The sequence below is a fragment of the Triturus cristatus genome, chromosome 1_1 (assembly GCF_964204655.1).
Source record: "Triturus cristatus chromosome 1_1, aTriCri1.1, whole genome shotgun sequence".
Classification (NCBI taxonomy): domain Eukaryota; kingdom Metazoa; phylum Chordata; class Amphibia; order Caudata; family Salamandridae; genus Triturus; species Triturus cristatus.
Window position 1 is genome coordinate 122467628 of NC_140579.1, and position 144179 is coordinate 122611806.

Here is a 144179-nt window from a genome sequence, read left to right on the forward strand (position 1 = left end):
GCCACAATACGCTTGAATTACACCAACGTGAATTGTGGACGTAATTGCTGTACATCCACCTCAAAATTGGGATTCGTTATAGAATTTCTTCTTTTGTATATACTGGAACTTAAAGAAGATTTTTCGTATGATTGTTAAGCAAATCAAGCTGGGATCGTTTTATATTAATGACTGACCCAAGATTGGACTAGTTACGAATTGTGCCCTGAGGAAGCCCGTTGTCGGGCGAAACGCGTTGGTTGTCTTGCTGCTGCTATATACGATCATCGTGCAACATTAAAGAAAATATTTTGTATTAATGAACAACTTGGACTTAAGTGTCTATTGTATAGTTTTGCATTTTGGAGTTTTGCCTCTCTATTTGTTATCTCTATGTGTTAATAATATCGACATGCAGGTAAGTAATATCGGCAGTCAAAATATCAAAGTACATAATATAGGCATTAAAATATATTGAATTTTTAATATTGATTTTTTTAAAAGTGTTTTGTATGTATTTTATGTGTTAAAAGTGTATATTATTTTTGTAATGTATGTTTAATTATTTTTTAGAGTTAGGAAATTTATGTAAAATAATTTTTGCGTATTTTACTTCTGTAGCGGCTTGTGAGTTTATAGGTGATTAGGGTGGGAAGTAATTTAATTATAGTAAATTAAATATTAATTTTTAGGAATTATTAATAATTTTTAATTTAATGTTGCGTTTTTGTTCTGTAGCGGGATGTGGGTTTATAGGGGAATAGGGTGGGAAGTAATTTAATTGTAATTAAGTAAATATTTATTTTTATTTATTGGTATTGATAATTAATTTATTGCTAATTAATTATTAATTTGTAATAATTGGTAATTAATTGATTGATAATTATGTTACTTGTATTAATGTATTATTCGGAGCGGGTTGTGGGTTTATAGGGGAATAGGGTGGGAAGTAATTTAATTGTAATTAAGTAAATATTTATTTTTTTATTTATTGGTATTTATCATTAATTTATTGTTTAATTAATTATTAATTGGTCATTACTTTTTATTAATTGGTAATTCATTTTTATTACTTGATTAGTTGATAATTATGTTAATTTTATTAATGTAATATTTGGAGTGGGTTGTGGGTATATAGGGGAAGTAATTTAATTGTAATTATTTAAATTATTTTTGTGTATTTATAATTAATGTATTGTTAATTATTAATTGGTAACTTTATTACTTATTACATTTTTAGGGATTGAAAATTAATTGGTTGTTAACTAATGATTAATAGGTAATTACTTTTTAATAAATATTTTTTGGTATTTATAAATAATTATCAAATAGTTTTTAATTGGTAATTAATTTGAAATAATTTTTATTGGTATTGATAATTTATTTTTATTTAAATATTAAATTATTACTTTCCCTATTATTGCACTCACTGGAGTGGGAATAGTAATTTTTACCCCTACGCTATCCAATGCGTTCCCTACTGTTGCACTCACTGGAGTGGGAATAGTAATTTTTACCCATACGCTATCCAAAGCTTTTCCTACTGTTGCACTCACTGGAGTGGGAATAGTAATTTTTACCCCTACGCTATCCAACGCTTTCCCTACTGTTGCACTCTCTGGAGTGGGAATAGTAATTTTTACCCTCACGCTATATAACGCCGTCTCTTCTTCTGCACTCTCTGGAGTGGGAATAGTAATTTTTACCCATACGCTATCCAACGCTCTCCCTACTGTTCCACTAGCTGGAGTGGGAATAGTAAATTTTACCCTCCCGCTATCCAACGCTCTCCCCACTGTTGCACTCTCTGGAGTGGGAATAGTAATTTTTACCCTCCCGCTATATAACGCCGTCTCTACTGCTGCACTCTCTGGAGTGGGAATAGTAATTTTTACCCATACGCTATCCAACACTCTCCCTACTGTTCCACCAGCTAGAGTGGGAATAGTAAATTTTACCCTCCCGCTATCCAACAGTGATGTAAAAAACGTTAAGGGATTACATCTATTATTTATTAAATGTAACATTTAAAAAATAATTTTAAGTATGTTTTACTTAATTATATCGATTATTTAATTAAGTTAATGTTACTTTTAACATATTTTACAAATTGGATATTTTTACATTCTATATTTTAACAAACGATATTTTGTCTTCGATATTTTTGTACCTACCCGTTTGTAGATAGGGAGACGATATTTTGTACTTCGATATTTTGGCGTCGATATTATGTCCATTCTATATTTTGCTCGTCGATATTATATCAGTGATCCCCCTGCAGCACACCGGCCTCTGAAGGGTCGCGTGAGACCCTCAGGTTGTTGCTTATTTTACATAACGTTTGACTGATGCAGTAATTAATATGCAGCTGCTATGGTGGGTCCCTGCAGCACACCAGCCTTAGAAGGTCTGTGAGACCCTCAGGTTGTTGACAGGGTGAAGGGATTTGAACCCCTGAATTACATTTCGTGTCTTGTACTCTCCGGTGCAGAACACCATCTACAGCCGTGAGCGGAAGAGGACGGTTCCGGTCATCATGCACCGGCTCACCACGGTGGAGCGAGCCAACAACATCCTGGTGATGGTGGGGGGTGAGATGAGGGAGCAGGGGACACACGAGGAGCTGCTGGCCAGGAAGGGCTTGTACGAAGATCTGCTCCGAAAACAGCTTCATGGCTCCAACCAGGCCTCAGTGGATGGGCAAGACGTGAGCATCTTGGAACTGACCTCAGGCACTGCGATCACTGCACTACGTACTGGTGAAAATGACAGTGGTGAGGCTTCACTACAGAGCACAGGAACCACTTAAGAAGACTCAGGCTGTTTTTTATTTTTTAATGTTATGAAAAAAAATACCTTTTTTCCAAAAGAAATTAAATTGAAAAACTTTGATGGTCATTATTTTGATATTTGGTGCCAATGAGGGACCGTTATTTAGATCGGTTGCCTTGAATGTTTTCACTTTTTCTCCTGAAATAAACATATTCTTGCCACAAGAAAGTACTGAACTGTAGGCCCACCCTGGAAGGGCTCAGCCCTGGCCCTTGGAATGGGCAGCTGGTGTCCAGGGAGAAGCAGGTTGCCTCTTGTCCAAGCACAACCGACAGAGGTGGAACAGGGCTGCCACCTGGACAGTATTTTACAAACCTGGCCTCTGGTTTGAAACATTTGAAAAAACTGTGAAATCTGGTACCTTTTCTCTTTTGAAATATATACCCAAAACAGTAACCTCAAGAAATTACTTATAAGTATTTGAAATTTGTTGAAAGCAAATACAGGTAACTGGCATTCACAAATAAATATTGAGAATTTTAGACAACTTAAATCTCATCTTCCAGTTTTGGGCCTCTGCAGAATTTTAAAACGTAAAGAAGTGGTATGTATTTTTTTCTGACATGGGGGCAACCCTATAGCATTTGTTGCTCTGAGACTATGAATTAAACTTGCATCACAATCTGGCAACTGCCGTTTTACTGGTAGAGCAAAGAGTGCTTCCTGGTGTTTGTTTAGTTTTTTATTGATAATGTTGTACCTATTTTGAAGGGCTTATTATACTATTAAGGGGCCGATTCTGATCTCGGTCGGATGGGTACCAAATCGGGTTCGGCAGTAGCAGATCCGATTTGGAGGTTTATTTTCCGACCGAGTCAAATTACATACACAGGTCCGGACGTCCAAGTACGATGCGAACAAGCGCGAAATCTCTGTCCGAATCGTTTCCGGCTCCAAACCGCTCCGTACATCTCGGTCGCAAGCAAACCGTGCCGCGCAATGGAAACGTTTCACGACCGAGCTAGTAATATGCTCGATTCGGACAGCCGGATCGAGTGGAGAGTCCGGCTCCCAAAAGCTCCCGGAGGCGGGGGTCTGCAGCCTTACGACTCGGACACAGGGGGAGACCCATGGGTCTCTCCAACACAGGCATGTACGGTGCGGATGGCACCGATGCGTACCCACTGTAGGGGGCGCACTTGTGCGCGATGTACCCATTCAGTCAATGGGAGTCCATGTACGTGTCATACGAATGACTCCCATTGACTTCTATGGGAGTCCAACCGAACCAAGTCCGACAGCATACGGCCGCATCGTTCTCGCTCGGTTGGACTGCAGGAGTCCGGCTCGGTCGGAAAACACTCCGGATCCGGCTCGGTCGGAGAGCTTTCCGACCCAGAACGGAATCTGCCCCTAAATTGTTTTCTTTAAACAGAACTGTTTGTACACAAATGTAGTTGTCTTCCAAGCACCTAGATGACAGCTGAGTCACCGAGTAAAATAGCGGCACAGAGTGATCCAAGGTCACACACAGAGTCAAGTGATGACCAGCGGACTTGTGAGAGAAGCAGGTGTACAACTGTCCTTATGCTGAGATGCACTTCTGAAAGCAGAATTTGTTCGCACCCAAGAGTTTGGCTGCTGGTGCACGTTCTGTGTCTGTGCGAGGCCTGTGGTTGCTGTTGCATGTGCTGTGTCTGTGGCTGCTGGTGCCTGCGATCTTTCCACCATCTTGGCCTGCTTGTGACTGCTGGTGCACGTGTTGCGTCTGTGGCTGCTGGTGCATGTGCTGTGTCTGTGCCTGCCTGTGGCTGCTGGTGCACGTTCTGTGTCTGTGCCTGCCTGTGGCTGCTGTTGCATGTGCTGTGTCTGCCTGTGGCTGCTGATGCACGTTCTGTGTCTGTGCCTGCCTGTGGCTGTTGTTGCATGTGCTGTGTCTGTGCCTGCCTGTGGCTGCTGGTGCACGTTCTGTGTCTGCCTGTGGATGCTGGTGCATGTGCTGTGTCTGTGCCTGCCTGTGGCTGCTGTTGCATGTGCTGTGTCTGTGGCTGCCTGTGGCTGCTGGTGCCTTTTATCTTTCCGCTATCTTGGCCTGCTTGTGGCTGCTGGTGCACGTGTTGCGTCTGTGGCTGCTGGTGCATGTGCTGTGTCTCTGTGGCTGCCTGTGGCTCCTGGTGCCTGTGACGTCTCTGTGGCTGCTCCTGCCTGTGATATCTCTGCCCTCTTGGCCTGCTTGTGGGTGTCGGCGACCTCCTTTTTACCTCAGACAGCAGGCAGTTTTGCCGTTTCACAAGACTCTGGGTGATGCGGCTACTTTTGACAAATAAACACAACAGAACATTGGGACTAAGACCCATGAAGGGAAAAGAACACACTAGAACAATAAACAAGAAGTACGACTATTTACAGCAGTTTCACATCTCTCCGTCCCAAGTTGTCCTCTCAAATCATTCGCAATGACATTACTATTAATATATTTTTGCCTTTGATACACAGTTTGCTATGCATATATTTTTAATAGAAAAAAAAATAGTCCTTGCATTTCCAAGGCAGCATGTGACGTGTGAGAGTTTTTTTGCCTCACACAACCAAGTTTTGCAACCTTTATGCCAGGCTGCTTTCCCTTTGACTGACACACATACTCCTGTGTGGTCGTTCTCTCCCATTGGATTCGGTTTGAATGATTTGAAATGTTGGGAAACTGCATAATACTGGCTCCCTTGGTGAATCCTTGTGTGAAAATTCCCACCCCACATTGGTCTGGTACTGTGTAATCCACTGTATCCGAAAATGATACCAACAGCAGACACATATACCAGGGTGGGGCAGGGTAAGTGCAGTGCTCGACTGTTCCACCTCCTCCAGGAGGAGATACCCCCCTTCTCCCCAGGCACCCCTGCCACAAAGGACTCAGTCAGGACACCAGCAAGTGGCTCTTGGGATGCCGGATTCGCGAAGGCGCCCGCAAACAGCCCAGCTTATTCCGGAGGGAGTTCTTGATGACAGCAGAGCTGGTGGGCTTGTACTGCTCCTGGCTGATGACGTAGGCTGAGAACAGGGGTTCAGGAGGAGAAACGACACCATATTAGTGACTTGGAAATACAGTGCGTACCTCACAATAGACATCTGAAAGTGGCCCACAAACGCGCTGAACCTCTCCTCCACTTTTTGAAATGCTAGAGCCAAGACTCAGTGTTTCCCTGCCACGTGCCAGGTTTTCTTCGTCTGCTACTTTGTAAGTGCTTTAAAAAATACTGCCCCGCCTAGGCCCTGTTGTAACACTGCCCCGCCTGGGCCCTGTTGTAACACTGCCCCGCCTGGGCCCTGTTGTAACACTGCTCTGGTAACTCATCTGATCCTCATACACCTAGGGTAGCACATTCTATGTGTTGCTGGCATACCCGGAAGTGCAGGAGGTATGGTTTTCTGCCATTGCTCTTATAAACGTGTCTGGATATGGGAGACAACTATAGAGAGTAGCATGAGGTGATGTACTTTCTGCTCACTGGAGCTCAAGGGACTCTGAGCAGCCTGCAGAATGCACGTCAAAGGCCAGGGCTGACTAACAATGGTAGGTTCATGTATGCATCCGTGTGCAAGTAGCTAACTCTGGGGTGTAGCTAAGTCTATGTGTAGCTCACTCAAACATGCGCCAGATTGCACAGCAATTCCGCAGCTAGAGGATTCTAAAAATTAAACAGGTGATTTTATTAAAGGTAAACAGTAAAAGGAATCTAGCAACTGTGACATGGGTAGTAAGATAAAAGGGGGGGAGGGAGAGAGAGATATATATATAGAGAGAGAGACACAGAGAGAGAGAGAGGGAGAGAGAGAAGTTGGGGAGTGGAGTGGGCAGATTAGGGTCAATTACATCAACAGAAAAGAATGATTAATTCTGAATAAAGTCATGGCAAGATCATCAAAACTGGATTACCGATGTGAAGGGCGGACAGAGCCACTTTCGGCTCTTACCAGGGGACGGAACGCTATCTTCATTCGGTTGGAGACAGAGAAGAGGGAAGGGCAGTGGGAATTCATCCAACACGTGGGGAGCATTATCAGAACTATACCCGGAATCTGTTCTGCGGATTCTTCCGCAGCATAAGAATAAGAACAGGAAGGGGCGCACAAACACGTAATCCTGAAGCTCTTAGGTTCCTGATGCACAAAAGGTGGCCAGCAATAGTGCGGTTAATGATGCCAGTAGCACTGTGTCCCTATAGCTACCCTTCGCATGCCCATTAAGTCTCTGTGAAGTCAACCTGTAATCGAGTGATTTTACACTTTAGCTGCCACAATTAGGACCCCTCATCTTTCTTTCTCCTTGCGTTTGGCAACTGGGGGACCGATTCACAGAACTAACTTAAGACAAAATCCTAAACTTACTACCATTTTGGTATTCACAGAAGGCACTTACTCATTTTGGTATTCACAGAAGACACTTACTCATTTCGGTATTCTTAGAAGTTAGGAGTCCTAACTTTAGGACTCCTAAATGCTTTCTGTGAATACCAAAAGTGTTAAAGTTTGGAATTTTCTCAGTTTAGGAGTAGTAAAGTTAGGACTCCTAACTTTAGGACCCCTAAAATGAGAAAACTAAAGTGACTTCTGTGAATACCACAATGGTAGTAAGTTTAGGATTTTGTCTTAGTTAGTTCTGCGAATCGGGCCCTAGGTCCCTATTTTATGTTCTATCATTGTGAGAGCTTAAAAAAAAAAAATCATTCACTCCTCCAACGTGGGTACAGGGCCAAGTCAACCAGCATCTATTTTCCCTCCCTTTGGGCTACTGTAGCATGAGGACAAAGGAAAACAGAAGCCCCAATATTACACCAATGTTGTCACTACCACTGGCTGTAGAGAGAATGGGCATCGAGAACCTCAATTCAGCCAATGCACCTTTCTGCTTGAACTAGCAATACCAGCCTATGGCATCGGACTCTGCGTATGCCAAAGGTCTGCCTTTCTGGAAGGCAGAAAAATGTACTTTAAGCCATTTGTGTCATGATCACTGTTAGACCTGGCACCATTGGCGTGGGTCACCCTTCCATTTTTCGCTGTTATCTCCTCTATTTTTGCTGGTATTAGATGCTCTGGACGCTGGGCCACTGCCATTCAATGCCACAGCGCGAAGGCTCCCTGTGTAAATATGACATGTGAATTGTTATCTCCATGATTGGATTATTTGGTTTACCTGTTAGTCCCTAGTAGCGTGGCCTGTGTGTGCCCAGGGCTGGTAAACCAAATGCTGCTGGTGGGTCTGCAGTGCTGGTTTGCGCCACCCACAGAAGCAGCTTGTAAAGTGTGTCTCAGACCTGCCACTGCAGAGTCTGCGTGTAGTCCAGAACTGCCATCTTGGCTGTGAAGTGCACCCACTTCCCGGCCCCTGAACCTTCCCATGGTATCATGTGAGTCACCCCTATGGTATGGTGCATTGTATGTGTAAGGTAGGACATGCTCTGATGTGTGTAGCATGTCCTAGTAGTGAATTACACCCAATTTCGTTTTTCACTACTGTAAGGCTATCTGTTCTCCATAGGTCAGAATGGGCAGTTTGACTATTACATTCTATAGTCCTAACTGACCCAAAGAACATGGTAGAAAAACAAACTTAGGGCCTCATGTAGGTACCTCAATACCGGTCGGTAACGGCCGAAAATCGGTAAATATCCCGTTACCGACCGGTATTGAGGCACTTGAGATGTAGGTGGCTGATTTCTGGATTCGGTATTTACCGAATCGGAATTTTAAGAAATCGGTAAAATACCGATTCGGTAAATACCGAATCCAGAAATGCAATGTAGGGGGCACTCAAGTGAGTGCATTATTGGTGTCTGGATTCGTTATTTACCACCAACTACAAGTTGATGGTAAATGACGAATACCTTACAAAAAGCATTTTTGTGCTATTTGTAAAGTGCCATGTGGCAGATATACATGCCCTTAGGGCATGTATGTGCGCCACATGTGCACACATGCACGAATCAGGGGTGCAACAGGGTGTCAATGTGACACCCTGCCACCCATCATAATGCCTCCCCTATTACCGATTCGGTATTTACCGAATCGGTAATAGTAACTGACTTCTCATCCATTCCTATGGGCCTCCAGGCCCATAGGAATGAATGGGAAGGGATGCATTATTACCGATTCGGTAAATACCGATTCATAAATACCGATATTTACCGAATCGGTAATAATTACCGATTATTTACCTACATACTATTTACCGATTCATAAATACCGAATCGGTAAATTTCGGTATTTATGAATCGGTAAATAGTATGTTACCTACATATGGCCCTTAGTATGCCTGGACTCAGAATATTAAAATACATCTTTTAGTGAAGTTTATTTTTATATTCTGTGTTTGAAAATACCACTTTTAGAAAGTAGGTATTTTCTTGCCTAAGCCTTCCAGTGTGCTCTGCTGTTATGTGTATTGGCTGTCTGGTTTTGGAGGGACAGGGCAGACTGAGTCAGACCTGGGTTGAATAGAAAGATCTGCATTGGAGTATGGGGAGGGGTAGCTCTTTTACCTGAATAGGGATGTGCCTGGCAAGGTGAATGCTGACTCCACCTTTTTTGAACCGCTAGCGGCCATAGAGTATCTTTGGACTCTTTTATGAATGTTGTGTGTGTTTTAACATTATATGCTGTTCTCACTCAAAATGTGATCGTATTTTTATCTGTTTTTATTAATCTGCCTCCTGCTGCCCTCAAATCAACGCTGCTAATAGTGATAAAATTGATAATTCTTCACTCGCTGCTAAAATTTACATAATTTAGTACTTACCCGTCTGTGACCGTTGCGAGCTGTGTTCAATGCTCGTGGGGGGATTCTAGTACTATCTAGCTCCGTTTCTTGGCGGCCATTTTCTCGGGTCAGCGCTCTAGTGGCTGAACCGGAAGCAGGGGATAAATTGAAGGATGAAGCGCCCGCGCAGCCGACGCGCCCAGCGGGCGCGCCGCTGGCGCGCCGAAGGCAAGCCCGTCTGCGCCCGTTAACGGCCGACCGGGGCTAGGGGCCTTGAGCCCTTGTCCCTCCGCTCCAGACAGGTATTGTTATAATTCGGATCAGCTTCTTGCTCTTAATTTCATCCCTGAGTTGAACTGTCTCCACTCACTTGACCCCCTTATTTCTGTTTTTACCTGCCAGCATTGCTCCTTTGGACCAAGATATCGCTTCCCTCTATAAATTACATGGAACCGACTGTGACTACATTTAAGATATTGTTGCTCAATTGTAGATCCCTACCCAAGTATGCTACTGAACTTAATATTTTATTTTCTACTGAAAGACCTGACCTGCTATTTCTCACTGAAACTTGGATGAATTCCAATTCAGGCCCCGACATTATTCAGACTCTCCCGCAGGATTATTTAATTCAAAGAGTGGATAGGCCTACCGGGGTTGGTGGTGGACTAGCCATTGTTTATAAAAATAATTTGGACTTGTCGTACTTTTGGTAGTCCCTTAACCCTGTGCGAAAATCTTCTTTTCTCTATAGGTTTTACCCCATTGCTTTCGCTTTCAGGTATTCTTATTTTCCGGCCTCCTGGACCTTCATCCCAATTTCTCTCTTTCTTACCCGAAGCAATTACTAATTTGGTCTCTACAGCGTCCAACTTAATGATTTTAGGGGATCTGAATACCCACCTAGATAACCGGGATTCCACTAGTGTGACAGAATTTGCTGATGATCTCGCTGCTCTTCAACTTTCACAAAGGGTACCCTATGCTACCCATGTGAAAGGTCACCTTCTGGACCCTGTTTTTTGGAATCAGCAGGAGCTATATTGTAGGAATCCCATACCCATCCCATGGTCCGACCATTATTTGATCTCCCTTGACTGGTCTCCCAAGGTGTCTAGTCCCCATACTCGGCCGGTAAAGAAAACTGCCCGCTGTTGGCGGAATCTACACCTAGAGGATTGGACCCTCTCTTTAGAAAACAGTACTCCTCGAATGAATCCAAACCCTGAGATAGCCAATGAGCAATTTAATCACTGGATGGAAGAATCTTTAGATCTAGTCCTCCCTAAAAAGATCTGTAAAGTGAAGCTGGGTTCGAATAAATGAGCCTGGTTCACCCCTCTGCTCCGGAAACTTAAACAAACTTGTAAAAGGGCGGAAAGAGTCTGGAGAAAGGATTTTTCTCTTTCCAGAAAAAAAGAATATAAAGATACGCTCAGGACTTATAAGACCGAAATCAAAAAAGCCCAAGTTGGCTATTACAGCGGAAAAATTTCCGGTGCATCTAATTCTTCTCGGGAAACCTAACGTATTGTCAAGGAATTTACCTCAGGCATTGCGGCCCGTGACTCTTCGGAACTTACTACTGAACGTTGTAATGAGCTGGCGAAATTCTTTTTTAATAAAATTCAATTAATTCGAAAGGCATTCACTGAACCAGACCTCAATTCTCTCGCTGAAGCAACCACTGTTAGGAGGGAATCGCCCCTGCTGGAGATATTTCCTCCCCTCACTATAGACACTTTCTATAATATCTCCGCCCTTATCAGGAGTGGATCACCTCGAGATCCTGTTCCTCCAAAAATTCTCACGTCAGTTATGGCGTCGGTTAGCCCATTTTTGATGGGCTTGATTAATTCTTCCTTCTCCTCTGGAATAGTTCCGTCCTTATGGAAGAAGGCGTTGGTCAAGGCACTTCTGAAGAAGCCTGGCTTAGATCCAGACTGTCTTGCCAACTACCGTCCCATCTCGCTTTTGCCATGGATTGGCAAAATTGCGGAGAAGTCTGGAAATACGGTCCTCTCCAAACATTTGGAGGAGGGTAACTTCTTACATCCGACCCAAACAGGGTTTCGTCCCATGCAAGGGACTGAGACCGCCTTAATGGCTGTGGTTGAGGATGCAAGGAAAATACTTGATTTAGGAGGGTCTCTAACCGTGATCTTGCTGGACCTTAGTGCAGCATTCGATACGGTTAACCACCGTATTTTAATCCACCGACTCAAGGGGTTGGGTATAACAGGTCCAGCACTCAATTGGCTGTGTTCTATCCTAGACGATAGATCTTTTCAGGTCTCTGGGGGCGAGGCCATTTCTAGCCCTAGATTCTTACATTGTGGAGTGCCTCAGGGCTCGCCCCTGAGCCCCACCCTCTTTAATGTTTATATGTCTCCTCTGGCGGAGATTGTCTTGCCCTTTGGGGTGCATATAATCACATATGCAGACGACACCCAGTTAGTGGTGGCATTTAATAATAAAAGTGGCCCTTCATCTAGTTTCGGCCCCTGCCTCGAGGAGGTGATGAGGTGGATGTTTGAATCCCATCTCAAACTTAACGGTGATAAGACTGAGCTTATGTTGCTCGGCAATCCTTCTCCCCTCGAGGTTGCCACCAGCTGGCCAGCAACTATGGGCCCTATGCCAGCTTCTAAATCGGTAATAAAGAGTCTGGGCTTTTGGCTTGACTCTGAACTTAATTTCAAAACTCAAGCCATAAAGGCAGTTGCTTCCTGCTTCTGCGTTTTGAAACTTTTGCATAAAGTTTTGCCTCTGCTCCCTTTTTCAGCAAGGAAGCTTGTAGTTCAGGCATTGATTCTATCTCGCCTTGACTATGGGAATGCTCTCTACCTTGGTGCTCCCGGTGCAGTCTTTAAAAAACTCCAAACTATGCAAAATTGTGCCGCTCGATTGTTGGAGGGTGTTCCTTATCGCCAATCAGCTAAACCCGCTCTTAGATCTCTACATTGGCTTCCTATTCGGGAAAGGGTTCACTTTAAAGCCCTGTGCACCACACACAAGATACTTCGAGGTAAAGGCCCTGACATTATCTCATCTTTTGTTCTACCCTATACAACTCAAAGACAGCTACGCTCCAGTGATCTGCATCTGGCATTTGTTCCTAGGATCAAGAGGTCCAGAAGCGGAGGCCGTCTTTTTTCCTACAATGCTCCCAAACTTTGGAACACCTTGCCGCTGTGCTTGCGTAAAGAATCTGATCACTCCATCTTTCGTAAAAGACTCAAGACCTGGCTTTTCCCACAGTGAGTGCGGAAGTCCATTGCGGTTCATACCGTAGCGCTGGGATGCCTTTGGGTAGCCATGCGCTTTATAAATGCTACTTCATTCATTCATTCATTCACCTCCCACTGTGCGTCTGATGGCAGACCCCCTCTTTCTGAAAGGAAGGATGCAGCCTGGTAAACAAAGTACTCCAGGGCTGGGCAGAACTTGTTCTGGCTGGGTTCAGTGACTTGTAGCTTCTGAGAACAAAGACTTTTGGGGTATAAATTTCTGTGCTGAAACCCCTACAATTTGTATTGCTCCTGGACAACAAGAAGAACCTCTGTCCGTGTAACTGAAGGAATCTGCAGGAGAGGACCGTCCTTGTGCTTGTGTGCTGTTTCTTGGATTGGCCTGCAGTGGTTACTACTGGACTTGGAAGGAGAGGAAAAGGACTTTGAAGGAACTTTTATTTTATCTTGCTACAGCAATCACCCAAGGGCTAGAAGAGAGCTAGCCGCCTGCTGGAGTCTCAGGCACATCAGACTCCACCACCAGCCTCCTGTTTCCTCCCAGCGAGGATTTCTATCTGCAGGTGAGGCTCCTGTGAGTTCCAGGGCCTCTCGTTCTACTACAGAAAAGAGAGTGCTGAAAATCGTCGCTAACGCCCGTTTGCGAGCCGCCGCAGCTGAAGCGCGTATGAAAAATCATCACGCTGCTGCCACGGAGGGCTCGCTACCGGAAATCATCGCATCGCATGTTTGCGGGCTCCCAAAAGCTCGCTAACCCGAAGGTCATCGCATCGCACGTTTGCGGGCCGCTGAGGGCTCGCTAACCAAAGATCATCACATCGAGTTCATCGCTTCATGACATCACAGCGCGGACGCTGGGCGTCCGCCATTTTCATCGCATCAGGATCGTCACTCCCTCAAGGAGCGCCATTTCTTTTCATCGCAACAAGATCGCACACGCAACAGGCTCGGCGCATCATTCTCCCTCGCGGCAAGGATTTCAACGCATCGCCGGCTTAGCGTGGAGAAGTTTGTCCCTTTGTCCTGCACACAGATCAGCGTATCATCCTCTTTGCACACTTTGAACTATTTTTGCAGCATTTCAAGAGTAACCCTATTTTTCTAGTATTGTGGATTTTTACTGTTATTGGTCTTGTGTTAAGTCTATAAATAAATATACTTATTTTTTATAACTACTTGTGTGGTGTCCCTTTGTAGTGTTCTCCACTGTGTTACTGTGTATGGTCATAAATGCTTCACACACTGCCTCGGAGATAAGCCTAGCTGCTCGTGCTACGTTACCACAGGGGTGAGCAGGGGTTATCAAAGGGTGTAGCCCGCTTACTCTGGCTTAGGAAGAAGGGTCCCTACTTGGACAGTGGCCAGCCACTGCCAACTAGAGACCCCCATTTCTAACATTGGTGGTCAGCGGTGAGGATCTGGACTTGCATTTATGATCGCATACAGTTATTATAGTATACACTACTAGTGAGTGCAGACCATAACGTAACCACATACGTTTTTGAGGTTTTTTGATTCTATTTTTTTTTTTATTGTAAGTTATTGCTACAATGGGCAAGCCCAGATCCAATGCCTCTGAGGATCTCTCCTGGGAAGAAGAGAAATTAGAAACCTACACTTCCAAGCAGCTCAAATATTTTTGCAAACGCTTCACAGTCCGCATCAAAGGTCTCACTAAGAGGGTAGAGTATTACAAGGCGCTGAAGGCCTGACTAGAAGCCAGGGATGCCCCAAGGAATATGGGAGAGCCTGTGGAGGGGAAGAGAATGCAGGAGAGCAGCAGTGGTAGATTTGGTGGGAGATAAAGCAGTTTCCAGCCCGGGCACTAGTGTGTCCTCAAGGGGTCTGTCTCCACAACAGATGGAGGACAGGGAGAGAGAGATAGGCGGCATAATATGGAGATGGCTAAACTTAAAATGGATGGTAAGAGGGACCTAGATAACAAGAAGTTAGAATTTGAAATTATGAAAGTGAAACTTGAGCATGAGAGAATATTGAGGGAGTTGGAGATTAAAGCAAAGACTGTAAAAATCTCCCCCTCTGGTGGCAGCATACCAGTAGTGCATACTGAAAGTAGAGTGTATATACCCAAGGAGGTTATTAAGGATTTCCATGAAAGTGAAGATATTGGGCAATGGTTTGCCGCTTATGAATTAGCCATGGTGTCCCACCGGGTCCCTGAGAAGGATTGGGGAGCGGGGTGGTGGGGATGCTTTGTGAGTGAGGGGAGGGATACCTTGTTGGACCTGCCCCCAGAAAGTAGGATGGTTTATGCCCACATGAAAGAAGCTTTGATTACCCGCTATGGTTTGACCCCTGAGATGTATAGGCAGAGATTTAGGACCTGCAAGAAGCTAGAGGGTACCACGTGGGTTGAATAGGTCTTTTTTTTGCAGAGCAATGGAGCGCTGGGTAAAAGGTAGCAAAGTAGAAACTTTTGAGCAGCTTTATGATTTGATTGCATGGGAGCATTTATCTAGTAACAGTTTTCCTGAGCTACGCCAGCACCCGATTGATTGCAAGCTAACTAACCCTAGGAAGCTTGCTGAGGAGGCGGACCGCTGGGTGAGCACACGAGTTGGGGGGGGGGGGGGGGGAGTGCCACAGAGGGCCCCAAAGTAATTCCCAAGGGAACCAAACAGTGGTGTCCCAGCCTCCCCAAGATAAGAAGCCAGTGCCCCCAACAGGTAGGCCTGTTCAGAGGGGGCCCCTTACTTGTTTTAAGTGTGGTCAAGTGGGCCACATATACTTTGATCCACAGTGTCCCCAAAGGGATGCTCCTGCACCACCCTGTGCACCACCCTCCACCTTGCTAGTGTAGCCCTGGGAGGGGAGGAGATGGGTGCCCAAGGTGGGTTGGATCCCGTAGAATTGACCCTTGTCTCACTAGGAGACTTTGAGATGGTCCCTAAACCTGCACTGCCTGATAACACTAAAAAGTACAGGCAGTGGGTGACCATCAATGGCCATAGAGTGGAGGCTCTAAGAGACACAGGAGCCAGTGTAACTGCTGTCAGCTCCCGGTTGGTGTCCAAAGAGCAGGTTGTCCCCCATGCATTCTACCCAGTAGTGTCCGCAGACAACTCAGAGAGCCAATGTGAGGTGGCTCAGGTTCCCTTTGAGTGTGTGTGGGGGGGGGAGGGGGTGTCTCAGGAACTCTTCAGGTGGCTGTGATGCCTGTGGACGGACTGTTGGGCAATGATTTAGAGAACTCCCCGTGGGCTACGGTGGAGAGGAAATCTCACTTGGAAATGTTGGGTCTGCCTGAGTGGGCGTGTGCTACCACTCGGTCCATGGCAGCCAAGGAGGGTGTATAATTTAATTTAATTTAATAACGATTTCTAAAGCGCCTGGTGACCCAAGGGCATCCCCGCGCTATAAGAATTGTGATCCTGTAGAGGGGGAGGGAGAGAGGAGAGATACTTATTGAGGGACTCTATTTCGGGAATAAGTGTGTTTTTAATTTTTTGCGGAATACCAGGTAGTTGGGTTCCAGTCTGAGGGAGCGAGGAAGAACGTTCCATCCAGCAGCTGCTTGAACGGAGAATCGTCGACCTCCTGTGCGAGTCCTTTTGAATCTAGGAGTGTTGGCCAGGTTCTCATTCTGGGATCGTAGGGATCTGGGTGCTGTGTAGGGGGTGATCATGTTGCTAAGGATCGCCGGGCCAGATCCGTTGATCAGCTTATGCGTCGTGCACATGGCTTTGAATTGCACCCTTTGGCGCACAGGGAGCCAGTGCAGAGCTTTGAGGGCCGGCTTGGCGGACATTCTGGAGGGGAGGTCAGTTAGCAGGCGTGCTGCAGCGTTCTGTGTCCGCTGGAGTTTCGTCAGGGTGGCCTCAGGGGCTCCCAGGTAGACCAAATTGCTGTAGTCTAGGCGAGACAATACCAGTCCCTGGATAAGCAGTTTCCTGGAAGTAGGTGGCAGTAAGGGGAGAATCTTGCGGGTCGTGCGCATAAGCCCGAAGCAGGTGCCCGAAGTTTTAGCTGCTTGTGTCTTCATAGCAAGCTCTGGTTCGAGCCACACCCCGAGTGTCTTAATTTCACGCTTCGGGGGGGGGGGAATTTCCCCGAACACGTCGGGCCAGAGTGCTGGAGGGATGGTCGTCCATTGTTTCCCCAGGAGCATCACCTCCGTCTTTGACCCATTAAGTTTTAATGATGAGTTATTCATCCAATTGTGGATTTCTATGAGACAATTGGTCAGGTTTTCTGGGTGGTCGATCAGTTGGGCTAAGGAGACGACCAGCTGAGTGTCGTCAGCATAGCTTACCATTTTTATGTCAAATGGTGTCACTACGTCCTCAAGGGGGGCCATATAAGCATTAAAAAGCGTCGGGCTCAGGGAAGAGCCCTGAGGGACACCGCTTGTAAGTGGAAGGGTGGACGAGTGGTGATTGTCGTCCCACACTTGGAACGTGCGTCCTGTGAGGAAGGATTCAATCCAACTGAGTGCCGTCCCGGTAAGTCCTGCATCCGCCAGTCGATGTAAAAGGACACGGTGGTTGACTGTGTCGAAGGCTGCGCTCAGATCCAGGAGGATCACTGCCACTGACCCTCCTGAATCCAGTATGCGCCTTGCCTCCTCGATGACGGCAAGAAGGGCGGTATCTGTGCCATGACCCGGGCGGAATCCAGTCTGGGATTGCCTAAGTACGTTGTTGGTCTCAAAGAACTGAGATAATTGTCCGTTGACCAGTTTCTCTGCTACCTTGCTGATACCAGGGAGGAGTGATATAGGTCGGTAGTTTGACATGTCTGCTGGGTCGAGCTGGGGTTTTTTTTGAAGTGCCTTTACCACAGCACTCTTCCAGCTGTCCGGGACAGATCCCTGGGCAAGCGAGCTGTTGATAAGTTCCGTGACCGTAGGCACGATGACTGAGGCTACGGTTTTAAGGAACCTGATAGGTGCTGGATCCAGAGGTGATCCGCTTTTCATTTTCGTCAAGGTTCGTTCTACCTCTAAGCAAGTTACTGGTCGGAATGTCGGCAGTGTGGGGCGTAGATTGCTTTTGGCCTGGTCGAGGGATAAGCGGCTATCCATGTGACTAGGGGGGCCGGGGGGTGGGAGGGAGGCCAGGATACGGGTGATTTTGTCGTTGAAGTAAGTAGCTAGTTCATTACTTCGGTCGACTCTAGGGGTGATGGAGGAGGGAGTGTTGGGTACTTTGAGCAGCTCCTTTACAATTAGGAAGGATTCCCTGGCTGAGTTGGATGATTCTTGTATCCGCTTGTCATAATGTGAAGCTTTGGCGAGTCGGATGGCTTCTTTGTAGAGCCTGACTGTGTTCTGGTAAGCTTCTTTGTTGGCGTGCTGCCAGTTTCTCCTCCAAAGCCGTTCGGCTTTTTTGCAGTTTTTGCGAAGTAATCGGAGGTCCGCGGTATACCACGGGGCCGAACCAGGTTTGCCGTTTTTGTCCTCCCTAGTTCTAAGTGGGAGCACTGAGTCCAGGGAGGAGGTGATCCACTCTCTGAATTTTTTGTCGGCGATGGTCGGATCTTCCGCGTATGCAGGGGTGGTCCTTTTTAGGATCTTGGCCCATTCTTCAGTGGGGAGTCTGGACCAGGTCCTGTCCCTGCTGTAGGTGGGCGGTTTTTGAGGTTTCCTGAAGGTTCCAGGTAGTTGGAAGGAGACTAAGAAGTGGTCTGTCCAAGGAAGGGGAAGAGCCTCCTTCGCTTGCATCGAGGGGGAGCTAGTGAACACCGGGTCCAATAGATGACCCTTGATGTGGGTGGCTCCGGAGTTAAGGAGGCGGATGTCAAGTGCTGCCAGATCTAAGATCAGGTCATTAGCTATCGAGTCTACCGGGTCATCGAGATGAATGTTCAGGTCACCTGTTATCATGAAGTTCGATAGAGAGTGGGCCTGGGTTGTTACTGAGTCCAGGAGGGAACTAGCGAAGGGACCTGGGGGGCCGGGAGGACGGTACACAAGTATTCCTGTTAGTGAGTTGGTTGGGTTTAGCTTGAAAGTAAACTGAAGACTTTCTGATTCGGGAATCTGCGCATCACTGGTTTTACAGTGAAGATAGTCCCGGTGAATAATGGCAACACCACCACCTCTACCTAGGGGGCGGGGTAGGGACTGAATTAGGTAGCCAGGTGGAGTTGCTAGTGCCATGTCTGATTGTGAATGTGGAGCAAGCCACGTTTCCGTTAGACATCCTTTTCCTATCTCCAGGTCTTCTATAAGATGGTTAATCTGTGTCGCGTGTTTAGGAAGTGAGCGACAATTTAGTGAAGCGAGTTTGAGGGAGGCGGGCTTGTGAGATTTTGTGGGGAGTGTGAGCTGGGCTGGCTTACAGAGGGAGCAGCGGGTGAAAGGTCCATTTAGATCATGGACATAGTCACAGGAGGAGGTTGGGGGTCTAAGACTTAGTAGCTCTCTACGTGAGTAGCTTACCTTTGGGTTGGCTGTTTTAGGCAGGGGTTCTGGCCCTGGGCCCAGTCGTGCGCGGACGGGCGCAGACGGGCTTGCCTTTGGCGCGCAAACGGCGCTCCCGCTGCGCTGGTGTGGCCGGCCCATTTGTAGTCTCTGGGGGTGGGCGTGGCCTCGCAGTGGGCGTGGCTATCGCCTTTGGGCGTTTCCTGAGTCAGCGCTGGGGTCGCTGTGTCAGGGGTGGTCGAGGAGGGCTGTGAGAGCGCGTTCAAGTCGGCGCTTCCAATCAGGTGAGCTCTGAGGTTATTTTAAAATTTAACACAAGTGAAAACAGTGCAGTTTTTAAAAACAGTGGAAACACGGTCCTCCGGCTTCCGCCTCAGAGGATACACAAGTCAATATCAAGTCCGCTTGTAATCAGCGTATTTGTAGTCTCTGGGGGTGGGCGTGGCCTCGCAGTGGGCGTGGCTACCGCCTTTGGGCGTTTCCTGAGTCAGCGCTGGGGTCGCTGTGTCAGGGGTGGTCGAGGAGGGCTGTGAGAGCGCGTTCAAGTCGGCGCTTCCAAGCAGGTGAGCTCTGAGGTTATTTTAAAATTTAACACAAGTGAAAACAGTGCAGTTTTTAAAAACAGTGGAAACACGGTCCTCCGGCTTCCGCCTCAGAGGATACACAAGTCAATATCAAGTCCGCTTGTAATCAGCGTATTTGTAGTCTCTGGGGGTGGGCGTGGCCTCGCAGTGGGCGTGGCTACCGCCTTTGGGCGTTTCCTGAGTCAGCGCTGGGGTCGCTGTGTCAGGGGTGGTCGAGGAGGGCTGTGAGAGCGCGTTCAAGTCGGCGCTTCCAAGCAGGTGAGCTCTGAGGTTATTTTAAAATTTAACACAAGTGAAAACAGTGCAGTTTTTAAAAACAGTGGAAACACGGTCCTCCGGCTTCCGCCTCAGAGGATACACAAGTCAATATCAAGTCCGCTTGTAATCAGCGTATTTGTAGTCTCTGGGGGTGGGCGTGGCCTCGCAGTGGGCGTGGCTACCGCCTTTGGGCGTTTCCTGAGTCAGCGCTGGGGTCGCTGTGTCAGGGGTGGTCGAGGAGGGTTGTGAGAGCGCGTTCAAGTCGGCGCTTCCAATCAGGTGAGCTCTGAGGTTATTTTAAAATTTAACACAAGTGAAAACAGTGCAGTATTTAAAAACAGTGGAAACACGGTCCTCCGGCTTCCGCCTCAGAGGATACACAAGTCAATATCAAGTCCGCTTGTAATCAGCGTATTTGTAGTCTCTGGGGGTGGGCGTGGCCTCGCAGTGGGCGTGGCTACCGCCTTTGGGCGTTTCCTGAGTCAGCGCTGGGGTCGCTGTGTCAGGGGTGGTCGAGGAGGGCTGTGAGAGCGCGTTCAAGTCGGCGCTTCCAATCAGGTGAGCTCTGAGGTTATTTTAAAATTTAACACAAGTGAAAACAGTGCAGTTTTTAAAAACAGTGGAAACACGGTCCTCCGGCTTCCGCCTCAGAGGATACACAAGTGTTGAGAAAGACCTGGAGCCTGAGAGTATGGCCCAGGTCCCTGCCTTAGAGAGAAGGGGCAGGGGGCGCTGGAAGCCGGCCCCCTTGGTTACCACGGCCCAGGAGGGAGCAGACCCTGAGGGGGATGCCCTGGAGCCTACCGGGGAGCAGAGTGCCAACCTGGGGGACCTACCTGAGCTGACCCATTGGCAACAGGAAGGAGGGCCCACCAGGGAGGAGTTTTGTGAGCAGCAACGAGTTTGCCCTTCTCTTGAGGGTGTGCGGCGACAGGCTGCAGCCCAGGCAGCAGGTGACATGTCTGGTTCACATCTGATTTATTGGAAGAACAGTCTCCTGTATAGCGAGCCTAAGACTGCTGAGCCGGGGTCAGCCTGTGTGCTGGTGGTACCCGAGTGCTTCAGAGCCTTCCTACTGCGGTTGGCTCATGACATTCCATTGGCAGGACATCTGGGGCAGACCAAGACCTTTGAGAGGCTGGCAACCCACTTCTATTGGCCCCAGATGTGCAAGAGCTCAGATACATATTGCAGAACCTGCGGGACTTGCCAGACAAGTGGGAAGAGTGGGGGGAAGATCAAGGCCCCACTCCAGACCTTTCCAGTTGTTAGTACCCCATTTGAGCGAGTGGGCATTGACATTGTGGGGCCATTGTGGTCCTAACCTGATTGGAGGGTATTGGTATATTAAGCCGAGGTTGATGACGCAATGGCGTGTTGCCATTCAGTACCTGTTGGCTCGCCCGGATGGTCCCAAAGTTTGAAACGCTTGACAAAAAGGTAAGCCTCGTGTGCACAAACTTCGAATAGGAGTATCGTAATTCTGGAACCTCTTTGTGGGTTCCTGCTGACCGCATTAGTATTTGCGTAGCTTGCGGTGACCTTTCGTGTCCCTTCTCACCTTTGAGCTTTGTATTGCTATAGGCTGTGATTTAGCATATATGATCGCTGTAGCACAGCTCTTCTCTTAAAAAAAAATGTTTCCTTTTTTTCTTTAGTTGATTTTCCGTTTTGTCGACTACAAAGCAGGATTGTATTTATATTTAGAGTGTCGGGAGTAAAAGTGTGCGGTAACTTACAAACTGATTTTTTGTGAGATAAACACAGGGTTAGTCTTAGGTTCCGCCACGTAATTTGGGTACTTGACAATTATCGTCTGCCTGGCTTTTCATAATGAGCTCTAAAATATATACAGATATATACTATGGATGTGGTATATTGCAATTAATACCTATTGGGTGCCTTTCACAAAGAAAATGTGTCTACATATTAAAGAGGCAATATGTTTAGAGTGGAATAAAAACCTACCATTTTGAAGACATTGTTTAATACATACCCCTTGTCTCTCAAAATAGGAACCTGTTAGACACCATAATATCACATTACAGGAGCCCTCATTTATAGAAACAATAAGTGGATTCCTAACATCCTTCTTATTATTATTTTCAGTGTGACGAGGATTAAAATACCATATTGGCCCTTGTTCCTTCGTGGAATACTTGGATATATAACAAGGAACATTAATATCGCATCGAGAATTTGAGAATTAAATCAATCTTGTTGGCCAATGAGGATGGGTATTTAAAACAGTTTGTAACCAAAAGGTAAATAAAGATATCAGCTCGTTATTATTGACCATAATTTCCAACAATACTTATACTTTAACAACAGCCCCTTGTATTTTTTCCATAGAGATGTCCAATATTACTAATACTTAATCCGGAACGGTATTATTGACTACATCATAGACAGGAACCAATTGATAAGCAAGTAAGTCCTGTTCCTGGGTAGATTTCGACATTGGACTTGTGCAGTGGGTTTTGCACGTAGGATGGTTATCCTGGTTCTACACGTAGCTTTCTATTGTTGTTTTGGTGTTGGGTTTCTATATTCACCCTTTATTTTCCTCATATTAATATAGTCTGGGTTTTGTATTTGGTGATGACTCTATATAGAATAATTTCACTGGTCTGCTTTTCAAATAAGAGCTTTGGAATGAGTAATTATTTCTTTTTTCTCCTTATATAAAAAATATATATAAAATGCTATTGTTGGTCCTATTTAGTGATCGCCTAACATGTGAAGAAATCGTTTTTCCTGAATAGGGAATTTTGGGCCCATTATTTATTCTATTCCTTTATTAATATATCTTTTTAGGTACTCCCTGGGCATTGCTGCTATGGAATATATCCCTGGTCCTGATGAAGGTGGCGCTTATGCCATCGAAACGCGTCGACCAGTGACCACCGACAGAACCATCCTGCCATCCTGCCTTTGCAGCGGTCTTGTTGGTCACAGGAGATCATTGCTTGTTTTATATCTCCTATCTTTACTACAAAAAACTTTCTTCCCCTTTTTTTTGTGAATTTCCTATCTGTGTATGAAAGTGGTATGATTGTGGAGTGATTTGGTGTGGATAGATATGAGTTTGTGAGAAAATATATATCTTTTTACAATTTGTTTTAGTGTGTCCCAGGTACTACTGTTTGAAAAAAAATTGATATGATACACTATTATTGTGACGAATACAATCATTGACTGTCATGTATAAAGAAATTATAAAGTCAATTATTTTTGAAAATTAAAAGAAATGTATTGAATCATCTAAGAAAAGGAGTAAATAGAAAATAAAAATTAAAAATAATTAATTTGATTGTGTAGTGTATCACTGTTTTTAGGGCCCTTTTTCCCTGCATCCAATTGAATTGTATTAAAAGAAATATAGGTCACGAGGGAGTTCTCTTAGTATGCTTGCTCTTATTGCCCCTCTTCTCCCTGACCTTTAGTAATTTTTGAGGGGGTCCCATATATTTTTGCCTTGCCTCTGGACCCCAAGACAGCCATGGGCAATGGGTACATCCTGGTCTTGGTGGACCATGCCACCCGGTAACCTGAAGCCATCCCGCTCAGGACAGTGACGGCCCCCGTGGTGGGACGTGCACTGATGGGGATCTTCTCCCGTGTGGGGTTCCCCAGAGAGGTGGACAGGGGGACCAACTTCATCTCCCAGTATATGAAGTCTCTGTGGAAGGAGTGTGGGGTAACATATAAGTTCACCACTCCTTACCACCCCCAAGGTAATGGTCTGGTTGAAAGGTTCACCCGGACCTTGAAGGGCATGATCAAGGGCCTAGAAGAGCCCCTGAGGCGTAAGTGGGACGTCCCCTTGCCATGCCTGTTGTTTGCCTACCGTGAGATGCCACAGAAATCCTTAGCGTTCAGTCCCTTTGAACTGCTCTACGGCCATCCGGTAAGAGGGCCTCTGAGTCTGGTCAAGGAAGGCTGGGAGCAATCTCCCAGGAAACCTCCCCAAGATGTATTTAACTACATATTGTCCTTCAGGAACCAGCCTTGGCGTTTCAGAAAAATTGCTGAGGCAAATTTGGAAGCCAGCCAGGAGGAGATGAAACGTTGGCACGAGCAGAATGCCACTCAGGTCGAGTTTCAACCTGGTCAGAAGGTTTGAGTACTGGCCCCAGTGTAGCCTTGTGCGCTCCAAGATAAGTGGACCGGTCCATTTGAGGTGGTGGAGCGCAAAAGTCCAGTTACCTACTTGGTGGACTTTAAGTCTCCCAGGAACCCCCTGCGGGTCCTGCATGTGAACCGCCTGAAGCCCCACTTTGAGAGGTCTGAAGTGGGCATGCTTTTTGCCACAGATGCAGGGATGGAAGAGGAGAGTGAGCCTCTTCCTGACCTCCTGTGTGCAGGAGAGAAGGATGGGTCAGTGGAGGGTGTGGTCCTCTCCACCACACTGACCCCTGAGTAGAAAGATTGTCACCAGCTGTTGGGGCAATTTCCTGATTTGTTTTCCCTGGTGCCTGGTGTCACTGATTGGTGCGTCCATGAGGTAGACACCGGGGACAGTCCTCCTGTCAAGCACAAGGCTTACAGGGTAACTGACAGGGTCAGGGCCTACATTAAGGAGGAGGTCTCCAAAATGTTTGCCCTAGGGGTGATTGAGTCCTCTAGCAACCCTTGGTCCAGCCCCGTGGTCTTGGTACCAAAAGCTGCAGCGCCTGGTGACACTTCTGAACTTAGGTTCTGTGTGGACTACCGATGTCTCATTTCGGTCTCGAAGACCGACGCGCTACCCCATCCCCAGAGCTGATGAGCTCATAGATCGGTTAGGGGCTGCCCGGTACCTCAGCACATTTGATCTAACGTCTGGGTACTGGCAGATCGCCTTAACTGATGGGGCAAAGGAGAGGTCAGCATTCTCCACACCAGATGGGCACTACCAGTTCCGAGTGATGCCCTTTGGGATGAAGAATGCCCCTGCCATCTTTCAGAGGTTGGTCAACCAGGTGTTGGTTGGGCTAGAGGATTTCAGTGCCGCCTACCTGGATGACATAGCGGTGTTTAGTTCCTCCTGGGAGGACCACTTGCGCCACCTCTGGGAAGTATTGATGGCACTGGGCAGAGCAGGCCTCACAATCAAGGCCAGTAAGTGCCAGATTGGGCAGGGTTCTGTGGTGTACTTGGGACACCAGGTGGGGAGTGGCCAGGTGGCACCCCTGCAGCCCAAGATTGAAACCATCCTGGCTTGGGAGCCCCCCAAGGACCCAGACCCAGGTGAGGGTCTTCTTAGGACTCACGGGTTACTACAGGAGGTTTGTCAAGGGGCATGGCAACATTGTTGCACCCTTGACTGAGCTGACTTCCAAGAAGCGGCCAAAGATTGTGAACTGGACTGACACCTGTCAGAAAGCTTTTGATGCCCTCACGACTGCCATGTGTACAGCACCCGTACTCCAGGTGCACAATTTTGCTAAGGAATTTATTGTCCAGACAGATGCTTCAGAGCATGGGGTGAGGGCTGTTCTGTCACAGATGAATGAGGAGGGGCTAGACCAACCTGTAGCCTTCATCAGTAGGCGGTTACTTCCTCGGGAACAGAGGCGGAGTGCAATTGAGCGTGAGGCATTTGTTGTGGTCTGGGCACTGAAGAAGCTGAGACCATACCTGTTTGGGACTCACTTCCGGTTTCAGACAGACCACAGGCCCCTCAGATGGTTGATGCAGATGAGGGGTGAGAATCCCAAGTTGTTGAGGTGGTCCATTTCCCTACAGGGTATGGACTTCACGGTGGAACACCGCCCTGGTACCGAGCACGCCAATGCTGATGGTCTGTCCAGATTTTTCCGCTTTAGTGATGAGAACTTCCAAGGAGATGGGTAGTTCTCCCCACATTTCAGCTGGAGGGGACGCGTGTTAGACCTGGCAACATTGGCGTGGGTCTACCTTCCATTTTTCGCTGTTATCTCCTCTGTTTTTGCTGGTATTAGATGCTCTGGGTGCTGTGCCACTGCCATTCAGTGCCACAGCGCGAATGCTCCCTGTGTAAATATGACATGTGAATTGGTATCTCCATGATTGGCTTATGTGGTTTACCTGTTAGTCCCTAGTAGTGTGGCCTGTGTGTGCCCAGGGCTGGTAAACAAAATGCTGCTGGTGGGCCTTCAGCGCTGGTTTGCGCCACCCACAGAAGCAGCTTGTAAAGTGTGTCTCAGACATGCCACTGCAGAGTCTGCGTGCAGTCCAGAACTGCCATCTTGGCTGTGAAGTGCACCCACTTCCCGGCCCCTGAACCTTCCCTTGGTATCATGTGAGTCACCCCTATGGTATGGTGCATTGTATGTGTAAGGTAGGACATGCTCTGATGTGTGTAGCATGTCCTAGTAGTGAATTACACCCAATTTCGTTTTTCACTACTGTAAGGCTACCTGTTCTCCATAGGCCAGAATGGGCAGTTTGACTATTACATTCTATAGTCCTAACTCACCCAAAGAACATGGTAGAAAGACGAATTCACTATGCCTGGACTCAGACTATTAAAATACATCTTTTAGTTACGTTTATTTTTATATTCTGTGTTTGAAAATAGCACTTTTAGAAAGTAGGTATTTTCTTGCCTAAGCCTTCCAGTGTGCTCTGCTGTTATGTGTATTGGCTGTCTGAATTTGGAGGGACAGGGCAGGCTGAGTCAGACCTGGGTTGAATAGAGAGATCTGCATTGGAGTATGGGTAGGGGTAGCTCCTTGACCTGAATAGGGGTGTGCATGGAAAGGTGAATGCTGGCTCCACCTCCCACTGTGCGTCTGATGGCAGACCCCCTCTTTATGAAAGGAAGGATGCAGCCTGGTAAACAAAGTGCTCCAGGGCTGGGCAGAACTGGTTCTGGCTGAGTTCAGTGACTTGTAGCTTCTGATGATAAATACTTTTGGGGTATAAATATCTGTGCTGAAACCCCTACAATTTGTATTGCTCCTGGACAACAAGAAGAACCTCTGTCCGTGTAACTGAAGGAATCTGCAGGAGAGGACTGTCCTTGTGCTTGTGTGCTGTTTCTTGGATTGGCCTGCAGTGGTTACTACTGGACTTGAAGGAGAGGAAAAGGACTTTGAAGAAACATTTATTTTATCTTGCTACAGCAATCACCCAAGGGCTAGAAGAGAGCTAGCCTCCTGCTGGAATCTCAGGCACATCAGACTCCACCACCAGCCTCCTGTTGTCTCCCAGCGAGGATTTCTATCTGCAGGTGAGGCTCCTTTGAGTTCCAGGGCCTCTAGTTCTACTACAGAGAAGAGAGTGCTAAAAATTGTCGCTAACGCCTGTTTGGGAGCCGCGGCAGCTGAAGCGTGTACGAAAAATCATCATGCTGCTGCCGCTGAGGGCTTGCTATCGGAAATCATCGCATCGCACGTTTGCGGGCTGCCAAAAGCTCGCTAACCCGAAGGTCATCGCATCGCACGGTTGCGGGCTGCCAACTGCTCGCTAACCCAGGGATTATCGCATGTTTGCGGGCCTCCAAGTGCTCGCTAACCAAAGATCATCGCATTGAGTTCATCGCTTCATGACATCGCATCGCATCAGTATTGTCGCTCCCTCGCGGAGCGCCGTTTCTTTTCATTGCAACAAGATCGCACACGCAACAGGCTCGGCGCATCATCCTCCCTCGCGGCAAGGATTTCAACGCATCGCCGGCTTAGCGTGGAGAAGTTTGTCACTTTGTCCTGCACACAGATCAGCGCATTATCCTCCCTTGCGGCAAGGATTCAACGCATCGCTGGTCTCACGTGAGGAAAATCATCGCTACAGCTTCTTAGCGACATTTTGGTTGTTTTGCTACAGAATCCAGGTACTTTGTAAGTAAAAGGGTCGCAGAGACCACTGCTTTGAACTGAATTCCTCTTTGCACACTTTGAACTATTTTTGCAGCATTTTAAGAGTAACCCTATTTTTCTAGTATTGTGGATTTTTACTGTTATTGGTCTTGTGTTAAGTCTATATATAAAGATACTTATTTTGTATAACTACTTGTGTGGTGTCCCTTTGTAGTGTTCCTCACTTTGTTACTGTGTATGGTCATAAATGCTTCACACACTGCCTCTGAGACAAGCCTTGCTGCTCGTGCTACGTTACCACAGGGTTGAGCAGGGGTTATCAAAGGGCGTAGCCTTCTTACTCTGACTTAGGAAGAAGGGTTCCTACTTGGACAGTGGCCAGCCATTGCCAACTAGAGACCCCCATTTCTAACAATCACTGTCAGTCTATGTGCCGCTAGTACTCTAAATATTTCCATAAAGCAGCTGGTGGCAAAGCCTGCTAAGCAGAAAATGTTTTTAGGCTGAATATATGACACGCTCCAAATTAGACATCGCCTTTTGCTTCCATGCTTCCCAGTCCTCCCCTTCCTCCTCATACCTACGATGGTGCCCACCACCCGCGGGTTCAGGCACTGCAGACCATTCTCTCCGGAGAGGTTGCTCTTGGCTTGCTCATCACGGGTGAAGAAGATGTCGAGCAGCAGCCGAGCCAGAGCAGTCTGGCTGCGGGCGCTGGAGCAGGCCAGGGTGAGCTGACTCTCGTACAGGTATAGACCAGCGCCTAGGACCAGCTCGATCATCTAAGCAGGGAAAAAGAGACGGGTCAGCTCTAGGGCAAGAGGTTACCAGAATAACAGCACAAATGACAAAGAAAGCCAAATCCACTCAGCTTCTGAGGGGGGATTCGATGCACCGACGGTCAACTTACACACATGAAGACATCAAAGTGAGTAATATGAAGGTCAGGAATAAGAAAAGGACTTGCATTGTCGGCATTAAAAAAAAAATCATGCCTTTGAGCAAATAAAGTATGTGCACCAGGAAGGCAGAAACAAACCCTTATCCCCTCCTTACTCATTCGGTCTCTTGGCAGAATCCCTCAGAGATACCACTTCATACAGAACAATGAGCAGCAAACAAGCGTCCCTCAGGCACACAACAGCTAGGCTACTAGTAAAGTTGGTTGCTCAGTAAGATTGCAAATTGTGGATTTCAGGATGGACCTAGAATCAGTGCCACAGTAGAGTAGTCATGGGAAGAATGCTGCCTACTTCCTATGCTCTGAGATAAGGGATTCCTTAACATGCCGAAGCTGCTGACGTCTTGGACGTAGTGTCTGTTGTCCCTGGAAACCACGGGAGGCACTAATGAATGGTCACTTAATTGAGAAGTACCTCCTTTTCTGATATTTACTTCTGACTGTTGTGAGAAAGTGGCTCTGTATATACTTTCCTTCAAGCAGAGGATTTGTCGGACTGACCTGTTTGTGGGACACAGCTTCTGCTAAACTTTTCTGTTGGTGTTTGTTTTGGGTCTTGCCACAGCACCTCGCCGCGTCGTGGTGCAGAGTGAGGAAGCTGCCTTTAAAAGGACCCTGTGTGCTTGAGGGGAATTCCATCTGCTATAGGGGTGGAGCGCTGCAGGGACTCGCTTGCCCAGGAGTCCCTGCGTGGCCTCTGACACCTGTTCTGCGCCCCCTGATAGCCCCGCCCCCTGGCCGTCGCTCACTCTATTAAATTGGCCCACCGTCCTGCTGCGCGGGACGCCGGGCGAAGCCCGGGCAAAGGGCGGGCCCGTTTAAGCCCGTTAAAGACCGGGTAAGACTGGACTGGGCCCCCCCTCTTATATTTGAACTGTGGACTCTAGTTATATTCCCTTATATACCACGCTAACTCCTAACTGATTTCCTGTAGAACCATCATTCGATAGTCTTTGGTGAAATATATTAATGTTATGATGACTAGGGGTAGCAGGAGTAAAACTGCACAGGGGGCAGTGCACGCTACTGGCCCAATCGATCAGTATATTACTAGGGCTAATGAGGCGATAAACCAAGGCATATCACTCCTGGAGCGTAGGGTTTCTCAGGATCTGGCCTTGGCCAAGCGATCATCAATGGGCTCTTTAGTGCTAGCTAAGACACCCACTAACCCTTGGGAGAACAGGCCCCTAATTGAAGTACGAGCAGAAACCCATAGTGTGCCAAATACGGCTGATTTTTCGGCATCTTTGGTACTCTCGGATACGCAACTGAGTGAGGCGCTTGAGAAGACGCCCAAACTTTTTGCGAGCCCAAGGCAGGGGGTCCCCAACACAGAACATTCAAGGGGAAAGAGGGAGGGTGCTATACCAAAACGAAAGAAGCCTAAGGAAGTGAAAAATTGTAAATCTAATAAAGAACTTCCTATCATTTATACGCCAGGAAAAGATGCACCTACACAGAGCGGTCCAATCAATATAGCAACGGATATGATAACCCTCTCTGTGAACCCAATACATCTTAATGATCCTGGTAGTCTGGGTGAGGGTTGCAAAGTTTGTGAGGCAAACAACCAACTATTATTCAGATTGGGAGAACTTATCAAAATCTACATGCAGCCCATCAAACTAGCTCTCTCAAATATTGAAAAGCTGATAGCTTCTATGAATGCAACTTCTAATATTCAGACGGGTGGCGGGTTGGTTAAACCAGGGGGGTCAAAAACAAATAGCAAAGATTCAACGGTGGAGTTGCAAATCACAAAAATAGCCATTGATGGGTCAAATATAAGAACGAAGCCAACTCCAGCCGCATTGAAGAAGGTCATAGAGCCATTTAAAACCCCAGTCCCTTCTGACAACACGAAAGCTATGCCAGCCAAACCATCAGGGTCACAGTATACCAACGATAGGAACAGGGGCGGGAGTGGGCACCCAATACATCTACCACCAGAAGCAAGTCCATATGTTGGAATCATGACCGGAGTTCCCGAGCCAAGTCAAAATGCGGAGGAACCGACATGGTCTTTAAAAAACAAGGTACAGCATTGGCTTACTATTAATAGACCGCTGCCACCTCATTGTAGTAGCAAGATCTTAATGGTGCGCAGGGTACCCTGGATAGGAAACGAGAGGAAAAGGACCCGGGGGGATTGCATCATAGTCAACTTTGACGACCCCCGTACGGCCGATCACATTTGCTGTTGGGGTAGGCGGGCAAAGAATGACGGAATAGAGACAAGGTGGTTCTCTTTTTTCTACCCCCCCCACTAATCAACATAATGATGCCCCTGATTGGAGCTGGTCACAAGTAAGAAACTGGGATAGAAGAAGGGAGTGGGTTGATTGGTCAGGTCACGGAGGTAGAGACATAGATCCCTTTGTAGGCTGGAGAGGCATACCAGTCGCAAATAGGTTTAGCTGCCTAGAAGCAGTGGACTGACCACTATTGTGTACTGGACATGGCCTTGAGGGCATTGAATATCCTAGTCCCAAACCTTTACAATCTCTGGCTAGCTCTACGACTAATATAAACATAGATACTAGCTATATGACCCCAGTGATGCAGACAATTGACCAAGCAATCTTACAGGTCCCAGCTTTATGTCCCTACCTTATTTCTGAACCAGGGCCTAGTATTGCTCAGTCCATGTCTTCTATTGAATTCATGCCTCCTGTTGTATTCATGCCTTCTATTGAATGCCTGGGTCCTCAAAATAGCGATGGTCATGATCCTAGGGGCACATTAAAGATTCTTAGTTGGAACCTAGCAGGTATTCACAGGAAATTGTGCTCACCAGAGTTTAATGCTTTAGTGGAGGCGCATAAGATCTGTCTGTTCCAAGAGACCTGGAGTTTAGAACCACTCCATCGAGTTGGGTATGTCACATACTCTGTGCCTGCAGTACTCCCTAGAAACGGGAAGGGTCGCCCCTCGGGGGGCCTTCTCATCTAGGTTAGCATCTCCCTTAACTGCCGTACAATACTTAAGCAGATTAATAGCCCAGATATTCTAGGAATCTCCTTGAGAGGTCCCCGAGGTTAACCCTCGATTTGTTTAATATTTATGTTAGAGGTACCAAACATGGGTCTATGTCCCCGATAGTGACCATTCTTGAAACAGAGCTCAGAGAAAATACTGTTGGTGCCCAAGTCCTGGTTGCGGGAGACTTTAACTGCACCTATGAGCCTCTCTCAACAGATGATATTTTGGACATGGGTGAGGATGATGCTAGAAGGGGTATTCCAGCCCTAACTATTCCTCCGATCAAAAGATGGTCCCAAAGTGCGATTCAGTTAAATGCTCTAACGTTGGAGTTTGGCCTAAGAGCCACAAATGGTCGTACAAACTAAGACCCCATGGGTGCTGCTACATTTAATAGAGCCAACCACACCTCGAGGATAGATTACATTTTGCTAGATTTTTCACTTTGGGGATTAGTACAGGATATGGTAGTTTTACCTACTGTAGAAAGCGATCATATTTCGCTTTCTCGGACTCTTAAAATCCCTTGGCCTAGTAAAACACTCGAAGTGCTCCCTAAGCAAGCTCACAAAATCTCGGTCTCCTCTTGTGGGAGACGCTTGAAGTGAAACAAAGTTTCAGCTGATGAAACTAAACTTAATACTATCGATGAAATGCTTACAACTTCACAAACGGAGTTGGATACTATTGATCCGGCCCCGTTAGCAACTGGAAGGGTTACATCTATTTTTGAGGGTACACTTAGGTCTATTGGGGACGTATTTTTGAAAAAGGTGCGTGCAACCCGGAATCCAAGGGGCAAGCACGATTGGTACACATCTGCATGTAGGCACGCAAAATCTCTTTTGATTAAGGCTATTAAAGGCAAATCACAAGCCCTGATACAGGGAGCTAGGAAAGAGCATAAGCAAATATTGGCAAGTGCAAAAAAGGAGTGGGAAGAAGAGTACTGGCGTACTTTAAAAGAGGCAAGTTCTGGGAAAGATCTAAGGCGTTTCTGGGACACAATCAGAGCCAGAAACAGACCAGATAGTGACCTCATAACATGTAACATTACTAGCCAAGTGTGGGTTAACCACTTTTCTAAATTGTATACTCGCCAATCTGGAAATAACACCACAGTTACACCCAATGATGAACAAGGCTGGGAGGTGGCTCTAGCAAATCCCGACTCCCCAACAAAAAGAGTAGAGTATGCTATTGATACTATCATGCCCCAAAAGGACTGGGAGGTAGATCCAGTAGACCCCGACTTCTCAATAAAAGAAGTAGAGTATGCCATTAGTACCATCATGCCCCAAAAGGCGGCCGGTCCAGATGGTATTCCCAGGGACTTGCTTCGTTCAGATATCCCGAAATGGGGGAAATTTATTCATTGCCTGCTCATTGCCATCTGCAGGGGTGCACCAATTCCCACATCCTGGAAAGGGGCGGAGATCGTCCCTATTTTTAAAAAAGGGGCCAGGGACGACCCGTCGAATTATAGACCTATAAGCCTGTTGGATATAACCCAAAAGGTAGTCGGTAAGGTGCTGTTGGTTAGAATATTACAATGGATTAGTGAAAACAACATCCTTTCTGACTACCAGGCAGGATTTAGAGCAGGCACTGGCACAATAGAACAAGCCTTTAGATTGATGCTAGTATACTGGAAGGTGGTGGTCATAGGCAAAGGCAGTCTTTATCTCGCGTTTATTGATTTAAAGACAGCCTTTGACCTTGTACCTAGGGAGACTCTCTGGAGAGTCCTTACTGACATGGGGATACCACATTACATTCTATTGCGACTTGTAAGGCTCCATGAGAACAGCTTTGCCCAGATAAGATGGGGTACAGAGGGAGAGAAAACCAGCAGTATCCCGGTAGAGAGAGGGGTTCGCCAGGGATGTGTTCTAGCTCCCACCCTCTTTTCCTTGTATGTCAACGGTGTGGTTGAGCATCTGTTGAAAGATCCTTCAGATGAACCATCCCTGGCGGGGGAGCATATCCCCACCCTTCTCTTTGCGGATGATACGCTTTTGCTATCTAAATCCCCAATGGGTCTTCAAAAACTACTCAATAACTTCCAGTTTGTTTTGTGCAGAACGGGGCCTGGTAATCAATACCGATAAAACAAAATATCTTGTGATGAATCCCCCCAAAAAACCTGTGCGTTCCCCAAAGTTGAACGCCGTACCTTTGGGCAGGGTGGATGTATTTGATTATCTAGGCATCCGTTTGTCGCACAATATGCAGTGGGCTCCCCATTTAGGTAAAATGCTGCTAGCCCACAAGAGGGTAACAGGGGCTCTTTTGAAGGAGCAGCGCTCCTGTGCAATTAGACCTATAGCCCCTGTTATTGAAATCTATGCAGCAAGGGGAGTTAGCTCTGCTCTTTATGGGGCAGAGCTGTGGGGCTCATGTAACACTAGTGAATTGTCAAGATCTGAGAGGAAGTTCTGTAGGGCCAGCATGTCACTTCCCCAGGGTACTCCCATGATCCCACTAATGCTTGATTTAGGTTGCCGCCCCATTGGTGATTTTGCAAAGTTCCGGCCCTTACTTTTATGGGCCCGGCTGTGGCGAGTCCCGGAGCTTGCCAAATATGCTAAAGGGCTCTCTGAAGTAATGTCATTACCTGGATGGCATAGGATAAAATGGCTGAGAGATATGAAAGCCCTCCTGTATAACTTGGGTCTAAGTGAAGCCTGGGCAAATAGGTCTTCCCCCCAAAGGCAACACTCAAGAGTTTGTATTGGAACTGGATTGTGACCCAACGGAGCATTAACTGCACATTGGGCAGACTCACGGAGGACTTTCTAAAATTTAAGGATTTGCCAATCCGGGAACTTTACTTAGACATTATTGAGAGACCATTCGACAGGACCCTTTATTTTAAATTTAGGACCGGGACTCTTCCACTGCACGCTTTTACATCTCGGTGGAAACCCCCAGCACAGACCACAGAATTTTGCCCTATTTGCATATCCAGGCAAGAGTCAGTGGCACACTTTCTGTTTGAATGCCAGGAGTATGCACAACCAAGAAGAAGATGGCTTAAGCAATTGTGCCGTTTGTTAGGAACCAGGCATCACACTGAGGCACTACGTATTTTAATGTCGGACTCTCGCCCACTGTATGTTTGTGCCCTTTCCAAATTTTTATCATGGGCCTGGTGTATTAGAAGCAAAAGGCTTAAAGGAAATGTTTAATCTCTTTTTTAAATAATTATTTATGACGTGTTTCTTTTTGAAAATTAAGACTTTAAGGTTAAATGTAATCAAATTTCTTCTTTTTTTTCTGTGTTTTTAATGTGAAGCTTTTATGATAAGTTTTTATCGAAATAAAGCCTTTTTGACTTTGACTTTGTATATACTGTTCCTTAATAGGTACAGGGTGTACAGAGTCCACAGTCCCCAAGTGTTTGACAGAGGTTAAAGTTAGATATAACCTTACTCTCTAAAGTGGTAGCTTGGTCGAGCAGTAAGGCAGTATCAGAGGACAGTGTAAAGCATTTGTTGTACACACCCAGTCAGCAAATGGTCTCACACACTCAATAACTGAACTCTAGGCCAATGGTTTATATATAAAAAAATATATGCTTGTTTTATTTTAGAATCAACACTTGGATTTAAAATATACTTTCTCAGGATGAGATGTTTCATATAAATACTTTTGCAATATGCAATTGACTTTTGTAAACAGTTACAAGTGGTTGCAATAGGCAACTCTATTTTAAACACAACAATGCATTGAGCTCAATGATAAATTCAAGTTATTTGTAACAGATTACTTTTTAGATTACTTTTGGAATTCCAGGACTGGATCCTAGATTCAGTCCTGGGTCAGTACTCAGAATCAAGTGATGAAATTCGACTTAATTACTGTAATGATTTTTAAACAATATTTAGCTATTTTAAAAGTTGACACTTAGAAAATATTTCAAAGAAAACAGTCAATGATTCCCTATGGAAGAAAATTCAGGTTACAGGTACAGTATGTTCTCGTTACTTTTGTAGACTCAGTACCGGGACCTTTATCCAAAACAGGTAAGTAATTACGTTTTCAGATATTATACGATTTTTGAACAATATTTAAAGATTGCAGAAATCGACACTTAGAAGAAATTTCACAGGAAAACAGTCAATGGTTTCCTATGGAAGAAAATTGAGTTAAGGGTAAGTACAGTTGTAAGTATTTTTCAGAGTCAGTGCTGGGCACCAAGATCTAGCACTGGGAGCTCACCCAAGAGCAGGTGAGTAATTTAGTTTTCGTTACTCGGCTGATTTTTGGTGAATATTTTAAGATTTGAAAAGTCCACACTTAGAAGAAATTTCAGGAAAAAGCCAGTCAATGTTACCCTATGAGGAAAATAGAGTTTGCGGTTTAAGGGTAAGTACTCGACTGGCAGAGTTGAGGTTATGGGCATAGACTCAGGGGTCCCCCGGGGTCAGGTAGGTACAGTTGGTTCACCCTCAGCGGCTCTAGGGCGGCCGGGTGCAGAGAGAGTTAGGCCCAATGTTATCCTACGAGGGATGGGGGGCCTTGGTTGGTGGCTGGTGACTGGCAAGCCACGCGGCTGTGGGAGCTGGGCTCCTGGTCACTTACTCAGGGCAAGTGGGGAAGTAGGTAGGTGTAGAGTTTTCACTGCCAGGGCCACTCGGGCGGCTGGGTGCAGAGTGCTTTTGAGCCTTCGGGCGCTCAATGGATTTCAATGGGAAATCTCCGGTTTAGAAAAAGACTGCAAGCTCGGGGACGAGGACTCTTCAGGTGCCACCACTACTTCGAGGGGTAAGTTGGGTAGTTGGAGGATAGGTAGGTACCCCGGGATTGGGCACAGGGGGCCGTGGGGCGCCGCGTGCAGGGGTGCCTTTTGGTGTCGGGAAATCTTACCCTCTGTTGATCGCGGTTGGGGGGGCACCTTGTTCTGAGGCTGCAGGCTTCTTCAGGAGTGTCGAGGGAGGTCCTTGGGTGCCGGACTCGGGGTCACAGTCGCCGTGGGGTCGTCCTCAGGGTCTTTGTTCACTCCGCACTGGCCAGACTTGGCTGGTGCAGAGTGTGCTGGGTTCGCGGTTCCGGGCTGCTGCCAGGAATTAGAGGTAGATTTTGAGTAGAGCCTCTACTCATGGGAGTCCCAGGGGCTTAGAACCAAAAGGTAGCCAGGTCCTCTGGGGTTTGTGAGGTTGCTGGCCACAAGAGATGCCGGGTTGGAGTAGGAGCAGGTTCGAGGGTCGACAGGCCGGAAGGGCTGGGGCCAAAGCAGTTGGTGTCTTCCTCTTTTTAACAGCTGCAAGGCAGGTCTTCTTTCTTCTTGCTCTTCTTTGTAGTTTTGAATCTGGGGAAGGAAGGTTCAGGGTGCCCCTAAATACTAGATTTAGGGGCGTTACAGGTAGGTGAAGGGCAGGGGCCAATGGGTCCCTGTCCTGGGGTGGGTACACCCCCTATCCTGCCTCTCTCCTGTGGGAGGGGGTCAGGAGCCTAGTCCTGATTGGGCAGGGCTTCCCATCTTCAAGATGGAGAGAGCCCGGAGATGTGCTTCACCTCGCCTCCCCCACCTGAGGGGTGGGGTTGGCAGGCTGTCACATCCCCTGTCCTTATTTGGGGTTTCCGGCCAAGCTTCCCGCCAGAGTGGGGGGTTGCAGTGGCCTGGGGAAGCTCACAGAGGCGGAATGCCTTTGAAGCTTCCCCCTGCCCATCCTGGGGGAGGATATTTAGCACCTCGCCCAGGATGTGCATTGTTGCAGACCCAGGAGAGCAGGGGCTCTCTTACCCAGGGGTCCAGCAACATGTCTGCTGTGTGGCAGCCTAGGCAGCCTCAGAACAGTTGTGGATTGTAGGTTTAGGTTCTAGGGGGCCTCTCTAAGATGCCCTCTGTGGTGCTTTGTACATTAAATCACACACTGGCATCAGTGTGGATTTAATGTGCTGAGCAGTTTGATACCAAACTTCTCAGTCTTCAGTGCTGCCATTATGGTGCTGTGGAGTTCGTGTTTGACAAGCTCCCAGCACCATATACTCTTAGCTGGCAGCACTGCACTTACAGGACCCAGGAATGGACCTGGGTACTGTAGGGGCACAGGGCTCCTGCCTCTGTGCCCACACCACTGGCATAGGGCACCCAGCTAGAGGGGTGGCTGATGTATGCCAGGGCAGTGTAGGTTGTGTGAATGGCACACAGGGATGTGTGCCATGTCGACTCACTGTTTTGTTTTGTATCTAGACACTCAGCCTGCAAGAGCAGTGTGTGGGTGTTAGGGTACAGGGCCTCTAAGGGTGGCACAATGAGTGCTGCAGCCAAGGCCCTGGGTACCTAGGGTACCATTTACCAGGGGCTGACATGTGGCCGGGGTTTGCCAATTTGGGGTTTTGGCTGTTAGGCAGTTTTTAGGGAAGGAACACAGGCCCTGGACACAGGATTGGCAGGAGCCCAGGGCACAACAAGGAAAAGTGCATCAGCTATTAGGCAAAAAAGGGGGGGGTTACTGCAACAGAAACCCACTTTCTTACAACTGTAGATTCCTCACCTTTAGAACAATACCATATGCCAGACTGGACCAGAATTCCTTAAAGCAACTGCTTCCCCGCGCGGCATCAATCGGCAGTGACCCCATGCCGCCCAGAGTCAGAACAGAGCCACATATGTACGTTAACGTGATTTCCTTTCTTTCTGCGACGTTACATGCAGATCCAGAGCTCAGCTTCTAGATTTGTGAGTTTTATGGACTTCTTCCAAATTCATAAGACATTGTAAACCGTACAGAGACTGTAGGAAGACGATGTCATCACTTATCACTATACTGCTTTGCCCTGCTCCAGCAGGGTCCACAAAGGGTAAAGTTCATACTCCAATCCATAGCAGACATAGGCCCCTGCCAGACATATGTCCAGCTACAAATGCATCTGTCAGCCTTGGAATGTTATCACTAGTCCCTCCCATAATACCTGTACTATAGGCGACTGGAGGCCATGTTTGGCTTCTATTTGTATCGAGGGGTTAATGGGCACATGCATCAAGGGAAGCATTTGTAATTCCTTAATAGCGATTATTAAGGAATCGCTATTAAGGAATCGCAATTGCCTATGCATGTAGGTTTTGCAAAAAAAAAATTAAAAAAAATAGCGATTCCTACACATTTCCTATTAGTATATCTTAAATTGCGATTCGCTAATAGGGAATGCTTTCCCATTCATTCTTATGGGCCTCTAGACCCATAGGAATGAATGGGAAAGTATTCACAACTTGCGATTACCAAATAGGTAATCACAAATTGCGAATGCAATTTCAAGGGTGCTAGGGGGCCAAAAGGCCACCCTGATGCACCCCCAATATTGGCATGTGTGCACATGTGTGTGCGCCACATGTCACTTAGAAAAATGCTATTTTTTCATTTTTCTAAGGATTTGCAAATTACCATCAACTTGAACTTGATTGTAATTTGCGATTCCTTAATGCAAAGTCGCAATCTGAGATTGCACCTTGCATTGAATTTAGGGAATTGCAAATTGCGAATCCCTAACGGCATTCGCAAAATAGGTAATCGCAAATTTTGTGATGAACTATTTTGCGAATGGCTTTGGGGTTTGATGCATCCCAAATGGCTAATTACCAATCGCAAAGGGGTCGATTCTGCTAATCAGCCAGTTTGCAACCGGTAGTTAGATGAATGCATGTGCCCCTAAAAGTGTGCCACACAATCAAATGGATGAAGAGGCGGACAACTTAAGCCTTCCTTATTACACTAGTTATGCACTGTACCTAGACGTTGAAAATGATGGTGGGCTGGACACTTTCCCTAAGATGGAGCTAGAGACCCCTACAGGTGCACCCACTGAGCAGAGTGCTTCCTTTGCAGTATTTGTGCACAGGGCAACAGATGTCCTTGATGGTCTACTAAAGAAAGAAAATATAACTTGTTGACTGAAATTTTACAGCCTGGGGCTTCCTCATCAGAAACCCTGCAGGCCGTTAATGAGGCCTTACAGATAACTTTGATGACTTCTGACACAGTGCCGTCCTTCAGTTTGTCAACTTGTGGCTGGGTGTTGCAGGCCTGTCTCTATCGACACAGCATTTGTAACCCAACTTTAGAAAGTCTAATGGTGCAAGCAGAAACTTGTGAAGTCAACCAAATGCATTCCCTTTTGCCCCTCCAAATAGTGAATTGAAGCATTCAAGTTTACTGTTCACTAGCCTAATCCTATGAACCTTGAATGTCAGGAGTTACAGGGGAATTGCAGGTCAAGCTCCCCAAACCCCATGGACTGCAGGTGCAGGGGTGCATTTAGAGGTCAGATTTCTTCTTACCAGGCAGGTCAGGGTTGTAGGGACCCTTTGGATTCACACTGCAGGTGTCGTCGGGGACGTCAGGAGAGGTCAGTCAATATGGTGGATTCGAGGTCAGGATAGCTAGAGGACCTTCACTGGACCGTTGGGCCACTCGGACTCGAGAAGTGGGCGTTGGGTGCAGAGTGGGCAGGACTGGTAGTTCCAGATGGCACAGGAGTCTTTGAAATCGATTTCCTCTGGACAGGTCCGCTGTCCACAGGAGACTGCAGCCTTTTTTTAACGCAGCAGTAGGCATAAGGTATGAGGAGGGTTCCAGTGCATTCAGGAAGAAAGAAGAAGAACACAAACAAAGGCTCATCGTCAAGATTTCTTTCGAAGGATGTCAAGCAGGTCTGGTTCCTTAGTACTGGAGGGATTCAATTCCACAAATCTCCACACATGACTCAAATTGTTTCACTTCACTGGATTTAAAAACGTAATCACATTTCTGCTTGATTTCGGGGTTTGATCAAGTATGTAATGCAGTGTTAGCTTCTGAAGGTAGTTTGGACCTATTGCCTTGTGAGATTTGAAAGACGGAGGACAGAGATCCGAAATGTATTTATTTATTTGTGCTTCTAAGTTATTTGAGGGCTGGCATGATGTCAAAGCCCACGGGATGGTTATTATCTCCTACGCCGATGACACACAATTGGTGCTAGCAATTCACAATGATGGAGTAACAATTGCTGCAAAAGTCCAAACTGGCATGATCGCAATCAGCACCTGGATGGCCAAAAACTGGCTAAAACAAAATTCTGATAAAACCGAGGTATTGATATTTGACAAGCTCCACCCTATCTGGTCCTCCATCTGGTGGCCTACCGACCTGGGTCCACCACCTCCCCCGGCTTCAAAAGTCAGAAACCTGGGAGTTCTATTTGACAATAAACTTACTTTCACCTCACACGCTAACGCTATCGTCTCCTCATCCTATTGTAAAGCGCTCTGATATCCTTCGGGATCATGTTCGCGCTATATAAAACTTTATAAATAAATAAATCCCTTTACACTCTAAAGGATGATTAAAAAACTTTTACCTTTTCTTCCACCCAACGCTGGCAAAGCCCTCATTAACGGACTAGTTATTTCGAAAATCGAATATTGCAATGGCCTCCTAATTAATGCTCAGAAAAAGGTCACCAATAGACTCCAGATGGTACAGAACTCAGCTGCTAGCCTGATAACAGGTACCCCTAAGTATCATCCAATTTCATCAGTAGTACGAAACCTGCACTGGCTTCCTATAATAAGCCGTATTAAGTTCAAGGCTCTCCGCATTGCCTTCAAGACCATTCACAAAAGCGGACCGGACTTTTTGAAGAAAGCTCTGGGTGGATACACTCCTAATAGAACCCTCCGGTCCTCAACTGCCAACCTCCTGCACATCCCCCGCACAAGGACAGTAGCCTGGGGTGACAGAAGATTTATAGTCGCTACCGCTAAACTTTGGAACTCCCTTCCCCAGCATATTAAATCATGCCCAACCCTGCTCGCCTTTAGGAAACTCATCAAGACTTGGCTTTTTAATCAATAGGCACCTCATCTCTGACTCCAACCTCTACCAGTTCGCAGCGCCGAGACGCCCCAGGGTATTTGCGCGCTCTATAAATTGCTTAAATAAATAAATGTGTGGTAACTGTTTTCAGGTTCTGGATTTTGGTGCTCTGGCACAGACAGTGGCACAGTCAGGAAGGTATCGGAGTCCTGGTTGAAGTCTAAAGTGAAGAAGATCCTTTTTAGCAGGCGAGTTATTTCCATCTCAGACGGAAAGATCTGAGTCTAAGCCTCGTATATATGCCGAAGAGCAGCAGAGAAAAACAAACCCTGTGGAACACAAGAGGCAGTGGAGTTTTGTAGAACACAAGAAGAATCCCATATTGGTCTCTTGACTGTGGTTAGACGAACGATTTGCACAAGTGCAGGAGTGTTCTGGTGACTCCTGCACAGAGGAGTTTATGGTCGACTGCATTGTATGCAGTAGAGTTGGATAGGGGCTTCTTGTGTGAGTACTTTCACAATTCTAATAATTATGCAATTACTGCAGATAAAATCCACACAATTAATCAAATAGTATAATCGTGAAATAGACCAGATTCAAAGACAGCCGAGTTGGTTCAGAAACAGATGAAGTCCTGTGTCCCAGCAGCTGTTTTCAAGAAGACAGTCAGCGCAATTTGCGATGGATCTGAATCCTGTAGGAGCAGTCTCGCTTCTGCTTCGAAGTGAATTGGGAGGAGGGGGGGGGGGGGGGAGGCGGGGAGGGAGTTGGAATCTACGATCTGAAAAATGTCTTACCCAATATTCTAAAACATTATTGGGCCCCTTAGATGCTGCCAATAAATGAAGGGGCGCTCCTACCACTTGATGAACCCGAACCCTTCCTTAGGATAGCTAGGCACGCAATGGAGCCGAGAGGTTACTTTGAGGCTCTTTATACTCCAAAAAGAAAAAAATGGCCTTCCTGACCACACATCATCACCATTGAGAGCATGGGAAACAGCGACTAGGTATTTAGGATGGGGAAGAGTCCGAACAAAAAGACAAGCCTTTATAGGATAGTGACATACCAAGGGAGGTGGGCACTCTAGATGGTTCCAAAAATGGGATGATACTCATTAGTAAATTAAGAGAGGTTTGGAAGGCCGAGCGACCAATCGCCCCTGAAGAGCTGAGGGAAAAATATGAAGTGGCAGACAGAGAAGTATTCAGATACGTACAAGACCGACATGCTCTGGCAGATACATACAAGACCGACATGCTCCTTCAGATACACACAACACCGACATGCTCTTTCAGATACACACAACACCGACATGCTCTTTCAGATGCACACCACACCGACATGCTCTGGCAGATACACACAACACCGACATGCTCTGGCAGATACACACAACACTGACATGCTCTGGCCGTTCGCATTACTGGTGGGACTCGACTGGAGGATTCTGCTACCACGAAGAGACACAATTCGGTCAGAACCACTTTTTACAAAAAGTGGTATTTCTCATGTATAATAATAATAATAAAAATGGAAAAAGTAATTACGATACCCACTTAAAAACCTGAAACAACTGGGAGAGGGATGTGGCAACGCTATACGAAGAATCTGAAGAGGCCATCAGCTCACCAAGGGAGGTATCCGCACGATCACACTTCAAGTTAATGCAGTTGAAATCATCAAGCGCATCTCACTAGGGACCGCATAGCTCAAATGAGGGATAGAGAGACTGCTAGCTGCTTTAGGGGATGTGAAGGTTTAGGCGGGTCCATACCTAATGCGTGGGAATGTCCCAGCCTGATGCCCTTTTGGATAGGAGTGTGCGTATGCTTGACGAGGCTCACAGACCGATGGGCATCACAAACCAAAATTATTTATACTGGACATATGGGAGGGGAGGTCCCTCTGCAGCAGATATTCTACAGGCTGGTCTTCAAGGTAGCAAGACGAAATATAACCACACAGTGGGGAGCAGTCGAGGCTCCAGATTTAGAAACGTGAAAAAGGATATGAACGGGTCCATGCTGGTGGGAGACTTTACATATGCAGGAAGGAGTTGTCTGAAGAAGTGGGACAATTATCTGCTCCCAATGAAGAAAGTTCTGCGGATTACGTGACCGCTATAAAAATACGGAGCTCACCACAAGTATCACTGACACCGTTAAATGAGGCAACGATAAAGTTGCTCTTAATCGGCCAGTTGTTGCTCTCAGCATTCTCAAGCTTCCTTCTCACCCAGAATGAAAGGACAATCCAGGAAGCTGGGGTTAAAGAACATGGAATATATACCCCCAGATGTTCCTCTCAGCATTCTCAAGCTTCCTTCTCACCCAGAAGGAAAGGACAATCCAGGAAGCTGGGATTAGAGACCATGGAATCTATACCCCCAGATGTTCCAATGCTCCATTGCGTCAAGGGGATGAGACATATGCTCAGCAGGCACCTTTGAGGGCGAGAGTTGCATCAGCTTCACAAGATGTTTGGTAGAAAAGAGACTACGGTAGTCAGATTCCCTAATGCATGATGCTCAGTGGAAATTAGATGCGTGGTAGTCTGTGAGGGGGGAGGGGCAGGGGGGTTGTGTAGTTAAAGCATATCCACTTCATTTGCTGCAAATCAGGCCTAAGAAATGAGGATGATGGACTATTAGAGCTTTGTTCATGGAATGGCTGGGATGTAAAAAATAAGGTACAGCACTTACCCCATGGCTCAGAGGCAGTTCTGGGTCTTCGTATAGCCCAGCTTTTGGAAGGGATACCCCATCATTCAGCTCTTGGTGCTGCTTCCGGCTGTGGTCCGCATAGGCTAAGGAAGATAACAGAAGAAGGAGTTCATGAAGATAACCCCAAGACACGATGTAGATTTGCCTGCCTAGAAGTGAGGTGCACTAGCGATGTCTGACCCTGAAGAAATGAAACTTTGAGGGTTGACAAATCTTCTTCTTGTTTAAAGAATACTGCAATCTTTCTTTCTGGTAAATATCGTGCAATAGGAGTGATCAGGAAAAGGGGAATGTCATAGGTTTAGTGGACCTCACCGGCTGAAGGTTCATTACAGACTAGTCTACCAGAATTATTAATAATTTGATGCACCATTTTGCTGTAGAAAGTGAAGAGTCGCAATCTGTAGTCTGGTATCCGCACCAGCATTTTCTTCTCAAATTTAAACAGGGAATGGAACACTATGTAAGTGGAGAGTTTGAGCAAGGCTAACATCAGTACTGGGAGAGAGCGGAGTGTGCAGTACGAGTGTGGTTGGGGAGATATAGAATGTGTACAAAGGTCTCCAACCTCCACAGCCTTTCAAAATGTACTACCTTTTTAATAATTGCAAATGAGGCTACCATGCCCCTTGCCCCAAACAATTTGATATCTCAAGTCACAAGCTTGGGCCAAATGGGAACGCTGCAAACATATAAGTAATTGTGAAGAAAATGTGAATGGTATAGGATGTAAAACAGCACGGTTTCTTAACTTTCACCAGCAGCTCCACAATAGGTCTAGACCTACAGATCGCTTTAGGCGTCTCTTGTCAACAACCTACCCTACAATACCAGATTTGTAGAATAGTGTGTTTAAAGGGAAGATAAAATCTTATTCCAATATCCAAATATAAAATCTATTTAATCTTTGTTTTTTCCAGTAAATTTCTGATCATATTCGGCCAACTCACCCACAGCACACAAAAGAGGGTTGCCACAGGGCCTGCACCCAACCAAACCACAGACAACCAGGGGCCATGCCGAACAGGGAGTTGTCCACAGGACCTGGCCTCTAGCCTGGTGCGCAACTCCCCAGTGGATGCCCAATTCCCCTGCGTACTACCCCGGTGCCCACCAACACATTGGCAGCTCCATTGGCTCCCAGTTGTGCAGAGGGTACAATTCAAATCAATGTGCATAGTTTTTAAGGCTCTCCATGGCATTGGTCCCAAGCCTCTACAGAGCAGATTTGAATGGTATGTTCCCCCACGTAAATCTCCGTTCCTCCTCAGCCAAATTGGTGAGAGTATCCAGGTTTAGAAGAGTTAGATCTGGCGGAAGAGCTTTTAGCATCGCAGCAGCTTTGGCCTGGAATAAACTCCCAGTCGAGCTTAGACAGAGAGGTAACCGGTTGCCATTTAGAAAGAAGTTGAAGACTTGGCTCTTTCCTGGGGCGTAGTTTATAGTTGTGAACTTCTTATCGTTCAACCTTATACCCGTCGCTACACTCTAGGGTTACTGATCTCACGTGTTTAAGCGCCAGGATACCCGTAGTGTCAAAGTGCGCTCTATACAATACAATACAATTTCCCCAGTGGAAACCCAAAACCAATTTGATTTATTTATGTGGGTATCACAGTAATCCTGCAGTATTGGTGTTCACATTTTACCCCTTGGTACTGGGGTACCATGCAAGCATCCCCAAAGAAGCTATGCTGGATCCCGTAGGATTACTGCGGCGCCGGTGGCAAGGAAAACATGATTCTTTTAATTTTTTTAAAACACTTTAGCCCCAGATGTATTCCCACTACAATGGACAATGAAAGCGAAGGGTGTCCCTACCAGCCCTCTTATACTCTTTGTTGTTTTTGTTTTTTTACATTTCAGGACAATGGGACAGAGTCCCCTGTAATGCTGGCCGAGCAACATTTTTCTCTGGGTTGTGGCCAGCCAATCAGATCTTTCAGTAACCACAATACTGAAAGGGCCTAGGGGAGAAAAAGCTCTCTCTTCCACTCACAGGGTCCTATTTTTTCCAATTATGGTACTGTGGGACCAGCTACCCAGAAATACCTAACTGTTTAACCTCTTTCAAGCCCTCACCGAACACCTCTTAAAGATACATTTCTCAAATTCACCTGAACGGATTTACACCAAATCACAAAAAGCATGCTTTCGGAGTAAACCACTAACTTATTTGCCAAGTTTGGTTTCATTCTATTCAGCTATTTTGTCTGTATCAGAGAGCAAAGTCTCCTATGAGCATTAACATGGGAAATCAACGTTTTGTCCCCCACCACCTCCCCAATCACCTCATTTTTTCTGGGCCCCATTTAGTGATTGATGCATACCTTTCCAGGAAGGAGCCGAGGTGCATGACTTGTTTTCCTTTCATGCATTATAGCGCTAAAATTGTAGCAAAAGAAAAAAACACTCTATGCCCCATTACTACAGTGACCACTGACACGAATTAACATAACAAAGGATCAATGACGTTATAGTTAAGTCTGGGAATAATATCTTACTTTACATTAAAAAAAACTCAGAAAGTCACTAAAACATTTTTTAAAGATTAAAGTGATGTTATAGTTAAGTGAACATATCCGTTAAACCATAAACATTTTGACGAAAACAAAAAGCCACTGAAATTCACCAGTGACAGTTAACTGCAGTAACTATAATTCACACCTTCGCCATGCTGGTATTTAAGAGGTCAGTGATGTAATCAATTGGGTCATAGAACAGGTCATGACTGATGTAATATGTGACATCATAAGCAGTGCATGGAGAGAGCGCGAGTTATAGTTACTTCAGTTAACTAGAACTGGTGAATTTTAGTATCTTTTGAGGGAGGGCAGGTCGAGAGCCACTGCCATCTTTGCCAACCTACCTTTCACTCATCCTATAAGCTAAAAACACCCAACAGTTGCTCCAGAGCTACTTATTGAAAACCCCTTCTCTAAAGGACAGAGTATGTGCCCATTAATTTGTAAACTATATCCTCGGATTCATCGAACATGGCTTGTGAAAACATACCATGTGGTTTATTGTCAACGCAGCGTGTCCAGGCAAAATCAGTCTTCCCCTGGATTACATATACTATTCTTTAACATCATGAAATACAAGGCGACGTGTGCCACAGAGCAATGAGCCAACTTTATACATGCAACATTCACTCACTTCTTTGTATCAGTAGCAAATTATTTTTCCCTTAAAAGGTAATTCACCAACATGCTGTGCATAGTTCAACTTCTAGTGCAAACACTTCACTTTGTTTTTGCCCAAGAGTTTCATTAAGATGTCGACTATAGGTATCCGTGATAGGATGCGGCTAGGATGCACATCAGACTTCCAGCATGTACCACAAGCCAGCAATGTCTTAGGCCTTACCGGCAGCCTGCTGTTGAAGACCTATCGCATATAATAGCAGACTCACTGGGGGCTTTAGCCAGATCACTGCTTGGACTAGAGTAAGTCAGAGTCTGGTTGGCTTTCTGGTCAGTCTCACTTGCATGGTTGTTAATGAACAGATTTCCTTCTTTTGTTGGCCCCTCCCATGCAGCATAGAGTATATACTATCCTTCCAACTAGATGAACTGCATCCTTGCACTGCTCACATTCAGGAAACTACTTTTGTCTTCGACCACTCATACGGGAGATGGGTGCACACACTCGGCCGTAGTCTCCATGTTTCTCCCAACCCCTATCCCAGTTCCTCCATAAGAAGACAAGAACAGATACATTAATGCTAGGTTGGTCTGAGGTACAGGCTTTGTCAAGTTGATTTTGTTTTCTCTCCTACACTCCACATGTTGCACAAACGCCCAGACCTTCGCAAAGGAAAGAGAAGGGGAGGGCTGCTGCACTAAACTCAGCTGGAAAGGTGAGTTCCCCCAGAGGATCATACATCTGCTACCAGGGCTGCTACACCCATTAGCCTTAGCATGTATTGCTATTCAGAATGGTGTGGAAAGCTAGCCCCTAACAAGAATTTTCCTTTAAATCCGGACACTTTTTCACAGCTACAGTTAGCTATTATATGATTTAAGTATCTGCAACTAGTCCTGCGTTATTATTAAGTGGCATTTCCTGCGTGAAAAGTATTTGAAAATAAATTAACTATGCAGTTTATTCAGACTGAAAATATCAAATTTAATGTTCAGTTTCAAAGTCCTTAAACTATGTATTAGTGGTTCCTCCAGTACGTTTATTTTTTAATATAATGCTTTAAAAACAAGGATTGGCAAAGCCATTAGTTTATCTTTTGCATTACAAAGAAGAGACCTATTGGCTTCCCACTGGTTGTTGTTTGTGAGATTCAGTTGGAATAACACAAGATTTTCTGAGAAACCAGGCAAAAGATGGGGCATTTGTCACCTTCGTATACTAGTTATTAGGAAGACATTGGGGCCGGCTGCATAACGACTGTACCATTTTTGTGAAATTCTGGAGTTTTGCATTTCAGTCAGTCAAAGGCAAGGAGTACAATTTACATCTTGCAAATGTTCATTTATTTGGCCAACACCCTATCCTGTATCTGTAACCATTGTTCGCAGGAGACCAAGAGGAGCCCGGATGTACACCCTGTTCAAATTCAACACAAAATCTTGCAACGGTCAAGGAGCTATCCCTCATTCCTCAGAGAATGGAATTTGGCGTTCGCACTCCCTTAGTAGGTCAGGGCACCACTGTTCCATCATTTTAATCATCCGACATTAAGTCTGTGTTGTGCATACATAAATATTGTTTTATCACTTTTAAAGTCCGCCCTGGAATTTCGGCTTTTAAAGTTAGGAAACATTTAGAGTTTCAACACTAAACAATTAGATGTCTGGGTAGCTCATGGCAAAACAAAGCGTGTCCCTACGCACAAGGCTGTGAATGTGAGTGAAGGGTGCAACCATACCATTTTTGCATCCATACATTCATCCAGCAGAAAGGCGCCATGCACACCTTCTTAGTACCCCTATTCTTAAAGCATACAGATGAACCCTACCAATACTTTCTCTAAATTCAGATACTGGGGATTTAAGCCTCAGCCCTTCCTGTTGGCATGGTGCAGCATACACCCTTGTAAATAAAACAATTTACTCACCCTTATCTGGCACCAGAAGTTCCTCCCTTAACTCTCACAAGGTGACTAACGAAGACCATGTATCCTGGATCACAACTGACTCTTAGACCTGGAGTCAGGTGTGATCCCGGATACATGGTCTTCGTTTACAGAAGAAGAGGATGCTCAAGATTTACATAGAATCGTAACTCGGTATGTCAGTCCCCAAACCTGGTCTGTTCTATTCTCGATCGAATTCAGATGGATTGAAGGACTTGCCCACCACCAGGGCACCTGAAGAACACTGGTAGCTAGGATACAGAACCTTCATGAGCTGAAATAGTGGCAATTGGATGTTTATGGCCAGCTGTAACGCCGAGTAAACATAACAACCCATCCAGTGTTTCACAACTAAGTTTGCAGAAACAGTGTAATCATGCCAGTCTTGCAAAGAATTTCTCCACCTCCACTTGGATCTTTTTGGGTCAATACGGGATGCTGCAGACAAGTCTTTCGACATGGAGACAACTTGAGACACATCACCCGCCTTGTCTGGAGTGAAGCAGGCGAGGTCTTGACATGGAGACAACTTGAGACACATCACCCGCCTTGTCTGGAGTGGATCGGGTGCGGTCTCGACATGGAGACAACTTGAGACACATCACCCGCCTTGTCTGGAGTGGAGCGGGTGAGGTCTCGACATGGAGACAACTTGAGACACATCACCCGCCTTGTCTGGAGTGGAGCGGGTGAGGTCTCGACATGGAGACAACTTGAGACACATCACCCACCTTGTCTGGAGTGGAGCGGGTGAGATCTCGGAGCTCAGGGTATCAGAGATACAACATTGGGCCTTCCTGCCCCGGTGTGAACTGGGACAGTGGATCGGTATGGTTCCCAATGTTCCTATACTGCAGAGTAAGTCAGGTTCTATTAAGGAAGCCAAAAAGAGGACAAGTCTGATCTTCAACACATCTGGAATGCACAGGTATAAACAATGCCATCTTGGCTAGAAGCAAGCTCCTGTAAAGAACTGGTCTTGTCCTCAAGATATCTACGTCATACACACAGTTGGATTTCTGCATTTGAACAGTGCAGACTCAATGGGTAGGATTCCCAACCATTATAAATCTCCAGCCACATGTTAGCACAGATGTACAACTATTTCCTAGAAGGGAAAGGGGTGGAAAGGAGTTCCTGCACGTTCACAAATTCCCTAGACAAATCATGCCTTGATCCACTCACTCCCACCTCTGCACGAAGATTAGGACTGTGCAATTGTACTTAAGCCTAAAGAACAATTATGCAATAGTAAGTGTATTTACTCCTACTAAGAATCAATTTGTGGATGCCCAACAGGTTTAGGAACAGCCACTTTTGCCCGTAAACATGGCAAATACTGGTTATCTGGACATTCATCGACTGACACTTTGAATGCTCAGGTGAGATTCCCAACCTTTCTCGTTGTGTCTTTGCGCAATGACTTGAAATCTCTTTAGGGAGGGAGATCATCTAACCTCTCCGTGGCCCGCTCTTTCGCTATGCACTTCTATGTTTCTCCATGCACTTACACGTGCCGACTTTCCTTTCCAAATTCTGCAGTTTCTATGCCTTTCTTGCCACTATTTCCAGATATCTTGGCCAATCCCTGCCATTGTTTCTGGTTCACCTCCTAGGATTATCAAATAATGAATGATCAATGCACTCCTTCTCTTAACTGCAAACTCAGTCCTTTCCTGTTCAATGTGCTCGTGGGGTGCCACCTTCTGACCTTAGGTGTCACAACTCAATGTATTCTTTACTCTATATCTGTACAATGATAGTGTCTTCCCCCAGCAATACTTGCGGACCCTTCATGGGTTTCGACCCATAATCCTTGTAGGTAATGCTTTTTACATATAGAATGAAAATGAAATATTCTACATTTCTTATTACCGCCTATGATTCAAGGGTGAATCCTGGAACTACTTCTCCCTGTCGTTAACACTACCACTCTGACTGTACATTTGGAAAAGATCCATTTCCCACAGAAAGGAACTCAAGCTGCAATTACACTGATGGAATTCTACACTGTATTGATAGTTTAAACATCAGTCTGAGTTTGCCATAGAATACCGGCTCGTTGACAAGTTACACTCTACCAATCTGTACTTCTTGCGAGGATATTGAACCTACAATATAGTCTGAGCGACACAGCTTTCCAGGCCCGGAGTACGCCAGAGCAGGAGTCTCAAAACATGGACGTATCTGGTGCTCAGATGTAGCAGAACAGAAACTGGGCCATGCTAGACAGAGAGGGAACCTCGTGTGGCCTCACATGTGACTGAACAAAGGAGCATCTGGACAGGTAATATGGGGGTTCGATTAGTTAGACCGGTAGGGGTAAAGATGCAATGGAGAGCTTCCCCGCCCCAACAAATTTAGTGAAGCGAAAAAGAAAGAATAGTGAAACTAAAAAAAGTAATAAATAAATAACTGGGTGAAAGGGCAGCATAAAGCAGCAATCGACTAAATTGGAAAAAAGTGTGTACAAATGCAGTAGGTTTGCCTCACTCAGTCCTCCCTACAAAACCCACTCAACCCTCCCTACAAAACCCGCTCAACCCTCCCTACAAAACCCACTCAACCCTCCCTACAAAACCCACTCAACCCTCCCTACAACACCCACTCAACTCTCCCTACAACACCCACTCAACCCTCCCTACAACACCCACTCAACCCTCCCTACAACACCCACTCAACCCTCCCTACAAAACCCACTCAACCCTCCCTACAAAGTCCACTCAACCCTCCCTACAAAACCCACTCAACCCTCCCTACAAAACCCGCTCAACCCCCACTACAAAACCCTCTCAACCCTCCCTACAAAACCCACTCAACCCTCCCTACAACACCCATTCAACCCTCCCTACAACACCCACTTAACCCTCCCTACAAAACCCACTCAACCCTCCCTACAAAGTCCGCTCAACCCTCCCTACAAAGTCCGCTCAACCCTCCCTACAAAGTCCGCTCAACCCTCCCTACAAAACCCGCTCAACCCTCCCTACAAAACCCGCTCAACCCTCCCTACAAAACCCACTCAACCCTCACTACAAAACCCACTCAACCCTCACTACAAAACCCACTCAACCCTCACTACAAAACCCACTCAACCCTCACTACAAAACCCACTCAACCCTCCCTACAACTCCCACTCAACCCTCCCTACAAAACCCACTCAACCCTCCCTACAACACCCACTCAACCTCCCTACAAAACCCACTCAACCCTCCCTACAAAACCCACTCAACCCTCCCTACAAAACCCACTCAACCCTCACTACAAAACCCACTCAACCCTCACTACAAAACCCACTCAACCCTCACTACAAAACCCACTCAACCCTCACTACAAAACCCACTCAACCCTCACTACAAAACCCACTCAACCCTCCCTACAAAACCCACTCAACCCTCCCTACAACACCCACTCAACCTCCCTACAACACCCACTCAACCCCCTACAACACCCACTCAACCCCCTACAACACCCACTCAACCCTCCCTACAACACCCACTCAACCCTCCCTACAAAACCCACTCAACCCTCCCTACAAAACCCACTCAACCCTCCCTACAAAACCCACTCAACCCTCCCTACAAAACCCACTCAACCCTCCCTATAAAACCCACTCAACCCTCCCTACAAAACCTACTCAACCCTCCCTACAAAACCCACTCAACCCTTACTACAAAACCCACTCAACCCTCACTACAAAACCCACTCAACCCTCCCTACAACTCCCACTCAACCCTCCCTACAAAACCCACTCAACCCTCCCTACAACACCCACTCAACCTCCCTACAACACCCACTCAACCCTCCCTACAACACCCACTCAACCCTCCCTACAACACCCACTCAACCCTCCCTACAACACCCACTCAACCCTCCCTACAAAACCCACTCAACCCTCCCTACAAAACCCACTCAACCCTCCCTACAAAACCCACTCAACCCTCCCTATAAAACCCACTCAACCCTCCCTACAAAACCCACTCAACCCTCCCTACAAAACTACAAAAGAATTACAACCATTTTCCAGTTGATACTCCCAAATCAACTAGAAAAACCACCATAGTGTTTCATGAACATTATGCCAGGGTGCAATGGACGCACGGAATATTCAAAGAATGAATACCATAGTGTCAGACCCACCATTATACCAAAGCAGGCCACCATCGTCCCAAGGCTGCGCACAATGCAGTAATAATGGCTATCACTCCATTAGGGCCAGCATGATGCCAGATGGAGGCACCATTATGTCAGGGCAAGCATGTTAAAGTTGAACAACGTCCAGTGGATGCCCACAAGTTGCCTAGAAACATCCCCATTATTTAAGGTCCAGCAGCTGGCGGTGGGTAAGCAATGGGTATTATCTCAAAGCTACCCACAAATTGGGAGGAATTATCAAAATGAAACAGAAGCCCTGGGGGAAAGAGGCAAGCGGGACGGAATCACACAGCCAAGTATGGACGCAAGGGACTCTGACTGCCCATGGTAGATGGAGAGGGAAGTGATAAAGGGGAGATCCACAGGCAGGCCTTGGAGGGGTGAGATAGATTAGAGTGGAATCGACAGCAGAGGGATTCTCTTCTCTCTACCATGTATGCAGTGCCATGTGCATGCGCAACAGGGGCTGCGGAGGCGTGTCAGGCAGAAGGGACTCCTTGCCATGCTAATTGAAAGGGTTTTTTTTCCTTTCGCATTGTAATGGGTTATACTGTGTGCCTAACAAAATACCGAAGGATTTCTGGGGTGAAAGGCAACCAAAGAAAGAAGAGAGAGAAATGGGGAAAATAGAGAGAGATGCAGAGGTGTCGAGAGGTTGTCCTGTACCTGTGTTAAGCTGCTGCTGCAGCATGACATTGTGAGCCTGCAGTTTGGCACACTGGTCCCTCAATGCCTCCAGTTCCCGGCTCAGCATCTCGCACTCTGGACTCCGGCAGTGGCTGCTGGTCACCACCACTACCTTGCTCTCCTGGGCACGTGGTGGTAACTGGTCCTTTGGGGCATGCTCCACAGTAGCTAAGCTCTGCTTGGTAGGGTCCTCCGAAGCATCCGAAAGGCAGTCCAGGCTGTCTATGAGCGCTGGAGTCAAGGGGGCCTTGCAGTCCTCCAGAGAGCTCCAGTTTTGGGGTGAACCAGGAGGTGACAGAGTTACAGGGGAGCATCGTCCCACATCCTCTTCCACTAGAGGGTGAGGTGCAGAGGCAACAGTCATCTGCTTTGAGCCAATGCCTGGAGGCTGCTTGCGATTGATGGTGAAAACAGAACCGATGGCGTGGTTGATGTCTTCCTCGTCTCCCTCCTGCCCTCTGCGATTGTCCTTTCCCTTGGTGGTGGCCTTAGTACTGCGCCAAGAGTCTCCTAAAACAGAATTATTGGTGTAAGCTTGTGGGCTTTTAAAAAAATGGAAAGGTAGAAGTAAAGCACAGTGTACACCCCTTCATAAGAAATGACATGCTAAGACAACAAGATCAAAGAAACCTACAGCAGGGCTTGACAAAGTTAAATCAGTAGCTGAAATGGAAAAGCATTGACAAGTCCAATAGGATTAGCTTTTGTATTGTACAGGAGCACACAATCACAACGTTCAGGGACACACACGCACCATACAGAGCCGTATGAGAACAAACAAACACACAGGTATGCAGGCAAAGCACATGTACAGCTGCTAGGTGTTTGCATGTAATATGAAATATCTTCAGCGAAACTAGCATGCTGGGATTTCCAACCCATACTTTTAGGAGTAAAAGCAAATCTACAGGTCTCAGAATGTAAAGTCGCGGCAGTTCACAAGCAAGAGCAAGCGGAATGTACCACACAACAAGGGCCACCTGAATTCTAAACTCCTCCACAAATAGATGTGCCAATTGCAAATACAAGTATGTTTTAATGAGAATTACAAGTTTTATATTTTCTAAGATGTTAACAATTTCACTCATTTCTTTTTGTTGCTTTTTAAGGTAACCAGTTTGCAAGCTCGGAAAAAGCAACATTACCATCCACATTTAAACAAATCCCTTTTAGTCCTGGACTCGTACTTTTTCATAAGCCTGGGTGTATGTTTTCCTTCATGCGAGGTAATAAGTAATTGTAAAGGGAGGGACAGGGCAACTTTAGACTTCAAGATAAATTGATATTAAAATGTTCCTGCTGTTATAGCAAATGCCTGCCATTGATAACTCCTGAGAAGCTGTGCATATATTACAAATCTGCCTTAATACCTCCACTGGAATATTATGACTTATGTGGAAAGCAGCATGGTGCTAAAGAGAACAATGTAAACAGGAAATCATTAATTATCAAAGACAGTAGGTTGAAATGTAAAAAATACCATGGCACCTCAGTTATTGGACAGTCAGTAGTAGAGCGTTTTATGGAAATCTGGGCAACGTTTTAGGCAGCTCTTTGGATGCCAGGAGTGGCGAGGGTGGAAAGCGCCAAGCAATGCCCTCCAAATGTAACAAGCTAGCGCTGGCTGGACTAGTGTTTCATCCTCGGCGGTCCCTGCCGATCCATGCCCTGGCACAGCCACAGAGATCCAGCAGACAGGGCCCAGCTCATCGAACACGTGCCCAGGGCATCAGTCAGGAACTGCAGCACAATTCACACTGCATGGCTCCAACCTCCCCAAAGGAAGAAACCAGTTATCACCGAGCAGCTGCTGTGATGTGTCTGATTCACTCGAGGGCTTTAACAAGGTCGGTTATGAGCTGTTTGCTGAAAGTGGACAGCGACATTAGACATCTAGGTGAACTCAGCAGGCCTCGAGATGTTCTCTGTTCTTCTTGCTTGTCAGCAGAGGGTCTTTTTGGTAAATGCAGAGTAGAGCAAAGAGAGATGGAAAATGAACCCCTGAATAAACAAAGGTGGGCCTGCACGGTGACCAGGTTTATAAAATAGACAGAAACTAAAGGAATGCGTGGTATGATAGAACTCTCTTCTGCAAACAAGAAGTAGATCACTTTACATTACCCAAGGGGTAGGCCGACCGAGGCCTAAAATAAAAGCTTCTCTCTCTCCTCTTCCACTTAGCCACGCGGTGCTGCAGAGTGCTGATGACAGGACAGGAGCCCAGCTTCACCTGGATGCTTTTCAGTTTCCGTCTGTCCGCTGGGATACATTTGAGATGGAGCAGTGGGGCCAGGTTACACAGAAGAGAGGGAAAGGGTAGAGAGGGAGGGAAAGGAAAGTGAGAAAGAAAGAGAGAGAGAATGAAAGAGAGAGAGAGAGAGAGAGAGAGAGAGAGAGAGAATGAAAGAGAGAGAAAGGAAAGAGAGGGAAAGAGAGAGAAAGGAAAGAGAGAGAGAAAAGAGAGAGAGAGAAAGGAAAGAGAGAGAGAATGGAGAGAGAGCGAGAGAATAGAGCGAGACCGAGAGAGCGGAGAGAGAGCGAGAGAGAGAGAGAGAGATAGCGAGAGAGATAGCGAGAGAGAGAGAGAGAGATAGCGAGAGAGAGAGATAGAGAGAGAGAGAGAGAGAGAGAGAGAGAGAGAGAGAGATAGCGAGAGAGAGAGAGAGAGAGAGAGAGAGAGAGAGAGAGAGAGAATGTCAGTAAACCAGGGTATGCATTTACTGACGTTAACCTCTACTACTGGTTTCTACATTTGTCGCCGGAATACAAAATTTGGATTTTTCACATATGTTGTTCCCAGACTGTCAGAATGGGGAAGAAAAGCAATAAAATGTATTTATGTAGCCTCCACTCTGCAAATCTTAATGTGTGTCTACATAAAACAGAGTGATGCAGCCTGATCTGTGATACGAGGGGACTTGAAAAAGTGATTCAGGTCTCTGGAGGAGCCTACTTTTCCTGTTTTTATCCCCTATTCACAAAGACAATGAAAGTAAATCTCTAACCGTTTCCAGGGTGGGAAGCGGTCACCGATTGAGAATGACCACAAATGTACATTTTCATGGGAGATCCCAACCTCCAAGATAATACATCTGTTGTAATGCCCGCTTCCAACCTATTCAGCAGGGTTTACAAGAGCCATTTCTCCACACTTGTGTGGAGCAATTTGCACTCAAGTGTATATTCACCTGCCAGAACTACGTTGTGAATTTCAGCGGGGTAACCATGTACATTTTATTATAAACTTACGTTTATTGACAAATGTAACTTTGTGAATCCGGAGTAATAACATCTGTAACACTAGGACATGTTACTGCTTTCCTGAGCAAAGGAATGCTTTAGAGCGATCCAAGAATCAGGGTGAAATAAAGTGAAAACTAAGAGAAGCAGAGCTGGTTATGACGGAAAAAAGGAGAGCCTACAAAAACAGAAAAGAGCAAGAAAGAGGAAGGCTGAATTGAACATTCATTCCTAGCTTGTGGGGTTTCTGATCATACTGTTTTGATGATGGGATGAAGTATCAGGAAGATCGGCACAGGAAGAGGTGGGGCTTCGACACATGGGAACCCCAAAAAAACAAAAACTAAAATCATCTGAGGTCACAGAACATAGCTTCACGGGAAACGAGAGAACAGTGGAATACGTTACTATTTTGTGGGAAGCCTTCAAAGCAGTCCTGAGGGGCAGGCAATTGGGGTTACATCTGGGAACAAGAGAGACAGTGAACAAAATCCAGGATATGGAATCTGATCACATTCAACTCAAAAGGGAGGTTATTAAGAGTAATCAGGTCACATTACGGAGGAGACTAGTTACCAAAGATGAATAATATAGACTACTAGTCGAACATCCACCCAGGACATATAAGCACACAAAGGTGTCTAAGACACTTGTTGGCCTGCTTGGGCAGAATAACCTTAATGCATGTCACGAACAGGAGAATCCCAGGATAGAATAATGCTCTCCCTGATCATGAATGTCCCTATGTTCCTTCACCCGGGCGTCCCTCTGTGGAACACCAGGCCCAGTTTTACCTGATCGAAAATCCAGTTGGTAAAAATAGCTTTGGGAGTGGCTTGCATGGCAGCCCAGCCCCCAATTCCTGCCCCACCTTCAGCCATGCCAAACTACAGTCTCATGTGCTCTCCATCACCTTCCCAAGCTACCTCTCTCCTCCCCAACCCATAGCAGGAACCCTATTCATATTTACCACCTGCTGAGAGCGGGTGGTAAATATTAGCAAATGGAAAGGGAAATATCATGCCAACTTCAGCCCAGTAAAACCAGGTGTGCACATTTAATCCCGTGCCATCGGGATACACTTGGCACTGCATGGTACGAGGAGGGTTACCGCAGTACCCGTTTTTAAAAGTGTGGATTTGCCACCCCACAAGTACGGTGAAATTTGTAATTGGGACGTTAGATGGAATGGGGGAAGTGCTGTATAAGCAGGGATGGAGTGTCAATAACAGAGGAGGATTTCCATATCACTTCCAGGAGTTCTATGGCTACACATGCTTAGTAGCCGATTAGCACATTTCTGGCTTCATCGATGACCAGCGGTACCTAATCAAAGAAGACAGGGCTGGATTCAACCTGAAGCTGACATCACGTAAGACAGGTGTGGGCAGCATTACTTGACCTACACCAAGGGAAGTTACTGGGGTCAAACGGTCTGCTGGTACAACTGTGTAAGAAGCTGGTTTGAGATGCATCACTGTGCAGTCGCATTACTCAATGTTGAAACTAAAATGCTGGCTAAAATCCTCACATAATGCCTTGTGGGAGACACTAGTTCACTCTGATGAGTTTTGGTTCTTGCCACATATCTAAATCAGATTGAATTTGGTGGACTATATACCCGTCCGGATGTGATTAGATGTGTTATGGAGTCTAGGGTACTAGAGTGGTTAGTAGCCGAAAAGGCATATTATTCAGTGTGATGGCCTTTTATGTTCAAAGTATGGGTGAAGATGGGACTCGACCCAAAATGCTATCATGGACTGCGTTTCTTTACAACTACCGGTGGCCAGAGTTATTACCAAGAGGCCCAATACAAGGGGTGTTCCTTGTAGCCACTATTGTTTGCCCTGGAACTTGAGCCGCTCATAACTTGGGTGCAAAAAGGCACGCTGGTTGGGAATGAGGTAGGTTTGGTGATGCACTTACTGCAAGACATAATCTCACTGTATGCAGATGATATAAGAAGATATCCTGTTTGTAACAGACTATGACAAGACTATATTATACTATTCAATACAGAGACTGCTTTTAGACATATGGCCAGCTCTCTAGATTTAAGGTAAATTGGGGTACATTAATATGATAACCCCAATCGAGGGTTCCGGGCTCACTGTGTCGCTGGATTTAAGCAAGCCTGGCTGGTGAAGGGTGATGCCCCGAAACCAGTCCTAGGATGCTGGTTTCCGGTCCAGGGAGGACCTGACTTTGCAGTTCGGGGTGGACTGTTCCCATGAGGCACAGGGTCAAGACTGATTTGCATATGGGTGGGTCTAAACTGGGGTGGCATGGTAAGCAAAAGAACAATATATTTAACCCAGATCAATGGACTGGGGGTGAATGAATATAATTTGCTTTGCAGTCCGTCCATCATCTGTGTATATTTTGCTCTGGTGGAAATGTGGCACTACAAGAATTTAACTTTACAGTCTATAAAAAAAGTGGTTACGACAGAGGAGCTGCCTTAATTAATGCACGAAACTAGTACCTGGCAGTACATCTCTTAGTAATAAAAAAATGGGCATTTATAAAGCCATATTAACCATCACTTAGGATGAAGAGATAAGGAATGGGCCAGAAGCGTCACTTACATTACCTGTATGGGGAGCCTCATCTGTCTTAACCATCCCCAACTGAATCAGTTTTATGGGTGTACAATAGGGAACCAGGTACTTTGGATGAGAAGGCAAAATATAAAATTGAACATCACACTCAGTCATTAGCGAGGTTCTCTGGGTTAAGGCCAGGGGCAATACAGTGATAACAAGAAAAAGACCGACAGACCCCCCCCTCCCCATAGGATCTCGTTCAACAAATGTCTGAAGTCGTCGGGAATGGCACCTTTACTACCTGGTAGCCCAGCTACTTCCAATTAACAAATGTGTTTTATGGGGAACAGAGATGACCCTGCTTACAGATTGAAGCTTTGTGTGTTGAATGGCAATAATCAATCGCCTATTCTCATTCTTCAAGATCTTTGACACACTGGAACACTCTCTTCTTGTTCATTCGCTATCAAATCTTTGGATTTCTGGTACACTTCTAAAATAGTTATGGTCTTATCTTTCTGATACCGCCTTTTCTGTTTCCTGGAAAGGGGTTGTACCTTCTTCCTGTCATGTTCTTTACAGTATTCCTCAAGGATCAATCCTTGCACCATTGTCACTTTCTTTGCGTACTATGCCTTTAGCTTTTATTATTTCTTGCTTTGGCATCAATTCAGATTTCTATGCTGGTGACTCATCTCTATTTATCATATTCCTCTTTTGCGGACTCTCTCCGTAAATAAATCTCCTCTTGTCTGTCCGCCGTTGAACATTACATGTTGCTTTATTAACTAAAACTGAAACCTTAAAAAACAGATTATCTTTTTTCGTTTCTCAACAGCTACATCTAGTGCTTTTTTTCATTTAATTTTCTTCTGTCCTTATCCCATTTTATGTGTCCAAAAGAGAGAGAAACCCAGGTAGGATCAAAAGGGACCGGGTTATATAACACTGTTAAAAATAAGAAATTCCCTTTTGTGTCATTATATCTTTCTTACATTAAGTCACAATCAGTTTGCACTGAACCAAGAGAAAACAATTAATAATAGAACAATATAGCACAAGGTAAACAAACTTTATCCAAGTCAAAATATATAAAAATATTTACCATATATAACACATTAACTACACCTCCTTGTACATGTTAATTTCAAAACAATTTGCAAACTTTTAGCCACTAAAGTGGTGTATTATCATATTCTGATGTTCCTTTCAACAATTATTGACACAATCACTACAGTTCATATACAATTCTGAATGTAATAAATTCAACTACAATGTTTAAAATACATCTGAAAATGTTAAAAACAATACAAATTCTTAATGTCCTTTTGTCAACGCGTTTCGGTGTAACTTGTGGTATGTAAACACCTTCTTCATGCGTTTAAACAAACAAAAATCTCTTTATCGCAGGTCACATAATACGAGTCCCGGTAAGGGATTAGTGAATAATAAGTGGTCTAATTAATGCCTAGTAATAGGAAGTTGGCTAATGCTAAATAACGCGAATGTGTTCTTCTAAATTACTTGAACTGTTTGAAATTTCACTTTGTAAAGCACCTTGGATAAATAAGCTAAATAATGATTGGGGCAGTCATATGGATCCGTCACTAAACGCATGGTGCAACAGTTTAGACTGGTGTAGGGAGTCTGAAAGGATGGTTTATCAGCATAGGGGATGCTCCAAAAAATGTAATAAAATAAAGGGGCCCGGAGATGACAGCCGGAAAGATGGTGAACGTTCTACATAACTACACAATGTATTTATTGACTGCACTAAAGGCCATCTGGAAATCAACTGCTTCTGCGATTAATTGGTCATCTGTATTTTTCAATCTATTCTGTTGGTGGGGGAGCCGCATGGTTGGAGCAAATAAAAAGTTTAAATTAAAAAATAAAGGGGGGGGGGGAGAGTAGAGAATAAGCAGGCAAACAATACGCCACTAGGACTATGATGAAAAGGCACTGGGAGCGAAGTGGGGCAGTAGAACAGAGCACACGTGAAGTATGAAAGGAGGATGAGCAGGTGTAGGGGAAAAAGAAATAAATGCTGAGGAATTAATGAGAGCTTTTCACTGCACTGACAGGCGTGCTTACCACTTATGGCGATAATCCTGGCACGGTGAAGGCCCTTGAAGAGAGGACATCTAGCCTCCACTTCCTCCCCTTCCACATACTCCAGGTAGCTTTTACGGGGTTCAATGACAGCCGACAGCTCAATGATGCTGGAGAAGCCCTCATCTAGCCAGTCTACAAGGGTCAGGAGGCACCGTGCCCCAAGCTCCATGCCACCTAGCCTAAGAGACGAGCCCCGGCAGAGTCACATCAGTGACTGTAAAGCTGAATCTCATACTCTCAGGAGTGCAGTAGATAGCGATCAGAAAAGCTGGTGGAAAGACAAGAAGAAGGAATTAGGAACATTAAACAACCATCAGGGTCTTGCACACAAGGTTATTGTTTATTTCTGAAAAGGATATTACTTTTAGGATTTTAACATACACAGATATCAACTCAATTTCGGAACCAAAATTGCCCGGTACAGAACTACTGCTATATAACATGATCCAGAAAGTGGACCCTTTTAAGACTCAGCAAGCCTTAACCCATTCACAGAGAAAGCCACACAACCAAAAACCTGTGAAAGCACCCCCTTGGCCAAGTCTCAAGTTAATATGCACGTAAGTAAGAATTCTTAAAAAGACATGATAACCAAACCAAACTCGAGACATCCAACATTAAAACTAACGTTTTATTACGCACAAAATGAATTACTGCTAAAACAATAAATATGAAGATAGCAGAGGAAATATAACATGAAAACTGATCCGAAAATGAGAGCATTGATCAGTGCTAACCTGATACCTCAGAAATGAACATATCAACATATGTATCGATTGTGGGCGGTTTGCAGTATGTTTTACAAGCATCTGTGATTTTATAGGTACCAACAACAATACACGCCCTGAAATAATGTGGTTACATGACTTGGAGGAATAACAGAGGCCTATTCTAAAGAGGGTGTGATAACACTCTAGTGAATGATGGGGAATGATGGCGTTCGTTATAGAGGACGAGAATTTCCCTGCGGCAGCACTAAAGCAGTCAAGTTCTGCCTCACTGCAGGGCTCTGAGGGCTGGGTTGTGTGGGGGCAGTATACTATATGCAGCACCTTATAGGGAGTGATGATACGTTTTTTAAAAACACTTTGATCACTGCTTTAAATAAAAAGGACATGAGAAGTAAATGAAGCGGTTCTCGACATTGCTAGTTACAGGAGATGCATTTTCTTACATCGGTGATGAGCAGTGGGCACAAGGTAGGAGTGCTATGGAATGTATAGTTACTCAGCGCTGTATTCGCACATGGCATCCATGTGGGAGCAGGGCTATTAGCGCAAGGAGACCTTTACAAGTAACAGTGAATGCATTCTATATCAAGGCTGGTGCTGTTGAGGCGACGCTTTTGGAGGGATGGTTACGGGGCTGTTTCAAGTCCTCAAGGCTCTCTCAATTCCCAGCACAGGACAGAGGTCTCTGGGGGCTTCCTCTGCCTCTCACACACCGTGCAAAGGATGCCGTGCTCTGGGGGTCGTGTATTGGTCATTAAGACCCGCTGGAGCAGGGCACAGCGTTCACAGAAGCACCGCGGCTCTGGTGAGCCCGGGCTCTCTTCACAGGGTGCTGTGCATCGCCCTTCACGGGGGCAGGACGGAAGGCGTCGTAGAAGTGTCTTTACCAGCCGCTGTGCAGAGGCCTTTGATGTACAGATCACAGACGAGCAGCCATGGAGGGGTCTGAGTCTGACTGGCGGCTGCGGAGCTGTGCAGGGCAAGGACTCAAATAGGCTCATTCAAGGGCCAGGGTAGACCATAGGGGCAGCTTTTTACAGAGAGGGGAGAGCCATGAGCAGCTGACGGTCAAAGGGCGTCTAGGCGCGGTGAGAGCCTTAGAGCTACCACCCACCCCCGGTGGCCAACTGAGACTACAGGAAGCCATACCCCAGTCCACACCTCCAGGGTATTTATTTACCTGTCTGCACGCACGGCCAGCTTCCGGGTGACCTGTGACGTCCCACTCGGCGATTGGTGCACATGTAAGTAAATAGAAAGCGCGTGGCGCGGTGAGGAGATCCAAGGGATATGACGTCACAAGCGAGTACCGAGGATATCCGACACCGCCCAATCAGTGAGGAGGCAAAAGACGAGGCCCCAAGAGTGGACAAAATTAAGATGAGCGACGTGCATGATAACCAATTGAAGCAAAGGATCACTAGAGTGACGCGAAGGCCGCCGGCTACGTATAAACGTTCAGCGACTTCTTAGCGCGCATGCGCAATGTGGATTTTAAAATAGGTTTGTTGAACTTGGACTTGTCGGGCCGTTTATGTAATCTCCAATTCTATTACAGGACCGGAGGCTTCGTATTATGGTTCTCTTTCTTATTTATTGCTACTCACAGCAGCCAATGAAAACTTTTCTTATGCAAAACAAACTACATTTCCCATGATGCATGCACCACATCACTTCCTGCAGAGCCCCATAAGAGCCAGTAATACCGGAACCAGTCCTCTTTCTTTGCTGCTCACGGAGACAGTTAAGTTGAGCTCCCGATTATTGACATGATTAATGTTTGATTTAACCCCTTCAGTGCCCGCCCCTTTCCCCGCCCTGTGCCGGCCGTTACATTAGCGGGCGGGGTTTATGACGAGCTGGACTCGTCATGGGCACAGCGCAACCGCGGCCCATGACGAGTCCAGCTCGTCATGGGCACCGAAGAGGTTAACATTGATGCGTTATTTGCTGGCAGCGGCGCTTTGTGTTATATTGTGTAACGGCTTCACTAACACCGCTTTGCATTGCAGCTATACTGCCCGACTTTGCGGGGCGGGCCGGATTTCGCGTCCTGGGCGCTACGGAGCTCCCGCTGGGAGCGGGGATAATTTCAGGGCTTAGCGGAGTTCCCTGTGTACGGCGATCGATGCGTGGGTGCATTGCGCCGAATTCTGGCATTCTTGCAAGCGCGTCTTGCAGATTAAATATCAGCGCGTTGAGTGCTTCCATAATAGACAGCACGGTACCGCCCCGCCTTCGGTGGGTGCAATTCACTCCTGAGCATAGCGCGAAGGCTCCCCTAATAAGCCGGTGCGCTGGGAGCCAGTCACTTTTGCTTTTGTTTCGGTTTCCACGTGCGTAGCCCAATTGGGCTATTTTGGTAGGATTTGGGCCACGCACATCGTAACTGCCCGTTTTCTGTCATTTTTCTTTTGTTTTTGGCCATTCCAGGCTGAGTTCCATACAGAGAGCACCCATTACGCCTGGCTGCCTGCAAAAACGACCTGGGCCTGGAGGGAGCACACCACCTTGGACTTTTTCTTGCTCTTTTTGGCTCCAATACGCCCTGTGGGCTGTAATAATTGAGATACAGCTTTGGCTGAGGAGCTAGGTACCGGTTCTGTGGTGTTGTGGGTTGGTCCCCCCCCCTGTTACTCCTCCTTACTGTTGCCTTATGAGCAAGTACGTCTATAAATTTGGCTCCACCATGGAAAATTGGGTGCACTATGAGGAGGATGACACCTTATACGAGGAGGAAGTAGGCACACCTTCCATCGAGGAAAATATTGTTGAGGCCCTGGACGCTTCCGTGCAGGAGTCAGTCAACAAGGCCCTAGAGAAGGCAGTTCCGGGAACTGTGCAGCAGGCATTGGCGACTGCATTGAAGCCTATTACGAGGCAATTGGAGAGGTTCGCAAAGCATCATGGCTTCATTTCCCCAGCTGAAGCTCCGGCAGAAGAGCCACGGCCTAAGTCCTGGCCTCATTCTGCCTCTTACTCGTCACTTCCGCGTCCTGAGACGGAGAGAGAGAAGGTTCAGGATACCGACTCGGAACCTGGTTCCACCTCATCGGACACCCCAGATGATTCCCCTCCCAAGAAGAAATCTCGGAAGGCTAAGAATGTGGAGACTCCACAGACGGCCCCTACGCCTTTCACCTTCAACCCCTCGGATATTGTTCACCCTAGGTCCTCTGATTGGTTGCCTGCCCCGGAGGTGGCAGCGTACCTACATGAGAATCTGCGCAAAAGTTTTGACAAGGAAGTGCGCAACAGACTGCGGTCTGAATGTCCCCGACCGGATCTTTCGGACAAGGTGGCGGAAACGCCAGAAATTGACTCCAGTCTGCTAACTTTCCTTAAAAAGTTTGCCAAGGACCCCAAGAAGGGTATAGATCGCGCCTGGCGAGGGTGCCAGGACAAGCTTCTTGATGTGGTCGGTCCCCTGGCCAAGATATTGGAGATGGCTCTAGAGGCGCAGGAATCGGGAACCGCTATTGATTCCCATGTATTAGCGGGCTGGACCCAGCGGGCAATCTGCCTATTGGGTAATGCCAACAGCGCAATCTCCACAGAGCGCAGGAAGTCCATCCTGATGCGCATGGACTCTAACCTTACGGAGTTGGCGGCGGCGGAGCCTGGCCCATTGGCGGACGGAAACCTCTTCGGCGACCGCTTCGTCAAAGATGTGGCGAAATACGTGGGCACCTTCACAACCCTGGACAAAGCTCAGGCAGGAATCACACGTGTATTCCAAGCTGGGGTTTTCAACAGGGCCGGACGAGGCCGGGGACGCTCGTTTGGCCGTCAATTTTCCCAAGGTCCTCAGCGAGGAGACTTCGGAAGCGGCAGGGGAGAGTGTGAATCTACCCGCGGTGGCACCTTCTACCCCACCAGGCAACGCTTCAACAAGTGACGCTTTAACAAGGGATCCTATCGGGGAGGATTCCAGAACACCGAGTCTTCAGGTGAGCGCTCCAGACTTATTTCTTCTTCCATTGGGGGGACGTATTCAGCAATTTTATCACAATTGGGTTCAACTATCAGAGGACGCCTGGGTTTTGCAGACAGTTCAGGGGTTCCATCTAGAGTTCTTTCAGACTCCTTGTCAGGTTCATCGGCCCAGACAGCTTTCTTTTTCCCAACTAGAGTGCGATTTCATAGATTCAGAAATAGAGGGATTGCTGCAGAAACACGCGATAGCACCTTGCGACGAGGGCCCTCGCGGTTTCTGCAGCAATATTTTTCTGGTGCAGAAGAAAGGCGGTGGTTACAGGTTGGTATTCAATTTGAAGGATTTCAACCACTATATGACTTACAAGCACTTCAAGATGGAGGGCATCCATCTGCTGGCAGACCTATTGAAGCAGGGGGACTGGTTGGTCCGTCTGGACCTGAAGGACGCCTATTTGTCTGTTCCCATATATCGTCCCCATCGCAGATTCCTTCAATTTCAATGGCGGAACTGGTGGTACGAATATTTGGTCCTTCCTTTCGGACTTTCCTCAGCACCGTGGTGCTTCACCAAGGTTCTGAAACCTGTCGTAGCCTACCTCAGGGAACAAGGGGTTCGCATGATTGTCTACCTAGACGACATGCTCATCATGGCGCAGTCTCAGGCGTTGGCGGTTCAGCACTTGCGCATGACCATTCGTATCTTGCAGAACCTGGGGTTCGTGATCAACGAACCAAAATCAGTTCTGTGTCCCACGCAGACGATAGATTTTCTGGGGTTCGTCATAAACTCTCAGACGGCCCAGCTCAGTCTTCCAAATTCCAAGCTTCGGGATAAATGGTTTCTCTCAGGGGGATTGCCCAGATAGTGGGACTTCTTGCGTCGTCCATTCAAGCAATATTTCCGGGACCACTACACTACAGGGCCCTTCAACGACTCAAAATTCAACACTTGCAGAAGGGTCTTTCATACACGGACGTGGTCCCTCTTTCCCAGGAAGTGAGGGAGGAGATGCAGTGGTGGTTGGCCCACGTCGAGGCGTGGAACGGCAGAGCGATTTTCGGCTCTCTACCGGAAGTGGTCATAGAATCCGACGCCAGCCGTTGGGGTTAGGGAGCGCGCTGCGGAAATATTTCCACAGGGGGACGTTGGTCCCTAGAAGAGTTAAATCTTCACATAAATTGTCTAGAACTCCTCGCAGGATCATTTGCGATCCGGACACTATCTCCCAGGCAGGTCTCATGTTGCATCCTTCTTCGGATGGACAACATATCGGCGGTACGGTACATCAACAAACTGGGGGGCACGAGGTCCTCAATGTTTATGGAGATAGCGAAGGCCTTTTGGCACTATTGCCTGAGTCATCAGATTTCAGTCATAGCAGAATACATTCCGGGTCAGTCCAATGTGGTGGCGGATTGGACCTCACGCCACCTCAGGGACTACATATATTTAATTTACAACAAGAGCACCCATATAAGGTCGACCTGGGACCATGGGAATCATGTAATTATAGACAACAAAAGGTCCCTAGGAGCAAGTAAAAATAGAGAAGGGAATCAATAAGGACCCAATCAGTGCTTATTTTTAAAGACTTGTCCAGCCGGACAGTGGTCATAAATTTTTACTGATATAGTAATTAAGCAGCAGTCACAAAGAGAATTCTCAAAGTTGGACACAAGCCTGTGTCCCGTACAATTAAATAGGGAGAAAACATAAACAACAAACAAGGTTCAGGCAAAAGAATGTTTGTTACAATTGGCAGGCAATGGAAAGTGAACTTAACAAACATTACATGGGACACCCTTATGTATAAAACATAGTATCGTTAGGAACATATAGGGTGTGTACAAGTGTCGACGGCGTTTTGATCCTACACATGCAATATTAGGATCATCATCAGGACAACATTAGTAAGGCCTGTACAATTTAACCTGAGTAACTTAATTGAAGAAGGTAGAAAAAGGAAGGGGGAAAAAAGAGAGAACACAATAAATATACATGATTAAAATCAGTAACCAATTAATATAAAGAGAAGTCTGACTAAACACACTGTAAGTTCCCTGTGTCAAGGGACAGAATTATAAGTCAGCAGAATCCTGCTGTCGAGGAGCAAAGGAGGAAGTGAGTGAGAATAAAAGGAAGTGAGACTAAAAAGTAATGCGGGGATATTAACATAAGAAGGACGGTGCCGGAGGATAATTTATAGTTCTGTCAATGTGATAATTATGCGAGTTGACAGAGGTAGGTAAAGATACCTTAAAAAGGGGTATTTACTGCAACTTGGCGGATGGCCGGTCAATGCGAACAGGGGGGCGTAATTAAGCATGCCAAGTAGGGAGAGTGCGGTAGACTATATGCTGAAGGTAAACTTAGAAGGGAACTGCTACATGCAACTGGATGAAATTCATAAGGGTGAACGAAGGGGAAGGTGAGGCGGTGAAACGGCGAATGCGAGATCGGTAACGGAGTGAGAACAGAAGAATTGACAATAAGTGCGTGCTTAAGAAGCGTTGAGAGGCCCGTCGTGAACGGAAAGGCCATAGTAGGGTGAGCAAGGAAACTAACCGGGATCAAGAAGGAGAGTGCGTTGACCGCGGTACGGGTCAGAGAGGCTTGCTGGAAACAAGAGTTCAATGGAGGGAGAGCGGCAATCGCACGACTTGAGAAGCCGTGTGGAAGGGGCTCGCTGCAATCCGCGGCAATACACTGCAGAGGGGAAGGTATGGGTTAGAAGGAGGGCAGGGGGGTGGGGGAATCGTGAGGGTGTGAAGGGCGTTCGGACTCACCGTGGACAGGATAATTTCTGAAGGTCAGAAATAATTAGCGATGAACGGATCAAGTAACGGCAGTCGGCAAGGTCCGCTACTGGGGAAGCAGCTTCAAAAAGGCGTAACACGATCTGCGGCAATGCGCTGCAGGAGGGAACGGAAAGGTTTAGAAGGGAGGTAAGGGAGTGAGGGAATCACGGGCTGGAGAAGGCGCGGTCGGACTCACCATTCACGGGGTGATTTTAGGAGTCCGGCAATGCGGGGAGCAATGTGATACGGCTGCTGCCGTTGGTGCAGAGAGGTGCATGTGATAAAGGCGAAGAGGGGGTTGCTGATTGGATAGCCTCGGCAGAGGAGTGAAAATAGAAAAGGGACCAAGGACAATAGGAAGGGCGCCATCTTAGGTAGGGTGAATAGGAGAAGGAAGGGAAAGCGGTGGTGTAAGGTGGTGAATTAATATAAGGGTCATTTTGCAGGTAGTGCTGGGTGATATTTAGAAGTAAAAGATAGGGAATAGTAAAACAACAAAGTAACGAAACATAAAACAAGAAGCATGGAATTGGTTGTTACTCAGAAGAGTTATGCAGAAGTATTCAAGGCACTTGGTGAAGACTGATATGCAAATCAGATACTTGTGGACCAATCCTCATGTCTATTTAATCCAGAATTGAAACTGTCAGTCTTCAAAATCCATTTTAATTCTTCTCTGTTTAGTGGCTTTATCATATCTCCTCCTCTTGGGGGCAATTTGACAACAGAAATGACGGTCCATCGAATTTCATCTTCAGAGTGTTTCTTTTCCAGGAAATGCTCAACCAATGGCGCTGTGAGGATTTTGCATCTAATTCTACTGCGATGCTGGGAGATGCGTAGACTAATCTTTTGCGTAGTCTGGCCAATGTAAATCTTATTACAAGGACAGAAGATTGCATAAATAACATTTGTGGAATTACAGTTGGTGAATGTTTTTAGTTCATTTCTGATGTTGCCAAAAACAAAGACTTTACACTCAATGGTCAATGCACAAACCACACAATTACCACATTTGGCATGACCTTTCAATGGTGGGAGGGACCAGATATCATTCCGAGTGGTGGCACTTGTTTTGTTGGTAGTAATGGGTAAGGCTGCACGAACAAGGTGGTCCTTAATATTCTTATTTTTCTTGAATACGAATAGCGGGCGTTCCAGATGGAGGTTGCCAGCATTCAAAACTGACCAGTTATTCAGGATACTTTTACGTATAGAGTTAGACACTGTGGAAAAGGTAGTGACGCAAACCAGTCTGTTTGTTTCAGACTTGGGTTTGGGTTCAAGGAGAGTTTCGCGCGGGCAGTACCAAGCACGTTTCATGGAGTTTCGTATTAATCTTTTAGGGTAGCCTCTTGTGGATAGTTTGGCAGAAAGTATTTTGGCTTCATAAAAGTAGTCCTCTTTTAAGGAACAATTTCTACGAATTCTCAGAAACTGCGAGAAGGGGAGAGAGTCTTTTAAGGCACGGGGGTGACTACTCTTGGAGCTTAACAGGGTGTTCCTTAAGTTACTCAGGTTAAATTGTACAGGCCTTACTAATGTTGTCCTGATGATGATCCTAATATTGCGTGTGTAGGATCGAAACGCCGTCGACACTTGTACACACCCTATATGTTCCTAACGATACTATGTTTTATACATAAGGGTGTCCCATGTAATGTTTGTTAAGTTCACTTTCCATTGCCTGCCAATTGCAACAAACATTCTTTTGCCTGAACCTTGTTTGTTGTTTATGTTTTCTCCCTATTTAATTGTACGGGACACAGGCTTGTGTCCAACTTTGAGAATTCTCTTTGTAACTGCTGCTTAATTACTATATCAGTAAAAATTTATGACCACTGTCCGGCTGGACAAGTCTTTAAAAATAAGCACTGATTGGGTCCTTATTGATTCCCTTCTCTATTTTTACTTGCTTCTAGGGACCTTTTGTTGTCTATAATTAACCTCAGGGACTACAGCGAGTGGCAACTCCTCCCACGGGTGGTCCGGTGGTTGCAGGAGATATGGGGGTTTTGCGAGATCGACCTGTTTGCCTCCAGGCTGCACCGTCAAATGACGAAGTTTTTCAGCTGGAGGCCGGACCCATTGGCTCTGGCGATGGATGCCTTTGCACAGGAGTGGACTCAGAAGTTGAATTATGCGTTTTCACCCTTCATTCTCATTCCTCGCGTGTTCACTCAGGTGATGCGCCAGAAAGCGGAAGTGATATTAGTGACTCCCTTGTGGAAGTCGCAGCCTTGGTTCCCGTTGTTGCTGGAGGCGAGTTGCGACTTCCCCAGGAGGATCCCATGGTCCTCGACGATGCTCCAGGACCCTCATGGAGAGAAGCACCCGATGGTTCTATCGGGGCATCTGTCTCTGATGACCTGGAGACTTTCAGGCAGCGTTGGCAAATGCCAGGATTTTCGGAACAAGCTTTAGGCTTTATCAACCAAGCGTGGGCCCCCTCTACCAGGAAGCGATATTCTTCAGCCTGGGGATGCTGGGTTCGTTGGTGCATGGGACAGCATGTGGATCCCGTGGAGCAGAATTACCCTTTATTGTAAACTTACTGTCCGAAAAAGCGTCGGAAGGTTTAGCGTATCGCTCTGTTAATAATTTCCGTTCCGCCATATCGGCGGGCCACTCTCAGATCGAGGGCAAACCTGTCGGAATGCATCCTTTAATATGCAAACTGCTAAAGGGTATCAGAGTAGCTAATCCGCCCAAACCAAAGTATTCTTCCTTGTGGGATGTCTCGCTGGTTCTGTCACTGTTTAACAGATGGCCCGACAACAATATGTTGTCCAGGAAACAATTATCGGCCAAACTGGCCATGTTGCTATGCCTAGCGGCTTGTAGACGTTCCTCGGATGTTAAGGCTCTTGATATTACAGGTAGAGTATTTACTCCGGAGGGAGTTTCGTTTCATATTACGTCTAGAACTAAAACCATGTCACGCAGTGTGGATTATCATGCTTTTCCCGACAATGCTAAACTTTGTGTGGTCCAATGCCTTAAGGCTTATGAAGAATGTACCAGGCCTACCAGGCCTGATGTTGTGGTACAATTGTTGATTGCTCTGCAGAAACCGTACAAACCTGTGACTGCGGAACCTGTGACTGCGGCTACTATAGCCAGATGGCTAAAAAATGTTATGCAGGAGGCGGGTGTAGATACTCAGGTCTTTGGTGCACATTCTGTTCGAGGCGCTATGGCCTCTAAGACCTTCATGTTGGGTTCTACTGTACAGGATATCATGCATTCTGCAGATTGGTCATCTGAGTCAACATTTAAACAGTTTTATTATAAACCGGTGGGTGGCATATCCTCTGTTGTTTTTAATCAGCGTTAAACTAGCATAATACGAAGCCTCCGGTCCTGTAATAGAAGAAAAAATTATCTAGCATTCGTGCCAAGAATTTTCAATTCTATTAAGGACACGGAGGCGAGGATTATCCCACCCGGTTAAATTACAGTATTGTAATTATTGCCCACCCATTTTGCATATATACTCTGATTATACAGAAGTTACGGGTTGTTCTTTCTCTGTTTTTTCAGGATCCGAAAAGAAGATGGATTAGTCGTAATCCTGCTTGAAGTTGACGTTCTTCCCAGCTGGTCTGGTTTCTTCCACGTTGGAAGCTGTTGTTGAACTTTGTTATAATTATTGGACTTATTGTTCGGAGCAAAGAAAGAGGACTGGTTCCGGTATTACTGGCTCTTATGGGGCTCTGCAGGAAGTGATGTGATGCATGCATCATGGGAAATGTAGTTTGTTTTGCATAAGAAAAGTTTTCATTGGCTGCTGTGAGTAGCAATAAATAAGAAAGAGAAGCATAATCCTCGCCTCCGTGTCCTTAATAGAATTGAAAATTCTTGGCGCGAATGCTAGCTAATTTTTTATTCCGCGCTACCATAGAGAGGGTACAAGGCATACACAGATCAGTCCTGGAATAATTCCGTCTTCAGGAATTTCCTGAGCGAAAAAGACTGGGGCATTTGTGCAAGTCCTCCGGCAAGGTGTTCCAGTATTTACGGGCAAAGTATTTCAATTCCAATGTTGACCCAATGCTCCAGCGCGGAGTGCAAAATCCCTCCCTACTGTCACGGACCAAAGATCTCACATACACACACTATCCATACATTCGCTGGTGGGGCCCATAACACCAACATTCACTCACCATCAGTCCGTGTGAGAGGCGATTATCCTTCCAAGTGCTGGAAATGAGAGGGAAGATACCACTTTTACCCTAATGAGCAACAAATCTACACAACCTTCTGATACTCATTAGGCCCTAAATTTCACCTTTGGTATTCCTCTCATAAAACGGGACGGATCAGCTAGTTCCTGGTTTAAGTGAATTTCTAATTCTCTAATTAACCTTCTCATTAATTCATTTCAATGAATAAACAACCCAACTCATCTCTGTGGATATTCAATTCAAATTTTATATTTATATTGCAGGTTAAATTATTCATTTGATCAAGTTGCCATTCATATTTACCTATTCTGGCTAAATGTCGTCCTCTATGTCAAATCTGGCAGTCTCGCAAATCCATGCCCATCAATTTGTAGGTTCAGTTCATCAGGAATTTGGGCATTAATTCAGTCCATCAAAGATTCAGGCAATCAGCTGTCCTGCAGTGTCACCGTCCTCTCCGTCAGCATAACCTCAGGAAATCGAGAAAGGCCAGAAACGAACCCCCTACAACCTCTCTATTCTACCATAATTTATAGTAAAATCAATATCAAAAGTATCAAAATTTGGGCATCCGAGTTCGCTGATTGGACAATCAGGGATCATCCTTTTTAAGTTCTCACGAAAGTGTCTCTTGGGTTATGACCCTTGTCAGTTCCGGTTCACACAACAGTCTTTGTTCGGAATATTTGGCCGACGTCCCAGGCTGTCCTTGAAAGGTACATGTTCATCTGGGGTCAGGTTCGGGCCATGGTGTATCTGTTGTCAGCGCAGGCGCACTTCACCCAAGCCTTGTTCGATGTTGGCAGTCGGGTTAGGCACCAAAGGCAGCCATATTTCGATAGGCCGGAATGGTCAACTTAAGCAAAGAAACACAAAATCGTGATTAATACATGGAAATTACTAATTAAATGTTATTCCCTCGCTAACACCCATATGTGTGTGTATTTATCTAGCAAAAGCAACACTCAGTGCGGTTTATACTTACTAAATAAAGCACGAATCACACATACATCACAAAAGCGACATATATCATGCAATATTCTAATTGTCTATCATTAATATGCGTACAAGGTTTAGTTTACGTAATTAAATAAGCCACACAAATGTAAATCCCACGTGTAATTCGTATATTAGTAAGGTTGGTAAATATTTTCCACATCACTCCAATCCATTAGTTCGGTTATAATTAATTAATTAATCTAATTAATAAAACAACATGCAAAATGGGGTGGGTATACAAAATGTTGCATAACCCGCTCCAGCAATCCCCCCTTTTATCACCACACCACCCAAAATTTGGTCTGTCTTACGGAATCTTCAAAATATTTTCTTGCTCTTAATCATAATTCAGTTTCACCTGCGTCTTCTTTTTTTAACTGATTCATACATACTTTCCTTCCATTCCTCCAATTCTATTTCCTCAATTTCTCTTTCTTGTTTCTTATCTTTTCTTTTTGAATTTTCACCTTTTATTCTTTTCTTATTTTTCTTGTTTCTACAGCACATACAACATAATCCCATCACTAAAATTATGCAAATTACACATGTTAATGGAAACAATATCTTACCTATAAGAGTACTACCTATTTTTTATTAAGAAATTCTTAATAGCAGCTATTTTCTTTCCAATTCTTTCCCAAACACCTTCAACCTCCAGTGGTGCAAGTTCATCATGCAATTCAGTAATATTCTTAATATAAATTTTCAGATCTTTGCTTTCGTTAGGAATGTAAGTACAACAATGTTGAACTTTCAGCATTCCACAGACTCCACCCTCTTTTGCCAATAATATATCAAGTGTTTTCACCTCGAGTTTACGTAGTGAACTGAATTAAACAAGAACACTAGCCACAACTTTGTCGTTGAATTTAATCAAAAAAGTGTTTGCTATTTTATAAACACTGCATTTTTTTTTTTTTTTGTTAAGGTTAAATAAAGTACGCTCATTACAATACAAAATACATTACAACATTAATGACAATACTGACAATACAAATACATTTGTTACAATTTAGACACCTGTGCACAAAAAGAAGAGATTTGTTCTACCTAACATACATAACAAACAAACAACACATTCAGATCACATTATATACAATCTATATACAGGCCATCAGTATATCGCAATTGACATAGTCATGAATTAATTCACTGTTTACTTTAAACAAAGATTGGCCCGAAGCGGAGAGAGGTCTACGCGTTTCGAATCCCACTGAGTGCTGGGATTCTCATCAGGACCAACATGTGGCTGTGAACCAAAAAACAGAAAAAGTTTTAAATAATAGTGACCCAACTCTTGCGTCTCTCAAGTAAAGTTTCACGAGGTGTCCACCATGCTCGTTTAATAGCTCTTTTCAAGAGCTTTTTTGGATATCCTCTCGCTAAAAGATTTTCTTTCAGTCTTTCTGCATGGGAGAAATATTCATCTTTGAATGAACAATTTCTTCGTATGCGTAAAAATTGCCCATAGGGCAAATTTTCTCGTAAACTGCGCGGGTGGTTGCTTGAAAAATGCAACGCTTTGTTTCGGTCTGTCATGAATACCGACGCTCCCGCAGGTAAATAGGTCGTTGACCTCTCTACAACAACTGCCTGCTAAACCCACGATTCACTCGCGGACCGATGTCTAAAAGACCACTTTATTCGTCTGTCTTCACAGAGTAAAACGGACGCCGCGATTGACTCGTCCCTCCGCTATACTACGGAAATTGCTTGGCTGCTCGCGCTCTGCACCGAGGTAAGCAGATGAGCTTCAAGTAATGATTGTTTTCATTTAAGACCATGCTGCGCGTACTTACACTCAGCGTTTTCGGCTTTTCAGATAACGCGCTTGTCGTGTTGGAGCGGCTGTCGAGTCATATACAAATTATAAAGACAAAAGAATCGTTCTGGCCCAGATCCTCGGCTCATTACAACATTTTAAACAAGGTGTGTTTTCTCTGTCTGTTGGGCTCCTTCTGTGTGTGGTTGTAGCAATATAGATATAGAAATTGACTCGCCTTTGGTCCTGATTCCATTTAGGTTTCTGTTTGAAGAAGCAACACCTTAGAGAATAAGTTGGCTTTCCTCACTGTTAGGTAAGAGCCTTTTTAACAAACTCATGCAGCTTTGACACACTAGAGTTGGGTCACTATTATTTAAAACTTTTTCTGTTTTTTGGTTCACAGCCACATGTTGGTCCTGATGAGAATCCCAGCACTCAGTGGGATTCGAAACGCGTAGACCTCTCTCCGCTTCGGGCCAATCTTTGTTTAAAGTAAACAGTGAATTAATTCATGACTATGTCAATTGCGATATACTGATGGCCTGTATATAGATTGTATATAATGTGATCTGAATGTGTTGTTTGTTTGTTATGTATGTTAGGTAGAACAAATCTCTTCTTTTTGTGCACAGGTGTCTAAATTGTAACAAATGTATTTGTATTGTCAGTATTGTCATTAATGTTGTAATGTATTTTGTATTGTAATGAGCGTACTTTATTTAACCTTAACAAAAAAAAAAAAAAAATGCAGTGTTTATAAAATAGCAAACACTTTTTTGATTAAATTCAAGGACAAAGTTGTGGCTAGTGTTCTTGTTTAATTCAGTTCACTACGTAAACTCGAGGTGAAAACACATACAGTATTGGCACTTGTTTTGTTCTTTATATTAGCTTTGGTTTGGCCGTGCTGTTACTTGAGCCAGAACCCTCCTTGCTTTTTGAGGTGAAATAATATATCAAGGGTAAGTCGATTTTGCATTACCATAGCACGCATGGCAACCATTTCAGTGTTAACCAATAAAAATCCTCCAGCGGTGCTTGTTGACAAGCGATCCACTACTGTTGATAATTTTCTAATTTTGTTTGCATTCAGAGTTATTCCCACTGCTGGTATCAATGCTTGAAACATGTCCCCTACAATTTCTGCCCAAGATTCTCTCTTGGTCCTGGCTAAATGATTACTTAAGCTATGTACACCATCTTCTCCTCTATCCATATGAAATTTTTTCGGAAAGACCAGGCCTACGTAACATGTGCCATACCAATGGTCTGGCAAACGATAATATGCTTTGTTCCCACAAATAAAATATAATCCAGGAAAGACTGGATCTCTACCTCCTTTGAATCCCCATCCACCCATGATTCGATATGTATCATGGCACTCACTATTACCTAGAAAATAGTTATCATACACAGTTTGATTCCTTCGAATGCAAAATTTCCCTTTCTGAGGCCAATCTAAAGCTATAGTTGGACTAGCTTCTCTCTTTAAATGTTTTTCCTTCTCTATATCCCAGACTTTTTTCTCCACCTTTCCTTCTGCTGCCTTCCTTTGCATTTTTAATCTTCTTTCCTCAACCATGTCTAGGAATGTCTTCTCCTCCTTCTTCAAACTGCATTTCAGATTGTTTCTAAAAATATACTCTAATGTTAGTTCTTTAGTCTCTAAGAAAAATTTACCTAATACTTTAAGCAGGTTTTACTTTGTTTAATTTATTATAAAAAGGCACTTGCGCAAAAATGTTATCTACGTCTGAAAAACAATATTCTAATTTCCCTGTCTCATAAAATAAACTAGCTATTACACTACATGTTATTCCATACGTTGCCGGGAGGTGATGATAAGTCACTCCTTCAGAAACAGATGCAGGTAACTGCATACATACGTAGCAGTCCCGTACGTCCATTGTCTTTACATATTCATACAATAATTTTGAAAACACATTATTAGAAAAATCTGTTATTGACCTGTCTTTATGCAAATAATTATTATCTATTCTAGTTGGAACTACCTTTGGAATTTTCCCTATATTAGTTTTGTTCTCACTATGTCCTTCTAATGTATCTATAGTGGCCTTAAAAGAAATGACAAGAGCAAGGATGCTCCATAAAAGCATTAATAATCCTATACAACAACAACACATTTTACACCACCTTCTCATGAATGTACATCTACCTTTACTACTTTCTATGTTAGCCATCTTATTAAAATGGACCGTGTCTTTTGACTTATTCTCTTTCTCTTCACAACTAGTTTTTCTAACCTAAGGTTCTAACACCTAATTGGTTCTACCAGTCTCTATCTTTTAATTCAATATTTTGTATTCTTCATTAGTTTTCTTAACTTATTCAGTTTGGCATCTCATCGTTCTTCACTCTCCTCTCGTCATCCAAATATGGATTTTCCTGAACTTCTGTTTCTTTTTCTCCAATGTCGGACAAGAGAACTCTCAGGATTTCCGATTCTATTTCATCCTCAACCACTTTCAGTACAGCCTCCTCTGGATTTCCTTGACTATCTGCCTCTTCTCCCTTTTCAGGCAGAGCCACGTACGTCCATTCTGGTGACTTATACTTCTGGTTTGATTTCCTTGTTCTTCTACTCTCTTTGTCTTCAGTTAATTCGTCTTCTTTTGACTTTTCTTGACTTGTCACTTCATTCGCCTGTTCAGCTCTCGGTGAATTCACTCATGTCAGTCAGTATCTCAGTTTTCTTATTTTATTGGGCCAAACATCATCTCTTGCAACTCTTTTTACTTTGCTCCCTTTGTCATTCTTTTCATTCCTCCAAGCTCTCTTTCTTAGAACTCGACCTTCAGGTATTTCATTTTCACTCTCTTCAGACTCTGTCTCAACTTGCTTTGTCTTTTCAGCGACTTCTTCTTCCACCACTTGTTTTGTTTTCCCTACTTCTGTCCCTCCTCAGGTCTCCGGCACGCAATCTTCCTGCTGGCTACTTGTCCCTTCACCTAACTGGATGTTGCAGTTCCCTACACCTTCTCGGGGGTCTTCAGCAGAAAGCTGTCCCTCTCTCTCTGTACCTGTCCCTTGTTCACTTAAATTTGTTATTTCAGGTGGAATTTCCCTCAGTCTCTCATCTGGAACTTCCTTTTCACGAATTTCTCTTATTGTGTCTTCAGTACTCTTCCCTCTTTTCTTTCTGTGTTCTCTTTTAGAACCCTGCGGTTCTTGCTCGTTTCCAGAATCGCTGGATTCAGAAATCTGCAATCTTCTTCTCAGAGAGCTACTTCTGGGGACCAAAGCTGAACTTTGTTCTGTTTCCCCCCTTTCAAAGTTTCCTCGTGTCTTTGACCCTTCGTCATCTGACTCAGTACTTGATTCTGATTCATCAAAGTATTCTTTTCCTGTGCTGTCCACCGGATTTGGAATTCTCAATGTATGACTGGCATGGATCCAGTTCTTCAGTCCAGCACACTTCACAGCTGTGGTCGTCGACAAAATTACTTGTCATCGTGGTTTTCCCCACCTTGGAACCAAACAATTTCTTCTTCTGTGGACCTTTATCCTTACCCAATCACCTGGGCTCAGATCATGGGCTGGCTTCTTTTCAAGTGTGGTGGCATCTGGTCCAACCTGATGAAACACAGAATGAACTGCGTCAGCCAGGCCTTTACAGTATTCCAACACCATGTCATCAGTTATTGTCATCAGCTTGTTGAGTGGTATAAACACATGTCTCATAGCACGTCACATAATTATTTCATGAGGACTCAAGCCTGTAGTTCTGTCTGGAATTGACCTTATTGTCATGAGTACTAGAGGCAAGACATCAGGCCATTTCATACCTGTGGCCAAACACATTTTCCCTATTCTATTTTTGATAGTACCATTCATCTGTTCAACCACACCAGAAGCCTCTGGTCGGTAGGCACAATGTAGTTTTTGTTGTACATTCAATGCTTCACAAATTAATCCTACAATCTCATTATGGAAATGTCCTCCTCAGTCTGACTCAATTGTCACTGGGAACCCGAACCTGGGGATGAATTCTCTCAGCAGTAGCTTAGCTACAGTCAACCCATCGTTTCTTCTTGTTGGGAATGCTTCCACCCACCTGGAGAATAAGCAGACCACAACCAAAACCTCAGTCTGTTACAGGGAGGCATCTCAATAAAATCTACTTGCATTCTGGTGAAAGGCCCTCCTTCTTGACCTATTGTTCCCAGACTCACAACTGTCTTCCTTCCAGGATTATACTGCTGACATATTAAGCATCTCTGACAAAGACTTTCTGCTACAAGTCTGAATTTTGCATTGTACCAGGTCTGCTTAAATGACCTGATCATGGCATCTCTCCCAATGTGTCCCTGGCCATGATACATCCGTGCCATGGTAGACATCATGCTATCAGGCATAACTGGTCTTCCATCTCGATAGACCCACACATGATCCTTTTCCCTTGGGGCACATCCTGCTTTTACCCACTGTCTCATTTCCTCCTCTCCTGCCTCATCCTGCAATTGTCTTACTTCTTCCCAAGTTCCCACAATGTTAGTGAACATCAATGAGCAAGAAGACATTTCTCTTTCCTTAGCCCGATTGACCGAATTCTGATTTTGTGCACAATACTGCGCCATGTCATTAGCATACCTATTCCCAGTGGCAATGTAATCACCATCTTGACTATGTGCAGCACATTTTACAACAGCCAATTGTTTAGGCAGCTGTATCGCCTCAAACAACTTCCCAACCACTTCTGCATTCTTAATGGGAGTTCCACTCGAGGTCAGGAGACCTCTTTGTAGCCATAGTTGGCCGAAGTCTTGAACGACTCCAAAGCCATACTGGCTGTCAGTTATCACAGTCACTCTCACACTCTTCCCAATCTTGCATGCTCTAGTCAAAGCCACAAGTTTTGCTACCTGGGCTGATTTCACTCCTTTCAGATATGATGCTTCTATTACTGCTGCGACCGTGCATACTGCATACGCTGCACTCAGCACTCCTTCATCTGTTCTCAAACATGACTCATCAACGAACATCACAAAATCACTTTCCGGCAAAGGTACATCTTTTATGTCTGGTCGTGGTTTTGTACAAAAATCAAGTACATCCAGACAATCATGATCCACTTAATCTCTTACTTCCACAATCTCAGCATCAGGCAACAAAGTTGCAGGATTCACATTCACACATCTTGCAAGACTCACATTAGTGGCACCCAATATAACCTTTTCATACTTAGTCAGCCGACTGTGTGTCATATACTGAGTACGACTCCTTGTCAACAGAATTGCTACATAATGGGGTACAAACACTTTCAAAGGATATCCCATCACAATTCCTTCACTCTGCTCCAAACTTCGACATGTTGCAGCCACCGCTTTCAAACATTCAGGTAAACCTACAGCTACTGGATCTAGCATTGATGAAAAATATGCAATTGGTCTTCTCATTTTTCCATGCTTCTGGGTCAACACAGAAAGTGCACATCCATTTCTCTCACTGCAATACAACTCAAATTCTTTCTCATAGTCTGGCATACCTAATGCAGGTGCTTCACACAAACCATCTCTCAATTGTCTAAATGCTGCAAATTCTTCTTTCTTTAGTTCAAGGGGATCTTTCACATCACTTCTCGTTAATCTCACCAAAGGCTTTGCGATCAAGGAAAAGTTACCTATCCACTGACGACAGTATCCAACCATTCCCAAAAACATTCTCACTTCTCTTTGAGTCATGGGAGCTCTCATTCCTTTTATTATTCTAATTCTATCTATTGTTATTTTCCTTAGTCCTTTCTCAATGTTGTGTCCCAGATACTGTACTTCCTTCTTGCAACACTGTAATTTTGCTGGTGACACTTTAAGTCCTCCATCAGCCAAATGATTCAGCAAGGCTATTGTATCTACCTCACAGGCTTCACGTGTTTTTGACGCTACTAAGAGGTCATCAATATATTGGACCAATACAAGGCTTTCTGGCATTTCTAAACTCTCCAAAGACTTCTTTAATAACTGATTGAATATTGAGGAGCTTTCTGTATACCCCTGTGGGATTCGGCACCATGCCAAAATACGCTCACCAAAACGAAATGCAAAAATTTGCTGACTGTCGTGATGCAATGGGATGGAAAAGAAAGCATGACACAGATCAATCACCGTGTACCATTCTGCATCATGGGGAATCTGATATAAAATCACTGATGGATTTGGTACAATGGGACAACATGATACCCCGATTTTATTCACTTTTCTCAGATCTTGCACTATTCTGAATTTCACATTAGGCTTTTTCAGTCCCATTATCGGTGAATTACATGGACTACTCATGATTTCTCTCAAAATTCCTTGCCTGATCATTTTCTCTATCACAGGAGTTACACCTTCAATTATTTCAGGTGTCAGTCTGTACTGTGGAACATTTGGATATGTTACTCCTTCTTTTACAGTTATTTTGACTGGATCTACATTTCTCATTAGTCCTACATCTTCTCCAGTGAAATCCCAAACTTCTGCTTTTACAGATTTTCTCAGTTCTTTAGGTAATTCGTCTGGGTTGAATACAGCATATGTTTCAGTAACTTCACTTTCTCTGTTAGCTAGGGTCATCTTGTACAAAACATCATCATCTGGTGTTTCAAAAGCTATTCCATACGGTGTACAAAAAATAGTGTAATTCATTTTGCACAACAGGTCCCTACCTAATAAATTCACAGGACTGGAGTCACACACCACAAAGCGGTGCATTTCTGAAAATTTCCCTATGCTAACTTTCACTGGTTCTGTAAGGTATGTCTTAATCTGTCTGTTGGACACACCAACTACTTGGATCGTTTCATCCGAGAGAGGAAGATTCTTAACATCAGCTGACCTAACAGTTGATCGAGTAGCACCAGTATCCACTAGGAAAGTAATATTTTCATCATTAACCCTCCCATCTGCAAAAGGTCCTGTCTGGTCTACTTCTAGAGTTGCGCCAAGTACGCACTCTTCTTCCTCCCTTCGGCACCGTCAATAGCCCTCTTCTACGTCACTCTCATCGCGTTGCAGCCAATACTGCGAGACAGCGCTAGCGCGTGGCGGCTTATTTACCTGTTCTTCATTGTAGAATCCCGATTCTCTACTATACTTCTGTGTGTTTCTGCTCTGTGGTAAAGGCGGTTTTGGCACCTGATTCTGTGGGGGAACAACTTGCTGCTGTTGCTGCAGTTGACCACTCACCTCATGCTGCACCTGTGGGTTCAATGATGAATTTTCATTGTTAGTGCTCGGATTTCCAATGCCCTATCCTGCCGCAATTATGACACGGGAACTTCTTTTTAGCTTCTTTGATATTCCCTTTGTACTTCCCATTACTAAATTTTGGCTTTGTCCCTGCTTGTTCCACCAATTGTGCTTCCTGTCTCTCTGCTACCTTTACCTGTGCCCACATTGCCTTCTCCTTTAACTTCCGCTGTTTTGCTTCAATTTCATCACTGAAGTATTTAGCATGTCTCAATACTTCATCTATTGTCTTGTTTTGCCAATCTACAGTATGCTGTTTAATCATCTCACCAATTTCTGGTCGTAGACCATATACAAATCTGTATACAAAATGGCTCAAATCCTTTTCACTCAGATTCTCATCTCCGCTAGACTGCTTAAAAGCTTGTATTAGCCTCTCGTAATATGCATGTACTGACTCTTTACTTTCTTGGTGTGTTCGATCAATTTTTACCCAGTCTGTCTCTTTAGGGGGCACTTTATTTTTCAGAAATACCATAACCTGCTCATATTTCTTCATTACCTCGGGGTCTGGTGCTCCTGTTTTAGGATCCCTAGGATATTCCTTGGTTGGCCAATTTATCATCAGCTTGCACTCTGACCATAGATCTGCTGGTACAATTATGTCAAATAGGCTATTTAAATCAATCCATAGTACTTTAGACAATTTCACAAATCTGTCTACCTGCCTGTACCACTCGACGGGCTTTTCGCGTAGTCGAGGGAAATCATTTGTAAAAGACAAAATATCCTGTCTCGTCCATGGGACATGTACATATCCTCCTCCTGGAATCTCTCTCATAGGGCACTCTGTTACTACCTTCTCCTTTTCTCTTACAGGAAAGGCTGAAAATGTCTTATCTGAGGCATCATCTCGTTTTCTATACCACCTGCTTCTCCATTTATCCACGTATCCCCATTTTCTTAGCAAAATGATTATGTCCTTAATTTGACCTATTCGTCCTGTGGTGTTCATATTCTCAATGTCCTTTTCAGTGAATTCTACTCAATATGGTTTCTGTAAGGCTTTTACCTTTTCAATATCAATACCGATTTCATTTGCTACTTCTTCTAACCTTTCATGCAAATTTTTCGCTCTCCAGGTCACACTCTTGCACAAAAACAATAATTCTTTATCCTTATAGGTTTTCAATTTTTCTGTCGGGATAGTCCCTACGATTAATTCTTCCAATACCATTCGTAACTTGGCCACATCAATTGATTGGAATTCTTTGTCTTTCCTTTGCAAGCTTCTCAACCATTCACTTAACTCGTCTGTTGATGGTCCTACTGTTGCAGGGATTCTGCTTATGCACAGAACTATGCACAGGAAACCAGGACCTCAGTGAATTGTGGTGTACCAAAAACTCACCTCAGAACCCAGAACCCCTTATCCGACCAGCATCAGTGTCCCATTCGTTATCCAAGTTTTATCTTGGCGGTCCCAATGTATAGACAACCCAGAACAAGCGACTTAGGGTATTCTCAGGAATGGTGGGAATCAGAAATACCTGTTCGTAATTATTCTCATATCAGTCCACAACAGAATAAACAGAGACACGGTAAAGTTTAAAGAGTTTATTTTATAAACCTTGTGTCCTAAGATGCAGTACTTTGGCTAACATAAGCAGACAAATGATTAAGATCAAAACCATCAGCATAGTTACAATACCATAGCTAATGAAAGGAGTAATCATACTAAAATGACAGTGGATATCAGCCACCTTCCTTTCGCTAATAAACTAATATTATTATTATTAGACTAATAAAAGGTCTCTAGGCTTGAATGGGGAACCCCATACCGTAAAGATCAGCTCAGTGAGATCACATCACAGGATTAGCTAGACTCTGCTCCTGGGAAAGCTCTTCTTCCGAATGTAATGAAAAACATGCAACACTGCAATATTAAAAGCACCCGACTTTCAGGTATTTGCAGCTGCGTGCGTGTTATGGCTAAATAGTGGGCCGATCAACCTGAACCCAACAACATGCACCGTCTAGCGACCCAGACTGTTTCTTTACACGATGTTCAGACCAAGGTTGCTGCTCACTGTTTGGGATGTGAACAACAGACAGTTCTCATGTGAAGCAAAGTCGAGCAAGCATTTCTCAATTAATAACATGTGACTACAGTATCGTGTGCAAAAGCAGCAAAAGTGGCAAGATGGCTTTCTAACACCTAACGCGGTTGTGCTAACTTAGCATTGTACGTATATAGATAGCAATCTTCACTACACCCCCCCTTGATCGGATCACTAACCAGTAGGGGCGCACTAGCAAGAACGCAGAGTTCAAGTTTGATAGAACGGAACCAAGGGCATGAACTGTAAGTCCATATAAGGTAAGTGAAAAAGTTCGAAGAGAAAAAACAAAGAAAAAAATAAAAAGGATTGAAAAAAACCATTTAAAGGAAAAAAAACATTATTGAAGGACGTATGACGAAATAAAGGTGCAAAAAAGTCAATACATCAATGTATAAGCACAATAAGTTGCAACAGCTTCCAAGAGGAAATCATTGGAACGTTCTGCAAAGTTATCTGCCATCCAGTTCAGCACGGGGAAGGAACAGACATGTTCCTCGACAACCGGAGCCTCCAGCACCATTCGAGGACAACTGGTGTGTTCTTCAGGATAACTTCTCGCTAAGATTTCAGCTGCAGCCGTTCCGATGTCCCAATTCCCAAGGACTCCATGTGCTGCTCCACAGGCCATAATCCTGACGCCAGAACAGTCCAACTCATGAGCCACTAAGGGGCTCAATAGCCGATCATAATCCAGGGCAGGAGACACCGAGTTCGACAGGCACAAATCCAGAGCACATTGAAATGGACAATCTAGGCAATGAAAGACAGGCTGCACACAAGTAAAGTAGGGAAACCGGAAGGACAATCCATAGGCTATGCTTAAGGTCGCCAGTGGTAAAGTGCCATAGTATTCAAGCATCCGGTTACGAAGATGGAGCAGCCGGGACCTGCTGTCGTGTGACGCAAGTTGTGCATCCATAGCGTAGTACGCAGATCAACAAAAGCACCCCAGCTACGAGGGCGAGCAGCAAAGGGAGACCTCCGAAGACGCTGGAAAAAATAGAATGAAAAAATGCCGGGATCACACCAAAAATAGTTTGAAAGGAGGTCACAAGGCCGGAGCCCACAATTTAAAAAAAATTAGCCAGGCCACTTGTTGACGAGGCATTAACGATAGTCTGAATCAGGGCCCCAAAATGAAGTGGGAGATCAGTATTCAAAAGCGCTTGCACCTCTGTGCGCGTATTTGCCACGTGAAGGACAAATGTTTCCCTGGACGAAGTCAACGTGACTTCTTTTTGAGACAATAGAGCCCTTATTCTGCTCATCTTATTGAACTCTGCTTTCAAGGTTGGAATGGAAGGCCAGATGGATACATCGAGCCGTCCATGCGGGGGTGGGAAAAGGACGTTATTATATTAAACTACCCACTGTGATACAGTCACTATGTAGGGAATTCCCACTAACATCCCACAGCAAGCTTCATTATTTAACAGCAAATTACTACCGTTAGAAAGCAGCGTAAAAGACGGTGTTATAACTGGCACAGGGATCCCTTTCAGGACGCAAGCTAAATTAGGAGCGTGCACATTACATTCGCCATGCAATTGAATGTGCCTACACACTACAGAGTGATCCGGAGTGGAAGTGCACTCTTCACCTTTTAAGTATACCTCTTTTCCGTCCCTCACACATCTATACGTGAATGGGAGTGACCAAACTTCGTGCAGGAAGGCAGTACCAAGTTTTTCATATCTGCCAAGGGCATAATGTTTCATGCACGAACTGAACTTAAACAGGGGGAATGGTAACGTTAGCAACCCGTGGATAAGCCACACAGCGGAGTTTAATTCGGCAACAGAGAAAGGTAAAGTTTCTAACTTTTCAATGTGCAGCAATGAATATGTCGCATCTTTCATGGACATAAATTGTTGTTTCGCAGTTAAATTAAAAGGGAGGAACAAAGATGAAGTATTCATGTAATCCCAAGGGACTTTCCCAGCCTTTAACATTTGCAATGTCCATGCAGACTGCATAATGGAACGCAATTGATTCTGACCATGATACAAAACAGACAAATCATCTTGCACAATGTCTACCACAGATGAAACAATATTATCTAAGTTATAAATTCTGGAAGACAGGGTGTTAATGCTATTATCTATTACAGCCAATACCTTTTCCATATTGGCTTGATCAATAGCTCGTAATCTGGATGCAGCCTCAATCTGTGATAGCTTCCAAACTTCGTTGTAAATAGCATATACCCATCTTTTGGACCTGCCAACCGCAGGACCCTTAACAAAATCATTCAAATCTATTTTGTCGTTTAATTGTGATAAATGAAGTTTAACAGATGATAAGGTGGAATGTTGCAGCCAAGATTGGCATAACTTCCCTACTGAGTAGGTAGTGACAGTGTGAGAAGACTCAAAACGGGGGTCTACACGAACTTGTGTATACCCCGGTGCTAATTCCAGAAACTGATGTTGACAGAAATCTGAGCTTGTTTGCCACACTAACCAACCAACTTCCGGATTCAATTCAGAAATATTGAAGGATGTGTTGGAAATGTATGACTGCTACGTAGCAAGGGACAGATCCGTATGATTACCCCAATTAGGATAAGCACCCAGACCCGGAGTGGAGAGAGAATTTAATTTTTTAGAAGTAGCCAATCCAAAACAGGTGGTCTGAAAAATTGACGAATTTAAAAATAACATGTGGTTCTAGATGAGGCAGGCATGATGCAAAGCTTCTGTTCCCTGTACCTGCCACGGTTTAGAACCCCAAACCGACTTAAGATCGATAGTAGCTTTCCACAGATCATATCCTCCAATTGCCAACTTGTCCATAAAGGACTTGGAATACAACAATTTGGTGTGTGTCAGTCTAACCTTAGATGCAGACTCAGCCGCAACCTTAAAATAAAAGGAGGCCGGGTTCGATACACTGAAATCAGAAAAATATGTGAATTTGTCCACTAACGTGGTGGAGCTGCCCAGCCTCGGGGTGGGACAGTGTTCCCATTGTGTATAATTTACAACATTTCTAAACGTATTTGCTTTGTGTAGGAAATGCGTGCCATAACGTTGATAGTAGAATTGCTCATCATAATTAGCAGTATCTAAATACAAATCTTCAGCATTAAATGCAGCATAATATTTCAAATCAGAAAACAGTGCTTCTATTGCTTGTACATCGCAATCATCTGAGTGGATGTTCTGCTTGACTACATCACCCATAGAAACACGAAATACATTTGGCACATTAATTACTTCAGTGGGGCCATGAATTTGAAATTTTACAGCATCCCAAGCGATCCCATCACGTACAGGCCAGTCAGTAATGTTCACAAAAGTCTGGTCCCTTTTCATGATATGTGATGAGGAGTGGGGGGCCAACGTTCCATCAATGAGTCGAATTGTAGATCTTTCTTTCAGGTAGTGTCCATTGATAAGTCTAAAAAACACTACCACAAAGCCAAAGGACATAAACAAAAAATACATATGAGCACCAGCCAAATGTAGGTCCAAGGGGGAATTAAAAAATGTATTTTGAACCAGGCCACAAAAATCGAATCTTTGGACGGGGCAATGGAAGTCGTTGAATTAGTGTCAAAAGAGTATCGTGACTGGGTAACTGTGGTGGATTGTAAAACAGGTAATGGAACATCCGCAGGATAAGCATACTCAATATCTTCAGGTAGACCACCAGATGTCGGTGGCAATAAAGGACCAGTAACTGTATGCATCTCGACGGCAACATCAGGCAAGGTGTCAGAAGTTGGGGCCACAACGGAATTTCTCAGCATCGAAGGGCAAGAAACTGCCGGTGTCATACTAAGAAGAATCGGCCACTCGCTGTAGCTTGACATTGTCAATAGAGATGTACCTGTTATCCTTTCGACCAGGAAGTGGAGGTAACATGACTGTACGTGTACCCTGTACTCCAAGCACCGGAACTGGTGCACGATAAGAGGGGCCGAACTCCTTCTTGTTCTACACCTTCTCACGGACCAGATCACCAACTCGAGGTAGCCAGCCGACTACCGGAATCTGAAGCGCAGCATCAGATGTGGAGGGTACGTGTTCCTTCGCTAGACTGTCTCTGGCTTCTTGAAGATTCTGCAATACAGCACAGTGATCATCTACGTCAAAGGGTGCGGCTGACGCCGCCATGTCTAGACCATCAAGGTCCGGGACAAACATTCGTATGCCAAACAGCATCATGTATGGGGTCCGCCCACGCAGAGACCTTCTAGGGAGATTATTAAGTTCACGTTGCACGTCATACAAGTGGGCTAGCCAGTTCCGGCCAGTACCTAAAACCCTGGCTGTCAAAGACCGCAATGATCTAAATAAACACAACCCAGTGGTTTATTAGATATGTACAACTGAGTTTGTGGTGGGCGCGCCACAGTTGAAGGTTTTATCTGCTGGCAAATGTCACAATTAAGAACATAGATTAAACAATTAGAATGCTAATACTGCCCTAAAACTAAAAATTCCATATTATTCTGGAAAACACATTTTGAAGAGATGAAACAAAACGTGTCACAAAAATATATTTATTCTTTTGTGTGATTTAATCAATATTTTAGTTATCTAATTTATAGATTTTTGAACCTTCCTGTTGTCGAAGCAACTGGATTTAGAGAAATTGGTTTATACAATATTTACATCGCAACAATTAAACATTCACTACTGACATTTCATAAACAAGTCTCATGCATTCGAATCCATTCATACAGTCACACAGGCTTGTTCATTTACACACAAAAAGAAAAAATGATTTTGACAATAATAGGACCACAGAGTGGATTGTTGATTCAACAATCCACTCTGTGGTCCTATTATTGTCATATGTAAATGAACAAGCCTGTGTGACTGTATGAATGGATTCAAATGCATGAGACTTGTTTATGAAATGTCAGTAGTGAATGTTTAATTGTTGCGATGTAAATATTGTATAAACCAATTTCTCTAAATCCAGTTGCTTCGACAACAGGAAGGTTAAAAAATCTATAAATTAGATAACTAAAATATTGATTAAATCACACAAAAGAATAAATATATTTTTGTGACACGTTTTGTTTCATCTCTTCAAAATGTGTTTTCCAGAATAATATGGAATTTTTAGTTTTAGGGCAGTATTAGCATTCTAATTGTTTAATCCATTACAGGCTCAGCTTGACTGCTCACAGCCTACCTCCAACATTGTTTATGACAATTAAGAACATAAGCACAAGCTTGTTTATATAAACCGCACCACCAGTAACGTTGTTGTAACAGAGATACAGTAGCTGCCACGCCGGCATGTGCGGACGCCATGCCCTCGTGAGCAGCTAATATCAAAGATAGTCTGCAGTCCGCGGTGGGAATCAATCTGTCACCAACGTCGTTAATCCCCACTAATGGGACGTTATCAGGACTTAAGCGATAATGGTAATGAGAAGGGAAACCTCTTGGATATTTTGTTCCCTTCTCTTTAGCAGCAATAGCTGCCAAGATGTCATCATCGATCTTACTTTTGGATCTTGTAACTGCCGCTACTAAGTATGTCACCACTGCTGTTTTTGCTGCCTCGTCAGCTAGGCTGTTGGCGACAGCATGGACACCAACCCGTTGGTGACCAAGAGTGTGAATTACATTCACGAGAGGCAGATGTTCTTTAAGTTCTGCCACTCGAACCCAAAGCGTTTGATGCTTAATCGTGCTACCTTTGGAATCATGGTAGTCATTCTGAGACCAAAAATGTAGATTGTCGTTGTAAGATTGGACACAATAAAATGAGTCACTCACTATAAGAGTAGTGACTCGGGGATCAGCAAACTCTAGCGCAAGCACCAGAGCGCGAAGCTCCGCTAACTGGGAGGTACAATTACCCAATGAGTGCGTATGCACGACATCGGATTGGAATTCACCATTCACGAAAGTACCGACCACAATTGCGCAGGCCGCTGAATAGGCATGCTTCGATCGAGTAGACGGTTGCGCAGAACCGTCAGTGTAAAAAACACAATGGTAATCCTCGAGCGGGCGCACAGACAGGAACTGGATGAACGAATTCATACTGTAAAAACTACTGAGTCTGAAGAGCCGCATCAAAGATATATGTGACGTCAGGCGATGTCAAGGAAGTGGCCCATTGTATCCACCTTGGATGCAAAGCCTTAGAATTAGGTACACTTGCTTTCGTCACCGCCTCAAGGGCAGGATATGGTGTTACCACCAACATGCGTTTACCTTGCGATAGCGCTCGCTCTTTCAGAATCGCCATCTCTACTGCCGTCAGAACTTTCTCGACAGCGGAAAATCGCAGTTCAGCCGAAGTGTACAAGTGTGATTTGTAGGCAATGGGGACGGTGTCGCCCTCATTGAACGTTAAGTATGTGAAACCCACTGCGCCTGGCACAATTCTTATCACCAGGTTAGTGTGGTTATCTTGCGTCAGTAAGTATTTTGAAGCAAGAAGATCAGCTTGCAATAATTACAATATTGCTGAATGCTCTGGCAGCCAACATGATTTGGAAAAAGTAGGTTGTACCAAGGCATAAAGCGGCTTGATACGCTGGGCATAATCAGGAATGTACGTTCGACAGAAATTCGGAAAGCCCAGCAGAGATTGTAATTTCTTCAGTGTCGTAGGGGCACGTAGGCATGCGCATTTCTCTAGGAAGTGTGGAGCCAATCCTCGACCTTCATTGTTGAGTTCGTATCCCAAGAACAACACTGTCTATTCCGCAATGTGGGACTTCGCAAAGTTGAATTTTTACCCGAAGTCAGCAAACAAAACAATAATGCGATCAACGCGATGGAGATGCGGTCCCAACTCGTCGTCTGTGAGATAAATATCATCCACATACGAGTACGCATCAGGGTCTATGCTCTCTAACAGAGAGACCACGCGAGCGGCGAAGACACTAGGGCTGTTTTTTTAGCCCATCGGCAATCTTTTGAAATGTTTCTGTTTGCCACCCGAGGTAAATGCCGTCCACTCACTACTAAGAGAGGACAGGTTATGGCTATAGAAGCCATTGGAAATGTCAAGTGTGGTTTTAAACCGTTTTCTCACAAGACTATCGACGAGAGCTGAACTGTGGGTATTCTGTACTGCGCATGTCCGGCAATGAGAGTTAAAATGCCGGTAATCCAAAACTAGGCGGTACGACCCGTCAGGCTTCATCACAGTGAATAAAGGATTATTCATCGGTGACACACATGTTTCAATTACACCTTGATATTCCAATTGTTCAAGGATAGCCACGACGTGAGGCCTTGCTTCGCGACGCATGGGATATTGGGGTTGTGGCTGGGGCGTGGACCGCAACGGAATTTCACGGCTGGGGGACAATTTATCCCAGCCTACCTGATTACGATACAGCGCAGGTGCAAGCACCAGAGCCCACTCCTCGGCAAACGTTTTAGCTTGGTCCTTTGGCACTGTGTGCGCGAAGGACGGGAGGATTACCTCCTCCCCTCTAGGAGCATCTAAATCGAAAGCCGGGGGCCAATCTGCCTCTGCCAATAGAATATCATATGAAGTGGTCAGATGATCCCAAAAAATCCTTTTAATCGTGCGTTGTATGTCACCTTCAATTAAAAGGACTATATTATATAGTCTGTCAGGGGGAGCCACTCTAGTGTCAGCAGTTTCTACAGTTATGAACGTATCAGTTGCTGTCGCCACCAGATATGGACGCAGAGCTTGTTGCACTACTGTAACTTCCGCCGCGCTGTCGAGCAGCGTTAGTGCCCATGTCAGGTTCTGAAGCTGCGTCCGCACCATCTGTGGCATACCTCACTGTTACCGCAGCAACTTTCTTCTTCTGAAAAGGGGGTCGTTGACGTGCAGACTCGTCCTGCTTGCCTTTGCCGTCAGTCTGGCGGGGTTGCTCACGACTTTGGGCACCCCTTCCTTTCCCACGGTCTCCGCCACCGGATTGTGAAGCCGATGTTTCCTGTGAAGAACGAGGAGAGCGTTGTTCAGAAACCTGAAATCTATCAGGTGACTTAATACGAGATCGATCGCGCAGATCATATGTGCGTTCGCTGGACGACTGCACGGGCGAGGCAGGACGAGACCCCTGTTTCTGTTGTGTTTTCCCTGTTTCTTTGCTCGCCAACTTTGTTTAGGAAAAATTGGGCGTTCGTCTTTAGTTGACGAGCTCACCTTAGTTTGCTGTACTATATCAGGTTTTACTACGGCTGGTTTAAAACCCAACGCACTACGGCCCACCTGCCTATAGGCTTGCGCAATTATTTTAGCGAACTCCTTGGGCTTGTTGAGGTCATCCACGCTGTCCAGCTTATTAGCTACTTGGAACTGCATGAATCGCCTTTGAGGTTGCCCTTTACCATGGAAGCCACCACATCGAACACTCCGACAAGCCTCATTCCTAATTCAACAGCAGCCTCCGCACCGTGATTCTCTTGAACACGTTTGATAACGGAGGGTAGTACAGACATAGACGGAGTGCCGAAGCACTTCGAGTAGGTCGCGGCAAAGACCTTACCCCAGTTTGTGCAATCGGCCATATCTGGGACTAAGTCTTTCGGCAAACTAATGGTGAGAATCCTGTGTTTCTCCACAGGAGTTGTATGCGGAAAAACCGCCTCCAGTTGGTCAAATTTCTCAGCAAGCCAATAAGGAAAATCATCCTTACTTTGGGGGCGCTTGCCCATTACTGAATTAACCATAACAGGACTAATAACCACCGCGTGGTGGTCTGTTGGTTGTCCCCCACCTGCACGTTGCGTGATACGTACTGCACCAAAGCCCTATGAACTGTAATCAGGGCTGTGTGTAGTACCCGCAACTCAGCCACCGCCACCGTGAGATAGCGGGGATGAGGCGTAAAGCCGGCCAGCACCGGCCATGTGGCCCCTGCAATAGACAACGGGCCCATTCTAGCCGGTGCAACCGCATGGGGAAGGGTGCCATTAAACCAAATGGTATACTGCTAGGCAGAGATAGGAATTTCTTGTGTCCTATACGGGGTATAGACCGCAGGTAGCTGCGTGGGAGTAAAGGAATGAAATGTATCATCGTCATCCACCGCCGGAAAAGTCACCCAAGAGTAAAACAACTCATATGGGTAAGACGCATCAGCGCTCACCACAAAAATAACAGCCATCCCATCATCTGGCACCCCATATGTCGTCTAATGACGGCGCAGAGGTGTACGACTATGCGCGGCTATCTCAACCGCCATAAGGACACACTAAAGAGTATCAACGATATCAACAGTAGCACTGAGGTTCAGTAAAAATAACCTTTTTAATGATCAAGCTTGAACGAACCTATTAGTCGAAACACAGGTAGTTTAAACCGTCACTCCCGTTAACCGGAAACCAGAGTGAGGGTGTTGTGGACTAATATAAGCACTACTAAGGCGTTTCAAATCAATAGACCAAACGTTAGGTGCGCCATGTTGCAGGGATTCTGCTTATGCACAGAACTATGCACAGGAAACCAGGACCTCAGTGAATTGTGGTGTACCAATCCAATGTCGTGCATACGCAGTCATTGGGTGATTGTACCGCACAGTTAGCGGAGCTTCGTGCTCTGGTGCTTGCGCTAGAGTTTGCTGATCCCCGAGTCACTACTCTCATAGTGAGTGACTCATTTTATTGTGTCCAATCTTACAACGACAATCTACATTTTTGGTCTCAGAATGACTACCATGATTCCAAAGGTAGCACGATTAAGCATAAAACGCTTTGGGTTCGAGTGGCAGAACTTAAAGAACATCTGCCTCTCGTGAATGTAATTCACACTCTTGGTCACCAACGGGTTGGTGTCCATGCTGTTGGCAACAGCCTAGCTGACGAGGCAGCAAAAACAGCAGTGGCGACATACATAGTAGCAGCAGTTACAAGATCCAAAAGTAAGATCGATGATAACATCTTGGCAGCTATTTCTGCTACAGAGAAGGGAACAAAATATCCAAGAGGTTTCCCTTCTCGTTACCATTATCGCTTAAGTTCTGATAACGTCCCATTAGTGAGGATTAACGACGTTGGTGACAGATTGATTCCCAACGCGGACTGTAGACCATCTTTGATATTAGCTGCTCACGGGGGCATGGCGTCCGCGCATGCCGGCGTGGCAGCTGCTGTATCTCTGTTACAACAACGTTACTGGTGGTGGGGTTTATATAAACAAGCTCGTGCTTATGTTATTAATTGTGACATTTGCCAGCAGATAAAACCTTCAACTGCGGCGCGCCCACCACAAACTCAGTTGTACATATCTAATAAACCACTGGGTTGTGTTTATTTAGATCATTGCGGTCCATTTACCTCTGATACTGCGTACAAATACATCTTGGTTGCAGTGGATTCGTGCACACGTTTTCTGTGGGTGTGGCCACAAAGGAGTGCTGATGCCCGTACTGTCATCAAGGATTTGCGTGTCTTTGTTGGAAGTTTTGCATGTGGTACCTTTCATTCAGATCAGGGCCCTGCGTTCGCCTCTAAGGCGTACAAAGAAGCCATGAGAAATTTGGGGGTCCAAGTCAAATTTTCGTCTCCATACTGACCTGAGGGTAATAGTGTAGTGGAGCGAATGAACCGTGACTTAAAGCAATCTTTGACAGCCAGGGTTTTAGGTACTGGCCGGAACTGGCTAGCCCACTTGTATGACGTGCAACGTGCACTTAATAATCTCCCTAGAAGGTCTCTGGGTGGGCGGACCCCATACATGATGCTCTTTGGCATACGAATGTTTGTCCCGGACCTTGATGGTCTAGACATGGCGGCGTCGGCCGCACCCTTTGACGTAGATGATCACTGTGCTGTAGTGCAGAATCTTCAAGAAGCCAGAGACAGTCTAGCGAAGGAACACGTACCCTCCACATCTGATGCTGCGCTTCAGATTCCGGTAGTCGGCTGGCTACCTCGAGTTGGTGATATATTCCGTGAGAAGGTGGAGAACAAGATGGAGTTTGGCCCCTCTTATCGTGCACCAGTTCCGGTGCTTGGAGTACAGGGTACACGTACAGTCATTTTACCTCCACTTCCTGGTCGAAAGGATAAGAGGTACATCTCTATTGACAATGTCAAGCTACAGCGAGTGGCCGATTCTTCTTAGTATGACACCGGCAGTTTCTTGCCCTTCGATGCTGAGAAATTCTGTTGTGGCCCCAGCTTCTGATACCTTGCCTGATGTTGCCGTCGAGATGCATACAGTTACTGGTCCTTTATTGCCACCGACACCTGGTGGTCTACCTGAAGATATTGAGTATGCTTATCCTGCGGATGTTCCATTGCCTGTTTTACAATCCACCACAGTTACCCAGTCACGATACTCTTTTGACACTAATTCAATGACTTCCATTGCCCCGTCCAAAGTTTCGATTTTTGTGGCCTGGTTCAAAAGACATTTTTTAATTCCCCCTTGGACTTACATTTGGCTGGTGCTCATATGTATTTTTTTCATTTCATAAAGCTTTATTTCGACATATGTCATAAAAGCACAAAAAGATACAACAAACATGACAAGACTATATAAATAATACAATTCACACTAGCACAATTTAAAAAGTTATTAAATTCTATAAAGCTCCATTATGAATTAAAAAAAAAATCATAAAAACAGTATAAAACATTTGTATGTGTATTTCCCCAGTTAGGAAAAGGAAGAACATCACTTATCAGAGCATGGGTATGGTAAGAATTGTTAGAATTTAGACAGTGACAGTAAAATTTAAAGTGCGTGTGCGGATGGCCCAAAACCAACTTAAAAATTTAGTGACAGCAATAGCTATATAAGCACTACAATCGGAGCCTAGAACTCTTAAAGCGGAGATACAACTCTGTGTACCAAAGGACAAACAAATTGGTCTCAGCCATTTGCCTCGCGGTACCGCATATAGCGGACAAATAAAAAATACATGTGGTATGGTTTCATCCTAAGTCAAGCAATTATGACACTTGCCACTAGTACTAGTAGCCCATTTACATGTAAAAAATGTAATGGGAAGAGAACCGATCCTAAATTGGAAGAACAGTTTCCTATCAAATGGCTTCTCGATAAGATCCCAGTACTTCTCACACACAGGCCAGGATTTGAAATCCAAAAACCGGCCTGATAAGCTAGTGGCAGAAATAGATTGAAAAGATGTTAAGAAAACCAATTCCCAATATTTTTGCTTTAGAACCATCTTAGTTGGAAAAACTGAGGTCTCCGGGCTATCCCAGAGATACACCAAATCAAGCTTAGTAAGTATGGTTCTAATTTCTTTGAGCCATCCTATTTTATGAAAGCGATCTAAAGCAATCACATCTTTGAGGCCCTGGGCAAAATGTGAAACCTCCGGTGTAGTCCATAAACGCCTCCAGTGTAAAAGCGGGCGTAGCTTTGCCATATCCTCTATATTTTTCCTGCCCAAATCTAGGCGTAGAGGAACCATCGGAGTACTTTGAGGGACCCCTGTGAGGCAACGTAGGAATTTGTTCTCTGCCAGGACTATACATCTTAAGTCATTGAATCCCCACAGTTCTGCTCCATATAGTGCTGAACTCACCGCCTTAATGTTATAAATTTCAAGGGCCGGGGTGACAGGTTTTGTAAGAGACATTTTATGCTTCTTTGTCAAAGCACCTATATGCTGGTGAAATTTTAAAGTTGCGAGGTTCAAATTACTTTTCCAGCCCATGTCCTTTTGTAGTGTTATGCCTAAGTACGTAAAAGCATTCACCTGCTCAAGGGGCACATTGTTTAGTAAAATCCTTCCCTTGAAAGACTTGTGCTGGTTAATTGACAAGAACTTCATTTTAGAAGTGTTGATTTCAAGCCCTCTTTCTATACAGAAGTCACTAAAAGCATTCACAGCCCTCTGTAAACCACTCGGGGTCCTGGAGACGATCAGCGTATCGTCCACGAACATGAGGACCGGGACACGAGTTCCCGCCAGGATGGGGGAGTCAGATGGTATCCGGGAGAGGTATTCAACCGCCCCGTTGATGTACAAAGAAAACAGGGTGGGAGCCAGCACACAGCCTTGCCGTACACCACGCTCGACAGGGAAGGGATCGGTAACCTCCCCCTGTGACCCCCACCTGATCCTTGCAAAATTGTCCTCATGTAGGCGCATGAGTAGGGTTAACAATTCCAGCTCCATCCCCATTTCCCCCAACACCCCCCACAGTTTTCCCCTGGGGACTAAGTCAAAAGCCGACTTGAGGTCTACGAAGACGACATATAATGACCCCTTGCCCAAGACCACGGTTCTCCAGTAGATGGTAATAAACCGGAAAACCTGGTCAATGGTGCTAGTACAGGAACGGAACCCGGCCTGAAGCGGAGACAAAAAATGTTCTTCTTCAGCCCACACTTGTACTTTGTTTAGCACCAATCGGCCCACTACTTTCTGTATAGAGTCAATAAGACTAATGGGCCTGTAGTTACTAGGAAGAGATTTATCGCCCTTCTTAAAAACGGGGATAATTTCGGCTCCCTTCCATGATGGTGGAACTGGGGACCCGTTGGCCAAAGCGTTAGCTAGGAAAGCTATATACTGGCACCAAGTTGGTCTATCGCTTAAAAAACATCAGCGGGAATACCATCCATGCCGGGGGCCTTCCCACCCGACACACAATCAAGTGCTATGTCTACGTCCTTTGGGGAAAACACCATACCTTGATAAAATTTAAAAGAATTCAAAAATGAAACATCATCTATGGGGCCTCTAGCGTACTGGGGTATAAAAAAGTCAAGCCACTGCGTTTGCGCTACATTATTTTGGGGCGGTTCCGGACACCCTCCCCGATCCCAATTAACAATATTCCAAAATAATTTAGAGTCTTTGGTTACACAAGCACTTCTGAGTTCCTGCCACTTTTCATAGTCCCATTCTCTCTTTGCCACCCTTTGCACTCGCCTGTAGTTGTCCCTAGCGTCTCTCACCCCAGAGTGATCTTTAGATTTAAGCACTTCAATTAATTTGTGGTGGACCAGCCTACAGTTGGTGTTAAACCATCCGGCCTTGTTAAATTTTGACGCCTGCTTACCACTCCTGGAAGCTTGGACAAAGTAAGTTTTTAACTTGGCAAAGAGGGATAGGTGGGAATCTATCATAATTTGCGGGCATTCGGCACTGGTAGCTCTAGGCTCAATAAAAGCCGTATGCTCCATAACCTCTGCTTTAAGGGCAGCCAGCTTCAAGGGAAAATCCCTAATCTTATTCCATTTTATATGGTGCCTATCATTAGAGATTACCAAATCGGGAGATGTTAGGGCCTCTGTTTGATTCACAGCCCTCTCTTCGTTTATTATCAAGAAATCTGAACAGATGGGGTTATGATCGCTTTCCAGACGCCACACTACCTTCATATCCTCTAGGCGCCACCAGAGCCTTACGTCTACCAATAGATAGTCGATCCGGCTTCTATGTCGTCCATTATCAAAGGTGTTAGCCCCAAGGGGGTCCGATCTAGTACGGCCATTTGCTGCTCTAAGCCCTCTTTCGAGGCATAGTGCTTTAAGTTGAATAGCAGCATCAGTTCATCTTTTGACGAGTGGAAGCTCAAGTGCTTGGCTACCCCATTTAATGTCCTGGGCTGAGGTAAGCTCCTGCTCCTCAATTCCCAGGGGTTCAAAGGTGGTATTAAAATCTCCTCCCACAATGGGTACTATGCAACCAGGAAGGGTTTCCAACTGCAAATCCAAGGCGGTTATTACCTCAGACCTTAGCCCACTGTCAGATGCCTCACAAGACTTACCTCTGCTTGTGAAGCAATTCCGCAGAGACGACAAGAGCACCCGTCCCTGTACCCACCTGACCCTCGTGGACAGTAGGACCCAGCAGGAATGAGATGGATGCAGGGAAGGGAGCCAGAAAGGACGTAGTGGCTTGGTGTGTGGGGTATCTCGGTGCCCTCTGGAAGACAGGAAAGGACCAGATCAGTAGAGAACCCCAACTCTTGTTCATAAGCACCCTTAAAACACACACACAGAAAGTGTTTCCTTCCGGGGACTCACCAATGCTTCTGTGGACCACGGCACCCAGAATCAGCTCTGCTCCAAAGAAGGCTACTCCAGGCGAGGTGCTCCAGAACATGAATACCTCAGTGAAACCAAAGAAAAGCGCTCCTGCGCAACGTGCCAAAAGCAAAAGTCAAAACCATGCACAATGGCGCTCCTGCGCAATCTTGCTGAAACAATTAGGCAAGCTAAAACAGTGACATCCCTGAAAGGCAAGGGTAGGTTAAGAACAATGCTCCAGCTCTGTGGAGTTATTCCCCATTGCAGCGCTCCTGCGCTATGGAAATCAAAGTAAACCCCCAAGCGCTCCTGCGCTATGTAAACAGAGTAATCCCACAAGCGCACCTGCACTATGGAATCAAAGCAACGCCCAAGCGCTCCTGCGCTATGAAAACAAAGTAAAGCAACCCCCAAGCGCACCTGCGCTATGAAGGCTCTGAAGTCGGGAGAGGTTCAAAACCTCGATGGTCGCTCCAGCGCGGCGAGGAGGGTCAACCGGTTGCGCCTCGGCGTGGAAGACAACAGGTTTTCCTAGACGCGACTCGACTCCGGGAACAGCACTCACATCACTGGGGAATCCAGGAGAATCCGAAGCACGGAGCCGGCGGGAAACGCGTAGTTTAAGCGTTTCCCCCAGAAGTGCTTCTGCGACCTCTCGTTTGCTGCAAAGACTAGACCAGGACTCGACCTCCAACCGGAAGTGAGTCTCCCGGCGTTTCTGTGTGTGCGTTGCGGGGATGCGGCAAGTGCCGCGGAACATGACAGTACCCCCTCCCAAAACAAATCCCCCCCCAACACCCCCAGGACTCAAACAGGGGAGGCAGGGCGAGGGCTCAGAGGGTGACTCAGATGAAAAGCACGGACCAGAACGGGAGCATGGCCTTACATGGGACAAAGGCTCCCAAGATCGCTCATCCGGACCGTACCCCTTCCAGTCCACCAGGTAGAACAGCTTACCCCTGGTACGACGAGAACCCAAGATGGCCCTGACCTCATACTCAACATGGTCCTCCACCACCACCGGAGAAGGAGGAGAGGGAACAGTACTACCAGAAGGAACCGCCCGCAGCAGGGAGACATAGAAGACAGGGTGGATCTTCATGTGCGGAGGAAGCGAGAGCTTCATAGCCACGGGGTTGACCACCTTCTCGATGACAAAGGGGCCCACAAAACGGGGCAACAGTTTCTTGGGGCCATGCACGTTAAGGTGCCGAATGGAAAGCCACACCCTGTCATCCAAGCGGTATTCGGGCTCCTTCTGTCTATGAGCGTCAGCATGCGCCTTGTAGGTGTCCTTAGCTTTGGCCAACTCGAACCGTGCTTGTTGCCAGAGGCTGCGCAGGGACTCATGATAGGAACGTACCGTTGGCAACCGGCTGTCCCGGGGTACCTCCCAGGTGGTGGTGCGAGGGTGACGGCCGTGGAGACAAAAGAAGGGGGACATACCGATGGCCGAATGCTTGCTGTTGTTGTACGCGTATTCCGCCATCCACAGCACCTCGGACCATTCCTTCTCAACCATAAGCAGCAAACAACGGAGGTATTGCTCCATGGTGTGGTTTGTTCTTTCGGCCTGACCGTCGGTCTGGGGGTGGTACGCTGAGGACAGGCACACGTCCATCTCGAGGATCCTGCATACCTCCTTCCAGAAGCGGGACACGAACTGTGATCCCCGGTCCGTGATAACCACCGACGGAATGCCATGGATGCGAACCACTTCGTGCACAAAGATCAAGGCCAATTCCGCAGTGGTGGGCACTTTCGCCAAGGGTACAAAATGTGCCATCTTGGAGAGGTGGTCAACTATGGTGAGAACCGTGGTGTGCCCTGTCTTGGTGAGAGGGAGTTCTACCACGAAATCCATGGAGATGGTGTGCCACGGACACGGTGGCACAGGGATGGAACGCAGCAGACCAACAGGGGGCTCTGAACTGTTTTTCCCCAACAGACAAACAGCACAGTTCGTTACATGGGTTCTCGTGTCGATCACCATTGTTGGCCACCAAAACTGTCTTTGCACGAGCTCAAGCGTCTTGTGATAGCCAGGGTGGCCGGAGAGGAAATGATCGTGGCACATGCGGACTGCTTTTTGCTGACAGGGCACCCCAGATAGGTACAACCGTTCCCCCCGAAACAACAACCCGTCCACACAAGTCACCCCTTCGTGTCCCTCTGCCAGGACACCAGGATAAGATTGCTTCGTGTCGTTTTTCACCTGAGTCATGAAGTCCGAGGATGTTACTACGCCCTGGAAGTGCTTTTCCGAGATTATGGGAACAGGCTCGACGTTTTCGGCCTCCTCGTCGGATTCGTCTAGCCGTGAAAGGGCGTCTGCTTTGGCGTTTTCTTTTCCAGGTCGGAACGTGATCACGAAGTTGTATTCATTGAAGAATAGGGTCCATCGGAGCTGTCGGGCGGTGAGGGCACGTGCTGATCGTAGAAACTGGAGGTTCCTGTGGTCTGTGTAGATGGTTACCGTGTGTTTGGCGTCTTTTAGGAAGTGGCGCCATTCCTCGAATGCTGTCTTGATTGCTAGGAGCTCCCTGTCAGACACTGTGTAGTTGTGTTCCGCTGGTTGGAGTTTTTTGGAGTAAAAGGCCACCGGATGCAGCTGTCCGGTGCTGGTGCTTCGTTGGGACAACACGCCCCCTATGGCGTCCTTAGAGGCGTCTGCCTCCACTATGAAGGGCTGCTCGGTATCCGGATGCACCAGAACCGGGGCTATGGTGAAACGCCTCTTCAGTTCTTGGAAGGCGTTGTCTGCTTTCTGATCCCAACCAAAACGCACCCCTTTGCGCAGCAAGCGTGTAATATGAGCCACCATCTCGGAGAAGCCTGTGATAAATCTTTGGTAGTAGTTGGAAAATCCTAGGTACTGTTGGACCCCCTTTTCGGACTCCGGAGGAGGCCAAGATAAGATGGCTTCTACCTTTTTGTTGTCCATTTGGATGCCTGCCGGAGTGATGATGTGCCCCAGGAACTCAACAGCGGTGACGTGAAAAACGCTCTTCTCCAGTTTCACGTACAAACGATGTCTTTCCAGCCGCTGAAGGATGGAACGCACGTGCTGCACGTGTTCTGCTCTGGTCTGTGAGTATATCAGGATGTCGTCTATGTAGACAATACAGAACACGTCTATGTAGTCTCTCAACACCTCGTCGATGAAGAACTGGAACGCTGCGGGGGCGTTACAGAGTCCGAAAGGCATGACCTGGTATTCGAACAGACCGAATTTCGTCCGGAAGGCGGTCTTCCATTCGTCACCCTTTCAGACTCTGACAAGATGGTAAGCACCCCGCAGGTCGAGCTTGGTGTAAACTGAGGCGTCTTTTACCTGATCCAGGAGATTGGAGATCAATGGTAGTGGGTACCGGTTTTTCACGGTGATGGCGATCATCGCCCGAAAGTCTATACAGGTCCTCAGATCACCTTCCTTCTTCGATACGAAGAAGAGAGGAGAGGACTCCGGAGACCTGGAATGACGAATAAAACCGTTGTCCAGAAACTCGTCCAAATAAGATCGTAGGTGGATGTTCTCCTTTTCCGTGAGTGAATAGATTCTGCTGCATGGCAACGTGGAGCCGGGGATCAGATCTATTCGGCAATCGAACGACCGATGTGGTGGCAGGGTGTTGGCTCCCTTTTTGTCGAACACTTCCGCTAGGTCCTGATATTCCTCCGGCATGGCTGCTTGGGAAACCATCCCCATGCCTTGTAAGGGCAGCGATCGTGCTTGTATGGAGCGAACCCCCATAAGGTCGTCCTTCGCATAACAGGTCCCACAGCAGTGTTCCGAATCCGGGTGTATGATTCTGGACACCCAATCGATGCGAGGATTATGCTTCACTAACCACGGCAATCCGAGAATAACCTTGAATTGAGGGGCGTCGATGACGTCAAAGCAGATGGACTCGGCGTGGTGGTTCTCAAAGGACATAGTCATGTTCTCGGTTTGCTGCCTGATCGGGCCAAAAGTCAGGTCTGTTCCATCAACAGCCTTGACTGTTTCGGGTTGTGCTTTTGACACTGTGTTTATGCCCAAGGCACGTGAAAAAACGGTGTCAATAAAGCTGCCTGACGCACCGGAATCCAACATAGCGGTTACCAACCAGGATCTGCCCGCCTGATTCCGTAAGGATACTTCTACCCCTACGTGGTGACTGCTATCGAATACAGCAGGGATCGCTGAGGAGCAAGATGAAGAACCCAGAGGACGGATCCCTGTCATACCTGTGCTCGAGAAGGAGTCGCGGCCGCATGTGTGTTTCCGCATCCCTCAATATAAACCTCCTCGTTTTGGACAGCATGACGCTTCGCGTTCTAGTTGTTGAGACGACACGTCACTTCCGGGTATTCCCTTCTGCATCCGGAGCTTGTTCGTCCGAGGAGAAGCGTCGCACCTGGATTCCTGATTCTTCCGTTTTGAATCTCTGAGTGAGCGGCCTGAACTGGAGTCCCTAGAAGCTTGTCGGACTGGTTCTTCGCAGGAACTTCACCCCCATTCAGGCGGTAACGCGCTCACGCGCATTTGGAGGGGCTTGTCCCTTCGTTGAAGTGCTTGCAGCGGGCTGTTTTGAAGCTCTCATCAGTTACACTTCGTCCTTCCTTGAATCATAGTCTCTCGGGGTGGGAGATAGGGGCTTGTACATAGACGTTGTGGCATCTGCATCTACTTATATGATTAGCTGCTACACATTTATGCAACCCCAATTCCTGCTGTGCTAATCCCTACATGTTGTAGTGTCTTATATGTTTCTAAAATGTTACGAAAACAAATGCTCTTTTTGTTATGCTTTTCCTGTGATGCTCGGTATGACAAGGAGCCATTAACAAGCATCAGAGGATTCCTATAGGATTGTGCCGAGAACAATCTACCTTACAGCATATGAGTGGACATTATTGGTTGTGCTAATAACAACCAAAGGGTTTAACTCTGCCACTTGACAGTCCTTGACACCGCTCCTTTAAAAGGGTAAGAAGAGTAGAGACACTCTCTATACATTTGGTTAGAGCCCATAGGAGGTATATACTTAACGCTATTGTTTCTTCGTAGGAGTTTCACACTGGTCGTTTAAGTCATTTGTCCTTTTAATTGACCATCCGAGGAAGAGGGGAACATTACAGGTAGATCCTGGGTTACTTGTTGAGTCATTGCTGGTCTACTTATTAAGCTAACTGTCTGCTAATGTCGCCTTTTGTCTGCAGGACTTCATTTGGATCTCAGTGGTGGCTCTCGAGGTGCTGGAAGTGCGCTGGACCTGCCTTATTTCTCATTCCCTTGTCTCCCCTCTTCCCCCCATCCACTTGTTCTGCTTTGACTTTGTTGGGCGGACTGGTGGTGGAGGGACGTGGGGAACGGTCTTCTGTTTCCTGCTTCCTGTCCCCGCAGAGACCTAAGGTGAGTCTGACAATCCCTTTGTCTACTGGGTTGTCTAATTTCCCGACTTGTCGCCTTTGGTGATGGGCAACGCAATAGGCCTTCTGCCCCGAGGTTTTGTTGGTTTCACCGGACATTCCCTGACGAAGTGTCCGCTTTTTCCACAGTATAGGCATTGGTTCTGCTTCCTCCTTTTTTCTCTTTCTTGGCTAGTCAAGGGTCCTCTGATGCCCCCGATTTGCATGGGTTCAGGAGCCTCGCCCTGGGGAGTGGATTCGTCTTTGGCTTTTTCAATACCCTTGTCCCCAAAGGATAAGAAACGGTTGTCACTGCCTTTTCCCTTCTCGGTCCTCCTTCTCCTTAGTCGGAAATTCATTTTCACCACCAAATCGATGAAGGGACCTATTTCGTCAGGCAGATTGGGTAACTGTGAGATGAGATCCTTTAGGTCATCGCGCAATCCCCGATAGAACACTGACACCTTCTTATCTTCAGGCCAATGGGCCTCGATAACAAGCCTGCTGAACATGGTGATATAGTGAAGCAAGTCTTGGTTGCCTTGTTTTAGGTTGAGCAACTCATTGTCTGCGGCTTGCACAAAGGTGTGACGAGCGAACATACGCTGCATGGCTTCCTTAAACGTCGGCAGGTGGTGGAGCATGGGGTCGTCGTTTTCTACCAATGCAATTGACCACTGAGCGGCATCCCCGCCCATGTATGACAGAATGTAGGCGACTTTGGATGCATCGTCGGGAAAAGCCGCGGTTCTAGCCATGAAATGCAGGTGACATTGATGGATGAATATACCGTACTTGGTGCTGTCACCGTAGAAGCGTTCAGGTAGTGCCAGCTGTACAGGATGGGGTGTGACCACTTGTATGGCGGGATTCGGAGTGGTGGCAGTGGAGGACCCCCCAAAGGTAAACGTAGGCTGCCTCAACAGACCTTCTTGTAAGACTCTGGGGCTAGGGGTGGTTCCCCAAGGACTGGTAACCCCGGATGCCATTTGGCCCTGAAGGGCAGTGATGTCATCTAGTAAATTGAGGTTCTCGGCTTGCATGGCAGCCAACATGACTGCTATGTCCTGTAATGTAACCTCCGGGTCGCCCATGTCGTCTGGGTGGAATAGTTATCGTGGGCTTCGGATTCTGTCAGATGCCTCACAAGACTTACCTCTGCTTGTGAAGCAATTCCGCAGAGACGACAAGAACACCCGTCCCTGTACCCACCTGACCCTCGTGGACAGTAGGACCCAGCAGGAATGAGATGGACGCAGGGAAGGGAGCCAGAAAGGACGTAGTGGCTTGGTGTGTGGGGTATCTCGGTGCCCTCTGGAAGACAGGAAAGGACCAGATCAGTAGAGAACCCCAACTCCTGTTCATGAGCACCCTTAAAACACACACACAGAAAGTGTTTCCTTCCGGGGACTCACCAATGCTTCTGTGGACCACGGCACCCAGAATCAGCGCTGCTCCAAAGAAGGCTACTCCAGGCGAGGTGCTCCAGAACACGAATACCTCAGTGACACCAAAGAAAAGCGCTCCTGCGCAACGTGCCAAAAGCAAAAGTCAAAACCATGCGCAATGGCGCTCCTGCGCAATCTTGCTGAAACAATTAGGCAAGCTAAAACAGTGACATCCCTGAAAGGCAATGGTAGGTTAAGAACAATGCTCCAGCTCTGTGGAGTTATTCCCCATTGCAGCGCTCCTGCGCTATGGAAATCAAAGTAAACCCCCAAGCGCTCCTGCGCTATGAAAACAAAGTAATCCCACAAGTGCTCCTGCGCTATGGAATCAAGGTAAACCCCCAAGCGCTCCTGCGCTATGTAAACAGAGTAATCCCACAAGCGCACCTGCGCTATGGAATCAAAGCAACCCCCAAGCGCTCCTGCACTATGAAAACAAAGTAAAGCAACCCCCAAGCGCACCTGCGCTATGAAGGCTCTGAAGTCGGGAGAGGTTCAAAACCTCGATGTGCGCTCCAGCACGGCGAGGAGGGTCAACCGGTTGCACCTCGGCGTGGAAGACAACAGGTTTTCCTAGACGCGACTCGACTCCGGGAACAGCACTCACATCACTGGGGAATCCAGGAGAATCCGAAGCACGGAGCCGGCGGGAAACGCAAAGTTTAAGCGTTTCCCCCGGAAGTGCTTCTGCGACCTCTCGTTTGCTGCAAAGACTAGACCGGGACTCGACCTCCAACCGGAAGTGAGTCTCCCGGCGTTTCTGTGTGTGCGTTGCGGGGATGCGGCAAGTGCCGCGGAACATGACACCCACCCCTGCAACCCCTAGCATAAACATTAAAGAAGGCTAGGGTACACCCATGGGGCCAAATAAGTTTAATTGCTAGGATGTCACTTCCGGTAGAGTGTATAGGGAGAACTCTACAGCACAAACTTTGGCGAACCCATATCACCAAACCACCAGCAGGGCGCCCTTTAAGATTTTTAGAAGCAAGGATATAGAAATTAAGATACCCCATCCGGAATACTGGATGAACGGCCCATGTTTCTTGTATTAGACAAATATCATGTTTGTCAATAAAATTACCCCAATCCTCTAGTAAAAGTTTTTGGCCAATACCTGCGATATTCCATGATAATATAGACATATTACCTCCTCTTCTAGGATTTGATGGAGGGGCGTTTTGGATTCCATCCAAGGTTGAACTTATGGGCTCACAAACTGGGTTACTTCCAGAGGCTGCTATCAAATGGGAATTCCTGGCATCAGATTGTAGAGTATATAAAGCTCCACTGCTACAATCATTTGTTGCCCGAACAGAGGGCTGTAGAATACCAGCAGAGGGAGCTGGCACTGAACTTATGGGTTCCACCCAGAGTCAATCATACTCCTCCAGGTCTGTCAAAGCAGAGTACCTATTGTCTAGTCTAAGATCACTTGGATAACTTAAAAGTACCCTCCTAAACAACATGCCGTTCTAGTCCCTAGATATATTAGAAGTCATGTTTTTTCGAATAACACTCGGTTGGAAAAAATCCATCGTTAAAGGAATTATACCAGGGACCCTTTTCTGGGGTGGGAGCAGGTTAGCAAGTACATTTGGTAATACATCCTTCCTAGAAAAATTAATGACAATACAATCCCCCCCAAACTTTTTCATATTTGTGCCCACCCATAGTACTCGTCTAGCCATAATAATCTCCTTAGCCAGTTGATGGCCACCCCTTTCATTAATGACCATGTTGTTAGTTAACCAGAATAATGCTTTGTCCATCAGGGTGGTAGATGATTCCATTTGGTCGGGTCTCAAAGGTGGCACATTGGCGAGAACAAGGACCAGAGGGAAAGCTTCCCTGACTAACGTAAACCCCTTGCAGGAACCAGTTTCACAAAGACTCCTAGAAGTTGGATTTGAAGCGCTGGAAGGCTGCCCTGGTTTAGAGGCAGGTGGATTTAAGGGGTTATGAACCCATGAAGGACAATTAGGTTTTAGGGCATTATTGGGGCAACCTGCTCCAGATAAAATGGAAGGAGCGTCAACATTTGAGGAAAAATCAGTTGGCATTATAGTCTCAGGAAGTTCAGGCTGCTGATCAGTAGCACAAGGGGGTGCCATGTTAAGCAGGGGGGGATGTACACTTAAGGGAATATATCTAAGTTTTTGTTCTAGAGCAGTAACCATCTCCTCAATAGAGTCCAATCTACAAATTAGGGGGGCCAGGGTGGTGTCAATCTTCTCCTTGATGTTATCCCAAAGTTTTTTGGAGAGGGACTCAGGACTTGGCTGAGGGGCCGACCCAGCTTTAGAAGCCTTTCCCAATTGTTGTTTCTTAACTTTCAAACCTTGTACCAGACCCGCCGCGGTTGTACGCCTAGTTTGGATAGGGGTGAGGGGGGAGGGGACAATAATCGGCGAATCATCATTGAGTACTGACCCAGTTCTAGACACTTCCTTCCCAACGGAGGCAATGGAAAGAGATGCGATTGGCATGGGCAGGTCTGCCAGGTCTCTAGGTATCCTCAGCGTTGGCGATGGAGAGGTTAATAACAGTTGAGCATCAGGAGGCTCATCAGAATTGTGGATAAGAGCTGATGTTACATTCATTACCTCCATGGACAGACGCCTTTCTGTTCTCTCTATCTCAGCAGTCAACACGGTTGGTTGCGGCTCTAACTAGATATGGGTCCAGAGTGGCCCCTGCCGCCCCGTTTAGCTTAGGTCCAGTGACCCTCTTTTTACCCATCATCTATTATCAACCCCGCGGCCACCACACCTTACCGTCGAGAAGATCTCAGAGGGGTGGCACAGCACAGCCTCTTCCGGCCCCTGATGGCCTATGACGGGCCCACCCTTGGCCCGGGCTTTGCCCGGGCGATGCCCACGCGCATCCCGCGCTGCGGGGCACCAGGAATCCTTTTAAGTGTCCCAGGGGCTGCCAGACGCCGTCACCGGCGAGCGCCCGGGGCTTGGGATGCTGGGAATTGTAGTTGCGATTGGCGTTTCAGGGGCGTAACACAGGGCCCGCAGCCCCCGCGGTGCAGGGGGGCCCCCAAGCACCAGGGGGCCCTCTCAGCACAGCACTTTGGCCGAAGAGCTGCTGATAGAGCAGTTAACGTGGAGATGGGTCACGTGACTCACAGCTGTCAATGCTCAGGACTTTGCCGCAAGCCTGGTGGGACTGAAAAGAAATACATTATCAGCAAAAGGAATAGTATTTACTGCTTTAAAAATCTTGAAATGCCGTGGGAGTTTAGAACAGCAGGCGCAACGTCACCTGTCAAGGAAAATTCATGCCTTTTATTTCGGGCTCAGATAATGAGTCTGTAGGTGAGGTCGGTTCTGCTCTGCCTGTAGTAGGCATCTGTAGCCCCGACGGCGAGAGTCGGAGAGGTGAGTGGAGCTGGCACGGGGGTGTGGAGTGGGTGAACCAGGTGTACCTGGAGGGCAGGATGGAATTGGGAAAGAGAAGGTAAGAGCACAGGGGGGCAGAGGTGGAGATGCAAATCAATGGCGAGAACTGGGGAGTTCGGAACGACACGTTGTGGCCAGGTAAAGAGGGGGGAGCGTCGGGGGGTTGGGTGGCAGAGGGACAGTGCCAGCCTATATTTTTCTGTGCTTCCTCCCACCCGCCACTAATAGGCACAGGCTGTGTTCTTGCTTTTAGTTTGTTTGCAATATTACGATATTTAATTGGGGCCGGTTCCTGGATTGTTCTCTGTGTATTGATTAAGGGGCCAGGCTGGAAGGGGACTGGTCACCGAGATTGGAGGAGGGTCAGTGCAATCACGCATGAGTCCCTTTGGGCCCAATAAGCAATAGAAGCTGACAGGAGAGTCAGAGGAGGGGCTGTGAGGTATGTCCATCCTGACCCTTGCTTGGCTGTCAGCCTACAATGAAGTCTTCATCCTGGAGGTGAACGTGCCACGCAGTCAGGGAACAGCTTTTGTTAGTTTCCTTGGAGGATGTCATGTTGGTGCTGCTCTTAATGCACCTGCCGCATGGCCCAGGTTTGCACCACACCACCTGCCCCAGCCTGCCAGTCCCAGAGCCGCCTCTCTATATAGCATGTGCCATCATGCATTGCTTTCGGCTGGCACAAGGCTGTCCATTTTGGGGCCTGAGCCAACTAGAGTGACATTTTTTAGGGGGGGATTCTTCCAGCAATGGGCAGAGTGAAGATGCAGGGGCTCTAGGAATGGGTGAAAGAACAACAAAGCTTCGTTAACAAGTAAATGGTCTTTTAAAGAGCTGTGAGGTACTCGGGTGCGGCTGTGTGTGTGCCCGGGAAGCTGTCTCACACGGGCTGACACACACGACGGGGGTTGGGGGATGGGGTGTTTGAAGCCCTTTGAGCCCAGTGGGCATTGCGCCCACTGGGCTCAATGCCCACTGGGCATTGCGCGCGGGCATTGCGCGCCTGACTGCTGCCAAAGAATCAGAGGACAGGCCTTCATTACTGTGCGACTGGTAAGCAAATGTCCTCTGCTGCTCTTCAAGTAAGTCACGAACACATAAAAAGGAGAAAGGGCCTCATTGGAATGTTCTGCAAAATTAGCTGCCATCCGGTTCAGCACGGGGAAGGAACACACATGTTCCTCGACAACCGTAGCCTCCAGCACCATTCGAGGACAACTGGCGTGTTCTTCAAGATAACTTCTCGCTAAGAATTCAGCTGCAGCCGTTCCGATGTCCCAATTCCCAAGGACTCCATGTGCTGCTCCATGTGCTGCTCCACAGGCCGTAATCCTGACGCCAGAACAGTCCAACTCATGAGCCACTATGGGGCTCAATAGCCGATCATAATCCGGGGCAGGAGACACCGAGTTCGACAGGCACAAATCCAGAGCCCATTGGAATGGACAATCTATGCAATGAAAGACAGGCTGCACACAAGTAAAGTAGGTAAACCGGAAGGACAATCCATAGGCTCTGCTTAAGGTCGCCAGTGGTAAAGTGCTATAGTATTCAAGCATCCGGTTACGAAGATGGAGCAGCCGGGACCTGCTGTCGTGTGACGCAAGTTGTGCATCCATAGCATAGTACGCAGATCAACAAAAGCACCCCAGCTACGAGGGCGAGAAGCAAAGGGAGACCTCCGAAGACGCTGGAAAAAATAGAATGAAAAAATGCCAGGATCACACTAAAAATAGTTTGAAAGGAGGTCACGAGGCCGGAGCCCACAATTTAAAAAAAATTAGCCAGGCCACTTGTTGACGAGGCATTAAAGATAGTCTGAATCAGGGCCCCAAAATGAAGTGGGAGATCAGTATTCAAAAGCGCTTGCACCTCTGTGCGCGTATTTGCCATGTGAAGGACAAATGTTTCCCTGGACGAAGTCAACGTGACTTCTTTTTGAGACAATAGAGCCCTTATTCTGCTCATCTTATTGAACTCTGCTTTCAAGGTTGGAATGGAAGGCCAGATGGATCCATCGAGCCGTCCATGCGGGGGTGGGAAAAGGACGTTATTATAGCAAACTACCCTCTGTGATACAGTCACTATGTAGGGAATTCCCACTAACATCCCACAGCAAGCTTCATTATTAAACAGCAAATAACTACCGTTAGCAAACTAACAGCGAGGTATGCCACAGATGGTGTGGGCGCAGCTTCAGAACCTGACATGGGCACTAACGCTGCTCGGCAGCGCGGCGGAAGTTACAGTAGTGCGACATGCACTTCGTCCATATCTGGTGGCGACAGCAACTGATACGTTCATAACTGTAGAAACTGCTGACACTAGAGTGGCTCCCCCTGCCAGACTATATAATATAGTCCTTTTAATTGAAGGTGACATACAACGCACGATTAAAGGGATTTTTTGGGATCATCTGACCACTTCATATGATATTCTATTGGCAGAGGCAGCTTGGCCCCCGGCTTTCGTTTTAGATGCTCCTAGAGGGGAGGAGGTAATCCTCCCGTCCTTCGCGCACACAGAAGTTCAAAAGTTCGCCGAGGAGTGGGCTCTTGTGCTTGCACCTGCGCTGTATCGTAATCAGGTAGGCTGGGATAAATTTTCCCCCAGCCATGAAATTCCGTTGCGGTCCACGCCCCAGCCACAACCCCAATATCCGATGTGTCTCGAAGCAAGGCCTCACGTCGTGGCTATCCTTGAACAATTGGAATATCAAGGTGTAATTGAAACATGTGTGTCACCGATGAATAATCCTTTATTCACCGTGACAAAGCCTGACGGGTCGTACCGCCTAGTTTTGGATTACCGGCATTTAAACTCTCATTGCCGGACATGCGCAGTACAGCATACCCACAGTTCGGCTCTCGTCGATAGTCTCGTGAGAAAACGGTTTAAAACCACACTTGACATTTCTAATGCCTTCTATAGCCATAACCTGTCCTCTCTTAGTAGTGAGTGGACGGCATTTACCTCGGGGTGGCAAGCACAACCATTTCAAAAGATTGCCGATGGGCTATAAAAACAGCCCTGGTGTCTTCGCCGCTCGCGTGGTCTCTCTGTTAGAGAGCATAGAGCCTGATGCGTACTCGTAAGTGGATGATATTTATCTCACAGATAACGAGTTGGGACCGCATCTCCGTCGCGTTGATCGCATTATTGTTTTGTTTGCTGACTTCGGGTACAAATTCCACTTTGCGAAGTCCCACATTGCGGAATATACAGTGTTGTTCTTGGGATACGAACTCAACAATAAAAGGTCGAGGATTGGCTCCGCACTTCCTAGAGAAATGCGCATGCCTACGTGCCCCTACGACACTGAAGAAATTACAATCTCTGCTGTGCTTTCTTAATTTCGGTCGAACGTACATTCCTGATCATGCCCAGCGTATCAAGCCGCTTTATGCCTTGGTACAACCTACTTTTTCCAAATCATGTTGGCTGCCAGAGCATTCAGCTATATTGCAATCATTGCAAGCTGATCTTTTTACTTCAAAACACTTACTGACGCGTGATAACCACACTAACCTGGTGATAAGAATTGTGCCAGGCGCAGTGGGTTTCACATACTTAACGTTCAATGAGGGCGACACCGTCCCCATTGCCTACAAATCACACTTGTACACTTCGGCTGAACGGCGATTTTCTGCTGTCAAGAAAGTTCTGACGGCAGTACAGATGGCGATTCTGAAAGAGCGAGCACTATCGCAAGGTAAACGCATGTTGGTGGTAACACCATATTCTGCCCTTGAGGCGGTAACGAAAGCAAGTGTACCTAATTCTAAGGCTTTGCATCCAAGGTGGATACAATGGGCCACTTCCTTGACATCGCCTGACGTCACATATATCTTTGACGCGGCTCTTCAGACTCAGGAGTTTTTACAGTATGAATTCGTTCATCCAGCTCCTCTGTCTTTGCGCCCGCTCGAGGATTACCATTCTGTCATTTACACTGACGGTTCTGCGCAACCGGCTACTGGATCGAAGCATGCCTATTCAGCGGCCTGTGCAATTGTAGTCGGTACTTTCGTGAATGGTGAATTCCAATCCGATGTTGTGCATACGCAGTCATTGGGTGATTGTACCGCACAGTTAGCAGAGCTTCATGCACTGGTGCTTGCGCTAGAGTTTGCTGATCCCCGAGTCACTTCTCTTATAGTGAGTGACTCATTTTATTGTGTCCAATCTTACAACGACAATCTACATTTTTGGTCTCAGAATGACTACCATGATTCCAAAGGTAGCACGATTAAGCATAAAAATCTTTGGGTTCGAGTGGAAGAACTTAAAGAACATCTGCCTCTCGTGAATGTAATTCACACTCTTGGTCACCAACGGGTTGGTGTCCATGCTGTCGGCAACAGCCTAGCTGACGAGGCAGCAAAAACAGTAGTGGCGACATACTTAGTAGCAGCAGTTACAAGATCCAAAAGTAAGATCGATGATGACATCTTGGCAGCTATTGCTACTACAGAGAAGGGAACAAAATATCCAAGAGGTTTCCCTTCTCGTTACCATTATCGCTTAAGTCCTGATAACGTCCCATTAGTGAGGATTAACGGCGTTGGTGACAGATTGATTCCCAACGCGGACTGCAGACCATCTTTGATATTAGCTGCTCACGAGGGCATGGTGTCCACGCATGCCGGCGTGGCAGCTACTGTATCTCTGTTACAACAACGTTACTGGTGGTGCGGTTTATATAAACAAGCTCGTGCTTATGTTCTTAATTGTGACATTTGCCAGCAGAAAAAACCTTCAACTGCGGCGCGCCCACCACAAACTCAGTTGTACATATCTAATAAACCACTGGGTTGTGTTTATTTAGATCATTGCGGTCCATTTACCTCTGATACTGCGTACAAATACATCTTGGTTGCAGTGGATTCATGCACACGTTTTCTGTGGGTGTGGCCACAAAGGAGTGCTGATGCCCGTACTGTCATTAAGGATTTGCGTGTCTTTGTTGGAAGTTTTGCATGTGGTACCTTTCATTCTGATCAGGGCCCCGCGTTCGGCTCTAAGGCGTACAAAGAAGCCATGAGAAATTTGGGGGTCCAAGTCAAATTTTCGTCTCCATACCGACCTGAGGGTAATAGTGTAGTGGAGCGAATGAACCGTGACTTAAAGCAATCTTTGACAGCCAGGGTTTTAGGTACTGGCCGGAACTGGCTAGCCCACTTGTATGATGTGCAACGTGCACTTAATAATCTCCCTAGAAGGTCTCTGGGTGGGCGGACCCCATACATGATGCTCTATGGCATACGAATGTTTGTCTCGGACCTTGGTGGTCTAGACAAGGCGGCGTCGGCCGCACCCTTTGACGTAGATGATCACTGTGCTGTATTGCAGAATCTTCAAGAAGCCAGAGACAGTCTAGCGAAGGAACACGTACCATCCACATCTGATGCTGCGCTTCAGATTCCGGTAGTCGGCTGGTGAGAAGGTGGAGAACAAGAAGGAGTTTGGCCCCTCTTATCGTGCACCAGTTCCGGTGCTTGGTGTACAGGGTACACGTACAGTCATTTTACCTCCACTTCCTGGTCGAAAGGATAACAGGTACATCTCTATTGATAATGTCAAGCTACAGCGAGTGGCCGATTCTTCTTAGTATGACACCGGCAGTTTCTTGCCCTTCGATGCTGAGAAATTCTGTTGTGGCCCCAGCTTCTGACACCTTGCCTGATGTTGCAGTCGAGATGTATACAGTTACTGGTACTTTATTGCCACCGACACCTGGTGGTCTACCTGAAGATATTGAGTATGCTTATCCTGCGGATGTTCCATTGCCTGTTTTACAATCCACCACAGTTACACAGTCACGATACTCTTTTGACAATAATTGAATGGCTTCCATTGCCCGGTCCAAAGTTTCGATTTTTGTGGCCTGGTTCAAAAGACATTTTTTAATTGCCCCTTGGACTTACATTTGGCTCGTGCTCATATGTATTTTTTTGTTTATGTCCATTGGCTTTGTGGTAGTGTTTTTTAGACTTATCAATGGACACTACCTGAAAGAAAGATCTACAATTCGACTAATTGATGGAACTTTGGCCCCCCACTCCTCATCACATATCTTGAAAAGGGACCAGACTTTTGTGAACATTACTGCCTGGCCTGTACGTGATGGGATCGCTTGGGATGCTGTAAAATTTCAAATTCATGGCCCCACTGAAGTAATTAATGTGCCAAATGTATTTCGTGTTTCTATGGGTGATGTAGTCCAGCAGAACATCCACTCAGATGATTGGGATGTACAAGCAATAGAAGCACTGTTTTCTGATTTGAAATATTATGCTGCATTTGATGCTGAAGATTTGTATTTAAATACTGCTAATTATGATGAGCAATTCTGCTATCAACATTATGGCACGCATTTCCTACATAAAGCAAATACGTTTAGCAATTTTGTAAATTATACACAATGGGAACACTGTCCCGCCCCTAGGCTGCGCAGCTCCACCACGTTAGTGGACAAATTCACATATTTTTCTGATTTCAGTGTGTCGAACCCGGCCTCCTTTTATTTTAAGGTTGCGCGTGAGTCTGCATCTAAGGTTAGACTGACACACACCAAGTTGTTGTATTCCAAGTCCTTTATGGACAAGTTGGCAATTGGGGGATATGATCTGTGGAAAGCTACTATCGATCTTAAGTCGGTTTGGGGTTCTAAACCGTGGCAGGTACAGGGAACAGAAGCTTTGCATCGTGCCTGCCTCATCCCGAACCACATGTAATTTTTAAATTCGTCAATTTTTCAGACCACCTGTTTTGGATTGGCTACTTCTAAAAAATTAAATTCTCCCTCCACTCCGGGTCTGGGTGCTTATCCTAATTGGGGTAATCATACGGATCTGTCCCTTGCTACGTTGCAGTCATACATTTCCAACACATCCTTCAATATTTCTGAATTGAATCCGGAAGGGTGGTTAATGTCGCAAACAAGTTCAGATTCCTGTCAACATCGGTTTCTGGAATTAGCACCGGGGTATACACAAGTTCGTGTAGACCCCTGTTTTGAGTCTTCTCACACTGTCAGTACCTACTCAGTAGGGAAGTTATGCCAATCTTGGCTGCAACATTCCACCTTAGCATCTGTTAAACTTCATTTATCACAATTAAACGACAAAATAGATTTGAATGATTTTGTTAAGGGTCCTGCGGTTGGCAGGTCCAAAAGATGGGTATATGCTATTTACAACGAAGTTTGGAAGCTATCACAGATTGAGGCTGCATCCAGATTACGAGCTATTGATCAAGCCAATGTGGAAAAGGTATTGGCTGTAATAGATAATAGCATTAACACCCTGTCTTCCAGAATTTATACCTTAGATAATATTGTTTAATCTGTGGTAGACATTGTGCAGGATGATTTGTCTGTTTTGTATCATGGTCAGAATCAATTGCATTCCATTATGCAGTTTGCATGGACATTGCAAACGTTAAAGGCTGGGCAAGTCCCTTGGGATTACATGAATACTTCATCTTTGTTCCTCCCTTTTAATTTAACTGCGAAACAACAATTTATGTCCATGAAAGATGAGACATATTCATTGCTGCACATTGAAAAGTTAGAACCTTTACCTTTCTCTGTTGCCGAATTAAACTCCGCTGTGTGGCTTATCCACGGGTTCATAACGTTACCATTCCCCCTGTTTAACTTCAGTTCGTGCATGAAACATTATGCCCTTGGCAGATATGAAAAACTTGGTACTGCCTTCCTGCACGAAGTTTGGTCACTCCCATTGACGTATAGATGTGTGAGGGACGGAAAAGAGGTATACTTAAAAGGTGAAGAGTGCACTTCCACTCCAGATCACTCTGTAGTGTGTAGGCACATTCAATTGCATGGTGCATGTAATGTGCACGCTCCTAATTTAGCTTGCGTCCTGAAAGGGATCCCTGTGCCAGTTATAACACCTTCTTTTACGCTGCTTGCTAACTGTAGTTATTTGCTGTTAAATAATGAAGATTGCTGTGGGATGTTAGTGGGAATTCCCTACATAGTGACTGTATCGCAGAGGGTAGTTTGCTGTAATAACGTTCTTCTCCCACCCCCGCATGGACGGCTCGATGTATCCATCTGGCCTTCCATTCCAACCTTGAAAGCAGAGTTCAATAAGATGAGCAGAATAAGGGCTCTATTGTCTCAAAAAGAAGTCACGTTGACTTCGTCCAGGGAAACATTTGTCCTTCACGTGGCAAATACACGCACAGAGGTGCAAGCGCTTTTGAATACTGATCTCCCACTTCATTTTGGGGCCCTGATTCAGACTATCTTTAATGCCTTGTCAACAAGTGGCCTGGCTCATTTTTTTAAAATTGTGGGCTTCGGCCTCTTGACCTCCTTTCAAACTTTTGTTGGTGTGATCCCGGCATTTTTTCATTCTATTTTTTCCAGCGTCTTCGGAGGTCTCCCTTTGCTTCTCGCCCTCGTAGCTGGGGTGCTTTTGTTGATCTGCGTACTACGCTATGGATGCTCAACTTGCGTCACACGACAGCAGGTCCCGACTGCTCCATCTTCGTAACCGGATGCTTGAATACTATGGCACTTTACCACTGGCGACCTTAAGCATAGCCTATGGATTGTCCTTCCGGTTTCCCTACTTTACTTGTGTGCAGCCTGTCTTTCATTGCCTAGATTGTCCATTCCAATGGGCTCTGGATTTGTGCCTGTCGAACTCGGTGTCTCCTGCTCCGGATTATGATCGGCTAATGAGCCCCTTAGTGGCTCATGAGTTGGACTGTTCTGGCAATCTTCACTACACTACTGGGTTTTCTATACTTCCGTGTCCAAAATCTTTTTGTGTTTCTGACACTATCTCTATCATTGTCATACGTCTCTCTGCAAAATTCTGATCTACAAATAGATTGTTTGTAAAATTTGGTTCCATTACACTCATATTCTCCCTCCATGGATTCTCATTCTGACTCACTCTTGGTTGTTCTACTGGTTTATTACTTCTATAAGGGACTGTCAAACAATGCTCACTGTCCTTCTGTTTGTCAAAAATAGGCATTACTGGACCTATCGTTACTGGAACAGTTACCGCTTCTAGATTCTCAGTTAATTCTCTTATTTTCTCAGTTAATTCCAAGGTTGTTTTCGCTAATTCTGCAGATTTTTCTCCATCTGTTCTTTCTTCTAACCCCTTTTCTACTTCCCTAGTAGCACAGTTTTTATTCAAACTTAGGGATTATGGTTCCGATTGTATAATTCGCATCGTTTCTCTCATTGGGGCACTTGGAGTTAACATTTCTGGTTCTGGTCGATACGGTGGTGGATTTTTATAGAACATTGAAGAACCAGAACCTTTTGGGCCTGCCGGCGCAGGGTACGCCCAAAGTCTCCGGAGTTCTCCTGCTTCGCTACACAGAGACACGGGACACTCTGTCGGCGTTAGAAGATTGGATTTATTTAGCTGCAGCTAGTACAGTTATCCTAGAAGTACACAAAGTAGGTTCTCAGGAGACTGCCACTTCACTCTGTGGCGCATCATGTTAAATACTATACAATGACATAATCATTGACAAAAATGCACTCCCAGAGCATACAAGAAAGAGCCAATAAGGAAAGTTGGAAAACAAGGCGGAACCAATAGGAAAGGTTTGAAAACAGAAATATCAGATGACTCGAAGAGACCTCTCCTCTAACTGTGTTTGTCACCCCACCCTCAAGCTAATACATTAACAGATTCATAACTAACTTGCAGGTGGCGAGATACGTTTGTGTGTGTTGGAGGACAGTTGTGAAACAAGAGAATGCTAGCAGGAGACAGTGAAGGCCAGTTGATAAGATAAAGTCAGGAAAGAATAGTGTGAGCCAACAGATAGTTGAGACGCGGATTAGAAAAGCCAGACAGGGATTAGTGTACTCGGCTAGTTTGGCGTATTTCGACACCGGGCTACAGAAAAAGCAGAATAGACTTTGTTCGCCGTGCTGCCTGAGTGATGGCAACACAAAATGGCGGCGGGCCACAAAATGGCGGGTCGATTAGATCGTGATCGAAAATCGAAGTTCCTCAGACCCTCCTTTTGCCAGAACTCAGGCAAGATGGACTCATGTTAATCTGAGTCCACGTCAATAGCCATGAAGTCATCGAGCTGTTGCTGTAACATCATTCTTATGTTTTCTGTTACTTGTGGTTTGGGTTTTGGGATGCACATAGTAACACAAAGATCACAGATAGCGGGACCACAGTGCATACAAAGGCAACAGGAAAATATAATGGTCAGGATTATACCAAGGAACGTTAATGCTTTCCAACCCCATTTGGACAGTAGTCCCCAAAACCATTCCGTTAAAGACCAATCTCCTTCGTCCTGATGAATAGACTCAGAGATTATGTGCAACTTGGAAATAGCTTGGTATACTGTCGGAGTGTCATTAGGTATGAAAATACAATAACTTGACCCGATCAATTTGCTTACTCCACCACGATCAGCAAGAACAAAGTCTAAGGCAATTTGATTTTGCAATGTCATAAGACGATCCGCCTGTAGTTCTGCCGTGATGTTACTTAAGGCTCCTACAGTGATGTCTATTGTAGGCTATATAACAAGTACCAGAGAAACTCGTTGGTAACCAAGTATAATCTCTATTATAGCAGATGAAATAGGTGCCTTGAGACGGCACTAGAGGAGGCGAGTTCAGAGAGGAATAAACGTACGTGTAGGAGCAGTTATTCCTTTGTGTAGTGTCAGAAGGGCGATCATTTATCTGTAAGCAGAAGTTACCCTGATGTGGTATAGTCCAAATCGGCGAGGACTTTCCTTTTCCAACCTTACTACTGAGACTAGTCATATATTGGGTGACGTTCCAATTAGTGTATGCTTTTCTTTTGTCAATGGGGATTTTACTATTCTCCATGATTTTAGCCATAACTACCATACCTTTAATCAAAGAACTATGACTAAAATCCGGATAATTAATATGTGAACTAACAGATCGTCTGAATTTGCTTTGATAAGTATTTGAGAAAATGACGAAGTAAGCCCAAGCAGAACCCTCATAAGAAAAAGGAAGAACTAGATATGGCATTCCTTTCTCTGTGGTATGTGGCATAAGACCACACACCCACCAATCAGTTGTATTAACCACTAATTGGTGCTGGTGTAATAGCTGGATAAAGGAATAGTTATAATACTCGGTTCTTCTGACGAGTTCATGTGAAGGAAGAGTATGAAAGAGGTGTGGAGAGATAGTAGAAGAAGGCAAAGAGGAAGAAGGGGAGGCATCTTTTGGCTGCAAAGCATAAATTATCCAACTAATAATCGCCAAAACAATACATAATGATATAATAACACATAAAGTTATACTAAAACGACTCTACATTATTTTACAGGATGCTTTCTTCATTTCATCTCTTCTTTCTTTATTACCTAGTGTAGTTTCCATCTTACTAATGGATGCTCACGGCAATCTTCCTCAATCACTCAAGTCACGATGTACTACTGTCCTATGACACTGAAGATCCTGCAGGCCTATTGCCACTACTCAGGTCGTGACCTAGACTCCTACCGTGACCCTGCAACCGGGACAGAAAACTACACAAGAGAGAAAAGAGTCTTAAATGTTCTTTGGTCTAGGTCTTAAATCATATCGTTATTTCCCCGGAACATTCTGATCTTGGAACAATGTTCGTATCCAAGCGATGATGCGATGGAATTGCTTCCTGTAAAATGTCGTCGTCCTCTTTCTCAGACCGTGTCCCACTCAGGTGTGCATCGCTGAAGGGTACAAATCGTGGAACTCTTTCGCCTTCACAGTCACCAACACCTCTGCGTACCCATTGATCGTAAGGCAAAGGCAAAGGCACTTTCTTATAATGCACACCGTGAATCCAATTTTTCTTTCCTTCGACTTTAACTGCTGTTCTCGTGGTGAGGAGGATCATTCGAGGCTCCCGCCATCTGGGTTCCAAATTGCTGGACCTCTGAAAATTCTTCACGCACACCCAGTCACCTGGTCGGATGGAGTGACCTGGGTCTGTGGAAGCCTCCGGCAGAGCACTCTGAACCTGTTGATGAAGAATACGCAATTTAGTCGTAAGGTCATGCAGATAGTCAATCAACATTGGATATGGCAAGTCTGAGAATTTCTTAGGGCGAGGGATTCCCCATACGTTAGCCGGACGGCCAAACACCACCTCGTATGGGCTAACTCCCAAACAAGAGTGTATGACAGTTCTGGTGGATAGAAGAGCTAATGGCAAAGCATCAGGCCAATTGAGATCTGTACTTGCTTGAACCTTTGCTAACTTTAATTTCAAGGTTCCGTTGTAACATTCTACTAAACCCGCTGACTGTGGATGATTTGCCGCGTGGAACTTTTGCTTGATACCAAGACCTGCACAAACTTTTTGCATGACTTGGCCAACGAATTCGCTCCCATTGTCACTCCAGACAATGCGCGGAAACCAAACCTGGGGAAGAATTCTTTTAGAAGGATTTTAGCTGTGGATAGGGCTGTGTTATCTTTTAGAGGGTATGCTTCTATCCATCTCGAAAAGGCGCATACTACCACCAGAACATATTTGAGGTTGTTGCATCGCTCCATATGAATGTAATTGATTTGCAACACCTCAAATGGGTATGTCGGAGGAGCAAAGTGACCTGCTGGAGTTGGGGTTCCCTTTCCCGGGTTGTACATTAAACAAACAATACAGTGCTTCACTACATTGTCTGCGCATTTTGGGATACTTTCATTCTGCCACACTGGAGCCAGAAGTTTGCAAATGCCTTTTGCACTTAAGTGGGCTGGACCATGTGCCATAGTAACCACTGGGAGAACATAGGCATCTGGTAACAGCCAACGTTGATGTTCAGATAATTCCACCCAACAACCCATCTCATCTAACATTCCCGTACTTTCTTTCCACTTGCTCATCTCCCTCTCTGATGCCTCTTTCTGAATCGCTTTTACACTTTCCACTGTATTCTCACACATTCCTCTCTCTCTGACCCAATTCGTGGGACCTGCCACATACATTCGACTCGTTGAATCTCTCGCTGTCTTCTTTGCTATTTCGTCTGCAAACGCATTTCCTCGACCAACATCATCCGTAATCTTTTTGTGTGCACTACATTTCACTATCGCTATTTGGGTGGGTAAGGCAAGTGATTCGAGGAGATCAGTCACCAACTGACCATGTTGTATTTTCGTGCCATGTGAAGTGAGAAAACCCCTCTCCTTCCAGAGACGCCCAAAATTGAACGCTACACCAAAAGCGTATTGGCTGTCAGTGTATACGTTCACTCTTTTCCCTTTCGATAATGCACAAGCTCTCGTTAATGCTATCAATTCTGCTGCTTGCGCTGAATTGTGTCTAATACGTGCAGTTTACACAATCGTATGTAAAGTAGTCACAGCATAAGCTGAAACTGTATCTCCATTAGGCATTTTAAAGCAAGAAACATCTACCCATAGAGTTCCATCCGGATTCTCTAGCGGTGTGTCTCTCAGGTCAATTCTTCCTTTTGTCTCTTCTTCAGTACGGAAGAAACAATCATGCTGGTCCTCAACATTCTCCTCATTTGGAAGGGGCAACAAAGTAGCTGGGTTTAGGGAATTACATCGTTTGATGTGTATGTGACTAGCCAACAGCGTCAGCTCGTATCCAGTTAGACGAGCGCTCGTAAGATGCTGTGTTTTCGTTCTGTTTAGCAAAGTATCCACTGCATGTGGCACCATGACAATGAGAGTGTTATCCAACACTATTCCAGCAGACTGTCGGATAGAAATTGCTGCTGCTGCTGTCGCTTTGAGACAACTGGGCAATGCTTTAGCTACAGGATCTAATGTAGCCGAAAAATAAGCACATGGCCGCTGTTTGTCTCCAAATTGTTGCGCTAAAACTGACAATGCACAACCTTCTCTCGCATGCACATAAAGCGTAAAAGGCTTAGTGTAATCTGGAGTACCTAGTACAGGAGCAGAACACAGAGCGGTACGTAAGTCAGTGAAACTCTTTTGGCACTCATCAGTCCATGGAAGGGGCTGAGGCGTATCTTTTAATGTGAGTGCCATCAAAGGTTTAGCAATTAGAGAAAAGTTAGGGATCCACTGTCTACAATAGGAAGTAATACCCAGAAAGGCACGTACTTCCCTTTGTGTGGATGGTACAGACATTCGCGAAATCGCCTAAATTCGTTCTGGTGTCAATCGTCGTCCCTCCTTTGATAGGAGATGACACAAGTAGGTAACCTCTCGACAAACATATTGTAGTTTGGAAGGTGAAACCTTGTGATTCAGTTTAAACAAGTGGCGTAACAATGCAACAGTGACATCTTTGCAGATATCTTCTGAATCAGCTGCGACTAATAAGTCGTCCATATATTGAATAAGAGCAGCACCAGACGGTAAGTGAAAAGTATCAAGATGACTATTTAAAGCTTGGCTGTAAATAGAGGGACTTTCACAATAACCCTGAGGTACGCGCTTAAACCGGAAGCTTCGGCCTCCAAGAGAGAAGCCAAAAATGTCCCTACTCTCTTCTGCAATGGGAATACTAAAGAAGGCATTCTTTAGATCGATAACAGAAAACCAAGTCGCTGTGGAAGGTATCATTGTCAACAAAGCAGTGATATCTGGAACAACAGGAAATTGTGGAATCACAATTTTGTTTACTTCTCGCAGATCAATTACAAAACGGTACACAGGAGGCTGAGAAGGATCAGTGCATTTAAGAACAGGAAGAATAGGACTATTGCATGTATTACCTCTTGTTTCTTCAACCACACCCTTCCAAATCAAGTCATGAATGATTTCCAAAAGCGCTTTCTCACCTTCTGTAGAAATTCTATATTGTGGGATGCGCAGTAATTCAACATTGGGCTTGAGAGTGACAACATAAGGCGGAATCTCAAGACAACCCACATCGTTCGGACCCGTGGCCCAAAGTGCTGTTGGAAGAGAAAGTAATTCAGGTGGAAACTGATCTTTGGACAAATACATTGGGGAGACCAATTTCTGGCCTAGAGTAACATGTACGCCAGAAGGAGAACAATATATGGTAGCATGCATTCTTTTCAATAGGTCTAGACCCAACAGATTCTCACCGCAACCATTTGTCAACAGAAGCGGAGCTTCCAAATCATAAGGACCAACTGAAATAGGCAAAGGGCAAGAAACTGGATTGCGAACAGGGGCGCCAGAAATTCCTACAGAAACATTCGTTAAGCCAGACAAAGGTGCCCCAGGGAGTTTAGAATGAATGATAGAACTTCTCATTGCTCCAGTATCCAGAAGAAATGGCTCTGAAACACCCATTGTAGTGACGTTAACATAAGGTCCATTTTGATCTACTGGGATTGGCACAACTCCCTTACTCTGTCCATGGCTGTACTAGTTAGCATGAAGACTCTCATTCTCCCCCTCAACATAATGGTCTTCATTGTAATACTGTGTAGATCTCACAGTTTGCTGATCAAAGTAGTTCACAGAATTGGGAGAAGGAAGGGCACGCTGTTCTTGAGTCAACACACCCCGACCTCTACCTCTGTTTGCTGACTGGAGGCCAGCACGACCTCGTGGGGCAGATAACGCTCCATTGCGCTGCAATATAACCGGACAACTATTCTTAAAATGACCTTCCTCTCTACAATAGGCACATTGATTAGGACCTAACAAAGGTCGCGGATTGTATGGCTCAGGTTTTTGATACAACCTCTGAAACTGCGGGGGCTGCAGAATTTGAGGCTGAGCATAACGTGGCGGATAGGCTTGTTGCAAGAGAACCTTCGTTTTTAAATCTTTCGTCTTTTTCTCTTGCTTTTCTTTTTCTTCTTTGTCCCTATTCTCATAATATTGCCCAGTAGCCAATATCTGAGCAGAAGAGGAAACAGCCCATGAACTTTCTGAATCTTTTAATTTGTGTGACAGCTCGGGAAGCAAATTAAATACAAATTAGTCACCGAATAATCGCTGTCCACCCTCTGTAGCCATATCTTGACCACTGTGGTCGATAAATGTCTCCTCGAAACAAGTAAAGAAGTCAGAGACACTTTCATCTTTCTTTTGTTTGCATGCTGCTAGTTTATCCCAATTAACTCTCAGTGCAGGCATCATAGTTTTCATTAACGTAATGATTCTACCAGGGAGTTCCGAGATCAAAGCGTCAGGCTTTGTGCCACCCACTTGGTCTCTATCTGTATTAGTTATAGCATCCTAAGTAGCACCTAGTTCCTGTGCGTGATCCTCTCTACGAATCTTAGCCCATATTGTCTGTGGGACCACATTACCCATTAGCATGTCAATATCTGCTAGGTTCATAATACAAGCATCAACTGTCTGTGATAGCTCTTTGTAGTAACCTGCAGGGTTCTTTCGAGGATCTGGTAGAGTCTGCTTAAGGGCGAAAACTTCAGATCTCTTCCAAGGGACATGTACCCATATACGTTGAAAATGAGCAGGAATAGGTGCATTACCACCTACTCCTGGAACCTCTTCCTTCCATGCTGGAGGAGCCTCTCTCATAGGATAATTTTTCGATGTCAGTTTAACCGACGGATCGGAATCAAGGAAAATCTGAGAAAACAATAAGGATCTATAAGAGATAAGCGTCCTTACAGCTTCCTCAACCATAGAACCCACAATAAGTCCTTTTTCAAAATCAGTCTGAATATTTAACAGATCTTGTGAGACCGGACTCGAACTCACATCTTCCCATTCTTTAATGAGAATGTCGCACATTACAATGAAAACATATCTTTGCGTAGGCGCATTCCATTGCAAAAAGGTAGGCATAATATCAAGCACACTGTATTGCGGACCCTTCTTGATCCATTTTCGTTCCAGAGAGTCTAACTTCTCTCGTTCCTCAAAATCTGGGAACTGACTACGAGATTGTCTTCGAACAAAAGCCGGAGACACATTTAAAGCTCCAAAGAAAGGAGATAGAATACTAGTGACCGAATCTGTGAGACGCTTACGCACAGACGGAGAATTAGACATAAGAATTGGAGACAGAGTATTAGGAGAACTGACAGGAGAAGAATGGATACCTGCAGGAGGAGCAGAAGGCAAAGGAGATCTAAGATCAGGAGATGAGGGCAAAGAAGTTGAGACTATCGGTAAAACCGGCAAGGGCGGTAATACTGGAGGAGGCAAATGCGGAAGAGCCGGAACAGGCGGAAGTACCACTGGCGGCTGAACAGGCTGTAACGGCTGAGGTACATTGGCACTTTGCGCATAGGGCGGAGACAACCTTAATAAATGGGACATTAGGGGATCTTCTTCTATATCTTTATTATTATCAGAAGGAGAAACAGGCAACACTGGTTAGCATTTATCTATCGCCATACGATGTTGTCTTTCTGAAATTTCAGCCGCATTATCATTTTCATCATTTTTGAACTGTTGGGCAGCCTGTATAATTGTCATACCCTGTGCTTTCCTATCTCGTTTTGCTTGTTTAATTTCTTTCTGTTTGGCTTCCTTACGCCAAAGGCGGAAAGAGTCAAACATTGCCGGCCGGGCTTTTCTTTTGAACAAAACTGCTTCCAAATTATCCAGCACATTAGGATCAAAACTACCGTTTTCTGGCCATTTGAGAACACCATCTTTCTTCGTGTATCGAGTCCATGTCTCGTTAAAGGCAATGGGGCCGATACCATGTTTTGAATAGAGCTCATATGTGGGAGTTCCAACCGAAGGAATCGGACAAGAGTCCTCAAGTCGAGAATCCCTATTACAACCAAAACAGCAAATTCTTCCAAACTTAGTCAGACCAGGCATCTCGAGATGTCTCTTGTCTGTTCACAAACTTCAAGGGAGTAAAACTCAGTTTACGCAGCACAAATGCACTTACCCTTGGCTTTAACTTTTGCAAAGGTTAAATCTAAGAACCCAAGGAAATCAATCAAAGAACAAAAAAAAATTGTGGGCGCGACCCACGAAAATACTTAATTAAGGACATCTTCTTCCACCAACAGAGGCCCGTCTATCGTCTCGCCTTACCATACATCATCAAAGGAAGGGCCAAAGCAGGGCGGCAGTCAGGGCAGCGATCGTCAGTAGCCATCAGGCAGGAGTAACCGCGCTGCAAAAGACCTTCGGACCACTTTCGACATACAGGGGTCGCTTAGTATGGCTCGCGAACCCTCGGAATTTTCTTGCGGGGTTCCTCACGACCTTCGAGCAGAACCGGTACTACTGAAGCCGCCCCACGTTGGGCGCCAGTTTAAGAACCAGAACCTTTTGGGCCTGGCGGCGCAGGGTACGCCCAAAGTCTCCGGAGTTCTCCTGCTTCGCTACACAGAGACACGGGACACTCTGTCGGCGTTAGAAGATTGGATTTATTTAGCTGCAGCTAGTACATTTATCCTAGAAGTACACAAAGTAGGTTCTTAGGAGACTGCCACTTCACTCTGTGGCGCATCATGTTAAATACTATACAATGACATAATAATTGACAAAAATGCACTCCCAGAGCATACAAGAAAGAGCCAATAAGGAAAGTTGGAAAACAAAGCGGAACCAATAGGAAAGTTTCAAAACAGAAATATCAGATGACTCGAAGAGACCTCTCCTCTAACTGTGTTTGTCACCCCACCCTCAAGCTAATACATTAACAGATTCATAACTAACTTGCAGGTGGCGAGATACGTTTGTGTGTGTTGGAGGACAGTTGTGAAACGAGAGAATGCTAGCAGGAGACAGTGAAGGCCAGTTGATAAGATAAAGTCAGGAAAGGATAGTGTGAGCCAACAGATAGTTGAGACGCGGATTAGAAAAGCCAGACAGGGATTAGTGTACTCGGCTAGTTCTAACACCAGCTTTACAAATAGAGGCTGAGGGCGTATTTCGACACCGGGCTACAGAAAAAGCAGAATAGACTTTGTTTGCCGTGTTGCCTGAGTGATGGCAACACAAAATGGCGGCGGGCCACAAAATGGCGGGTCGATTCGATCGTGATCGAAAATCGAAGTTCCTCAACATATCATCAAGAACATCATCCTCAGACTCATTCGCTCCATACCCTCTCAACTCCACATTATGCCTCTTTTGTACACACTTTCGTCCTTCATTCTCTCCTACAGTTCTTACAGGGAACACACCCTCAGTCATACTCGCATCTCGCCATCTTTTCATTCGATCACTATGCGTTTCATGTCCGTATGGCTATCCAAACCAGTACCTATATCCTCTACCATTTCTTTGTCTCTCTCGTTCATGCATTTCGTCTTCCCATTCCGTCAAAGCCTCAAACTGTGTCGGTCTAGGTCTTGGTTCTAAATTCATCATCATTTCTCTCAAATTTCTTAAAACAGCCAAATTAAATGAACCATGCTCTGGAAAAGCTAATACTCCATAATCCTTGGTGTATCTCACCCAGTTATCCAACCAAATACAAGTATGATACCCATATTTTGCAATCCTAAAGGATGTCGGGGTTTTCAGTGGAGGAAGTAAGTGTCCTTCCCTAGTTTTAACTGGTTTGTCCTTCTTAAACCACTTCTGGATTCTCCCTAACCAGGTTTTCTTTTCTTTCTCTGGTGGGTCGTAATACATTTTCTTGTCTTTCTGGTATCACTAGTCTCTTTCAACTGTACCGCTAGTCTGTCCAATCACAGCGCGACTCACACTAATGCACCAATTCAGAGCGTCCACGCCACTGTCACAGTCCTCAAATCCCAGCGCGACTCACACTAATGCACCAATAAGGAGCGTCTACGTCACCCTGTTTTCCTCCAGTCCTAGCGCGGCGTACACTAACGCACCAATCCGGGGCGTTTCACAGTTCTGACCGACTGTCCAATCCCAGCGCGGTCGTTCTGACGTCAGCAGCCGCTGCGGCAGCTCCTGCTCCTGCTTCTGTCTACCCCTCCTTTACAAATCCGCTCAATAAGTTTTTGTTTCAATTTCTACACTTCTGTTAGTAACAACATAGAAACATCTCCATTGTCCGCTTTGCTAACCAAAGAACAGCAAAAAGACCTTTCTCACGAGAATTCCGTCTTTCCCGAGAGCAGCCCTTACCTCTGCCCTACTACGGAATCATTACTTCCGTTGATAAAGTACTACATCCCTCTACATCACCCTTCTAACAAGCATTAGCTAATTGTTTCTCTAGCATTTAAGACACATAGTTGGAGACCCAATGCTCCTGAGAAATAAACCTAGAGTTTCGCAATCAACCCAAATGCCTTTACATTCACGCTCGTTCACACAAGAAAAATGTAGTACATTCACACAGAATCCTGTCTTTCCCGAGAACAGTGAACCGTCTGTCCTACTACAGAATTATGACATACGTTAACAAAGCAGCGCTTACCTCTCCTTTGTCCTTCTAACAAGCTCAGAGAATACCTATTACCTTTCCAGTGATAAGCGTTATCGGAATGCCAGTTGGATCCCTGGTACCTAAGACCAGAATTTCACAGGTAACCTTCGCTATCATACACACTTCTTTCACACTATAAATGTCTCTAATGGCAAAACACGACAATGCTACCGAATCGAACCCAGACAATGCGCCGTGCAACTTCAATTGTCACACGTATCCCCTGTGTACCTACAGGGCAACAACAATTCCGTCTTTCCCGAGAGCAGCGCTTACCTCTGCTCTACTACGGAACCGTTATAAACTTCTGACTTCCTACATCCCAGAAGCCGTGCAAAAAACGTATAACTCAATGTAACTCAACATAGAGAGTTAGTACATAAATCAATACCAATCAATAACCAAAATCAATAAGCAATGTACAAGCAATAATCACTAAACCAAAACAATAACAACCATCATCTTGCTACCAGAAAAACTGCTCCAGCGCGGAGTGCAAAATCCCTCCCTACTGTCACGGACCAAAGATCTCACATACACACACTATCCATACATTCGCTGGTGGGGCCCATAACACCAACATTCACTCACCATCAGTCCGTGTGAGAGGCGATTATCCTTCCAAGCGCTGGAGATGAGAGGGAAGATACCACTTTTACCCTAATGAGCAACAAATCTACACAACCTTCTGATACTCATTAGGCCCTAAATTTCACCTTTGGTATTCCTCTCATAAAACGGGACGGATCAGCTAGTTGCTGGTATAAGTGAATTTCTAATTCTCTAATTAACCTTCTCATTAATACATTTCAATGAATAAACAACCCAACTCATCTCTGTGGATATTCAATTCAAATTTTATATTAATATTGCAGGTTAAATCATTCATTCGATCAAGTTGCCATTCATATTTACCTATTCTGGCTAAATGTCGTCCTCTATGTCAAATCTGTTAGTCTCGCAAATCCATGCCCATCAATTTGTAGGTTCAGTTCATCAGGAATTTGGGCATTAATTCAGTCCATCAAAGATTCAGGCAATCAGCTGTCCTGCAGTGTCACCGTCCTCTCCGTCAGCATAACGTCAGGAAATCGAGAAAGGCCAGAAACGAACCCCCTCCAACCTCTCTATTCTACCATAATTTATAGTAAAATCAATATCAAAAGTATCAAAATTTGGGCATCCGAGTTCTCTGATTGGACAATCAGGGATCATCCTTTTTAAGTTCTCACGAAAGTGTCTCTTGGGTTATGACCCTTGTCAGTTCCGGTTCACACAACAGTCTTTGTTCGGAATATTTGGCCGACGTCCCAGGCTGTCCTTGAAAGGTACATGTTCATCTGGGGTCAGGTTCGGGCCATGGTGTATCTGTTGTCAGCGCAGGCGCACTTCACCCAAGCCTTGTTCGACGTTGGCAGTCGGGTTAGGCACCAAAGGCAGCCATCTTTCCATAGGCCGGAATGGTCAACTTAAGCAAGGAAACACAAAATCGTGATTTAATACATGGAAATGACTAATTAAATGTTATTCCCTCGCTAACACCCATATGTGTGTGTATTTATCTAGCAAAAGCAACACTCAGTGCGGTTTATACTTACTAAATAAAGCACGAATCACACATACATCACAAAAGTGACATATATCATGCAATATTCTAATTGTCTATCATTAATATGCGTACAAGGTTTAGTTTACGTAATTAAATAAGCCATAGAAATGCAAATCCCACGTGTAATTCGTATATTAGTAAGGTTGGTAAATATTTTCCACATCACTCCAATCCATTAGTTCGATTAAAATTAATTAATTAATCTAATTATTAAAACAACATGCAAAATGGGGTGGGTATACAAAATTTAGCATAACCCGTTCCAGCACCAACATAATATCGACACAGTGCATAGCGCCAGCAGGAGGCAACAGTCCCCACCCCCCACAATAGCATGCATGTTCTTACACATAAATAAAACACACCACACAAATTTTTGTTTGGGTAAGAAACTGCTGCAGGTTTATTACATACACCGTTATGTAATATGGTGGGTTATCTTATGGGTGATCCAAGGGCAGGCAACCAACTGGGCCGCCTGCCCGCCTGATGAGCCAAGCAGCACTGGGGCGAACCCCGTCTGTGCTGCCCATTTGGTGATCCTCTTCCCAAATCACGGTCCCTTATTACTCACGCCCCTTTCAGGGCGGAGCGTAGCAAGGGAAGCCCCCAGTTGTTCAGGCCCACAACCGCCCAAAGGACTGACGAGGCGCTGACACGGTTTTCCAGGAACCTCCCATGAGGCTCCTGGGCTCTGGCTCTGGCATCCCCTATGGTGCCGCGCAGAGGTACCCTTCGGTACCCATTTGCTTCCAGATCGCCCTGTAACTCCGCCTGCAACGAAAAAAAAACAACATTACAACATTCTATGCCTCCCCCGCTGCTTCCACGCCGGGTAAGCGGTAGGGTGGGAGACGGCGTGTCCAGGGTGCGAAAGGAGGAAGGACAGAGAGTGGGGAAGGCCTATATACCCCCACCCTTGTTCCTCGGGCCCCGGAAGTGACGCTCCCTGCGCGCCGCAGCCACTGGCTGCTAGGAGTGGGGGGACTCCTCCCTGAGGGGTCCCCTAGCAGAAGGGGGGTGGGCTGGTGCCTGGCTGGCACTAGAGGCCCGCCATTCTAGGGCGCCCTGCGGGCGCCAGGGCAGCCGCATAGCTCCAGCAGGAGGCAACAGTCCCCACCCCCCACAATAGCATGCATGTTCTTACACATAAATAAAACACACAACACAAATTTTTGTTTGGGTAAGAAACTGCTGCAGGTTTATTACATACACAGTTATGTAATATGGTGGGTTATCTTACGGGCGATCCAAGGGCAGGCAACCAACTGGGCCGCCTGTCGCCTGATGAGCCAAGCAGCACTGGGGCGAACCCCGTCTGTGCTGCCCATTCGGTGATCCTCTTCCCGGATCACGGTCCCTTATTACTCACGCCCCTTTCAGGGTGGAGCGTAGCAAGGCAAGCCCCCGGTTGTTCAGGCCCACAACCACCCGAAGGCCTGATGGGGCGCCAACACGGTTTTCCAGGAACCTCCCATGAGGCTCCTGGGCTCTGGCACCCACTATGGTGCCGCGCAGAGGTACCCTTCGGTACCCATTTGCTTCCAGATCGCCCTGTAACTCCGCCACAGCTCTGGAGGCGGCCACCGTTGCCACCAGGGCCCCCCACCAGAGAAGCTATAGTCTTGCTCGCTAGATCGTCTGTTTAAGGCCTCCTGATATCGATGCCCCAACTATCTCACAATGGCCCTAGCCAATAGCTTGGGTCAGCTAGCGCCTGATGAAACAGACGCCCCATGCCTGTGGAGTTGTGCTAAGCACAAACAAATCATGCCGCAAAGTTCGACTGTGTCACCTGCCTCCGCCCCATACAGCACAGGACAGTTTCAGGCACCCTGGCTCACGATGCCCATCTATTTGCTGATCACACTGGATGCTGCCCTCTGGCACCGTGTGAGACTGGGCACATGTGTCTCCGATCTCTGGGACAGCACTCACTTGTTAGGAGACCGTTCCTACCGCAATAGCCAGCTAGGCTATTGGGGCGGGAAGGATTGTACTTAACCTAGGCACCGTCCCTTTACTCGTTAAATCAATGCGCACATGGAGCTCCCTAACGGCGTATGGACATTGCGCAAGGCTGCACCCCAGCGCAGCCCTGCATCCCCTATTCTTTATAGGACAATCGACCGCTAGCTCCCTCTGGGAAGTCCCCTAGGCATACCCGCTTAGAGAATCTGCTGCTTCAATACTGGGCGCACAGTCTGTGATCCAGTGCCTAACCTTAGATGAAGTAGATGCCACCCACCGCATAGATCATGGGGATCTAACGGAGCCCATGCGGGAAAGTTCCACTGCTTCCCTTGCCTCAGACACCCAGGCTCGCAAGGCCCCATCTATTTGCTGATCTCAGCTAGCTGCCGTTCTCCTAACACCGAGTGTGCCTGAAAACCTGCGTGCCCATCTATGGGACAGCAGCCCGCTTGCTAGGTGACCACTCCCCCACATGCCTGCCTGCTCTGGCTATTCTGGCGAGAGGGAGTTATTTAACCTTTGAACCGTCCCTTTGTTTGCTAAATCCTGATGCACAGGAGTGTTCATAACTGAAAGTGTGTGGCCATGGGCAAGGGACCCTCTTGCCCTTGCCATGTATCCCTTATTCCTTATGGGAATTAAGCCAGTTCAGCTCCCTCTGTGGTGAAACCCCCCAGGCATACTAGCTTAGAGAATCTGTCTGATTAGCAGTGCGCACTGTCTGCGGCATGGTCCAAGCATTACGGATTGGCTAAGTCCTACTCTAACCCATCCTAGAATGCTCACAGATATGAGGGTGGCTGGGGGGACGGGGGGGTTGGGGGGGGGCGGAACCGACCGGAGCATCCCCGGCGGTGACAAATTATCTGCTCCGTTGAAGTTTAGTTTTAGTTACACACTGGGCGTACCAAATGATCTATTGACATACTGTCCCATTGTGTTTGACACGCTGCTACCCCAATTATTGGGACGGCAGCACACTATGTTGGCTGACCGCATCCCCACCAGGCGAGGTACAAGTGTCCGTATCCCAGGTTCCCAGTTTCCTGCTAGCTCCAGTACACTACCAGTGGTTTCACACCATTCCTTTGAAGACTTACTGTAGACATTTGTCACTTAACAATTTCCTCGGTAAGTCTTCTGACACAAATACTGCATCTAAAAACCTCACCATCATTTCTGCATCCTCCTGCACTATCTCTAGCTCCACTAACTTACTAAAGTAGTGTATTAAGGCAATGCTGTATTTACTGTCCCTCAAATCATTCCGAACTGTATCTGAGACAAATTGCAAGTAGTTTGAGTGTTAATGTAACTGGGAACGGGACAGATGAGTCACTATAAAACCGTTGTCAACAGCTATGTGTAGAAGAGTAGGATATGCTTCATATAGGTACCCCCACTTATTGCTGATGTGTCACTGTTTTTCGACTTAGCCAGACTGGGAAGCTGCTAATCAGGACCCCAGTCTATCTGCTTTCTACTCTAAATTGATTCCAAGTACTTTAGGTACACTCCAGAGGCCTACCAGGGGCTGCAGCATGTATTGTGCCACCCCTGGGAAGCCATCCAAAATGACACCACAGGTCTGCTACTGCAGCCTAGGTAAGGTGGTGTATGCACCCCTTACTGAGATTTAGGTTACCTATATCTCTTATAATCAGTGCACATATAAACCTATCAGTCACCCCTATGGCAGGCCTTAACAATCCTGAAGGAAGGGTGCTGGGTTTTATGTGAGATGGTGCCCCTCTACAGCCTTCGGAATCTATTCTTCGGGGTTTTCTGTGATGCAGCCATACCATATACTCTTAAGTACATTATAACCTCGCGCCAAATGCTAACTTTAATACGGCTGCACAGAACCATGTCGTGTTTGGTGTCAAACACCTTGGAATCATAGCTCCACACCAGCCAGTAACTGGTGTGGGAGGTATGATTCCACTCTACTAGAGGGAGAAACATGGCAACACCGGTACACCCGGTACCAGCTTAACAGAACCCTGGATTCACAAAATGGATGCTGCCAGCCAGAGACACAAGTCTGCCCTCCTGCTGCTGGACGAAACTCCGGCAGGGTAAGGCTTGACAGTAGGTTTCCTGTCACAGGGAGGTGGGACCACATCCCAGACAGGCTGTAGTGTATTGGGGCAGGGTGGGTGCACTCCAGGAGTGCTTTGATGTCTGCCATGGGGGCACATTTGGTGTCCCTGTGCATAGTCCAGCTCAAACCAGTTACAGGGGCTACCAGCCCCTGCTCTGGCGTGAAACTGGGCAAAGGACATGGGTGAGGCCACCCCTCTGTCCTGACCCTCCCCTAGGTGGGTCCCCAGAGTTTGTCCCACCCCTTTCTTGGGTTTAAAGTAGGAACCCCCGACTACAGGACTTCAGATTTACCTGGACGAAACTCTGATACAGAAACCAGCCCTTCAACGATCTACACTGCGCTAGATGACTGAAGAATCTCCCTTGTAGTAAAGGAGTTACTCCCCTGCAAGGCAGGCACCAAAGACGCATCTGTCCGGTTTGCATCTCCAAAGCTCCTGAGGACTCAGAAGAATTTTGCAACACAGGAGGTGGGTTCCCATGGTCTCTGAGGTCAATCTGTGCACTCAGCAACTCTGAGGCCTGTGTCCCTTGTGGAGACCGTGCAACCCAACCCCCCGAACACCCCAACCATTTGCAGAAGCATCAGCTTCGAGGCGACCTCTGAAACTGAGCTTTGGGTTACTTGTAGCCCTGACCCCGAGCAGCAATTGCACCGAAGATTGCCGGCCTACACTCCTCGAGTGTTCTGTGAGCTGGCCCTTTGTGTTTTCTCTCGAGGTCCCTCCGCAATCCCTGGTCCGTTGGCCTGCGGGTCCCTGAGAAGGCAACTTTAACTTTCTACAGGTTTTCCTGGTTGCTCCAGATGTGCCCTGACTCTCCATCGATTGGGGAGTCTCCAAGACCTTGCTGGTCCACACTGAAGCATCTTTTCTCCAACCTCGTGGGTTGCCGTTGCCAAGGCTTGTTGGTCTCCAATCCAGACACCGACCACCCAGCAACCAACATCCTTCGTGGGAGCTGCCCTGCAGACTGTGGACGTCTCCTGGTCCCCGTGGCAGCGGAGTCAAGCTTCACCTCTTCGCACCTGAGGCAAACAACATCGGTGGGAATTCGTCTTTCGTGCCCCTGGTCACTGGCTAGTGACCCAGACTCTGTCCCCTCTGCTTCCAGGTTCTTCACATCTTCAATCCAGGCTAGGATCACACCGGACGCTTTTCTTTTCACGGCTGCAGCACTCTGCAGCAGGCCGCCACTGAAAATGACGTCGATTCCTGACACCATTTGACACCTATGCACCCGGCTTCTCTGGGTGAGGTAACACGAGTACTCCAGTGCTCCCATGGGTGTTGGCCCTAGAACCCTCCAGGTCTGAAAGAGTTTGCTCAAAGTCCTCTCTTAAGTGTCCTTAATCTTTTAAATTCCAGTCGCGACTTTCCCCATAGAATCATACCGAGCTTGCAGCTTTGTTCTCACACTTCACACGTCCCCCGTGGGTCCCCTGTGGGTCCCCTGTGTCACTGCCTTGGGTGGTTCCTTGGGGTCCCAGCGATTCAATGTGCTCTAGGCACTGTGTCTAGTCAAGTCGTGGTTGTTATACCACTTTCTTGATATATAGTTTGGTCTCCCCCTGGAGCCCATTGTGTATTGTGCTATTTACTGTCGTTCTAGTACTGTGATATTGCGTAACTTGTTCTCAAATCTCATAAAGAGATTAGTAGAGAGTGTTCAGAAATAAATACATATATTTTATATATATATCTTGTGTGGTTCTCCTTTCATTTGGTCATTCAGGAGGTTATAATCTGGTAAACCAAGCTGCTTTACATTCCTTCGAGACTTAGCCTGCTCTCCATAGCTACCACTAGGATAGCTTTCAATAAAGGTTGTCTTAAACCTAAACATCAATAAGGGTAGTTTGGACTGGTGCAAGGTGCCCACTATAACTAGTGGACAGTATATACCAGGTCACCTTCTCACACTATGTTCTAATAACAATTGCAAATAGTATGCGGGGCATCAATAGTCATTAATACGTCGGGTCACACACAATTAAGGCCTTCTTCGTCAGCATACCGGAAAAGGAGAATCCCGAAGAACACACGGCTACAGCGTGTATTATGGAGCTGAGTTGATGGGTCTGTCTGTCTTGTCACGCTCAAATCAATTGTGATTTACAATAAAAAGGAAGATTTGGAGAATACAACTCTGGAAACAGACCTTGTACTTTGTTTAATTGGTTATGTGGTGGTGCATTGATTGCTCTTTATGTTTAACATTGTCAAGTCCAGTTGAGGTCCGCACCTGGACAGTGGGTACTTAGATCGTGTGCAGATTAATTTGGGATATTTCCCTCTTTGATTTCTTTGAGGATAGCAGGTTAGGTGCTAGTTGCTGCAGGGTTTTACTGTCAAATTGTTGTAGCTTAAATTTGCATCGTTGCTATATGCTTCCATCCAATCTTCCCTGCCAATTGAATCCATGGCATCCTCTCCCGCAAATGAAACCTGAAAATTGCCCCTCCCACTCCACGGGATTTCCGTTATAGAAAATCTCGCTATTCTAGCAGAAGCATTCAAAAACCCTTGTTCGTCAACAAACTCACCAAAGGCTTATGATCCGTTCTCACTTCAAACTCTGTGCCACACACAAATGACCTGCAGTGCTCCATACTCCATACACAAGCAAGTGTCTCCCTCTCAATAACCAAATATGCTTCCTCGGCAGGTGTCAAACTCCAATAAGCAAAACCAATCATCCATTCTTTGCCATGCACATCTGTTTGTGTAAGCACCGCACCCAAACCATTCCTCCTCACATCCAGCGTTATTGTACTACACAAGCTGGATCAAATCCATGAATGGGTGTAGCTGTACATAACTCATTGTTTAGGTCTCGCCTAGAGAGCACTTGCTCTCTCTCTTCAAGACGTGTTGTATTCAGAATATGGGCTTTAACCTCTGCCCATCTTCCTGCCCATGTTTACAATTTTCTCCTTTCATTTTAAAAATGCTTTTTTCTTTGGTTAATTTGTACATTGGTCCCGCCTTCGTTCCTCCTTTTCTGCTGTTGTGACCTCCTATAAGGACTGCCCCTGTTACATATAATGTTTCTCTGTCTGTTTTGTTTACAATTTGGTAGCACTATTTTGGTAATCACTTTTTCGTACATGCTATTGCAGGTACAAAAGCTGTGGGCTTTCCTGACCGCATTTTAAGAGCACTGCTTTTCGGCATGCTTGTTTTCCTTTCAGTCCTCTAATCGCCTCCAGCGCATAGCACTGCTTCCTCTTCAATTAATCTCCCCGGCTTCCCACAACATCTCTTCCCACCCTGTCTGTGCATATCATCGTCAAATAGCCGTTAAGTGGTTCCAGTTCTCTTTGTACAGGGGCAGCTACAGCTAATTAAATTGCTCATTAAATAACAGCACTGCTCAGACGGCTTTTTCTTCACCATTATCTCGGACTCTCCATTGTTTTTAGGTCTCGCCTGAGCCAGCGCATGCGCTGTCTCAAGCAAGACATTTAGTAAGCGGGTTTTGGAAGTGCTACCCAGAGGCAGCCGGCCACAAACTTGCTGTTACGCGCACAAGCGCGCGCAGCCGCCAGCTTTCAGCACCCGAGGCGCCATCTGGACCCTGATTCCTTTCAATTTTACCGCTCGCGTGTTTGCCGTCGCGCACCCCTGCTTTCACTTTTGCCGTCTTGTTCTTTCTCGCTCCTCGATTACACTCTTCTCATTTTCTGTCCCCTCCCTTTTGCCCTCGCTCGAATCTCTTTCTCTGGCCTCTCTCGTCTGTCTATCGCTCCCTCTCTGCTCTCCCCATCTTGTTATGGAATGTCTTTTGAAATGACCTCTGTCATGGTCGCATGCCTGCTCGATACAAGCCTGCTCCCTCCCAAACCTCTCCCCGCAGTCCACGGATGCCGTACGAACATCTCTCCAAATCCCCCGGTACTTTGCGGTCTCGTGTGCCAAATTTTGCACCCACAAAGTAACAAAGTGAAACCCAACCAAAACACAATATGCGGTATTTTGGCAACAGGCACTGCATGCGCCTGTTGCAAAAATACTCTGACCCGGATGCGGGGCCAGCAAACCAACATTGCACAGCGTGACAGAGCTGAGAGACAAATGTTTGGCGGCATAGAGAAGCCTTATTTAAAATGTAAATTCGCGCTCGCTCTGCCGCCTCGCTGCTGTCATGATTCCCAACTCCAAATACATGCTGCTGGAGTGGTTTCTTTTGCCCCAGTCCCAACCCACCTTCCCTCTGTACACCTTAAATTAAGGAAGGGGCTAAAGCAACAGCTCCCCTCCAGCACAATGTATTACAAGCAAATTGCTCGTAATACGTGCTTGTTTCTTTCACTTTTGCATGGCCGTTTCACTGTCTCGGCCGCGCGGCCATAGCGCCTCAATGCTTGCTATGCCTCTCCCTTTCTCTGCCTCACTGTTCTGCTCCTACCCCCTGCTCACACTCCCTCCTCGTTAGCTCTTGCATATCGTCCTGACATTTCCATATGAAGCAGGTAACCGTGTGGGGCTGTATCATGGATTGTCCGTTACGGCCGTCTGAAGATATAACAGTGTCTCTTTTGAACAGGGGGTCCATTATAGTCCTCAGTTGGCCGTGGGTTGTTTGTGTTCACTCCGTGTGTTCAGGAATATGCACAAACCCTCTGCAGCCCTCTGTTGTCAGGACAGCTCTTGCGCTACACATTATCCGGTCAATGGTCCCACGGAGATGCGACATCCCACACTGTGCTCACACCCTATCTCGTCCCATTCAACCCTGAAGGAATCTATACAGCCCCTCAAAGGGGACTGCACCCATTTCTCATGAACACTGTCACATGAAAGACGGAAAAAGCATTTTTTCCTCTGTCTGAATTTCTGTGTGACCGTGTGCACACTGCCTTCCATTACACGGGGTTCTACTGATCCACCTTCAACGGAAAGCTTTATGGGCATTTATGAAGGATACACACCGCGAAATACTTTCTTTCTTGAAATATTATGTACACATTTAAATATGCGGACTGTGAGCTTTCCTTTTAGTTCTTATCTCTTCGTATTTTATGTTTTTTTAATTTTCATAGTTTTAACTAACTTTGCACAATAAACATATTTGACGAGGAACATATTGCAACATGAATTGACTATTAAATCATACATGATATTACAATTGAACCAGTAACACTGTTTTCACTGCAGAAGAAAGGCTGAAATATTGAGATGACCCGCTTGTGATCCGAATCTGTGACTTGGACATGTGTGTAGTAGATCACCAACCCCCAGACCTCTTGCCTGCTCGAGGGACACAAAAGCTTGCCCAGGCAAGACAAAGGTAGTTTAGAAAGGGGACAAAACGTTAATCACTCATATTCAAGAGTTGCGGCTATGAGGTGCCAGCTGCACCTTCTTGGCTACACGCCACCGTGGTTCCTCAAGGAGCCCTTGGGAAAAATCCACATGCAAACACTCAGACGTGGCAAGCAAACACCGGCTTGGGCTCACCTTGGACCCTGACCGCTCCAAATCCCTTCCCTTTTCAAAATAGAATGGCTCTGTGGTTGCTTTGATGATCCTGCCCAGCCGATGTACGAACACAGCTCAGTGGGTTAATGTGTATGCTTCATAACTGTGCGTGTTACTTGTTGGTTATGTTATGTTATGTTATGTAAATTTATAGAGCGCAACTGTTACCAAAAAAGGTGTCCTGGCGCTAGAGAAGACCTGAGGGAAGACTGGTAGAACAGAGGTGAAGAATAAAAAGATCAATATTTGAAAAGAAATGTTTTTAATGACTTTCGAAAAGGGAGAAGATCAGTCATACTTCTCAGTGATAAAGGAAGGGCGTTCCATGCTTTGGCTGCATTGGCCGTAAAGCCTCTACCACCCCAATTGGCCTTCTTTACCCTAGGAACTGTAACCAATTTGGCATCCGAGGATCGTAGGGTTCTGGTAGGGGAATACCAATGAAGTTGTTGTGTTTAGAATTTAGGTCCTATTCCATGAAGGGCCCTGAAGACCAATGTCAGAACTTTAAATTGAATACGTTGCCTCACTGGCAACCAGTGAAGGGCCTTGATTTGGGTAGAAATAGAGCCTGTCCTAGGTGTGCCTGTGAGCAGTCTGGCGGCCGCATTCTGCAGAATCTGTAATTTAGTTAGGGATCCTTCATGTATCCTCAAATATAGACTATTACAATAGTCCAGTCTTGGCATAATGAGAGCAGTGATAACCGTTTGTTGTACTGCTTTTGGGAGTAGTGGCATAATTGTTTTGCATGATTTGAGGATATATGTAGTGGTGGAGACAACTTTGTTCACTTGATCCCAGCCACTCAGTTTGTCATCCAGCCATACTCCAAGATTTTTTACTTTCCTTACCGGAGTATGGACTTGGCCAAGATCTGTCGGCCAGCAGCCAGGAGCCCATAAATTAGGGTTATTACCAAAAAGAATAACATCCATTTTGTTGGAGTTAAGCTCTAAGCAGTTTTTTGCACTTGCACACTTCCCGCTCCGGAGTGTGCAAGTCATTGAGCGATGGCCACAGCTGTGTTGAGCGCTTTGTGTAAAGGGCGTCATCTACATGCGACAAGTAAGTGAGTTACTCATTAAATAAGAGAACTGCTCTTCAGCTGAGCTGTCACAGGGTGTTCTGGGATTGCATACATGATATTTCTCCTTTCACATGTTTCTATGGGGAAATGTCAGAGACACGAATAAAATAAACATTCCAAGATGGAAAGTGCTGGGTATAAAGAAACATTTGCTTTTTAAAACGCGTGATCGAGAATGACTAAATTGAGACAGGATAATTCGAGTCCATGACAGATGCAAGGTAAAAAAAAGCGTGAAACAACTTTGGGTGAGCTCCAGGAAACCAGCAGATGTTCACTTAGAAAAATCTAGAACTATTATGTCACCTCAGAACCGAGGGAGCAAACATAGGGTGAGAGCAGAGGGAGTGCGCTTCTCAAGGGCCAGAAGTACCTAATGTGTCCCCTGCAAACAGCAGACTCCACTTCCTCAGCAGTCTTCAGTCTATGTCACTCTGGTAAACAGGCTAAGTCATTTAGCTGGAATATATTTACTATTTGATTCCTTCAGTTGATGCTTCTACACAAAATATGTTTCGGTCAAGCCATTTTCAGCTTAGACATTTAAATCTTGGTGTAGTTGTGCAATATTAATGACTAAAACTGTGCTGCACAGTTTCCAAGTGCACTGTGTTTCCATTGAGTTGTACTCTCA

The 144179-nt window shown here is 45.9% G+C and overlaps 1 protein-coding gene across 7 annotated transcripts; it reads right to left on the reverse strand.

The window, feature by feature from the left end:
- Window positions 1-5140: 5140 nt before the first annotated feature.
- LOC146869738 (uncharacterized) lies at window positions 5141-83578 on the reverse strand. Of its 7 annotated transcripts, none has more exons than XM_085613898.1 (7): window positions 83558-83578; window positions 62062-62350; window positions 56300-56437; window positions 54158-54688; window positions 44224-44327; window positions 28351-28552; window positions 5141-5799 (listed from the first exon to the last, which is right to left on the reverse strand). In XM_085613898.1, the coding sequence occupies exons 2-7, from the start codon at window positions 62249-62251 to the stop codon at window positions 5666-5668; spliced, it is 1299 nt and encodes a 432-aa protein (XP_085470024.1). In that variant the 5' UTR covers window positions 62252-62350; window positions 83558-83578; the 3' UTR covers window positions 5141-5665. The 7 variants fall into 7 exon arrangements, with proteins under 7 accessions (XP_085470024.1, XP_085469982.1, XP_085470006.1 ...); XM_085613856.1 differs by lacking the exon at window positions 83558-83578 and adding an exon at window positions 63994-64128; XM_085613880.1 differs by lacking the exon at window positions 83558-83578 and adding an exon at window positions 63701-63999.
- Window positions 83579-144179: the final 60601 nt, after the last annotated feature.

Bases quoted from the DNA above. Each gene is read 5' to 3' on its own strand.
- LOC146869738 (XM_085613898.1), bottom strand. From the start codon at position 62,251: ATGGAGCTTGGGGCACGGTGCCTCCTGACCCTTGTAGACTGGCTAGAT. The intron at 56,438-62,061 runs GTAAGCACGCCT...AATGTATCCCAG, and splicing joins CAGGATTATCGCCATAAGTG to CGGACAGACGGAAACTGAAA. The intron at 44,328-54,157 runs GTACAGGACAAC...TATCTTCCTTAG, and splicing joins GCAGCAGCAGCTTAACACAG to CCTATGCGGACCACAGCCGG.